This window comes from Tachyglossus aculeatus, chromosome 21 (genome assembly GCF_015852505.1).
Source record: "Tachyglossus aculeatus isolate mTacAcu1 chromosome 21, mTacAcu1.pri, whole genome shotgun sequence".
Lineage (NCBI taxonomy): Eukaryota > Metazoa > Chordata > Mammalia > Monotremata > Tachyglossidae > Tachyglossus > Tachyglossus aculeatus.
Genome location: NC_052086.1, coordinates 15,725,046 through 15,846,941, shown reverse-complemented (window position 1 = coordinate 15,846,941; position 121,896 = coordinate 15,725,046). Strand labels below are relative to the sequence as shown.

The following is a 121,896-nucleotide window of genomic DNA, read 5'->3' as shown; positions in this document are numbered from 1 at the left end:
TCTTTTCCTGCCAATTGTCCCTTTTTAAAATGGTATTTTTAATCACTTACTATGTGTCCAGCACTGTTCTAAGCACTAGTGTAGATACAAAATATTAGGTTGTACACAGCCCTGTCCCCCAAAGGGCTCACAGTCCAAGTCAGAGGGAGGATGATCTAATTCCCATTTTACAGATGAGGGACCTGAGGCCCAGAGAACTGCAGCGACTTGCCCAAACTCACCCAGCAGGCAAGAGGCATAAATGGCACTAGAATCCAGGTCCTCTGGTTTCCAGGCCCATGCCACGCTGCTTCTCACTCCCCAAGGTTGTACAAGAAATGGGCACTGTTTGTATCTTCTTTGTGGGGTGGGCAGCAGCACAGGGACTTTAGCCTTAGACTTCACTTCATGCTCACTAGGGACCCAGGGCTCTCCTAATGATTAATAATGTTTTCTCCCAGACTCCAAGAGCTGGGACAGCTTTGTTGAATTAGGAGCAAGGGCACAGGCCTAATCTCAGATCCTTGGGGACTTCTCTGACCAGGGTCATCCTGGCTACTCTTTCCTTGGGTTGGCGACAAGCTTGCTACCCGGAAGAGAAAGACCACAGTGTGGGCCTCAGCCTCTCCTTTGGGAAACCTGGGATGGGCAGAATGTCTCAAAATTCCTAGTGAAATGGTCCTAAATTTGGGACTACAGAAGGTAGCATAAATAGAATCAGAATCCACACCGGGGCTCTGGGACTCCATTGACTTCTCACCCAAGTCCTGCCTCTGGCCTGGAATGCCCTCCCTCCTCATATCCGACAGACAATTATGCTCCCCACCTTCAAAGCCTTATTGAAGGCACATTTCCTCCAAGAAGCCTTCCCCAACTAAACCTTCCTTTCCTCTTCTCCCACTCTCTTCTGTGTTGCCCTGAGTTGCTCCTTTTATTCATCCTCCACCCTTCTAGCCCCACAGCACATATGTATCTGGAATTTTATTTATTTTAATGTCTCTCTCCCCCTCTAGACTGTAAGTTCGGTGTGGGCAGGGACAATTGTCTGTTATGCTCTTCCAAGTACTTAATACAGTGCTCTGCACATAGTAAGTGCTCAATAAATGTGATTGACTGACTGACTAGGGAGGGTGGCCCATTTAAAACAGCCTCGAACTAAGAGCCCACTACAGCATGGCCTAATAGAGCAGGAGCCTGGGAGTCAGAAGAACCTGGTTTCTCGCTCCTCCACTTGTCTATGTGACCTTGTGAGGGTAATCACTTTTCTGGGCCTCAGTTCCCTCATCTGTAAAATGGGGATTAAGATTGTGAGCCCCACGTGGCAGAAGGACTGTGTCCAACCTGATTGCCTTAGATCTACCCCGGCGCTTAGAACTGGGCTTGACACATAGTAAGTGCTTAGCAAATACGATCGTCATCCTCATCACATTTTAGGGGGTTCCTGTTAGATGGGTGACTCTAGCGTGGCTCATGGCGAAGAGACGCTTGGGCAATTTCAGGGAATAAATTGAGGTGCTGGTGGAAGGAACAGGTGAAGCTAGCCAGCATGTCTTGTGGGGGTGTTTTTATTCCATCCCACCCCTTCTCAGATATTTGGCTCTTAGGTTAACAGGACTTGCCTCCTGCCTTTGCAGAGGGCCATTGGCTATAGCATCAGAATGCAGCATATCAATAAGTACGTCTGGTTTCCACAGCCTCTCTCAGTTCTTGCAGGGGAAGCCACACAAACAGACACAGAGGGGTGAGGGGGACAAATATCACGGCTGATAATGGGATCCCAAGGCAGAGCTGGAGCCCGAGGCTGGATCCAGTCAGCAGAAGAGTTATTCCCCCAAGGATGGTGGCGGCGGTGGCAGGACTGGTGGGAGATATGTACCGGGGTCCCTCAGTGCCATCTTGGGCCCCTCTCAGACTGAGGAAATCTGGCCATTTGGAAACCCAGAGGGAATCGGACAGTCCCAGCTTCCCCTGCCAGAGTCCACGTAAGCATCCAAGCTGCACTGAGTCCCAGGCCCACTCTGGAAATGGGGTGAGGGAGAAGCTGATCACAGAGTCAGACAGATCCCGGTGAGAACCCGGGATACCTCCAGAGCACACCTCCCGCCTTTCCCAGCAGGAAACCAGAAAGGTCCCGCATCTCCTGCCAGGGGCGACTTCTCAGGATTCCTGCGGGACTCCCGGCCCCGGGGAGCCGGGGTCCTGAGCCGCCGGGGCCGGTCACATGTGGACGGGATGGACGTAGTTCCGCGGGAAGAAGCCGATGCGGCTGCAGAGTTTCCCCCTCCACCAATTTGGGTCGGAGCGGTCCAGCACCTCTATGATGTCGCCCCGGTAGAAGTTCAGCTGGGAAGGATCCTGGGCGGAGAAGTCAAACTGAGCCTGGACGTACTTGGCTTTCGGCTGCTGGGAGGAAACAGAAGGAGAGGATCAGAAGGGGCTGGAAAATGCCCAAGCCATTTCCCATAAGCCTTAGGGAGCTCTAGGAAAACAGAGAGAGCTCTCCCTTCCCTCTTAAGACAGGAGTAGATCCCTGGCCAACTCCAACCTGATCTGATCAATCAATGGTGTTCATTGAGTGCTTAGTGTGTGCGGAGCACTGTAGTAAGCCCTTGGGAGAGTACAACATAAAAGAGTTGATAAACACTCTCCCTGCCCACAAGGAGCTTACAATCTAGATTCATTCAATTGTATTTATTGAGTTCTTACTGTGTGCAGGGCACTGTACTAAGCGCTTGGGTAGTACAAGTTGGCAACATATAGAGACGGTCCTTACCCAACAACGGGCTCACAGTCTAGAAGTAGCTAGATGTAGCTACCACTGTGGTTCTTCCTAGTGAAGATGCTGCAGCCTTTTTTTATGCAGCCTTCCCATTGTACCTCTGGGCTCTCCTGCCACTTTAAACACCCCAACCTGTTGTCACGCTCTGTAACTGACACATGGACTGCAAATCAGCTTGTGTTCCTGTGAGCCTTGTGTGGTGAGCTAACAGAAATGGCCACATTTCTCGCCAGCGAGAGAGAAGGGCAGAAATGTGAGAAGCAGCATGGCTTGCTGGAAAGAGCACAGGTCTGGGGCTCAGAGGACCTGGAATTTAATCCCACTCCGCCTCTAGTCTGCCATGTGACCTTGGAAGTCACTTTATTTCTCTGTTGCCTCATCTGTAAAATGGGGATTAAAATGTGGGACATAGACTATGTCCAACCTGATCAATCAATGGTATTTACTGAGCACTTGCTATGTTCAGAGTACTGTACTAAGTGCTTGGGAGAGTACAATGCAACAGAATAATAATAATAATAATAATGGCATTTATTAAGTGCTTACTATGTGCAAAGCACTGTTCTAAGAATCAGTAGACACGTTCCCGGCCCCAGCAAGTTTGCAATCAAATTAGCTTGTATCTACCCTAATGCTTAGTACAATCCCTGGTAGGATACTAAGTGTTTAACAAATACTGTTGAAAATAAATGTCAGAGAGAGTGAGGGCGGGGGAGAGAGAAACAGGTGGAGTCATTCATTCATTCAATCGTATTTATTGAGCGCTTACTGTGTGCAGAGCACTGTACTGAGTGCGTGGGAAGTACAAGTTGGAAACATATATAGACGGTCCCTACCCAACAATGGGCTCACAGTCTAGAAGGGGTAGACAGACAGCAAAACGAAACATGTAAACAGGTGTCAAGTCGTCAGAACAAATAGAATGAAAGCTAAATGCACATCATTAACAAAGTAAATAGAATAGTAAATATGTACAAGTAAAATAAATAGATCAATAAATCTATACAGACGCTGTGGGGAGGGGAAGGACGTAGGGTGGGGGGGGTGGGGAGGAGGAGAGGAAAAAGGGGGCTCAGTCTGAGAAGGCCTCTTGGAGGAGGTGAGCTCTCAGTAGGGCTTTGAAGGGAGGAAGAGAGCTAGCTTGGTGGATGTGTGGAGGGAGGGCATTCCAGGCCGGAGGAGGACGTGGGCCGGGGGTTGACAGTGGGACAGGTGAGAATGAGGTACAGAGAGGAGGTTAGCAGCAGAGGAGTGGAGGGTGCGGGCTGGGCTGGAGAAGGAGAGAAGGGAGGTGAGGTAGGAGGGGGTGAGGTGATGGACAGCCTTGAAGCTGAGAGTGAGGAGTTTTTGCTTGATGTGTAGGTTGACTGGCAGCCACTGGAGATTTTTGAGGAAGGGAGTTACATGCCCAGAGCGTTTCTGCACAAAGATGATCCAGGCAGCAGCGTGAAGTATAGACTGAACTGGGGAGAGACAGGAGGATGGGAGATCGGAGAGGAGGCTGTTGTGGTCATTCAGTCGGGATAGGATGAGAGATTGAACCAGCAAGGTAGTGGTTTGGATGGAGAGGAAAGGGCGGATCTTGGAGATATTGTGGAGGTGAGACCGGCAGGTTTTGGTGACGGATTGGATGTGAGGGGTGAACGAGAGGGCTTGGTGTTGAGGATGATACCAAGGTTGCGGGCTTGTGAGACGGGAAGGATGGTAGTGCCATCTACAGTGACGGGAAAGTCGGGGAGAGGGCAGGGCTTGGGAGGGAAGATAAGGAGTTCAGTCTTGGACATATTGAGTTTTAGATGGCGGGCAGACATCCAGATGGAGATGTCCTGAAGGCAGGAGGATACCCGAGCCTGAAGGGAGGGAGAGACAGCAGGGGCAGAGATGTAGATTTGGGTGTCATCAGCGTAGAGTTGATAGTTGAAGCTGTGGGAGTGAATGAGTTCACCAAGGGAGTGAGTGTAGGTACCTGAAGTGGAGTAGCAAGAGAAATCAAGTGAAGTAGCAGCAGCCGTCACTGCTGTAACCACCGCTTGTTGGGGCTTCGGGTGGGTGCGGGGGAAGGGATAGGACTGTGCAATGGTGCAAGCGGCCACAGCGGTTTATCTTCTCTCCTGCTGCCGCTGCCCCCCTCTGCGGATTTCCATCTGTCTGTCTGCCTCCCTGCCTCCTCTAGCTCCTATGGGATTTGTCCTGGGAATTTTGTCTGGCAGTGGCGGCAACTGAAGTCACTGTCATTCCTTTTCCCTTCTCCAGCCCCCACTGCGGGCCACTCTCGTGTGCTCTGCACCCAGTAGAGCAGCATGGTCCTGGGAGTCTAAAGGCCATGGGTTCAAATCCTGACTCCACCGCATGTCTGTTGTGTGACCTTGGTAAGTCACTTCACTTCTCTGGGCCTCAGTTACCTCATCTGTAAAATGGGGATCAAAGGTGTGAACCCCATGTGGGAGATAGACTGTGTCCAACCTGATAATCTTGTATCTACCCCAGCGCTTAGTTCAGTGCTTGGCACGGAGTAAGGACATAACAAACACCACAATTAGTATTATTGTTAAAGAGTGTCTGAGACTCTTCTGCACCTGTGTGTATGTTCAGGGTTCTGTAGATGTAGTGGCTCCCTGTCTGAGGCATGGGACAGGGGAAAATGCTCACTGATCTCTCGGACCTCAATGCTTAGTCTGTCCGGCTCTGACAGAGTGTGGGACGGAACTGCGGTCATGGTGGTGACCAATTTTTTTTTTTTTGTCTTTTATTTTTGTATGGCATTTGTTAAGTGCTTACTGTGTGGCTCTGTACTAAGTCCTGGGGTAGATGCAAGCTAATCAGGTTGGATCCAGACCCTGTCTCACATGGGGCTCACAGTCATCATCCCCATTTTCCAGATGAGGAAGCACAGAGAAGTAGAGTGACCTGCCCACAGGTTGCACAGCCAACACGTGGCAGAGCTGGGATTGGCTTCTCAATACAATAGAGAAGCAGCGTGGCTCGGTGGAAAGAGCCCAGGCTTGGAAGTCAGAGCTCACGGGTTCTAATCCCGGCTCTGCCACATGTCTGCTTTGTGACCTTGGGCAAGTCACTTAACTTCTCTGTGCCTCAGTTACCTCATCTGTAAAATGGGAATTAAGACTGAGCCCCACGTGGGACAACCTGTTCACCTTGTATTCCCCCCAGCGCTTAGAACAGTGCTTCACACATAGCGCTCAACAAATGCCATCATTATTATTATTAATATACAGATAGGGATGAGAACCCTGGAAAGAATCTCATGCGGGCCTGGGACCTGCCCAGGAAGGGCAAAGCAAACCTCCTTCTACACCCCACTGAGAGGCATTGGGTCCCATATGCCGGTCACATCCCCAAACTTTGTCCTTTCTCTTTGCCCCCACCTCTCTCGGCTTTCCAGCCCAAACCGATAGTCTTTAATTCTGACCACAGGCCTGTTGGCAGGGAAGAGTAAGATTCACCCCCCACTGCAGGTAATTTTGGTCACAGTTGCCCACCTGTTGGAGGTTGGGTGCAGTAGGAAGAAGCCTGGTTTAGTGGAAAGACCACAGGCCTGAGAGTCTAATCCTAGCTCCATCACTTGTCTGCTATGTGACTTTGGGTGAATCACTTAACTTCTCTGTGCCTTGGTTAACTCATCTGTAAAATGAGGATTAAATCCTCCTTGGGATTAAATCCTCCTCCCTCCAATTTAGACTGTGAGCCCCATGTGGGAAGGGGACTGTGTCCAACTGGATTATCCTGTATCTACCCTAGTGTTCAATACAGAGCCTGACACATACAGTTAGCCTTTAACAAACATCACAAAAACCAAGAGGAAGGGGCATGGTTGGAGACGAGGTGTGTTCCCCTGTACCCCACAACCTTCCTCTCTCTCCATCAGTGGGTGAGTGCTCAGGGGTTGAGAGTGAGAGTCTTGCTCTCCCCATGATGCTCTCCTAACCCAGGGCTTGGCTACAGTGACTGATTTCTCCATCAATCAATCAATCGTATTTATTGAGCACTTACTGTGTGCAGAGCACTGTATTAAGCGCTTGGGAAGTACAAGTTGGCAACATATAGAGACAGTCCCTACCCAACAGTGGGCTCACAGTCTAATGGGATACAGCCAGGGGATAGCTGGACTCCTGGACCCGCCGGGGCTCAGCTGACTTGCCTTTCGGGTGGATGTGCCCAGAACACAGGAGGGACTGCTGGGAAGCGTGATGGGAAGGGGGATGGGGGTAGTGTGGCTTAGTGGATAGAGCACAGGCTTCAGAGTCAAAAAAACCAGGGTTCTAATCCTGTCTCCACCACATGTCTGCTGTGCGACCTTGGGCAAGTCACATAACTTCTCTGGGCCTCAGTTAACTCATCTGTAAAATGGGCATTAACAGTAGGAGCCCCATGTGGGACGGGGACTGTGTCCAACCTGATTAACGTGTATCTACCCCAGTGCTTAGAACAGCGTTTGGCACATAGAAAACACTTAACAAGTACCATAATTATAATGATGATGATAATAATAATTATGGTTATTAAATCTCAGAAGCAGGAGTTGGAAGCCAGAGTCCCTCAGTCCTCTCTGCTCTGACCTCAGAATGGGCAGGTGTCCCTCTGGCCTTACCCAGACCTGAGACCCAGGACGATATTGTGATGGCCCAAAGAAGGGATGGTAACTAGGAAAAAAGGCTCAGGAACCGAGTCTACACCTCTCTACATGTTTTGTTTTGTTGCCTGTCTCCCCCTTCTAGACTGTGAGCCTGTCGTTGGGTAGGGACCATCTCTATATGTTGCCGACTTGTACTACCCAAGCGCTTAGTACAGTGCTCTCGTCCCCCTCTCCATCCCCCATCTTACCTCCTTCCCTTCCCCGCAGCACCTGTATATATGTATATATGTTTGTACATATTTATTACTCTATTTATTTATTTTACTTGTACATATCTGTTCTATTTATTTTATTTTGTTAGTATGTTTGGTTTTGTTCTCTGTCTCCCCCTTTTAGACTGTAAGCCCACTGTTGGGTAGGGACTGTCTCTATATGTTGCCAACTTGTACTTCCCAAGCGCTTAGTACAGTGCTCTGCACACAGTAAGCGCTCAATAAATATGATTGATTGATTGATTGATTGCTCTGCACACAGTAAGCGCTCGATAAATACAATGAATGAATGAATGAATGAGTCTGGGTACTTGAGTGGTTGCCTAGGTACAGTAGCCCCAGATGAGCAGGAAGCAGGGCATTGAGGGAGGTTGACAAAAAGCCAAGAAAATAAAACATTTGAGCAGTTGGTGCCCAGACAGCTATAGGATTTATGGCCTCCCACAAGACTAGCCATGTCATTATATCAGACAGAGGTGGCCCAGCATGATGATGTTATTGTGGCTACTTCATCCTGGAAGCTGTATTTTTTTTTTATGGTACTCGTTAAGCATGTACTGTGTGCCACACTCTGTACTAAGTACTGAGAGAACGCTTAATAAATGCCATTATTATTATTACTGGGGAGACATAAGCTAATCAGGCAGGACACAGCCCATGTCCCACATGGGGCTCACAGTCTTAATCCCCATTTTACAGATGAAGTAACTGAGACACAGAGAAATGAAGTGACTTGTCCAAGATCACGCAGCAGACAAGTAGTAGAGCTGGAATTAGAACCCAGGTCCCTCAACCTGTCTGATCCATGCTCTATCCATTAAGCCATGTTGCTGTTAGAAGGGATGAGAAAGGGGAGAGGCAAACAGAATGAAAGAAGTGGGAGGAGGAGAGAGAGGAAGTGAAAAGAGGAGGTTGGGGGAAGTAGTGGTATTATTATTATTATAATGGCATTTGTTATGCACTTACTATGTGCAAAGCACTGTTCTAAGCGCTGGGGGGTTGCAAGGTGATCAGGTTGTTCCACATGGGGCTCACAGTCTTAATCCCCATTTTACAGATGAGGGAACTGAGGCTTAGAGAAGTTAAGTGACTTGCCCAAGGTCACACAGCAGATACGAGGTGGAGTCACGATTCGAACCCATAACCTCTGGGTCCGAAGCCCGGGCTCTAGCCACAAAGCCACCCTACTTCTCTGTAGTAGCAACAACTTTTGCTGAAGGCCTATTGGTGTGTACTTGTTTTGTTTTGTTGTCTGTCTCCCCCCTTCTAGACTGTGAACCCGTTGTTGGGTAGGGATTGTCTCTATTTGTTGCTGAATTGTACTTTCCAAGTGCTTAGTACAGTACTCTGCACACATTAACACTGAATAAATATGATTGAATGAATGATTGGTGTGATGCATAGTACTAAGTGCTCAGCAAGTACAGAATAATGAAGAAACACATTCTCTGCCAGCAAGAAACTTATACTCTAATAGGGAAGGCAAGCAAAAACATTTTTATGATGAGTGTGGTCAAAAAATCAAGGATGTGAACAAATATATATGGAAGTTAAAGAGTGTACATAAATTCCGGACGTGTACATAAGTGTCATGGAACTGAGGGAGGAGTATCAGATGCTTAAAGCGAACAGATCCAAGTGCATAGGCGATGCAGAAGGGGACAGGAGTAAGGGTACCTCACTGTACCTCGCTCTCGCCTGTCCCGCCATCGACCCCCAGCCCACGTCATCCCCCGGGCCTGGAATGCCCTCCCTCTGCCCATCCGCCAAGCTAGCTCTCTTCCTCCCTTCAAGGCCCTGCTGAGAGCCCACCTCCTCCAGGAGGCCTTCCCAGACTGAGCCCCTTCCTTCCTCTCCCCCTCGTCCCCCTCTCCATCCCCCCCATCTTACCTCCTTCCGTCCCCCACAGCACCTGTATATATGTATGTACATTTTTTTACTCTATTTTATTTGTACATATCTATTCTATTTATTTTATTTTGTTCTGTCTCCCCCTTTTAGACTGTGAGCCCACTGTTGGGTAGGGACTGTCTCTATATGTTGCCAATTTGTACTTCCCAAGCGCTTAGTACAGTGCTCTGCACATAGTAAGCGCTCAATAAATACGATTGATGATGATGATGATGATGAAGGGAAATGAGGGTGTAGCCGGGGAAGGAGATGTGATTTTAATAAGGCTCTGAAGGTGGGGAGAGTGGTGGTCTGCCATATAGGAAGGGGAAGGGAGTTCCAGACTAGAGGGAGTACACAGGATTGGCCAGTGGTGAGATAAGCGAGACTGAGGAATAGTGAGTCGGTTGGCACCCGGGGAGAAAAACGAGCATGCTGAGTTGTAGAGGGCAAGTAGTGAGGTAAGGTAAAACGGGGCAAGTTGATTGAGTGCCTTAAAGTAGGTGGTCAGGAGTTCCTGTTTGATGTAGAGGTGGATATGCAACCACTGGAGGTTCTGGAGGAGGTGGAAAATGTGGACTGGACTTCTTTTCGAAAAATGATCCGGGCAGCTGCAGGAAGTAGGGACTGAAGTGGGGAGAGACAGGAGGCTGACGGACTGCTCAAGGTGGGATGTGATAAGTGCTAGGATCGGTGTTGTAGCAGTTGAGGTGGAGGCTGATAGAACCAATAGGATTTGGTGACACTGAATATTCATTCATTCATTCACTCAAGCTGGGAGAGACAGGAGGATGGGAGATCAGAAAAGGGCTGATGCAGTAATCCAGTTGGGAAAGGATGACAGATTGAACCAGCAAGGTAGCGGTTTGTATGGAGAGGAAAGGGTGGATCTTGGCGATGTTGTGGAGGTAAGACCGGCAGGTTTTGGTGGCGGATTGGATGTGTGGGGTTTGTGAGAGAGCAGAGTCGAGGATGACACCAAGGTTGTGGGCTTGTGAGATGGGAAGACGGGAAGTGATGGGAAAGTCAGGGAAAGGACAAGGTTTAGGAGGGAAGATAAGGAGCTCAGTCTTGGACATGTTGAGTTTCAGATGGCGGGCAGACATCCAGATGGAGATGTCCTGAAGGCAGGAGGAGATACAAGCCTGGAGGGAAGGAGAGAGAGCAGGGGTGGAGATGTAGATTTGGGTGTCATCAGCGTAGAGAAGATAGTTGAAGCCGTGGGAGCAAATGAGTTCACTAAGGGAGTGAGTACAGATTGAGAACAGAAGGGGACCAAGCACTGAACCTTGGGGAACCCCTACGGTAAGGGGTTGGGAGGAAGAGGAGGAGGAGCCCACAAAGGAGACTGAGAATGAACGGCCAGAGATATAAGAGGAGAACCAGGAGAGGACGGAGTCTGTGAAGCCAAGGTTGGATAGCTTGTTGAGGAGAAGGGGGTGGTCCACAGCGTCGAAGGCAGCTGAGAGGTCAAGGAGGATTAGGTTAGAGTAGGAGACATAGGATTTGGCAAGAAGGAGGACATTGGTGACCTTTGAGAGGGCAGGTTCGGGGGAGGGGAGCGGACGGAAGCCAGATTGGAGGGGGTCTAGGAGAGAGTTGGAGTTGAGGAATTCGAGGCAGCGAGGGTAGACGACTCATTCTAGGAGTTTGGAGAGGAAAGGTAGGAGGGAGATAGGGTGATAACTAGAAGGGGCAGTGGGGTCAAGAGAGGGTTTTTTTTTAGGATGGGGGAGACATGGGCATGTTTGAAGGCAGAGGTGAAAGCACCAGTGGAGAGTGAGCAGTTGAAGATGGAAGTTAAGGAGGGAAGGGGCGAGAGTTTTCATAAGATAAGAGGGAATGGGGTCCGAAGCACAGGTGGCACTTGAGGGGAGGGAGGAGATCTCTTCTGAAGATACTGTGAGTTGTAAGTTGAATGAGAATGAGAGAGATGAGTTGGGGATTATGTCAAGGATATGGGTTTGTGAGACAGGGAGGATAGTGGTGTTGTTGTCTACACCAGGGTTTGGGTGAGAAGACGAGGAGTTCTGTTTTAGACTTGTTAAGTTTGAGGTGTCATTGGGACATAAAAATAGAGATGTGCTGAAGGCAGGAGGAAATGTGAGACTGCAGACGAGGAGAGAGATCAGGCTGGAGATGTAGATTTGGAAATCATCTACATAGAGGTGATAGTGGAAGCCATGTTCACTCAATCATCTTTATTGAACGCCTACTGTGTGCAAAACACTGTACTAAGCATTTAACACTGTACTATTGTGAGTGAATAAGTTCTCCAAGGGTGTGGGTGTAGATGGAGAAGAGAAAGGGATCCAGAGCTGAGCCTTGAGGGTCTCCCACAGTCAGGGGGTGGAAGGCAGAGGAAGAGCCTCCTAAGGAGATTGGAAACGAGAGACCTGAGAGATAGCAAGAGAATCAGGAGAGGACACTGTCAGTGAAGCCAAGGTTAGACAATGTTTCAAGTTCATTCAATTGTATTTCATTCATTCAATCATTTATTGAACACTTATTGTGTGCAGAGCACTGTACTAAGCACTTGGGAGAGTACACTACAATAATAACCAGACACATTCCCTGCCCCTGGAGTATGGGAGGTGGTCCACAGGGAAATTGATTGATTAGGGCTTGTTGGAGGGAGTGGAATTTTAGGAGGGCTTTGAATATAAAGAGAGCAGGGGGTGAGGTGGGGATGGAGGGAGTCCAAGCCAAGGAAACAGCACTAACAAGGGGATGGAGGTGAGAGAGTCAAGATGCAACACAGCTAGACTTTGGAGGAACCAAGATAGAAAGTTGGGGACTAGCAGGTGAAGAGAGCAGTTAGGAGAGGTAGGGTCAGGTGGTGGAGCACTTTAAACAGTTGCTCATTGTTGCTGCTCTCCTCAGCTGCTGGACCCGGTCCCCTCCACCCCGAGTCAGGAGGAGCTGCCTCAAACTCTGGGATTCCCACCCAGAATCCATTGGACTCTCTTGCTCTCCCCTCTTTGCCTGGGGGTGCGGTAACTCTAGAAACCCCACACCAAAATAGCAAATCTGTTGTCAGAACTTCCAAAAGATGGAGCACAGTCTCGCGGCCTCATGGAGAGAGCTACGGCCTGGGAGTCAGAGGACCTGGATTTTAATTCTGGCTCAACCACATGTCTGCTGTGTGACCTTGGCAAGTCACTTCACGTCTCTGTGCCTCAGTTACCTCACCTGTTAAATGGGGAGTAAAGATGTAAGCTCCAAGTGAGACATGGACTGTGTCTAACCTGCTGATCTTTTGTCTTCCCCAGCTCTTAGTACAGTGCCTGGCATATAGTAAATACTTAACAAATACTATAAAAAATGGCTGTGGAGAGAGGGATCGCCTAATCTTCCCTTGATGTTTCATCCTAGATGCTGATCCCTCCCTGCCCCGCTCTTCATTCCTTATTGGTAGCAGGTGCTGTCGGAGGATCCTGCTGTTAGGAAACATCAAAGTCAGACACTAAGGCCTCCCCTGTTCCTCACCTTCTCAGCAGCCATCACTCCTTCACGAGCCAGGCCAAGGCTCAAGGGGCTTTCTTCTTTGTGGGTTATTCATTCATTCAATCAAACGTATTTAACAGCTTACTGTGTGCAGAGCACTACTAAGCACTGGGGAGAGTACAATGCAATGGTAAATTCCTGCCCCTGGCATCATCATCATCATCAATCGTATTTATTGAGCGCTTACTGTGTGGAGAGCACTGTACTAAGCACTTGGGAAGTACAAATTGTCAACATATAGAGACAGTCCCTACCCAACAGCGGGCTCACAGTCTAAAAGAGGTAGGCATGAGTTCCTACCTCTTCCATCTCCCTGAGGTGCCTTCAGAGCTCCCAGGGAGGCAACTACGGTGACCCAGGGAAGGTGGTCCCTTGCTCCCAAAGCTTTCTGGGAATGATGATGATGGTATTTGTTAAGCACTTACTACGTGCCAAGCGCCGTTCCTGAGCACTGGGCTAGATACAAACTAATCAGGTTGGACGCAGCCCATGGCCCACATAGGGCTGACAGTCTGAATCCCCATTTTACAGATGAGGTAAGGAGGCACAGAGAAGTGAAGTGCCTTACCCAAAGTCACACAACAGCTAAGTTGCCGAGCCAGGATTAGAACCCAGCTCCCGGATCCTGCGTCCCACCTGCTGCCGGAGTTTGTTGGCTTGGTCCAGTGCTCTGTGCACAGTAAGCGCTCAATAAATACAATTGGGTGAAATGAATGAATGCATATATGTTTGTACCTATTTATTACTCTTTATTTATTTATTTTATTTGTACATATTCTATTTCTTTAATTTTGTTAATATGTTTTGTTCTGTTGTCTGTCTCCCCCTTCTAGACTATGAGCCCACTGTTGGGTAGGGACCGTCTCTATATGTTGCCAACTTGGACTACCCAAGTGCTTAGTACAGTGCTCTGCACACAGTAAGCACTCAATAAATGATTGAATGAATGAATGAATGAATGCCAGTGTGTATGACTTCAGTGCAATCTACACGCTAGTCCAGGGACACATAGCTAATCCAAACCCTAGGCAAGTCTCTCCCACCCAGTGTTTTATATTTGCCACTCCTTCTCTCTTCTCCACCATCAGCAGATTTAACAAGAGTCCTGCACTCTGAGGAGCGTCACAGTCGAGTCAGCAGTGAGCCGACTTCCTGCTGGGTTCTGGGTTCCGGGCTCTGGATTCCAGTGTCCAGCCCAGACTCCGAACTGGGGACCGAAGGAGGCTGTGGACACAGTCTTGGACATGATCCACCAGACTGTGGCCATGTGGGGGGTTGTGGAGGGAATAAAGAAGCTTTGGATTGAGGGAAAGAACACATGGGGACATGGAGGGCATTCCCTCCCCCTCTAGAATGTAAGCTCGTTGTGGGCAGGGAATGGGTCTACTGTATTGTGCTCTCCCAAGCGCTTAGTACCGTGCTCTGCATTCATTCATTCAGTCAGTCACTTTGTTGAGCGCTTACTGTGTGCAGAGCACTGTACTAAGCACTGAGAAAGTACAATTTGGCAACAAATAGAGATAATCCCTACCCAACAACAGGTTCACAGTCTAGAAGGGGGTAGACAGGCAACAAAATGAAACAAAACATGTAGAAAGGCATCAATAGCATCCGTTTAAATAAATAGAATTATAGATGTAGAATTATTATAGTAAGCGCTCAATAAATACAATTGGCTGACTGAGTCATGGGGAGACCAGCTGTAGTTTCCCCAACTTTGGCCAGCAGGAGGAAGAGCTCGCTCATTGCTCAACGCTCCTCAGTCATTCAGTCAATAGCATTTATTGAGTGTTTGCTGTGTGCAAACACTGTGCTAAGCCCTTGAGAGAATACAACAATAATCAGACACATTCCTTACCCACAGTGAGCTTACACTCCCGGAAGCCTCCCTCCCTGCCTGACCAGGCATCCCGTCAGCAGCGTGTGATGCCGTCCTGAGGGCAGGTAGCCCCAAAGTGGGCTCTTTGGAGTTTGGGCTGGGATCTGCTGGGGAAGGGGCTTAGTTGAAATGGCTGTATCATCATCATCATCTTCTCCTTTTGGGGAAACTGTGCGGCTCTGTAGGTCTGGTGGACTGGGGCCAGTGGCTGGGACCCCGGGTGCTCACCATCTAAGACAAGTGGCACCGCTGTCCACCTTTGTTTTGAGAAATTACTCAGCCACCTGGAAAGTGACGACTGGTTGTGCTAATCTGGCGGCAGCCAGACTATTATTTCAGCGGCGAATCACCGAGCGTGAAGCCCCATCTTTCCAACGCCGGTACACGGTGTAATCGCCATAATGGAGTGAGATGGGATTGGCCATCCCAGGGCTGCCCCACCCCGAGAGGTAGAGCCAGCTGGTCTCCTTTGGAGGATGGAGGCGCTGCCCCCGGGGTGGGGAGGGGGCTGAGGACCCATCCCTTCCCGTAGGCCGGATGCGGCTCGGCCAGCCCAGCCCAGAAACGAAGAGGAGGAGGAGGAGGGGGTCTGTTCGCTGAAACAGACTGACTCGATCAAATGAAACAGGCTGGTGTGCTGCCCTGGGCTCCTCAGAGAGGAGAGCAGACCCCTTCCCTCTGTCAATCTCGGCCCGGCCAGAGGTGCAGGGCGACAGGCAGCTGAGTCAGGGCCAGTGACTCATGACAGCTTTTGTGTCGCCTCCTGGCTCTACAATCCCACAGACTCTGTCATTTACAAATCTGAGGAAATGAGGGGGTGGCGTGGATTGGGGTGACCTTCTGGGGATTCTGGCCTCTCCCTTCCGGTCCTGAAGCTTGGCTGCTCTGGGCTTCAGCCTGCCCCTTGCTGGGGGCTCTGGAGAGCTCAGGGGTTTTTCTCCACAGCCTGTGAAGTGGCAGGCCGCTCCAGGGGCAGAAGTGGAACCTAGGCCTGATTTCCAAAGAAATAGAGTAGCTGTAGGTATTGAATCCCACACTGCTGGGGCCTAAAGCAGGGATTTAGCAGAAGCACGTTAGCTCAGCCCAAGGGAACGTGGGTGTCAGTCCTAGAGGAGTACATTTGTGACATCTCCACTAATGCAAGACCACTAGGCTTGAGGCTCAGGGCCTCCAGCCTGGAGGCTTCAGTCAGCCTTCCTCCTTGGAGCTCCAGTTCACGCCATGCTCTTCAGAGCCACCACTGATTTTCCTGTACAGCTGGGAAAGTGTGCCATTTATGCCGGCTTTGGCCTGAGCTCTGGGAGTCTGCATGCTGAGCCCAGAGACCTGGGCCGCAGCCCCCAGCCCCTTTCGGTGGAACCCCTGACTTCTTGGACGTAAACTTTCGTAACAAGGGAGAGAAATGATAGCAATCTACCCCCTCTCAAAACCAGCACGCTCTGACCCCTCAGCTCTTGTCCAGTTGGAGTGGAAACCATGCAAAGTCTGGGACATTTGTCAGCAGCACTTGGTCCAGGAAGTCAAAGGGTTTCTGCTCACCCACCTCTGCCTTTCTCTCCTCCCTTTCCCCAGTCCTGCAGCCCAGAGACAGTCTATTTGAGAGGGTGTGTGTTTGTGTGTGTATGTTGATTGTGGTTCAAGCGCTTAGTACAGTGCTCTGCACACAGTAAGCGCTCAATAAATACGATTGATTGATTGATTGATTGGTGGCTTGCATTCCTCTTTACCCTCTGACCCCTTCTTCGCTTAGCTCCCCACCCAGCTTTCTCCAACCAGCACCAGTAATGGGGCCATCATTATTGCTAAAGGACTCCCGGCCCCCATCTGGGACCCCTGGAATGTAATGTTATGTTCTGTAATCTAGGCTAGTGCTAGGACAAACATGAGCTGCTTAGGTCCGCGATCTGCTGAGGTCGTTATAGGTGGCAAAGCAGAATTGGGTTTTGGTGCTTAAAAATTTGTTTTAAGTCAGCCAGGCTCATTTTGACTTTGTAAAGTCCCTTCGAGTTTCCAGTGAATGTAATCCCCCTGTTGATAGGGGTAACTGCCGGACACCTGTCTATATGTTTTGTTTTGTTGTCTTGTCTCTCCCCCTTCTAGACTGTGAGCCTGTTGTTGGGTAAGGACCGTCTCTATCTGTTGCCGACTTGTACTTCCCAAGCACTTGGTACAGTGCTCTGCACACAGTAAGTGCTCAATAAATACGATTGAATGAATGAATGAATGAATGAATGAACATGAGGAGGTTCTTGGTCTTCAAGATTGTTGAGTGTTTCTCTCAAATTGACCCCCCACCATCCCTCTTTCCCCCAGCTTTCTCTGGGCCTAGTGAGCTTCCCTTCCTAGTCCTCCTAGAATCAAGCTCTGCTTCTTAGCCATAGGAGCAGGGAGCAGGGAGACAGGATGTTTAAAAATGAAAATTGAGAAGCAGCAGGGCCTAGTGGATAGAGTCAGAAGCCTTGGAGTCAGAAGCAGCTGGGTTCTAGTCTCAGCTCTAACACTTGTCTGAGGGGTGACCTTGGGCAAGTCACTTCACTTCTCCGTACCTCAGTTACCTCATCTGTTAAGTAGGGATTAAAACTGCAAGCCCTATGTGGGACAGGGACTGTGTCCAACCTGATCAGTTTGTATTTACACCAGTGCTTAGTACACAGCCTGTCTCATAGTAAGTGTTTAATAAATACCATAAAAAATACCGGCATTAAGGGGTCTGGAGATGAATTTGAACTGGGCATAGGAAGAACCACTTGAAAGATGGAATGTCCGGCTGGTATAAATCTGTTAGGAGAGTCACCCTAACTGCCCCCGGCCACAGTGCTATGGAAGAAAGGAACTGACTGGGGTGGGGGCCTTGCCAGCGAATTTGGGGATATCATGCCTGAGCACTTTAGACCCTCCCTCAAGGGGTCCCCATGTTAAACATCATCATCACCCACTCTCAGGGGGGTTTGCTAACTCTTTGGAGCCCTGGGCCAACCTCCAGACTTCCCCAAGCCGTCATTTCCCCCCATTCAAGGGTAAGCTCCCTGGGGGCAGGGAATGTGCCGCTTTGTTATTCTGTACTTCCCAAGCACCTAGTACAGCGCACAGCACCCAGTGGGTGCTCAATAAATATGACAATCGCTACTCTGTAAAATGGGCATAGTAACAGCGTCTTCTCTAGGAGTCTGCCAGCTCTAATTAATGAAGAGGAGGGAAGAGGTCTGAGATCCTCTGATGAAAATGTGCCAGAAGTGCAGATTGGTGCCAATGGGAACAAAACAACAATGAAAGGATGGTGATCTGCAGCTCTGCTCCCACTCTACTTGTTTGGCAATCCAGCTCCCTTCCCTGGCAGGAAACAGGAATGCCCTTAGGGAGTTTAGTTTCTCCCCTTCCCACACTCCGGGAGCAGAATGAGACTGTTGACATTCTGTGCCGTGATGGGCATTGGGCTCAGCACAAGTAACGTTTGGGGCATTTCCAGCTGCTCATGTGCCCTTCTGCAATGTGGCATGTTAATGGTGTCATCACTGGCAGAGCCTTATCCAGTGGTCTACATGGTGGGGAGATTTAATTGTTTTACTCTCCTTAAAGCTGTTTTTTTTCTTGATGTTCTTTTCCCCTCTAAATCTTTTCTGCATTTTCCCACCATCCCTTCTCTTGTCACACAGGAACATCCTCCTTTTCCACCTGCCAGAGATGAGTTGAGGGAAGAGACCCTGGGGGCCTGGACCTTTCAGTCAAGCAATCAGTGATATTTACTTAGCACGCACTGTGTGCAGAACACTGTACTAAGCGCTTGGGAGAGTACAAGACTATAGAGTTGAGTGAGACAAGATCCCTGTGGTCAAGGAGCTTCCCTTTCCCTTCATAATAATAATAATAATGGCATTTATTGAACACTTACTATGTGCAAAGCATGGTTCTAAGCGCTGAGGAGGTTACAAGGCGATCAGGTTGTCCGACGGGGGGCTCACAGTCTAAATCCTCATTTTACAGATGAGGTAACTGAAGCACAGAGAAGTTAAGTGACTTGCCCAAAGTCACACAGCTGACAATTGGAGGAGGCAGGATTTGAACCCATGACCTCTGACTCCAAAGCCCATGCTCTTTCCACTGAGCCATGCTGCTTCATAATATTTGGTTATGAAGTTCCTAGTTCCTCACTTTTGCCTACAAAGAGTACTTTATTGCTGTGACAGTTCACTGCAGTGCTCCTGAGCAACCTGCAAATTCTTGCAGGAAGTCTGAATCTCCACACTCCGATCAAGAGCCTTAAAATGAGATGACAGAAGTTCTCAGGAAGACTTCAGGAGCCCTGCTCTGACTAGGATTTCCTTTCACCCTTTTCCAAGTCAGGGAAGCAGCATGGCCTAGTTGGAAGAGTATGGTCCTGGGAGTCAAGGAACCTGGGTTCTAATCCCTGCTCTGCCATGTGTCTGTTGGGTGATCTTGGACAAATCACTTAACTTCTCTGGGCCTCAGTTTCCTCATCTGTAAAAGGAGGATTAAGTTCTACTCCTACTTAGACTGTAAGTCCTATTAACTTGTATCTATGCCAGCAACTAGAATAATGTTTGGCACAAAGTAATTGATAGTAATCAATCGATTATATTACTGAGTGCTTACTGTGTGAAGAGCACATTACTAAACACTTGGGAGAGTACAATATAAGAGACTTGGTAATAATAATGATAATAATGTTTGCATTTGTTAAGCGCTTACTATGTGCAAAGCATTCTTCTAAGCGCTGGGGGGATACATGGTGATCAGGTTGTCCCACGTGGGTTTCACAGTCTTAATCCCCATTTTGCAGTTGAGGCAACTGAGGCACAGAGAAGTTAAGTGGCTTGCCCAAGGTCACACAGCAGACATGTGGTGGAGCTGGGATTCGAACCCATGACCTCTGACTCCAAAGCCCGGGCTCTTTCCACTGAGCCACGCTGACACCTTCCCTGCCCAAGGTGAATTTACAGTCTAGATAATTATTATTATTATCATGTTTATAGATCTGCAAAAGGGATGCGTCTTCTCATCCTGATTCATTTAGATTTAAATACCCGATTGCCATTTCTGGTTTTCTTCCCTACGCTTTCTTTTCCTCCTCCACCCCTTTGGAGATAGTGTGGTCTCCACCTTAGACCATACTAAAACCATGAGGGAGGAGAGGAGGGCTGGGATTCCTGCTCCTGACATCCTTCCCAGGGTCACTTTTAGTTCCGATAGAGGAGCTGAAGGAGAGGCAGGAGAGGAAGGAGGGAATGAGATTTTGTTGGGACAGTGGAGGAGTAGTAAGAAGGAGAGGTGGAGGAATGCAGAAGGAGTTTGCTGCTGCATAGTAGCGGTGACCCTTAGGGCTAGGGAGGACTCCCCTTTACTGTTGATCAACTGATCAATGATCAGTAGTGTTCTTTGAGTAGCAGAGCATTGTACTAAGTGGAGCATGGTCTAAATGGTTACAGCATGGTCCTGGGAGTCGAAAGGACCTGGGTTCTAATTCTGCCTCTGCAACTTATCTGCTGTGTGACCGTGGGCAAGTCACTTCAATTCTCTATGCCTCAGTTTGATCATCTGTAAAATGGAGGTTAAGACTGTGAGCCCCATGTGGGACAGGGACTGTGTCCAACCCGATTGCTTGTATCCACCCTGAGGCTCAGTACAGTGCCTGACACATTCATTCAATCATATTTATTGAGCGCTTACTGTGTGCAGAGCACTGTACTAAGCACTTGACACATAGTAAGTACTTAACAATTGCTATTATTATTTGCTCTCCTTAATTCTCCTTAGTGTTCCTCAGAAGCAAAAGACATAATCTCCCCATTCAGGGGACTTCCAATCTAATGGGAGAGAAGCAGACCAACATTTTTTTAGCAGGAGAGGGAAAGGGAGAAGGAAGAACAAAAATATTATAGGTAGTAGCATGAGTGTGTCAGAGTGAAATAACAGTGAACAGTTCAATGGACAACTGATTATATGTGTGTACACCAAGGTTGAGGATAGATGTAACTTAAATGTTGAGAAGCTGTTGGGTTGATTCATTCATTCATTCATTCAATCATATTTATTGAGCACTTACTGTGTGCAGAGCACTGTACTAAGCACTTGACACATAGTAAGTACTTAACAATTGCCATTATTATTTGCTCTCCTTAATTCTCCTTAGTGTTCCTCAGAAGCAAAAGACATAATCTCCCCATTCAGGGGACTTCCAATCTAGTGGGAGAGAGGCAGACCAACATTTTTTAGCAGGAGAGGGAAAGGGAGAAGGAAGAACAAAAATATTATAGGTAGTAGCATGAGTGTGTCAGAGTGAAATAACAGTGAACAGTTCAATGGACAACTGATTATAAGTGTGTACACCAAGGTTGAGGATAGATGTAACTTAAATGTTGAGAGGCTGTTGGGTTGATTCATTCATTCATTCATTCAATCGTATTTTTTGAGCACTTACTGTGTGCAGAGCACTATACTAAGTGCTTGGGAAGTACAAGTTGGCAACATATAGAGACGGTCCCTACCCAACAGTGGGCTCACAGTCTAGAAGGGGGAGATAGAGAACAAAACAAAACATAAAACTTGTTGTGGGCAGGGAACATCACTACCAACTCTGTGGTATTGTACTCTCTCTGTGGTATTGTACTTAGTTATAATAATGATGGTATTTGTTAAGTGCTATGTGCCAAGCACTGTTCTAAGTGCTGAGAGGGATACAAGGTGATCAGGTTGTCCCACGTGGGGGCCACAGTCTTAATCCCCATTTTACAGATGAGGCAACTGAGGCACAGAGAAGTGAAGTGACCTACCCAAAGTCACACAGCTGATAAGTGGCGGAGCTGGGATTCGAACCCATGACCTCTGACTCCCAAGCCCACGCTCTTGCCACTAAACCACGCTGCTTCTCTAACAGTTCTTAGTACAGTGGTCTGCATACGGTAAGTGCTCAATAAATTACATTGATTGAAACAAAATACCATTGATTGATTGGGCATCAGAGAGGGCTGCCATCCAGGGACCCCTGATCCCAGGGAGGGCTCTGGGCAGGGAAGTCCTAGCTGGCAGTAAATCACAAGGCGGGTGCCTCCTCTAGCCCCCGCGGGTGGACTACTGGCCAGGCTGGGGTGGAGTGGGGGAGCATGGTGGGGGTCTTCCTTAGGCTCAGGGTCTGTACTTCTTGTTTCTGCTGCAGGAGGAAGCCAGGGAAATTCTGACAGGCGGGTTTGGGGCCTGGAGTCAGACCAGTGGTTACGTGATCTTGTCTTGCTCATCCTTCTGACAATACCCTCATCAGCCTCTAAAGAAAATATGAAAGTGTCGAGACATGTGACCTGCCCACACCCCCAGACAGCCCTCTCTTCATGCCAAGTGCAGTAGAAACAATGAGATTTTATTCAGTGATTATATCACTCTAGCTGTTTCGCAAAAGACTCTGCAATCCTGTCGTTTGTTGTCCCTCTTCTCTCCTCCCTCAAGTAGGCCTTGGGGAGCAAGGGCTCTTGGGTAAAGTAGTGAGGCAAGACTTTGCATAGGAAGTCAGGATTTGCATGGGGAACCCCAGCGTCTCTCTCCTGAGGTGCTGGGAGCTGATTGTCTCTCGGGCACTGCTCTCAGGAGTGGATTTAAAGATAAGCTACATTCAGATCCTGAAGATGGCCTTTCGTGGGCTATGTCGACCCTCTGTGGATAGGTTTCTGCTTTGTTGTGTAGGGGAATGAAGGCAAGAAGAAAGATGTTGGGGAAATCCTCACTAATGGACTGTTTCCTCCACCTTGGTCCCCAGATCAGCCTCTACTTCAGTTCCCACCTCAGCCTCCACTTCTCTCCCACCTGAGACTCCTCTTCAGCTCCCACTGAGCTTCTTCTTCAGTTCCCACCTACGCTTCTTCTTCAGTTCCCATCTTCAGCTTTCACCTCAGCCTTCACTTCAGCCTCCACTTCAGGTTCTACCTCAGCTTCTTCTTCATCCCCCACCTCAGTCTCCACTTCAGCTTCCGCCAGAGTCTCTGTTTCGGCTTCCACCTCAGCCTTCCCTTCAGCCTTCACTTGAGCCTTCACTTCAGCCCTCCAACCCAGCCTCCACTTCATTTCCCACCTGAGCCTCTCCTTCAGCTCCCACTTGAACCTCTTCAGCTTCCCCCTCAGCCTTCACTTCAGGCTCTTCTTCAGCTTCCCCCTCAGCCTTCACTTCAACCTCTTCTTCAGCTTCCCCCTCAGCCTTCACTTCAGGCTCTTCTTCAGCTTCCCCCTCAGCCTTCACTTCAGCTTCTTCTTCAGCTTCCACCTCAGCCTCCACATTAGCTTTCACTTCAGTCCCCATCTCAACCCTCACCCCAGCCTCCACTTCAACTCCCGCCTGAGCCTCCACTTCAGTTTCTACCTCAGCCTTCACTTCAGCCTCCCACCTCATCCCCCACCTCAGCTTCCACTTCAACCCTCACCTCAGCCCCGACATTAGCCTCCACCTCAGCTCCCATGTCAGAGCTCCCCTCCTCACCTCCCCTTAGCCTCCACCTCAACCCCAACCTGCCCTTAACCAGGTGGCTGGAATCCCAACCCTGCCAAAAACGCTGCCCTGTGAGGCCTAGTCCTGGAGTGATGTGCTTTAGTGACTTGAGGAGCAAAGCAGGTCAACACCCTGCAGGCATTTATCCTTAAATGCGGCCAAAAAGCAAAGGACAGGGTGACAGGAAAGCTGGAGCGGCTGGTTTGGGCCTGCTGAGTGTAACCCAGTCATGGCTCTCAAGGGACAATAAACTATCATGACGTTTGCTATTTCCTAAGCTCCCATTTTCCCCTGGGAAAATCTCTCAGAAAGCCGCTTCATCAAATGATTCCTCCTAACCATCTTGTCTAAACTCTTGCCCATTCCTAGGAGATTTATTTGAGGGCAGCTCTTCTCCCACTTAGCTCTCCTCCAGGGCCCAGGAAAGTCGAGGGAAACTACTTTACCTCAGGCTTCTGTTCCTCGTCTCTTAGGAAGATCTGTTTCTTTTTGGCGATGGTGGTGGTCCTGTAGAAATCCACCAGCTCATTCAAAGAGTTGAACTTCTCCTCCCAAAGGTAGTATTTCCCAATCCTCTCTCGGAGCACTTTGAAATGTTGCACTTGATCTCCATAGCTGAGAAGAGAACAAAAATTTCTTACTGAGTGTCAGAGGGCCCAGCGAAAGGGGAGCTGAGGAGAGACAGGCAGAGGTTAGAAAATGATGTAATCAATCAACCAAAAAATAGTATTTATTGAGCGCTTCTTAAGGGCAGAGGGCAGAATTAGCAGACATGTTCCTGGCCCATATTGAGTGCCTCCTCCCTCCTGCCTCCCCAGTAGTAACAACTGTGGTATTTAAGTGCTTACTGGTGCCAAGCCCTGTACTAAGCCCTGGGATAGATACAGGACAACCAAGTCCCACTTGAGGCTTACAGTTTAAGTATGAGGGAAAACAGATATTGAATTCCCATTTTGCAGATGAGGCAACTGAGGCACAGAGAAGTAAAATGACTCACCTGATGTTATGCAGCAGACAAGTGGTGGAGCAGGGATTAGAACCCAGGTCCTCTGACCCTCAGGCTTGTATTCTATTCACTAGGCCATGTTTCTTCCCCAGAGAACCATCACCAAACTTCCCTCTACCCTCCACCGTCAACTTTCCACCAATTATCCCCTCCCACCCCACAGTACTTGTGTATAGATGTACATATCTATAATTCTAGATATTTACATTAATACCTGTTTAGTTGTTTTGGTGTGTATATATCTATAATTCTATTCATTTATATTGATGCTATTGATACCTGTTTGTTTTGGTGTCCCGTTGGCAGCAGGGATTGTCTCTATTGCTGAACTGTACTTTCCAAGCCCTTAGTGCAGTGCTCTGCACACAGTAAGCACTCAATAAATACAATTGAATGAATGAATGAATGAATGCTCAGGAAGATTATTATTATTACCTCTGTTCTGTTCCCTGGGGGTGCCGCTCCCTCTCACTTGCAGCAAACACCATCCTTGTTGGCCACTTTGGGAAATCCTAAAGCTTTGAATCCCAGATCCTCGGTTTCCCACTACCCTTCTGAATGGAAGATGTGTCGGCCTAATGGTGGGTGGACCACGGAAAAGAATCAATCGATCAGCGGTACTTATTGGACACTTACTGTGTGTAGAGCACTGTACTAAGCATTTGGGAGAGTACAGTATAACAGAGTTAATAGATACATTCTCTGCCCTGGCTCAATGGGAAACAGGACATCTAATTTCTCTCTCAGGGGGCTCCCTTCAGGGCTAGGAATGTTGAGTCCTCTGGATTGTAAGCTCGCCGTGGGCAGGGAACATGTCTAGGAACTCTGTATTGTACTCTGCCAAGCACTTTGTACACTGCTCTGCACACTGTAAATGCCCAATAAATACCGCTGATCAATTGATTCTTTTCCGTGGTCCACTCACCATTAGGCCAACACATCTTCCATTCAGAAGGGTAGTGGGAAACCGAGGATCTGGGATTCAAAGCTTTAGGATTTCCTAAAGTGGCCAACAAGGATGGTGTTTGCTGCAGTGAGAGGGAGCGGCACCCCCAGGGACAGAACGGAGGTAAATAATAATAATAACAATAATAACAATAATAATTGTGGTATCTGTTCAGCACTTACTATGTCCCAAGCACTAGTCTAAGTGCTGGAGGAGATACAAGCTAATTGGGTTGGACACAGTCCCTGTCCCACATAGGGCTCACAGTCTTAATCCCCATTTTTACAGATGAGGGAACTGTGGTTAAGAGAAATGAAGTGACTTTCCCAAGGTCTCACAGCAGACAAGTGGTGGGACTGGGATGAGAACTTCTAACTCCCAGGCCCAAGCTCTCTGCTCCAGGCCATGTTGCTTCTTTAATAAGTGTGAGTGCTAAGAAGCCTTCCCTAGCTCCTCCACCTAACTTCCCCTTCCTAGTTGACGGCACTTATTTCCAACTGTCCCTGAGGCCCTTGTAATCTTGGCAGTATCATTGACCCCTCCCTCACTTTCAACGCCGCATATTCAGTGTGTCACCAAAAACAGTCAGTTTTTCCTCAGTATTTCCAGGATGCGCTCCCTCCTTACCATCCAAACTGCTTCTGTGCCAGTCTAAGCATGTGTCATATCTTGACCACTGCATCAGCCTCGTTGTTGATTTCATAGTTTCCAGTCTCACCTCTCTCCGGTCCATACTACACTTTGTTCCCTAAATCACTTTTCTAAAATGTCGTTCTGCACATATCTCCCCACTCCTCAAAAATCCCCAGTGGTTGCCCGTTCGTCTCTGCATCAAGTTGAAACTCCTGACCATTGGCTTAAAGGTAATCATTTCTCTTCCCTGCTACCTTACCTTGATAATCTCCAACTACAACCCAGTCTGCACGCTTTGCCTCTCTAATCCCAACCTACTCACTGTATCTCACCATATCTCTCTCCATCGACCCCTTGCTTACATCCTTTGCCTGGCTTGGCTACTGGGATCAAATGCAACATTTCCAAGTGCTCTGAGAGAAGATTGGGAAATACTACCTTTGGGAGGAGAAGTTCAACTCCTTGAATGAGCTGGTGGATTCCCACCATCGCCAAAAAGAAACAGATCTTCCTAAGAGATGAGGAACAGAAGCCTGAAGGTAAACTATATATCCTCTTTGTGGTCTTCCCCTGAGCAGAACATTATTTTAGTGTTTAACTCCTCTGCTGTAATGTGAGCCCTATGTGGGCAGAGTATACCTTCTAACTCTATTATAAACTCCCAGGCAGGCAGTACAGTGCTCTACATGTAGTAGACACCCAATAAGTAGTATTGATTGATTGACTGAAGGGACTCAGGACAGTTCAGAAACTTTCAGAATATGCTTCTGGGTTTGTCCAGATTGATTCTTGAGACAACCGGATTATGGGCATTAGCTAACACAGGACAGGTGGTATTTTGTATTTCCCATCCTCCACTGCCATTGCTTCTGAGAGTTTTCTCCCAGAAATGAGAATATTTGGAAGCTTTTGAGCACTCCAGAAAGGAGAAGAGAGAGAGTGAGAGAGCGAGGAAGCGAGAGAGCATGCTTTGAGGAGCATTTTAATCTCCAACTAGATTCTACTCATGCCTGCTCTTTCAGGAGTGTATTTATCAGGAGTAACACTGCTCCACAGATCAGTGAATCTTGTCCTTGAATTTATACCCTTTATCCACCCCACCCTCAGCCCTACAGCACTTATATCCATATCTGGAATTTCTTTTAATATCTATCTCCCCCTCTAGACTGTAAGCTCCTTTTGGGCAGGGACCACATCTACCAAATTTGTTATATTGTACTCTCCCAAGTGCCAACTACAGCACTGTGCACACAGTAAGCACTCAGTAAATTTAATTGATTGATTATTTTAATCAATGAATAGTATTTATTGAGCATCTACTTTGGGCAGAGCACACTGTACTAAGTGCTTGGAAGAGAGCAGTAGAATTATACGTCATGATGGTTGCCCTTGAAAAGTTCACAATCTAGAGGTCTACAGTGTCCACGCTACATCTGAGCATTAGTTTTCTTGCCTTTGAGTCACTAGTTGCTTTGTGTTATTCTGGCAAAGTAGGAGGAAAATAGGTGAACGTATGCATTTATTCAATTGTATTCATTGAGGGCTTACTGTGTGCAGAGCACTGTACTAAGTCCTTGGGAGAATGCAATATAACAGTAAACATGGATAGTCCCTGAATGTACCTACCAATGACGGGGGGAGTTTTTACAACAAAGCACTAGGGGAGTGATAGGTTGCCAAGGCGCAAGGGCACTCTTCTACATGTTTTGGTTTGTTGTCTGTCTCCCCCTTCTAGACTGTGAGCCCGTTGTTGGGTAGGGACCGTCTCTATATGTTGTCAACTTGTACTTCCCAAGGGCTTAGTCCAGTGCTCTGCACACAGTAAGCACTCAATAAATACGATTGAATGAATGAATGAATGAATTGGGTTGGTTTGGGGGCTATTTCAGATGCTCGAGGCCTGGCTCAGCAGCCAACCCAGGGCCATTGCCTTCAAAGCTTTCCATCCCCTTGCCCCCTTTTATTTCACCTCCCTTCTCTCCTTCTACATCTCAGCCTGCACACTCCACTCCTCTGCTGCCAACTATGCCTCGCTCTCGCCTGTCCTGCCGTCGAACCCCGGCTCAAATCTGTCTCTGTATTCTAGACTGTGAGCCCACTGTTGGGTAGGGACTGTTTCTATATGTTGACAACTTGTACTTTCCAAGCGCTTAGTACAGTGCTCTGCACACAGTAAGTGCTCAATAAACACGATTGATTGATTGATTGATTCACCCTACTCTTGTGTGGGGCAGACTTGACCAAGCTTTCAGACTTACTCAGTCTTCTCAGCCTCCTCAAGGTTGTCCAAACATCTCCTCTAGAGGCTGGCATTTCCCTGCGTGGCTCGCCAGGCATCTTATCCCTTGGCAGGTTGTGATCTCAGAGGTCTGCTCCGTGGCCCTGACCGGCGATTGCTTTTTGGTGGTGGTGTGAGTATGCACCTGAGCTGTCTCCCTAAAGCCAGGATTTCCTCTAGGCCTTTGGCCCTCGGGTTTTGGAGGGAATGGCCTTCTGTGAAGAATCTCTGGGGAGAGGCCCAGGGGGCCCTCTGAGAAGTGTGCCGAACCACACTCTCAAACAGCATCCGAAGTGCGTGAGTGAGGAGAATGCGTTAGGATTGGCAGGCTGGACTACGTAGGTAATGCCCAACAGGAGCAGGGCCACGAAACCCAGTTTGACTCCTCCCCGCACATCAGCCGTCAACCACAGATCGTGCCCAGGTGTGAGGTCGCTAATCTCCCCTGGTTCTTGAATACACTGTAGCTCCCCTCAGCTACTGGCAGCAACACCGTTGAGCCGGAGGGATTCATCCAAAGAATTCTTTCTAAGGCCCTGTGATGTAGATCAGTGGCAATGTGGAGGAAGGAAAATCATTAGAGGAGGCAACAGATGACCTCTTCCAGTGAAGCAGCAAGGTCTAGTGGGTAGAGCACGGTCCTGAGAGTCAGAAGGGCCTGGATTCCATTTTTCTGCTGTGTGACCTTAGGCAGGTCACTTTCCTTCTCTTTGCCTCAGTTACTTCCTCTGTAAAATGGGGATTAAGATTGTGAACCCCCTTGTGAATTAGCTCAAATGGCAGAGCGCTCGCTTAGCGTGTGAGAGGTAGCGGGATCGATGCCCGCATTCTCCAAAGTTTTCTTCTAGACTGTGAGCCCACTGTTGGGTAGGGACCTTCTCTATATGTTGCCAACTTGGACTTCCCAAGCGCTTAGTACAGTGCTCTGCACACAGTAAGCACTCAATAAATACGATTGATTGAATGAATGAACAGGGGTTGGGGCCAACTTGATTAACCTGTCTCTAACCCAGCATTTAGTACAGTGCCTGGTACATTGTAAGTGATTAACAAATACCACAATTAACAGTCAATTAGCCATAATGCTTGTCTTCTTAACTAAGGTGCTCATGGGAGTCACGGATGGGACCTGGTCCAATAAGCTCCTTGTGGGCAGGGAAGGTTTCTACTGACTCTGCGGTACTGTACTCTCCCATGCACTTAGTACAGTGCTCTGCACACAGTAAGCACTCAGTAAATGCCACTGATTGATAGAGCCCAGGAAAGGCAGTTGGAAGGCTTGGCAACCATGCCTTATATGATGATGATGGTATTTGTTAATCGCTTACTATTTGCCAAGCACTGTTCAAAGTGCTGGGATAGATTCAAGGTAATCAGATTGTTCCATGTGAGGCTCACAGTCTTAATCCCCATTTTACTAATGAGGTAACTGAGGCACAGAGGAGTTAAATGACTTACCCAAAATCACACATCTGATAAGTGGCAGAGCTGGGATTGGAATCCACGACCTCTGACACCCAAGACCGGGGTCTTTCCACTAAGCCACTCTGCTTTTATCTAGCTCTATGCATCCCCAGACCATCAACTGTCAGTCAGTGGTATGTATTGAGCGCTTACTATGAGCAGAGCACTGTACTAAGGGCCTAAATAGCCTTCAGACATCATGAGACCACCAGGGGCATTCTGTGGGACAGAGCCCACACTCCCATTTCTCAATGTCCAGTTCCCTTCTCTGTCACAACCTTCTCCTCCAGTTGCTCTATGTATCAGAAAGAGACCAACCACATTCTCAACCAATTAGTCAAAAGTAATTATCAGGCATCTATTAGGTGCACACTAGAGTTAGAAGACAACAGTCAATCGATGACATTTACTGAGCACTTACTGTGTGCAGAGCACTGTACTAAGTGCTTGGGAAAGTACAATACAATGGAGTCCCTAGTGACGTTCCCTGCCCACAAAGACCTTACAGTCTATAGTGCATTCATTCATTCATGCAATCATATTTACTGAGCGCTTACTGTGTGCAGAGCACTGTACTAAGCGCTTGGGAAGTACAAGTTGGCAACATATAGAGACGGTCCCTACCCAACAGCGGGCTCACAGTCTAGAACGGGGAGACAAACAACAAAACAAGACGAGTAAACAGGTGTCAATACCATCAGAATAAATAGAATTATAGCTATATACATCTATAGCTATATAGTGCATCTGCCTTCAAGGAACTTAGACTCAATCACAAAAGAGGAGGATGGAAAGAAAAGGGATATTCCAATTTGTTTGGGCTTAAGTAATAATAATAATAAAGATGGTATTTGTTAAGCCCTTACAATGTGTCAAGCACTGTTTTAAGCGCTGGAGTAGTTACAAACTAATCAGGTTGGACACAGTCCCTGTCCCACCTAGGGCTCACAGTCTTAATCCCCATTTTACAGTTGAAGTAACTGAGGCACAGAGAAACTTAGCGATTTGCCCAAGGTCACACAGCAAACAAGTGGAGAAGCCAGAAGTAGAACCCAGATCCTTCCGACTCCCAAGCCCTTGCTCTGTTCGCCAGACCATGCTGCTTCCCAAATTACAGAGTATGTGAGATTCATACACGCAGAAGCAGAGATTCCCTTGAAAACCAAATTCTTCTAGGCACCTAGCCAAGCTTCCTCTTCATCCTGGGCACGTGGGACAGGGCTTATTGTCACAGTAAACACTCCTCTACAGTTCTAGGGGACCAGTTCATCCTCTGTGAGCCCATCAGACTGTGTGTCGTGGCAACTTGGCGTCAAGCTCCCCGACACGCTGAAGGCCTGCAAGTTTGTCCAATTTGTTTGTGCCCTGGCAGCCGCTCTGGAAGCCACATCTGGCTTTTTGAGCAGTCCCAGAGTCAGCGTCACCCCTGGACCATATTTAACATCAAATGGCAAGGCAAACTGCGATCCAAGAAGGGCCTTCGTTTACTAGCTTCAGAGCTACCCTCATCTCAACTGAGCTTCACTGGGCGGAACACGGGAGAGACAGACGGATGTCCGAGGAGTCGCCGGGTGACTCTAGGTGACCCAAAGCAAGGGGGGCAATGGGCACGCTTGAAGGACGCGGTAAAAGTGCAGCCTCAGATGAGGCGGCATCAAAGCTGACTGCCAGGAGACAACTGGGGCAGGCAGGGCAGGCTGGCATGCAGCAATCCAGAAAGGAGTGGCTCCCACAGGGCCCTTTGGGAGCAGCAGCTTTGAGAGGATCGTGAGTCCGAGGCAAAAAGGAAAATCACGTCAGGCTTTGCAAACTGCGAACACGTCAGCACCCGGGAGGCAGTTTGGGTGGCTGCCCCTTGCAGACGGGACCGTCAGTTCTCCACCAGCAGTTTCAGCCGTGTTCCCTCCCAGAGGTCAGTCACACTACTGGTCAAGTCACCTGTGGAAGCACAGAACTTACATGTGGTATAATGGGAAGGGCACAGGCTTAGGAATCAGAAGTTCATCGGTTCTAATCCCGGCTCTGCCACATGTCTGCTACGTGACCCTGGGCAAATCACTTCACTTCTCTGGGCCTCAGTTCCCTCATCTGTCAAATGGGGATTGAGACAGTGAGCCCCACGTGGGACAGAGACTGTATCCAACCTGATTCGCTTGTACCCACCCCAGTGGTTAGTACAGTGTCTGGCACATAGTAAGCGCTTAACAAACACCATAATTAGGGTAATAATTGTTATTACATGTACATATCTGTAATTTGTGTGCACACCTGTAATTTATTTATATTATTTATTTATATTAATGTCTGTCTCCCTCTCTGGATTGTAAACTCGTTGTGGGCAGGGAATGTGCCTGTTTATTGTTATATTGTATTATTATTATTAATAAGAATAATTATGGTATTTGTTAAGCGTTTATTATGTGCCAGGCATTGTACTAAGTCCTGGGGTAGATAATAATAATAATAATGGTATCTGTTAAGTGCTTAACTGTGTGCCAGGCACTGTACTAAGCACTGGGATGGATGCAAGCAAATCCGGTTACGCACAGTCCCTGTCCCACATGGGGCTCACAGTCTCAATCCCCATTTTACAGATGAAGTAACTGAGGCTCAGAGAAGTGAAGTCACTTGCCCAAGGTCACACAGCAGGCAGTAATAATAATAATAATAATGGCATTTATTAAGTGCTTACTACGTGCAAAGCACGGTTCTAAGTGCTGGGGAGGTTACAAGGTGATCAGGTTGTCCCGTGGGGGCTCACAGTCTTAATCCCCAGATAACTGAGGCACAAAGAAGTGAAGTGACTTGTCCAAAGTCACACAGCTGACAACTGGCAGAGCCGGGATTAGAACCCATGACCTCTGACTTCCAAGCCCGAGCTCTTTCCAATGAGCCAAACAGACAAGTGGTGGAGCTGGTAGTAGAACCTATGACCTTCTGATTCCCAGGCCCGGGGTCTATCCAGTACAGCCCACAGCAAATCAGGTTGGATACAGTCCCCGTCCCACGTGGGGCTCACAAGCCTCAATCCCCATTTTACAGATGAGGGAACTGAGGCACAGAGAAGTGAAGTGACTTGCCCAAGCTTGCACAGAAGACAAGTGGCAGAACTGGGATTAGAACCCATGACCTTCTGGCTCCCAGACTCATGCTGTATCCACTTCGCCACACTGTTTGTACTCTCCCAAGTGTCTAGTACAGTGCTCTGCCCACATTAAGTGCTCAATAAATATAATTGACTGAGAGGACAATTCTTTTACACCAGCCATGCTTAGGTGGAGAAGAGGCCTGGCTCTCCTCCCTGCAGGGTGGGAACAGATGAGAGCTTGGCAGGTGGGATGGCTAAGAGTGGCTGTAGGGGAAGTTTAGAACCAGATGGAATAAAATCAAAGGGAGAAGCAGGGATTATGCTACGGCCTGATTCTCTAAAGCTCATAATGGTAATTCGTCTTTCTAGAGCTCAGGCTCATCAACTAGAGAAGCAGCGTGGCTCAATGGAAAGAGCCCAGGCTTGGGAGCCAGAGGTCACGGGTTCAAATCCCTGCTCTGCCAATTGTCAGCTCTGTGACCTTGGGCAAGTCACTTCACTTCTCTGTGCCTCAGTGACCACATCTGTAAAATGGGGATGAAGACTGCGAGCCCCACGTGGGACACCCTGATCACCTCGTATCCTCCCCTGCGCTTAGAACAGTGCTTTGCACATAGTAAGCGCTTAACAAATGCCATAATCATCATCATTATTATTATTATTATCGACTAGCAAGGGGAGATGGGTCACCGGCCGTTCAGCAGGGGGGCAAGGGCCACAGCTTCACCCCTCAGAGGCTGGAGCCAGCCAAGGCGAGTCCTAGCGAGCCACGTTGAGTCGTATCGAGCCAGCAGCAACGGCAGCCCCGCCTGCTATTCACAGCAAGTTGGCACATAAAATTTGGGTGCCTAGGCCCCCCCCCTTCCTAAAATGGGGGAGCTGGAGTGAGCCAAAGTGGCAGTGCCCGTTAAGGCCCCAGGGCATCTCAGCTACCTGCAGCCCCTCCTACGTGATTCCAGGCCAGCGGCCTGGATTTGCCTTCCAAACGATCAATCAATCATTGGTATTTATTGAACACTTACTGTGCACGGTGCCCCGTACTAAGCACTTGAGAGAGTACAACAGAGTTGGTAGATGTATTCCCTGCCCAAAATGAGCATTAAGTCTAGAAGGGGAGACACACGTTAATAAAAACAAATAATTTATAGATATGTACATAGGTGTAATGGGGCTGAGGGTGGGGTGAATACCACATTCCCTTCAAAGGCAACAGTAATCCCAGGATCGCTCTGTACAGCCCCATTCTAGGTTTACCCTCCTGGGGGATCTCTGGCCCAGAATCAGTCAGTCATCATCATCATCATCAATCGTATTTATTGAGCGCTTACTGTGTGCAGAGCACGGTACTAAGCGCTTGGGAAGTACAAGTTGGCAACATATAGAGACGGTCCCTACCCAACAGTGGGCTCACAGTCTAAAAGGGGGGGATTGTATAAATACATCAATTGCATTTATTGAGCGCTTACAGTGTGCAGAGCACTGTACTAAGCACTTGGGAGAGTACAATATAACAGACACATTTCCTGCCCACAACGAGCTTACGGCCTGGGGGGGGGGACAGAAATTAATAGAAATGAATAAATTATTTATTTATTATCTCTTAGACTGTGAGCCCACTGTTGGGTAGGGACTGTCTCTATATGTTGCCAATTTGTACTTCCCAAGCGCTTAGTACAGTGCTCTGCACATAGTAAGCACTCAATAAATACGATTGATGATGATGATGATGATGATAAATTAAATCCACCCTCTGCCCCCATCCCAGACTTGATCCCTCTGTAAAATGAGGGGTTGAGACTGTGAGTCCCATGTGAGACAGGGACTGTGTCCAACCTGATTATCTTAATCTACCCCAGTGCTTAGAACAGTGCTTGGGACATAGTAAGCATTTAACAGATACCATAATTATTATTATCATTATTATTACTAGCTGCCTCCTTGGCTTCCAGCAAGGGGGAAAAGATACAGCTGGTCATAACTTCTGCCCCTGGCAGTGGATAGAGCATGGGCCTTGGAATCAGAAGGTTGTAGGTTCAAATTCTGACTGCCACTTGTCTGCTGTGTGACCTTGGGCAAGTCACTACACTTCTCCGTGTGTTACCTTGTCTGTAAAATGGAGATTGAATCTGTGAGCCGCACGTGGGACAGGGACCGTGTCCAACATGATTTGCTTGTATCCACCCCAGTGCTTAGTACAGTGGCTGGCACACGGTAAGCGCTTAACAAATACCACAGTTATTATTATTCTCCCTTCCTGTACCACCTTCAGCAGAGGGGCTGGGTGGCCCAGGCACTGCCACAGTGCTTCACTGCCACACTGCCATGCTCACTGCATTGCTGGGTGAACCGACTAGGCTTGAACTCTCACTGGGCTCACCGATTTGGGGGTGGACCCCAGCTTCCTTCATTCATTCAATCGTATTTATTGAGCGCTTACTGTGTGCAGAGCACTGTACCAAGCGCTTGGGAAGTCCAAGTTGGCAACATATAGAGACGGTCCCTACCCAACAGTGGGCTCACAGTCTAGAACGGGGTGACAGAGAACAAAGAAAACCATATTAACAAAATAAAATGATTAGAATAAATACGTACAAATAAAATAAATAGAGTAATAAATTCATTCATTCATTCAATCGTATTTATTGAGCGCTTACTGCATGCAGGGCACTGTACTAAGCGCTTCCTTGGTACCTGTTGGGAAGCAAGTGGGACCCTCAAATGCAGACCAGGACAGTGACCACCCCAAGTGCACCCCAAGCTCCATTGCATCACCAAGCCCAAGCTAAAAACATCCCGCCTGCCTGTCAGGTGGAGCAATTGTCCTTCCAGCCGAAGACAATGAGACTTATTAAACCCTGGAACATGTCATAGAGCCCAGAAAACATTATTATTAAGTGAGTAACACATTTTTTCCACTGAGACCAGCCCCGGAGCGCAAGATGTGGGTTACTTGGGTATTGTTCCCAAGTTGAAGAAAAGGGCGTGGACTTGAAAACTCATGTCGTGTCTGGCCCGGCTTCTTCCCCTCTCCGAACAGCTTTCGACGTCTTTCGCCCCAGAAGGACCGTGTGGAGCCGGGAGATTTTTCCGAGGGATCCCAAAGCAGGACATAGACCGATGGGAGGATCTGAGGAGACCGGGGAAGATGATCCTAAGGAGGCGGCGGAAAATTCCTAAGGACATTGCGTTGGCATCCTGCTGTTCTCCAGCTGGAAGCAGTTGTTGGAAAGAACTAGGGAGGGCCAGAAGAGGACTGTGGGAAGATGGTCAGCTGAGAATATCCCACCCAATTTTCACCCTCTCTCCTGGTGCGGGGTGGGGGCTCCAGGCTGTCTAAGGAAGCTGTGCTTCTGGAGGGGCAGGGGCGAAGGATCCTGGTGGCTGTGGAACAGCTGATCTCGCAAGGGGAAGGCAGAGGGTGTGTCCCTGGAGGAAGGTGACTACTGAAAGAAGAGGGGAAATGCTGAATGCAGCAAAAAGAATGGCTGAACTTTCTGCTTTGGGGTGTTGACAGGTGTGGCCTCAGTGGTTTTCCACATCCAGTCTGCTTTTCTGGCTGGCTGCAGACCATCTGAAAGGAAGACGAGGAACCAGGGACAGAAGAGCAGCCTGTGGTTCAGACCAATTAATGGTCTCTGGGAGTCTTGGGGAAGATGTTCAGTGAGTAGGATTATCCCCAAGAATCCAAGGGTTTGGAGGGATCTGTGGGAAGGGACCGTATCTACCATTCTTTCATTCAATCGTATTTATTGAGCGCTTACTGTGTGCAGAGCACTGTACTAAGTGCTTGGGAGAGTACAATATAACTTGTACTTCCCAAACACTCAGTACAGTGCTCTGAACACAGTAAGCCTTCAACAAAAACGATTAATCGATCGATTGATGTGACTTTGGGGCATTTGTTATTTGCCCCACCCTCAGTCCCACAGCACTTATGTACATGTCTATAAATTATTAAACATACATTATTTACATTAATGTCTGTCTCCCCCTCTAGACTATAAGGTAGTTTGGAGAAGGTAGCTAGAGAAGCAGCATGGCTCAGTGGAAAGAGCACAGGCTTTGGAGTCAGAGGTCATGGGTTCAATTCCGGCTCCACCAATTGTCAGCTGTTTGACTTTGGGCAAGTCACTTCACTTCTCTGGGCCTCAGTTCCCTCATCTGTAAAATGGGGATTAAGACTGTGAGCCCCTTGTGGGGCAATCTGATCACCTCGTAACCTCCCCAGTGCTTAAAATAGTGCTTTGCACATAGTAAGTGCTTAATAAATGCCGTCATTATTATTATTATTTGGGGGTGGTATCAGCTTTCCTGGACACGTGACTGGACCATCTACTGTACTAAGCACTTGGGAGAGTGCCATACAATAATATACAGACACATTCCCTGCCCACAATGAGCTTACAGTCTAGAGGGATGGATGGGATAAAATGTATTAGCCCAGTCAGGCAGACAGCCCCTCTTTTCTTTTGGGGGCCAGGAGTATACAATCCATGAAATCAGTGCTCTTTATCACTCACCTGGTTTACACCATTACTCATCATAGGTCGGTTGGCAAGTTGCTCTTTGCAAACTAAGCCCTCTGCTTGTTGAGAAACAACAGTGTTTGGGTATTTGTACGAGTTCGCTCATTCACTGATGTTTCCATCTTACTCATGACCTGCTGTAGGTGGAAGAGGTTTTTTGGTGTAGTTTTTTTTTTTTTAATTTGGTATTTGTTAAGGCGTTACTATGTGTCAAGCACTGTTCTAAGCACGGGGTAGATACAAGTTAATCAGGTCTGTCACAGTCCCTGTCCCACATAGGGTTCACAGTCAAAGAAGGAGGGAGAATAGCATGGCCCAGTGGAAAGAGGCTGGGCCTGGAAATCAGAAAACCTGATTTCTAATCCTGGCTCCATCACTTGTCTGCTGTGTGATCTTGGGCAAGTCTCTTAACTTCTCGGTGCCTTGGTTACCTCATCTATAAAATGGGAATTAAGACAGTAAGCCCCTTGTGGGACAGAGACCATGTCCACCTGATTATCTTATATCTACCCAGGGCTTACTATAGTGCCTGGCAGGTAATAAGCACTTAATAAATACCATTGAAAAACAAAACAAAAGAAAAACCAGTTATTGACTCCCCACTTAGCTGAGGAAACTGAGGCATTGAGAAGTGAAGCGGCTTGTCCAAGGTCACTCAGAAGACAAGTGGCAGAGCTGGGATTAGTACCCAGGTCCTCTGACACTCAGGCCCGTGTTCGACTATCTCTTGAATGAAGGAAGAGAGGGCAAAATCCATCAGGGGAATTTATTGAGCGCTTGCTATGTGTAGAACATTGTACTAAATGCTTGGGAGGGTACAATACAACAGAATTAGCAGACCCATTCCTTGCCTAGTCTAGAGGGTAGAGGCCAGTAACTTCCCCTGTTGTGGAGACTGGAGCTAAAATTTCAGTCAATCAATCAATTAATCAGTGGTATCTGCTGAGCACTTACTATGTGCAGAGCACTGTACTAAACTCGTGGGGGAGTACGATGCAGCAGAATTGGCATACTCATTCCCTGTCCATAATAATAATCATAATAATAATAATAATAATGGCATTTATTAAGCACTTACTACGTGCAAAGCACTGTTCTAAGCACTGGGGAGGTTACAAGGTGATCAGGTTGTCCCACGGGAGGCTCACAGCTTTTTAATCCCCATTTTACAGATGCAGTAACTGAGGCCCAGAGAAGTTAAGTGACTTGCCCAAAGTCACACAGCTGACAGTTGGCAGAGCTGGGATTTGAACCCATGACCTCTGACTCCAAAGCCCGGGCTCTTTCCACTGAGCCACGCTTCTTCTCCATAACGAGCGTCCAGTCTAGGGGAGACTGGAAACCTTTTCCTGATTTTCATTCATTCATTCATTCAATTGTATTTATTGAGTGCTTACTGTGTGCAGAGCACTGGACTAAGCACTTGGGAAGTACAAGTTGGCAGTATATAGAAACGGTCCCTACCCAACAACAGGCTCACAGTCTAGAAGGGGGAGACAGACAACAAAACAAAACATGTAGACAGGTGTGCTGCTACCGGCCTTTTTACAGGATAGTTGCTCCTCCAGCCCTCTGACCACCCCCCCACAACCTGTTTCATAACTGTTTACACTCGCTCTGTGAACATGTGAGCTATTGCTTGGGGGTGGGGCCTGAACAGGAGAGAAATCATGGGATCGTCACCCTCAGCATGGCATTTTGGGATTGGTGGGAGGAGGCAAAAGCTGAGGAATGCTCTACTGGGTGAAGAGCTGGCCTGCTTCCATTGTGACCTCACCCCTCAACCGATTCCGGGGGATTAAACCTCAGTCCTCAGAGCCGTGGCCCTGAAGGCTAATGGGAAGAGGCCTGTTGAACCCAGATGGGAACAAAGCCATAAACAAAGGCTTGGTAAGAAGCTTGAGTTCCCCAAGTTTCAGTGACACTGGCATTTTTAAAGCCGCCATAATTAGCCAGCCAGCCTCAACCACCCAGCTGCAAGAGACCATCAATCAGTGGTACTTATTGAGCACTTACCGCTTGCAGAGTTCTGTACTAAGCACTTGGAAGAGTAGATAGACCTGTTCCCCCTCCTGTCATGAAAATAATCCCGAGGAAGATCTTTGACTTCCTTCCATTTATTATCCCTGAAAAGCTAAGGGGGTGTATGTACACGATATTAGAGAGACCCAATAAACTCTTCTTATCCCTTCTATTTCTGCCTCCAGCTCTCTTTTCCTGACTAAATCATTTCCCATCTCTTTTCCCCTCACATTGTTTCTCATTTCTAGCCATTTCTCTCTCACCGTCCCCCCTCATTGGATGTATTCTCTTATTTATGCACTGCCTTCCTTCCAGGATAGGAGCTCACTGAGGGCGAGCCAGGTGTCCTCACTGAGAATCCTCAGCCTCTGTGGGCAAATAATGAAGCTGTCCATACCGTACTTATGGGACTGCCTGTAGAGTAATATATACACACACGCATTGAGACCCTGGGGATTTATTTGACTGGAAAACATCCCAGGGATTAAGGGTTAGTGTTTTACGTGCCACTGCTTGTCTGTTGTCTTGAAAATGCACACAGTTTGCCAAGTGAAATAAACCCTGCCTGATGCCGTTAATGATGTCAAAATGATGGCACACTAAATTCATGAAAGGAGCGACCCAACCCACAGGCTTTCATACTTCTCGTTTGGTCAGGAATTGAAGGAAGGAAGGCAGCCCGTGGGCCAGATGGGAATGCCTTAGAACTCCCCTCTGGACGATTGAATGGATGATTGGTAAGCGCTTTGTGGGCAGGGAACATGCCTACCAGCTCTGTAGTATTGTACTCTCTCAAGAGCTTAGTACAGTGCTCTGAACACAGTAAGTGCTCAATACACACTATTGATGATAATGATGATGAAGTACTCTAAGCTCGAGGCAGAGAAGGCCCAACACCCTTCCCTTCTGCCATAGCAAAATAAGGAGTGTTTCCTGGCCCCTTCCCCCTGTGTCCCCAACAAACACAGATCTAAACCTAATAAAAATTGCCAACAAGTGATAGAGACTCCCACTTCTCCTAATAAAGGAGAGGGAAGCAGCAAGGCCAGGTGGATAGAACACAGGCCTGGGAGTCGGAAGGACCTGGGTTCTAATACCGGTTCCATCACTAGTCTGCCGTGTGATCCTGGGCAAGTCACTTCACTTCTCTGGGTCTCAGTTACCTCAGCTGTAAAGTGGGGATTACGACTATGAGCTCCATGTAGTACAGGGATTGTGTCCAGTCTGATTAGCTTGTATCTACCCCGGTGCTTAAAACACTGCCTGACACATAGTAAGTGATTAACAAATACCAGTGAGGTATTACCATGAGGTAATATCATCACCTCGCCCCCTCCTACCTCACCTCCCTTCTCTCCTTCTCCAGCTCAGCCTGCACCCTCCGCTCCTCTGCTGCTGATCTTCTCACCGTGCCTCATTCTCACCTGTCCCGCTGTCGACCCCCGGCCCACGTCATCCCCCTGGCCTGAAAAAATGCCCTCCCTCCGCACATCCGCCAAGCTAGCTCTCTTCCTCCCTTCAAAGCCCTACTGAGAGCTCACCTCCTCCAGGAGGCCTTCCCAGACTGAGCCCCCTCCTTCCACACCCCCTCTTCCCCCTCCCCATCCCCCCTGCCTTACCTCCTTCCCCTCCCCACAGCACCTATATATATGTATATATGTTTGTACGTATTTATTGCTCTATTTATTTTATTTGTACATATTTATTCTATTTATTTTATTGTGTTAATATGTCTTTTTCGTTGTCTGTCTCCCCCTTCTAGACTGTGAGCCCGCTGTTGGGTAGGGACCGTCTCTATATGTTGCCAACTTGTACTTCCCAAGCGCTTGGTACAGTGCTCTGCACACAGTAAGCACTGAATAAATACAACTGAAAGAAATACCATTTAAAAAACCAGTTTTTGTCCAGCGGACACATGCCATTCCTGGGAGGGAATCTGACCCTGGGTTGCACGTGAGACACTGCAAGCCTTGGGAGGCAGGAACCAGGGAACGGTTAGAGCATGAGTGACTTTTTTTGAAAGACTCAGACTTTCCAAACATCTAGGACCACGTGTGATTGAACATGCCCCCAGGGTTACAACTCCCCTTCTGATATTCATTCATTCCATCGTATTTATTGAGTGCTTACTGTGTGCAGAGCACTGTATTAAGCACACACCCTGTCCTCCCAGTGGTAATTGGGAAAACGGGTTGGGGTGGGGGTATAAAAAGAAGCAGGGACCTGTATCCTTTCTCAGTGATTCTCACCCTGCCTTGACCTCAGGGGGAGTTGTGTGAGATGGGTAAGATCTAAGTTGTAAGCTCATCTCTAGACTGTGAACTCTGACGCTAAACTACTCGCTGTGTCTCAATCTCATCTATCCCGTCACCGACCCCTCACCCACGTCCTACCTCTGACATGGAACACGCTCCCTCCTCAAATTAAACAGACAATTCCTCTCCCCCTCTTCAAAGCCTTATTGAAGGCACACCTCCTCCAGGAGGCCTTCCCTGACTAAGCTCCCCTTTTCCCCTTCTCCCACTCCCTTCTGCGTTGCCCTGACTCGCTCCCTTTGTTCTTCCCCCCTCCCAGTCTCAAAGCAAGAAGCAGCGTGGCTCAGTGGAAAGAGCACGGGTTTGGGAGTCAGAGCTCATGGGTTCTAGTCCTGGCTCTGCCACTTGTCAGCTGTGTGACCTTGAGCAAGTCACTTAACTTCTCCATGCCTCAGTTACCTCATCTGTAAAATGGGGATGAAAACTGTGAGCCCCACATGGGACAACCCAGTGACCTTGTATCTACCTAGTGCTTAGAACGGTGCTTGGCACCTAGTAAGCGCTTAACAAATACCAACATTATTATTATGTCTGTCATTTATTTAGTTATATTAAAGTCTGTCTCCCCCCTTCTAGTCTCTAAGCTCGTGTGGGTAAGGAATGTGTCTGTATTTTGTTATATTGTACTCTCTCAAGGGCGTGGTACAGCACTCAACACGTAGTAAGTACTCAATAAATACAATTGAATGAATGAATAATTGTAAACTCCTCTCTAGACTGTGAGCTTGTTATGGGCAGGGAACATGTTTGCAAATTCTATTGTATTGTACTTTCTCAAGTACATGGTAAGTGCTTAATAAATACCATAGATTGATTGGGGGGTCGGGGAGCGGGGAAATCATAGTTTGGCCAAGTCTGTCAGGCCTTCATCAAAGCTGAATGCCCATGTCAATGGCAGTGGGAAGCCAATCTCAATCAATCAATCAATCGCATTTATTGAGCGCTTACTGTGTGCAGAGCACTGTACTAAGTGCTTGGGAAGTACAAGTTGGCAACATATAGAGACAGTCCCTACCCAACAGTGGGCTAAATTGCCCTCTGAGAGTACTGTCCTGGGAATCAGAAAGTCCTGGGTTCTAATTCCTGCTTCACCACTTGTCTGCTGTGTAACTTTGGACAAGTCACCTCATTTCTCTGTGCCTCAGTTACCTCACCTTTAAAATGGGGATTAAGACTGTGAGCCCTTGTGGGACAGGGACTGTGTCCAACCCGATTTGCTTGTAACCACTCCAGCACTTAGTACAGTGGCTGGCACGTAGTAAGCACTTAACAAATACCACACTTATTATTAATAACTCCTCCTCTGAATACCCTCCCAGAGCAGGGAGCTGAAACCCCACCTCCCAGATGGTGGATCTGTCCAGCTGCAGTCTGAGACTGCACTACAATTGGACCTGAAGACAGGGAAAGTTCAGCTGGGCCAAACTGCAAAGTAAAGAAAGGGAAAGAAGACCTCACTCCAAACAAAGTAGACCAGCCTGGGAGATGGGGAAGTCACATTTCCAGGCCCCGTTTTACTGTTCACCAAACCATAAAATCTGCACTGGCCCCACCCACAAGGCTCCCCTCACCCCACCTCATCCTTCATCCCCAGTCCACCCAACTCAGAGAGCACCAATATCCTCTTGCAGCAAACAGACTCCAGAGTTCTCACCCAGGCAAGGCACTGTGAAATCCTAATAAAAAAGTAATGGGAATGAGAGGCAAAGTTCATTCCTCAGCTTTTAGGCCCCTACTACCTGATTTCCTCTAGGCCCGATGAGTGATAATTTGCCTGGCATCCCTACAATCAGTAGCACTTCCGACTCGGGCTGTTAATTGCATTATCTTTCCTTCTGAGGTTTTCCAAACACTGTAATTTTGAATCTATTACACTCTCCCCATTCCCTTCGTATAAAAGGAGCTTACTGAACTGTCTTCACACCCCTTTTATGATCTCTATAACCTGCTACCTTCGATTGGATTCGGAATTTAGCCGCCATCCCGGTTGAAAAACACACCGAACTTTTAATTCCTGGAAATGAACGGTGACCTATGATTAAACCATTTCCACTTGTTTTCTTCCTGAAAATGCTTGTGCTGGGTGAAAAAAAAATGATTATATTGTACTTTCTAAACAGGATTTTCTGAGTTGGAAGTATTTCTCGAGCATTAACTAGGAGATGTAGGGCCCAGGATAGAAGCTTTTCCAGGCTTTTCCTTTACCCTCTAAGTTACTATTATTATCATTATTATTATTGCTGTATTTGTTAAGCGCTTACTATGTGTCAAACAATGTTCTAAGCACTGGGGTAGCTACAACTTGATCAGATTAGAAACAGTCCTTGTCCCACTTGGGGCTCACAATCTAAGAGGAAAGAAGAACAGGCATTGAATCCCTATTTTACAGATGAGGAAACTGAGGTCCAGGGAAGTTAAGTGACTTGTCCAGTGTCACACAGCAGGCAACTGGCATAGCTGGAATTAGAAATGAGCTTCTGTAACTTCCAACCCCAGGCCCTTTCCACTAGGCCACACTGTTCCTCAGGCCTTGGAAAACCCGATCAGAGGATGTGAGCTCAGAGGAAGCTGGGAGCCTTGGGTTCTTGAGGACCATCAGGTATTTGCTGGAGCCTGGGGTGAGGGACTTAGTGAATGCAGGGTGGGTGGATATGGTGGAGGGTGGGCTAGCAAATTATAATAATAATAATTATGGTATTTCTGAAGTGCTTACTCTGTGCCAGGCACCGTGCTAAGCTCTGGGGTAGATGCAAACAAATCGGGTTGGACACAGTCCATGTCCCACAAGGGGCTCACCGTCTTAATCCCCATTTTATGGATGAGGGAACTGAGGCCCAGAGAAGTGAAGTGTCTACAATCACACAACAGACAACAGGATTAGAACCTTTGACCTCATATATATATATATATATATAATATATATATTATATAAGTATATATAATGATATTTGTTAGGCGCTTACTATGTGCCAAGCACTGTTCTAAAACACTTGGGTAGATACAAGGTAATCATGTTGTCCCACCCGGGGCTCACAGTCTTAATCCCTATTTTACAGATGAGGGAACTGAGGCACAGAGAAGTGAAGTGGCTTGCCCAAGGTCACACAGCTGACAAGCGGCGAAACCGAGATCTGACTCCCAAGCTCGTGCTCTTTCCACTAAGCCACGCTGCTTCTCGGCCCGTGTTCTATCCAGGAGGCCAAGCTGCTTCTCAAGCATCAGAAAGAAAGAAAGATGGCCCTACCTCCTTGCTCAGCGTGTACACAACTGGGGTCAGTTTCTCAATGTGGAAGTCAGTCTGTTGTAGTTACTGAATGCTTATTGTATATGCAGAACTATACTAAGCCCTTGGGAGAGTACAATATAACAGTATAGAACAGACACATTCCCTGCCCACAGTGAGCTAGACCGAGATCCACCTTGGCCTTGGGTTGAGTTCCTGGTTTAAGTGGGAAGAAGCTCGGATTAAGAGAGCAGACTTCTTCCTTACCTCGAAGGGCAACAGCAATTTCTGCCTGGTCTGGGAGGTGAGCCCTACAATTTAACTAACAGGAGAGTGGTGGCATTAGTTTGCCTGGGTGAGAATAGGTTTTGTTGGTGGAGGGGCTGTGGTTGTTGACTTGTATTTTTCTCTGAGTACCTTTGCCCCAGGACTGGACATTTCCATCTCCGATGGTGCCCTTAACCCCCAGATAATGACTGTGTTAGGATGATTCCTCCCTTCTGCTCTGCCCCACCTCCTTTACCTTTCTCTCCAGATGGTTGTTTTTGTCGCTCATAACTGAAGTTTGGCTTTCAGCGCCTCAGCAGAGCCCTGCTCAGCCAGAGAGGCGGCATAGTTTGCATAGTTCCCACCGAACGGAACCGAAATCTGCTGGAAATGGGAGAACTGGGCAGGTAGAACTGGCTCAGCCAGCTGGGTGGGGTGTTCTGTCCCCAAGTGGCTCAGGGGCAAAGAAGGAGGTGGGGGAGAGAGGAGCTTGGGAGAGGACACGGGGAAGGGGCTTACACAGACTGTGTCCAAGATGTCACTTCGCACGTGGAGAGGACATTTCACGGAGGGAACTCTCGGTGGGTTGCTGCCTAAAGATTCGAGTCGTCATTGTCGGGTCGGGTCCTGGAGTTTCAAGCCCATCTCTTCCCCCGACCCGCCGCGTGACCGGAGGGAGATCTTCGTTCCACCCAGTAGCATTTAACCACTTTCCTGGCAGGTCTCGTAATAACAGGGTATCAGTGGCTCCGTTACGACCCGCGAGATGCCTAGAGATCTCTGGCCCCGAAATGCCGCTGCAGGCAAAATGCAGTCTCCAGGGGCCCTCCCCCTCATGCCTCGGCCTACAACCGATGGAGAGGCTGCCCACCTTCGGGGGTCTCGGGGAGCTGGGCCGAGTGTGGGCAGTCACTTAAATGAGCAGAACGCCTTGCCGATGAAGTTCCCTGGTAGCTGAACAAGAGCCCAACGCGTCTTGGGGGTGACCTGCATCTCGCTTGAACTGAAGTCAATTTGCAGTTGAGCTTCGATAATAGAGAGGCAGGAGCAGGATTCCTGGACATCCCGGTCTCTGGTTTGCTCCAATTCGTGGGAGGGGGACAGGTGGGATGGAAAGGAGAGGTAACTGCTTCGAAAAAGCCCCCTCCCGCAACCATCGAGCCTCCGATGGAGGCCGGGCCTCTGCCTCCCCAAAACCCCAGCAAGTGGAGATTTGTTAGCTCCCTGCATTGGCCCGGTGTCTGGTGCACAGAACCAGAGGGCAGGCTTGGAGCTGTAATTGGGCTGCTGTTGTGCTGGTGACACATAGCGTGAAAGCAATTCTTTTCATTAGCAACCAGAGTCGCCTTAAACACTTAATTAGAGATTAGTGGCATGAGAAACTGCCTGCCTGGGCTGACTCCAAAACACTGTGCCTGGCCTGCCTCATTTAGGGATTAATTTTTGAAAGCCGTAGCGCCTCCGCTGGCTCCAGGGGGCTCAGATCGGAGGGAGGGAGGGCGAAGAAGGCCGTCACGGTCGTGCCTCTGGGCCCACCGGGCCAACGGGAGAACGCCATTCAAGGGTCCGGCATTTGGGGAGGGGACTTGCACTCAGAGCTGGGCATCAGACCGTGTTGAGCCTGTGCCGGTGGCTTGGCTGCGGAATCTGGTTAACCCTTCCAGGGATGGGAGGAGTTGCCCTGCTTTGGGTGCAGGGCAGCGGTTGGCCGGTAAGGGATTGGCTCTGCAAAGAAAGGGAATTGAGGAAGCCGCCTAGTTCATCTTTCTAATCTCTCTCCACCCCTCAAATCCTCCAGTGGCTCCCCATTTCCCTCTATCTCAAAAAAAGCTCTTCATCATTGGATTAAGGGTTTCCATCACCTCTCTCCCTCTTAGGTAGTGCTCTCTTCACTTGTTTCTCCCCAGCTCACGTTCTTTGCTTTTCTCACGTTCTCCTTCTTACCATGCCTCACATCTGGATTCTCCCACCTCCAACCCCTTGCTCTCACCCTCTTCCTTACCTGTAATTTATTTTATTGTCTGTCTCCCCTTGAAGACTGTAAGGTCCTTGTGGACAGGGATCTCACCTACCAACTCTTTTTTTTTTCAAATGATATTTGTTAAACCCTTACTATGTGCCAGGCACTGTACCAAGCACTGGGGTAGATTAGTTCTGGCGACTTTGACTCCTGTCTACGTGTTTTGTTTTGTTGTCTGTCTCCCCTTTCTAGACTGTGAGCCCACTGTTGGGTAGGGACCGTCTTTATATGATGCCAATTTGTACTTCCCAAGCGCTTAGTACAGTGCTCTGCACACAGTAAGTGCTCAGTAAATATGATTGATTGATTGAATGAATGAATGAAGTTAGTCGGGTTGGACACAGTCCCTGTCCCACATGGGGCTCACAGTCTTAATCACCATTTTACAGATGAGGGAACAGAGGCACAGAGAAATTAAGTGACTTGCCTGTCACACAGCAGGCAAGTTGCAAAGCCACTTGCATTGTATTTTCCCAAGTGCTTAGTATAATGCTCTGCGCACAGTAAGAACTCAATAAATATGATTGAATGAATGAATTAATGAATGAATGAATTAATTAGTTTGATTGCTCCCATCCTCTCCCCCTGTCTGGAACTCCCTCCCCCCTTCAAACCCACCAGATCACTTTCTTCTCTCCGCCTTCAAAGTCCTTCTGAAATCCCACCTTTTCCTGGAAACTTATCTGATTAATTTCCACTATCTCAGGAAGCATGAATTCCGCACTTAACACTTCAGTAGATACACCGGCTATCCTTAGCATTTACTTATATAATGATTCAGGCCTATTTTATTCAGTCGGTTATCCATCTTTCCACACTCCGGCTAGTCTCAGCTGTACCCACGATTTGTAAATAATTTGGGTTTTCCCGTCTCCCACCAATTAGACTGTAGGCTCCTTGAGAGCAGGAACCGTGTCTTGTAACTTCTGCAGTATTTTCCCAGTAACTTAGTCTGAGTGCTCGTTGTGAGCAGGGAATGTGTCTATTTTCTGTTATAGCGTACTCTCTCTCTTAGTACAGTGCTTTAGATGCAGTAAGCGATCAATAAATACCATTTAATGAATGAATGATAAATGTTCAGCACACATTTAGTCAGTAAATACTCCTGATGGTAAAAGAAGGGTCCTTCTTGGCCTCAAGAGAAAGTCTAATTGGCCTGTTTCTGGCACCTCCTTGTTCTACCCAGGTTTTGCCTTCTCCTTTTCCGTCCATTGTAAATGGGCTGGAAGTCGGCAGGGCCGGGTTGACTGAGGTCATTTTCAAAAAACCCAGTCAGTTCCACAAGGCAGGCCCAGACGGGTGCTTCTGAAATGGCTGTTTGTGAGCCGCTGTTGGTGGGACAACTTGCTCCTGAGGCATTGCATGCAGAACTGGGTGTGCCCCCACGGGCCTTGGCTCTAGGGACACCTGAGAGAATGCAGAGAGGCCCAAGGCTTGCCCTTGACCCTAAGGCTTGGCTATGGAACTCTGCCACCTGAAGTGACTAGGCACTGTTTCGTTTTGTGTTTTTTTCAATGGTATTTGTTAAGCACTTACTGTGTGCCAGGCACTGTACTAAGTACTGAGGTAGATACAAGTTAATCGGCGCAGCGTGGAGCTCACAGACTGAATCCCCCTTTTATAGATGAGGTAACTGAGATACAGAGAAGTGAATCGACTCGTCCACGGTCACTCAGCAGCAGACAAGTGGCAGAGCCGGAATTAGAACCCAGATCCTCTGACTCCTAAACCCGTGCTCTAGCCACTAAACCGTGCTACGTCTCATTGCTTGCCTCAGGAGCCCCCACCAGGCTCTTGGTCCCCCACGAGTTACCTGACAGTGACTCGAGGAGCAGGGATTTGGGGCAAGATAAGGGATTTGGACTGTGAGCCCACCTTCTAGACTGTGAGCCCACTGTTGGGTAGGGACCGTCTCTATATGTTGCCAACTTGTACTTCCCAATCGCTTAGTACAGTGCTGTGCATACAGTAAGCGCTCAATAAATATGATTGAATGAATGAATGCCCCTCTGCCCATCCGCCAAGCTAGCTCTCTTCCTCCCTTCAAAGCCCTACTGAGAGCTCACCTCCTCCAGGAGGCCTTCCCAGACTGAGCCCCTTCCTTCCTCTCCCCCTCGCCCCCCTCTCCATACCCCCCATCTTACCTCCTTCCCCTCCCCACAGCACCTGTATATATGTATATATGTTTGTACATATTTATTACTCTATTTATTTATTTTACTTGTACATATCTATTCTATTTATTTTGTTAATATGTTTGGTTTTATTCTCTGTCTCCCCCTTCTAGACTGCGAGCCCACTGTTGGGTAGGGACTGTCTCTATATGTTGCCAACTTGTACTTCCCAAGCGCTTAGTACAGTGCTTTGCACACAGTAAGCGCTCAATAAATATGATTGATTGATTGAATGAATGAATTTGGACACCCTAGGACTGTTTGAGACTCTTGGCTGGGAAAGCAGGGTCTCAGCTCCCCAGATCGAACCACTCACGGCTCCCAGCTGTCCCCACTAGCCTCACGACCTCAAGTCCAGACAGAGGAGCCGACCTCTTTTCTGACCATTGCAGAGCAGGCCCAAGAGAGGAAAGACAAGCTGCAGCTCAAAGCCAATTGACTGAGAAAGCACAGGTTGTGGCACCGTGAGTCAGAAAATTTGGCCTTGGGAAGGAGTCCCTGCCCTTGAGAGGCTGCAGGGCTGGATGTTTGGGACAAAGTAGCCATGTTCTCACGTCAAGGTCACGGATACTTTTAGGGCCTTTCTCATTCCAGGTCTTGTGGCAAAACTCCCAGCTCTTTGCGCAGGGCTCTGGCTCGGCAGGAAAGCGCCTTCCTTTCCAAACCCTATTGTCCTGGGGGCCAGGGATTCTGAAATGTTCAGCGAGTCTCAGTCCTGTGATGGTGGAAGAGAGCGTATTGTAGTGGCCCCTGTCAAGGGCACGGGTTCTAGTCCTGGCTCTGCCACTTGTCTGCTGTGTGATCTTGAGCAAGTCACATCACCTCTCTGGGCTTCAGTTACCTTACCTGTAAGTTGGGGATTGAGACTGGTGAGCCCCAGGTGGGACAGGGAATGTGTCCAACCCGATTTGCTTGTCTCCACCCCAGCGTTTAGTACAGTGCCTAGCACATAGTATGCGCTTAACAAACACCACGACTATCATTATTATTTTGATGATGGCAGTCCAGGAACCCAATGTTGCACTGGGATCTCCCGCAACACAAAAAATCAGCCACAAAAATCAGCCGTGATTAAAAGCTCAGCCAGTTGGAACCCAGGAGACTGGATTTCTGTCAGTGCAGTTACAGTGGCTGAGGGCCACGGGCAGGACAGTTGGCCATCCCAGTGGCAGAATCGCCTCTACCACTGCCACCACCTCGGCTGCCCCCGAGGTTCTCCACCTTGACCATCCTTCCTGCAGCCCCCACCTCAGGGAGCCCCTTCTGTGAGCCACATTTCCAACCTGATTAACTTGTGTCTTCCCCAGCACTTAATGCATAATAAATGTTTAACAAGTTGCAGTGTGGCCTAGTAGATAAAGCATGGGAGTCAGGAGTCAGAGGACCTAGGTTCTAATCTGGGCTCCACCACTTGTCTGAGGCCTTCCCTGACTAGGCCCTCCCTTCCTCTTCTCCCTCTCCCTTCTGGGCCACTCTGACTTCTTCCTTTTATTCTTCCCCACTTCCAACCCCACAGCACTTAGGCACATAACTGTTATTTATTTATATTAATGTCTGTCTCCTCCTCTAGACTGTAAGCTCGTTGTGGGCAGGGGCAGGGAATGTGTGTATTGTATTGTTATATTGTAATAATAATAATAATAATAATGGCATTCGTTAAGCGCTTACAATGTGCCAAGCACCGTTTTAAGTGCTGGGGGAGATACAAAGTAATCAGGTTGTCCCACATGGGGCTCTCAGTCTTAATCCCCTTTTTACAGATGAGGGAACTGAGGAATAGAAAAGTTAAGCGACTTGCCCAAAGTCACACAGCTAATAAGTGGTGGAGCCAGGATTAGAACCCACGACCTCTGACTCTCAAGCTGTTTCCATTAACTCTAGCTCTAGACTGTGATCCCGTTGTTGGGTAGGGACTGTCTCTATATGTTGCTGACTTGTACTTCCCAAGTGCTTAGTACAGTGCTCTGCACACAGTAAGCGCTCAATAAATACGATTGAACGAATGAACTAAGCCACGCTGCTTCTCAGGTACTCTCATTGTACTCTCCCAAGCTCTTAGTACAGTAATACGCACACAGTAAATGCTCAATAATATGATTGAATAACTTGTCTGCTGACCTTGAGCAAGTCATTAACTTCTCTGTGACTCAGTTACCTCATCTGTAAAATGGGGATTAAGACTGTGAGCCTCATGTGCGACAGGGACTGTGTCCAATCCGACTTGCTCGTATCTACCCCAGATCTTAGAATGGTGCCTGGCACATAGTAAATTCTTAACAAATACCACAGTTATTAACAAGTACAATAATAACGATTTACTGAGTGCTTACAGCATGGGAGATGGAGCTATAACTGGATGGTGCAGTGGAGTCCAAAGAAGATTTTTTTTAGGAGAGTGGAGACGGAGGCAGATTTAAAGGTAGAGGGGAGACAGCAATGAGGGTGGAAGAGATGTCCTTTCTGGTTTCATTCTCTCCCCAGACCCTTGCTGCAGCTCAGTCCGAGGACTTTGGCTGTGTGAGTGTTTTGTTTGTGTGTTCCTGAGGCCTCTGCCTGGTCTCAGTCTCCGTTCCTTCGCCTTTGTCTTGGTACTACCTCCTTTTCCTGCCTTTTTCTTGAAACAGCAGCTCTGCTCCCCATCTCACTCTGCATTCAAGGCACAAAGTCACTTTCCCCCACATCCCCAGACAACAGCTGGGAAGTCTGAAGCTCCACGCTCACACGGGTCAACTGCCATCTTCAAAACACCCGCCTGCATTTTGTCCTTGGGACTCTGCAAGCTCAGTTGGCTGAGAGAAGCTTTGTCCTTTGGATCAAAGACGATGTTGCCGCTTCCGGGAAGGCAATGTGATGGGAGCCTGAGCGTCGTCGAGAGAGAATCTCTTGCCTTCTTTGGCTGTGAAAATACAGGAAGGAACTTCTTCTGGCCCCTCACCATCTTCAACTGTTCTCTCGCTCTGATTGAGAAGTGGCATGGATCAATGGAAAGAGCCCGGGCTTTGGAGTCAGAGGTCATGGGTTCAAATCCTGGCTCCGCCAATTGTCAGCTGTGTGACGTTGGGCAAGTCACTTAACTTCTCTCTGCCTCAGTTACCTCATTTGTAAAATGGGGATGAAGACTGTGAGCCCTATGTGGGACAACCTGATCACCTTGTATCCTCCCCAGAGATTAGAACAGTGCTTTGCACATAGTAAGCACTTAACAAATGCCATCATTATTATTATTATCGGGGGCTTCTTTCTCTCTGCCTTTAAACCCGCCCCTCTCACCCCTCCCCTAAAAAATCCCTTCTTTGGACCCGATAGCTCATGCATCTCCCATCCCCCACTTCCCATATACATACAGTAAGTGCTCAGTAAATTATTATTATTACCAACTCGTTGTGGGCAGGGAATGTGTCTATTGTTGCATTGTACCCTCCAAAGCACCTAGTACAATTCTTTGCACACAGAAAGCTATCAATAAATACAATTGAACGATTGAATGAATCATTATACTTGTTCAGTACTTACTATGTGCCAACACTGTTCTAAGCACTGGGGTAGATACAAGTTATTCAGGTAGGACAAAGTCCCTGTCCTACATGGAGCTCATGGTCCATGAACAGGATTTAACCCTCATTTTACAGATGAGGTAACTGAGGCACAGAGAAGTTCAGTGACTTATCCAAGGTCACTCAGCTGATCTATGGCAGAGCCAGAATTATAATGCAGTTCCTCTGGTGATCTTTCCACTAGGCCATACTGCCTCTTGATAACATTACTATTGATTGATTTCAGTCCACACTTCTCAAATGAATTGTATACACTTACTGCCTCCATTCCTACTCCTCTCCTCTCCTCTCTTCTCTTCTCTTCTCCTCTTTTCTCCAACTCTCTCTTTGACCCTGTGCGATCTGGCTTCCGCCCCCTGTCCTGTTCATCAATCAATCAGTGGTATTTGCTGAGCACATACTGTGTGCAGAGCACTGTACCATGCACTTGGGAGAGTTCAATAACAGAGTTGGAAGACGCATTCCCTGTTCACAAGGAGCTTTCAGTGTAGAGGGGGAAACAGACATTATAATAAATTGTTGTGGGGGCTGAGGGAGGGGTGAGTAAAAGGTACAAATCCAAGTACAACATGATGCATAACGGAGAGGGAGTAGAGGAAATGAGGGCTTAGTCGGGAAGGCCTCTTGGAGGAAATGAGATTTCATTAATCAATCAATCATATTTACTGAGGGCTTACTGTGTGAAGAGCACTATGCTAAGCATTCAGGAGAGTACAATATAATGGAGTTGGTAGGCACATATCCTGTCCACAAGGAACTAAAGTGTAGGTGGAGAGACAGGTATTAACATAAATCCCGGATATGGACACTAATGCTGTGGGTCTGAGGGTGGGGTGAATAAAGGGAACAAATTCAAGTGCAAGGGGGAGGCAGAAGGGAGAGGGAGTAAAGGAAATGAGACTGAGATTGTTCTCTCCAAGTATTTTGCACACAGTAAGCTTTCAGTAATTGCCCCTGATTGATCGATCGATTGCCACTTCGGTATTTCCACACACCTTAGTACTTAGGATGCTCACAACCTCCCGTAACACTCGTGAACACATCTTTACACTCTATTTCTTGCTATCTATAATTATTTTAGGGTCTCTCTTCTCTGCTAGATTGTATACCCCTTGAGGACAGGGATTATATCTACTGATTCTATGGTACTCTTCCAGCAGCTCGGTACAGTGCTCTGCACAGAACCAACCCAACCAAACTACGATTGATTGATGACGGGGTGAGCATGGCTTGGAATCAAAACTCCAGGGGTTAAGAGGAGAAAGGTCGGCCCTCGACTTGTCTACGAAGTAGGGGGGGTGGCCGTCCACGTTCTCCTGATCCCCTTTTATCCAGCAGCTCAGCACACGTCGTCAGATGGCCAGGAGGGAGTTAGCCTACAGTCTGGGTGTGGAGCCGAATGTCTAAGTCCTCGCCGGAAACAGACGTCACTGTCTCCTCAGTTGCAAAAGCCATCATTACATTCGGAGTGACTTAGCGTGGGTCAGGGAGCTTTTCCCTTTTCCTTGCAAAGTACCTGCTGACACTTCACTTTCTTGTCACCATCTGTTGCCCAATAAAGGGCAGGAAACAGATGAAAGCTGTTCAGAAGCAGCTAGAGCCCGGGCTTGGGAGTCAAAAGGATCTGGGTTCTTATGCCAGCTCCGCCACTTGCCTGTCGTGTGACCTTGGGCAAGTCACTTCACTTCTCTGTGCCTCAGTTACCTCACCTCTAAAATGGCGATTACAACTGTGAGCCCCATGTGGGACATAGATCTTGCTACCCTGATTTATCTTGTATCTACCCTAGCGCTTAGCTCAGTGCCTGGCATATAGTAAGTGCTCAATAAATAACACAGAAGAAAAAGAAAGTCTGAGTGCTTTTCACTTGCTTTAGGCCTCCCCTGACCCCACTCATGTTGGCAGCCCTGGAGGTTCACATGACTCTCCTTCCCCTTGTTAGGGGCCGCAGTTTCACCATCAATCAGTGGCCTTTATTAAGGGCTTCCTTTTTTTAATGGCATTTGTTAAGCGCTTACTATGTGCCAGGCACTGTTCTAAGTGCCGGGGTAAATGCAAGACAAGCACATTGAACACAGTCCCTGTCCCACATGGGGCTCACCATCTTCATCCCCATTTTACAGATGACGTAACTGAGGTCCAGAGAAGTGAAGCGACTCGCCCCAGGTCACGCAGCAGACACGTGGCAGAGCCGGGATTAGAACTCAGGTCCTTCTGGCTCCCAATCCTGTGCTCTAACGACTGTTCTCTGTCTCCCCCTTCTAGATTGTGAGCCCACTGTTGGATAGGGACTGTCTCTATATGTTGCCAACTTGTACTTCTCAAGCGCTTAATACAGTGCTCTGCACACAGTAAGCGCTCAATAAATACAATTGATTGATTGATTGATTGACTGGGCCACGCTAGTGGGTGCAGAACACTGTAAAAAGCCCTTTGGAGATGACAACAGAGAGTACATCGTTCCCTGCCAACAAGGAACTCGGAGACTCGAGGAGGAGACTGACATTAATGTAATAAAATAATTATGGATATTTGCATCAGTGCCTTGGGGCTGAGGGAGGGGTGAATACCAAGGGTGCAAAGTCACAGATCCCAAGTGTACAGAGGACGCAGACGTCCCCCTCGCCATTCCCCCCATCTTACCTCCTTCCCTTCCCCACATCACCTGTATATATGTATATATCCTTGTACATATTTATTACTCTATTTATTTATTTATTTTACTTGTACATATCTATTCTATTTATTTTATTTTGTTAGTATGTTTGGTTTTGTTCTCTGTCTCCCCCTTTTAGACTGTGAGCCCAATGTTGGGTAGGGACTGTCTCTATATGTTGCCAATTTGTACTTCCCAAGCGCTTAGTACAGTGCTGTGCACATAGTAAGCGCTCAATAAATACGATTGATGATGGTTGATGATGATGGGGAAAGAGGGCTTAACGGGGGAAGACCTCTTGGAGGAGATGTAATTTCATAAGGCTGGGAAGTGGGGGGCCGGTGGTGTTCTGGGGGATGTGGAGCGGGAGGGCATTCCCAGCCAGAAGGTGGATGTGGGCAAAATGTGGCGGGACACTGTGTTTGTGTGTTTGTGTGTTTGTGTAGCTCATTATGGCCAGGGAACGTGTCTGCTAATTCCGTTGTATTGTACTCTCCCAAGAACTTAGTACAGGACTCTGCACATAATAATAATAATAATAATGTTGGCATTTGTTAAGCGCTTACTATGTGCAAAGCACTGTTCTTAGTGCTGGGGGGGCTACAAAGTGATCAGGTTGTCCCCCGTGGGGCTCACAGTCTTCATCCCCATTTTACAGATGAGGGAACTGAGGCTCAGAGAAGTGACTTGACCAAGGTCACGCAGCAGACATGTGGGGGAGCCGGGAATTGAACCCATGACCTCTGACTCCAAAACCCGGGCTCTTTCCACTGAGCCACGCTGCTTCTCTAGTATTTGTTCAATAAATACCAGGGATTGATTGATTGGCTGTGTCCACTGTTCTATCCTACTCTCCCAAGTGCTCAGTACAGTGCTCTGTACACAGTAAGTGCTCAATCAATACCAGGGATTGATTGATTGGCTGTGTCCACTGTTCTATCCTACTCTCCCAAGTGCTCAGTACAGTGCTCTCCACACAGTAAGCGCTCAATAAATACCAGGGATTGATTGATTGGATGTGTCCACTGTTCTATCCTACTCTCCCAAGTGCTTAGTACAGTGCTCTGCACACAGTAAGTGCTCAATAAATACCAGGGATTGATTGATTGCATGTATCCACTGTTCTACCCTACTCTCCCAAGTGCTTAGTACGGTGCTCTCCACATAGTGAGTGCTCAATAAATATCAGTGATTGATGGATTGCATGTGTCCACTGTTCTATCCTACTCTCCCAAGTGCTCAGTACAGTGCTCTCCACACAGTAAGCGCTCAATAAATACCAGGGATTGATTGATTGGATGTGTCCACTGTTCTATCCTACTCTCCCAAGTGCTTAGTACAGTGCTCAGCACACAGTAAGCGCTCAATAAATACCAGGGATTGATTGATTGCATGTATCTACTGTTTTACCCTACTCTCCCAAGTGCCTAGTACAGTGCTCTGCACAAAGTAAGTGCTCAATAAATATCAGTGATTGATTGATTGCATGTGTCCACTGTTCCATCCTACTCTCCCAAGAGCTCAGTACAGTGCTCTGCACACAGTAAGCGCTCAATAAATACCAGTGATTGATTGATTGGATGTGTCCACTGTTCTACCCTACTCTCCTGAGTGCTTAGTACAGTGCTGTGCACACAGTAAGCGCTCAATAAATACCATCATCAATCATCAGTCGTATTTGTTGAGCGCTTACTGTGTGCAGAGCACTGTACTAAGCCCTTGGGAAGTACAAATTGGCAACATATAGAGACAGTCCCTACCCAACAGTGGTCTCACAGTCTAAAAGGGGGAGGCAGAGAACAAAACCAAACATACTAACAAAATAAAATAAATAGAATAGATATGTACAAGTAAAATAAATAGAGTAATAAATACGTACAAACATATATACATATATACAGGTGATTGATTGATTGATTGGATATGCCCACTGTTCTATCCTACTCTCCCAAGTGCTCAGTACAGTGGGCTCCTTTTAGACTGTGAGCCCACTGTTGGGTAGGGACTGTCTCTATATGTTGCCAACTTGGACTTCCCAAGCGCTTAGTACAGTGCTCTGCACCCAGTAAGCGCTCAATAAATACGATTGATGATGACGATGCTCCGCACCCAGTAGGCGCTCAATAAATACGAACGAATGAATGCATGACGGGGGCGGGCACGGTTCACGCTGGCTCATCTGGGCTAATGAATGGAGAAGGAAGATGACTCCTCAAAGGTGGGGTCTTCTGGGAGAGGGCCCAGGTGGGGCCGGGCTGAGGAGCGAAGAGCAGCTGTCCGTCCGGCTTCCCGTCTGGCTAAGATTGGGATGGGCACCGCCCCCACCCCTCTTCGGACACTTGGTGGTTTTCCCTGGATCGGAAACAGGCTCCAGATTGGATAAAGAGACCATCAGGCTGAGCCAGGGAAACAGGAGGGAGTGTGGGGCCGCTCTCGGAGGGTTTATTGCTCCCTATTTGGGCCTGACCTACATACCTCGCTGGCGGCCCTGCCATCTGGATCATCATCAATCGTATTTATTGAGCGCTTACTGTGTGCAGAGCACTGTACTAAGCGCTGGATCTGCACAGCCTCTTCCCGTGCACGCCCACCTGTCTCCTCCGAGGAACCCCCAGCCCTTCCCCAAAACGCTTCCGTTCTCCTGGGGCCTGGTTTGATTTGCCTAGTCTCAGCTCCACAGCCGTCCCAACCCCGGTCTCTCTCACCGAAAGGCGGAGAAGGGAGGCTTTAGATAATGTTGCGAACCCAGTCTGGAAATGCTTTTCTTTTAATAATAATAATAATGTTGGCATTTGTTAAGCGCTTACTATGTGCAGAGCACTGTTCTAAGCGCTGGGGGTGGATACAAGGTGATCAAGTTGTCCCACATGGGGCTCGCAGTCTTAATCCCCATTTTACAGATGAGGGAACTGAGGCTCAGAGAAGTTAAGAGATTTGCCCAAGGTCACACAGCAGACATGTGGCAGAGCCGGGATTCGAACCCATGACCTCTGACTCCAAAGCCCGGGCTCTTTCCACTGAGCCGACTGTGAGCCCACTGTTGGGTAGGGACTGTCTCTATATGTTGCCAACTTGGACTTCCCAAGCGCTTAGTACAGTGCTCTGCACACAGGAAGTGCTCAATAAATACGATTGAGCGCTTAGTACAGTGCTCTGCACACAGTAAGTGCTCAATAAATACGACTGATTGATTTTCTGGATGGGTCAGGGATGAGAATCGGGAGCTCCGTCTGTTTAACATAGCAGCTGTTGGGAACTTGGCTTCTACCCCAGTGGTTCTGTCTTCCCTTTCCCTTACAATATCATTTTTCTCTCGTATATGCTCTACACATACAGAGAAGCAGCATGGCTCAGTGGAAAGAACACGGGCTTTGGAGTCAGAGGTCATGGGTTCGAATCCTAGCTCCGCCACATAATAATAATAATAATAATAATGGCATTTATTAAGCGCTTACTATGTGCAGAGCACTGTTCTAAGCACTGGGGAATTTACAAGGTGATCAGGTTGTCCCCCGTGGGGCTCACAGCGTTAATCCCCATTTTACAGACGAGGTAACTGAGGCCCAGAGAAGTTAAGTGACTTGCCCAAAGTCGCGCAGCTGACGAGTGGTGGAGCCGGGATTTGAACAGCAGCACACGTCTGCTGTGTGACCTTGGGCAAATCACTTCACTTCTCAGAGCCTCAGTTACCTCATCTGGAAAATGGGGATGATGACTGTGAGCCCCACGTGGGACAACCTGATCACCTTGTATCCCCCCAGTGCTTAGAACAGTGCTTTGCACATAGTAAGCGCTTAATAAATGCCATCATTATTATTATTACATAGGACATATGTTCTCTAGACGCATGAGGACATGGTCAAATCCATCAGTTGTATTTATTGAACGCTTACTATGTGCGGAACACTATACTGGGTGCTTGGGAATGTACAATACAGCGGAATTAGCAGCTACGTTCCCTGCCCATAATGGCTAAATGACACGGATGATAAGGACAGGGGAGGGGGGTGGGATCTCTTCCTAGTGGTGGCCTTCCCAGACTGAGCCCCCTTTTATCCTCTCCTTCTCCCCATCTTCCCCGCCCTACCTGCTTCCCCTCCCCACAGCACCTGTATATATGTTTGTAAAGAGAGTATGTCTCAGTTTGTTAAGAGAAGCAGCGTGTCTCAGTGGAAAGAGCCCGGGCTTGGGAGTCAGAGGTCATGGGTTCAAATCCCGGCTCTGCCACTTGTCAGTTGTGTGACTTTGGGCAAGTCACTTCACTTCTCTGGGCCTCATTTACCTCATCTGGAAAATGGGGATTGATTGTGAGCCCCACATGGGACAACCTGATCACCTTGTATCCTCCCCAGCACTTAGAACAGTGCTTTGCACATAGTAAGCACTTAACAGATACCAAAATTATTATTATTAAAGATTTATTACTCTATTTTACTTGTACATATTTACTATTCTATTCATTTTATTTTGTTAATATGTTTTGTTTTATCGTCTGTCTCCCCCTTCTAGACTGTGAGCCCGTTGTTGGGTAGGGACCGTCTCTATATGTTGCCGACTTGGACTTCCCAAGCGCTTAGTACAGTGCTCTGCACACAGTAAGTGCTCAATAAATACAATTGAATGAATGAATGAAGGGCACGGGTCTAGGAGTCAAAGAACCTGGGTTTTTGTCCCGGCTCTGCCTTTGCCTGCCGGGTGACCTTGGTCAAGTCATTTAGCTTCTCTGGACTTTGGTCTCCACATTTGTAAAATGGAGATTCAATGCTTCCCCTTTCGACTGTGAACTCCATGTGGGACAAGGATTGCGTCTGATTAGGACTGTCTCTATATGTTGCCAATTTGTACTTCCCAAGCGCTTACTACAGTGCTCTGCACATAGTAAGCGCTCAATAAATACGATTGATGATGATGATTATCCTGTGTCTACCCCCACAACACTTAGTATGGTACTTGGCCACAGTAAGCATTTAACAACTTAACAAATTATTCCTGTCACCTGAGAGGAATCCCTGCCTGGTTTCCAGAGACTCTCTCAGCTGAAGCCAGAGTGTCTTTTGTCAGATTTCCTTTCCTACCCTCAGCGTGGCTCAGTGGAAAGAGCACGGGCTTTGGAGTCAGAGGTCAAGGGTTCAAATCCTGGCTCCGTCAATTGTCAGCTGTGTGTCTTTGGGCAAGTCACTTAACTCCTCTGTGCCTCAGTGACCTCATCTGTAAAATGGGGATTAAGACTGTGAGCCCCCTGTGGGACAACCTGATCACCTTGTAACCTCCCCAGTGCTTAGAACCGTGCTTTGCACATAGTAAGCGCTTAATAAATGCCATCATCATCATCATCACCTTGTGACCTCCCCAGTGCTTAGAACAGTGCTTTGCACATAGTAAGCGCTTAGTAAATGCCATCATTATTATTATTATTCTAGACTGGGAGCCCACTGTTGGGTAGGGACCATCTCTATATGTTGCCAATTTGTACTTCCCAAGCGCTTAGTACGGTGCTCTGCACACAGTAAGTGCTCAATAAATGCGATTGAATGAATGAATTATTATTATTATTATTACTCTCACTTTGACCAACCATTAGTACTGGCTAATGATTGACTAATTAATATCAGTATAGAAAGAGCATAGCTTAGTAGAAAGAGACTTAGTAGAAAACGCCTGGAATTAAGAGGACCTGGGATCTAATTCTGGCTCCACTACTTGTCTGCTGTATGACCTTGAGCCGGTCACTTAACTTCTTTGTGCCTCAGTTTCCTCATCTATAAAAAGGGGATTAAGACTCAGAGCCCCATGCGGGACATGGATTGTGTCCAATCTGACTGGCTTATATCCACCCCAGTGCTAAATCCCTTCTAGACTGAGCCCATTGTTGGGTAGGGACCGTCTCTATATGTTGCCGACTTGGACTTCCCAAGTGCTTAGTACGGTGCTCTGCACACAGTAAGCGCTCAATAAATACAATTGAATGAATGAACGAATAGTACAGTGCCTGGCACATAGTAAGCGTTTAACAAATACCATTAAAAAAAATTGAGCACTTAGAGTAAGCAGAGCAGGGAGTATTCATTGGAGTTCGTTCATTCATTCATTCATTCAATCGTGTTTATTGAGCACTTACTGCGTGCAGAGCACTGTACTAAGCGCTTGGGAAGTCCAAGTTGGCAACATATAGAGACGGTCCCTACCCAACAACGGGCTCACAGTTGAGAAGGGGGAGACAGACAGCAAAACAAAACATGTGGTCAGGCATGATCCCTGCCCTAAAGGGGCTTATATTCTAGAGGAGGAGGCAGACACCAAAATGCTGCCACGCTGATCAAAGCACTATCCTATCCTGCCTTGACTGCTGCATTCTGCCTCCTCGCTGATCTCCCGCTTTTCAGTCTCCGCCCACTCCAGTGCATACTTCATCCTGCTGCATGGATCATTTTTTTTTAACAAAAACGTTCAGTTCGTGTCTCCCAACTACTCAAGAACCTCCAGTGGCTGCCCATCCACCTCATTAAAGAGAAACTTCTTACCACCGGCTTTAAATCCCGGTTCAAATCCCGGCTCTGCCACTTGTCATCATCATCATCATCATCAATCGTATTTATTGAGCGCTTACTGTGTGCAGAGCACTGTAGTAAGCGCTTGGGAAGTACAAATTGGCAACATATAGAGCCAGTCCCTACCCAACAGTGGGCTCACAGTCTAAAAGGGGGAGACAGAGAACAAAACCATACTAACAAAATAAAATAAATAGGATAGATATGTACAAGTAAAATAAATAAATAAATAAATAGAGTAATAAATATGTACAAACATATATACATATATACAGGTGCTGTGGGGAAGGGAAGGAGGTACGATGGGGGGATGGAGAGGGGGACGAGGGGGAGAGGAAGGAAGGGGCGCAGTCTGGGAAGGCCTCCTGGATGAGGTGAGCTCTCAGCAGGGCCTTGTCAGCTTGTGTGACTTTGGGCAAGTCCCTTAACTTCTCTGTGCCTCAGTTCCCTCGTCTGTAAAATGGGGGTTAAGACTGTGAGCCCCCCGTGGGACAACCTGATCACCTTGTAATCTCCCCAGCGCTTAGAACAGTGCTTTGCACATAGTAAGCGCTTAATAAATGCCATTATTATTATTATTTAAAGCACTCAATCAGCTCATCCCATCCTATTTCACCTCACTGATCTCCTACTACAGCCCAGCCTAAACACTCTGCTCCTCTATCACCAGCTTAGTCACTGAGCCCCAATCTCATCTATCTAATAATAATAATAATCGCATTTATTAAGTGCTTACTATGTGCAAACCACTGTTCTAAGCGCTGGGGAGGTTACAAGGTGATCAGGTTGTCCCCCGGGGGGCTCACAGTTTTAATCCCCATTTTACAGATGAGGTAACTGAGGCACAAAGAATAATAATAATAATAATAATGGCATTTATTAAGCACTTACTATGTGCAAAGCACTGTTCTGAGCACTGGAGAGATTACAAGGTGATCAGGTTGTCCCACGGGGGGCTCATAGTCTTAATCCCCATTTTACAGATGAGGTAACCGAGGCACAGAGAAGTGAAGTGACTTGCCCAAAGTAACACAGCTGACAATTGGCAGAGCCGGGATTTGAACTCATGACCTCTGACTCCAAAGCCCGTGCTCTTTCCACTGAGCCACGCTGCAATCTCCCTGCTGACCCCTTTCCCACATCACTAGCCTGAAACTCCCTCTCGTTCCTTATTCTCTCATTCAATCATATTTACTGAGCGCTTACTGTGCGCAGAGCTCTGTACTAAGCACCTGGAAAGTACAAATCAGCCATAAAGAGAGACAATCCTTGCTCACGACGGGCTCACAGTCTAGAAGGGGGAAGACAGACATCAAAACAAGTAAACAGGCATCAAGAGCATCAATATAAATAAATAGAATTATAGATACATACACATCCAAGCCACCACTCTCTCCACTTTCAAAACACTATTAAGGTCACATCTCCTCCAAGAGGGCTTCCCCAATTAAGCCATCTTTTCTGCAACTCACTCTCCCTTCTGCATCATTCATTCATTCATTCAATCGTATTTATTGAGCGCTTACTGTGTGCAGAGCACTGTACTAAGCGCTTGGGAAGTCCAAGTTGGCAACATATAGAGACGGTCCCTACCCAACAGTGGGCTCACAGTCTAGAATGGGGAGACAGAGAACAAAACAAAACATATTAACAAAATAAAATAAATAGAATATGTACAAGTAAAATAGAGTAATATCATCATCATCATCAATCGTATTTATTGAGCGCTTACTGTGTGCAGAGCACTGTACTAAGCGCTTGGGAAGTACAGATTGGCAACATATAGAGACACAAGTAAAATAAATAAATAAATAAATGGAGTAACAAATATGTACAAACATATATACATATATACAGGTGCCGTGGGGAAGGGAAGGAGGTAAGATGGGGGGGATGGAGAGGGGGACGAGGGGGAGAGGCATTAGTTATTCGCCCCATCCCCAACCCCACAGAATTTATGTTGCTGTTCTCTTATGCTGCCGTTGTGTCCGATCCATAGCGACACCGTGGTACACGCCTTCAAATTGTATATTACAAATTATTTATTCGTATTAATGTCTGTCTCCCCATCTAAACTGTAATCATTCACTCATTCGGTCGTATTTATTGAGCGCTTACTGTGTGCAGAGCACTGTACAAAACGCTTCTCATTATGGGCAGGAGACGTACCTGCTAATTCTGTTGTATTGTACTCTCCCAAGTGTCTGGTACAGTGCTCTGCACATAGCAAACGTTCAATAAATACCACGGATTGATTGATTCATTCATTCAATCGTATTTATTGAGCGCTTACTGTGTGCAGACCACTGGGAAGTACACGTTGGCAACATATAGAGACGGTCCCTACCCAACAACGGGCTCACAGTCTAGAAGATTGATTGATTGATGATGATTGATGATTGATTATGAGGGAAAGTGGATAGATCGGCTGGTAAATTCTTAGGTAACATGGTGTATACTGAGGTATTCCGGGGGTTCATGACCCTTCCCTCCCCAATCCCAAGCCCCCACCAGGAGGAGGAAGCAAAGGAAGAAAACATTAGGACAAGTTGATCTGAAACTTGGAAAGCTTTTTCCGTCTGACCAACTGCTCTTTTTGGTTTATTCATTCATTCATTCGATCGTATTTATTGAGCACTTACTATGTGCAGAGCACTGGACTAAGCACTTGGGAAGTACAAATCGACAACATATAGAGATGGTCCCTATCCAACAACGGGCTCACAGCTTAGAAGTGGAGTTGGGGACCCCCAAGACAATGGAGTTCGGGAAGGAGACAGTGAACTGCCTCAGGGGTCTGCTCTGTTTATCATTTTTGAAATTTTATGGTATTTCTTAAGGGCTTACTATGTGCCAGGCATTTTACTAAGCGCTGGGGTAGATACAAGCAAATGAAGTTGGACACTGTCCATGCCCTACATGGGGTTCACAGTCATGATAATAATAATAATAATAATGGTATTTATTAAGTGCTTACTATGTGCAAAGCACTGTTTGAAGCACTGGGGAGGTTACAAGGTGATCAGGTGGTTCCTCGTGGGGCGCACAGTCTTAATCCCCATTTTACAGATGAGGTAACTGAGGCACAGAGAAGTTAAGTGACTTGCCCAAAGTCACACAGCTGACAATTGGCTGAGCCGGTGTTTAAACCCATGACCTCTGACTCCAAAGCCAGTGCTCTTTCCATTGAGCCATGCTGCTTCTCTGATCACCACTGATCACCATTTTATTCATTCAATCGTATTTATTGAGCACTTACTGTGTGCAGAACATTCATTCATTCATTCAATCATGTTTTTTGAGCGCTTACTGTGTGCAGAGCACTGGACTAAGCGCTTGGGAAGTACAAGTTGGCAACATATAGAGACGGTCCCTACCCAACAGTGGGCTCACAGCACCGTACTAAGTGCTTGGAAAGCTCTATTTATTTATTTATTTATTTTACTTGTACCTATCTATTCTATTTATTTTATTTTGTTAGGTATGTTTGGTTTTGTTCTCTGTCTCCCCCTTTTAGACTGTGAGCCTACTGTTGGGTAGGGACTGTCTCTAAATGTTGCCAACTTGCACTTCCCAAGCGCTTAGTCCAGTGCTCTGCACACAGTAAGTGCTCAATAAATACGAGTGATTGATTGGTTGATTGGAAAGTACAATAAGCAAATAAAGCCAGACAATTACTGCCCACAGTGGGCTCCCAATCTAGAGGACGAGGTAACTGAGGCACACAGAAGCAGCGTGGCTCAGTGGAAAGAGCCCGGGCTTTGGAGTCAGAGACCGTGGGTTCAAATCCCAGCTCTGCCCCTTGTCAGCTGTGTGACTTTGGGCAAGTCACTTCACTTCTCTGGGCCTCAGTTCCCTCATCTGTAAAATGGGGATGAAGACTGTGAGCCCCTCGTGGGACAACCTGATTACTTTGTATCTACCCCAGCGCTTAGAACAGTGCTTTGCACATAGTAACCGCTTAGCAAGTACCAACATTATTATTATTATTATTATCACGTGACTCGTCCAAGGTGACATAGCAGACAAGTGGTGGAGCTGGGATTAAATATATGTATATGTATATATATGTATATATGTTTGTACATATTTGTTACTCTATTTATTTATTTATTTTACTTGTACATATCTATTCTATTTATTTTATTTTGTTAGTATGTTTGGTTTTGTTCTCCGTCTCCCCCTTTTAGACTGTGAGCCCACTGTTGGGTAGGGACTGTCTCTATATGTTGCCAATTTGTACTTCCCAAGCGCTTAGTACAGTGCTCTGCACACAGTAAGCGCTCAATAAATACGATTGATTGATTGATTGACTGTCTCTATATGTTGCCAACTTGTACTTCCCAAGCGCTTAGTCAAGTGCTCTGCACACAGTAAGTGCTCAATAAATACGATTGATTGATTGATTGATTGATTGGAAAGTACAATAAGTAAATAAAGCGAAACAATTACTGCCCACAGTGGGCTCACAATCTAGAGGACGAGGGAACTGAGGCACAGAGAAGTACGTGACTCGTCCAAGGTGACATAGCAGACAAGTAGCGGAGCTGGGATTAGCACCAAGGTCCTTCTGATTCCCAGGCTCGCGCTCTATCCACTAGGCCACACTGCATCTCTGTCATCCAGGGCTTAGTAAATCAATCAATCAATCAAGCAATCAATCGTATTTATCGAGCGTTTACTGTGTGCAAAGCATGGGAAGTACAAGTTGGCAACATATAGAGACAGTCCCTACCTAATGGTGGGCTCAAGCGCTCGGCACACAGTTACACTCAATAAATTCGACCGCGCGACTGAACGAATCTGGAAAAGAATGCAATCTGGTGACTGGGTTTTGAAATTATGACACTGCTGATGCAACAGAGAAGATGATGTGCCGATTGTCAAAGTCCACATGGAAGCTAACAACCTCGTGACAAGGTGCAGGCAGGAACCCCTGAGGTCTGTGACGCTATCGTGGGCCAGGACAACAGGGATGGGCTCACAGGTCAAACTGCTGACGACCAGAGTCAGCCTCAGTCATTCATTCACGTAAATCCGTGGTATTTGTTGAGCACTTGCTTTGTGCAGAACACTATACTTAGTGCTGGGGAAAGAACAACAGAGGAAATAAGACACGGTCCCTGCCCTCAGAGAAGCAGCATGGTGTAGCGGAGAAGAGCCTGGGCCTGGGAGTGAGAAGGTTGCGCGTTCTGATCCTGGCTCTGCCAGCTGTCTACTGTGTGACCTTGGGGAAGTCACTTCACTTCTCTGTGCCTCAACTGTAAAACAGGGATTGAGACTGGGAGCCCCATATTCATTCATTCAATCGTATTTATTGAGCCTCTACTGTGTGCAGAGCACTGTACTAAGCGCTTGGGAAGTCCAAGTTGGCCACATTTAGAGACGGTCCCTACCTAACAGTGGGCTCACAGTCTAGAAGTGAAATCAATCAATCAATCGTATTTATTGAGCGCTTTCTGTGTGCAGAGCACTGTACTAAGCGCTTGGGAAGTCCAAGTTGGCCACATATAGAGACAGTCCCTACCCAACAGTGGGCTCACAGTCTAGAAGTGAAATCAATCAATCAATCAATCGTATTTATTGAGCGCTTACTGTGTGCAGAGCACTGACTAAGCGCTTGGGAAGTCCACGTTGGCCACATATAGAGACGGTCCCTACCCAACAGTGGGCTCACAGTCTAGAAGTGAAAGGGGCTGTTGTCAGCTCACCGTGGACAGGAACCGTCACCCTCGATTGTTTTACTGTACTTTCTCAAGTGCTAAGTACAGTGCTCTGCACACAGTAAGCGCTTAATTTATACGATTGGATGAATGGCTGAATTTGTTTATATCCACCCCAGTGATTAGTACACTAATTGGTGATTAGTAGTGATTAGTGATTAGAGACGCAGCATGACTCAGTGGAAAGAGCCCGGGCTTTGGAGTCAGAGATCATGGGCTCAAATCCCGGCTCCGCCACTTGTCAGCTGGGTGACTTTGGGCAAGTCACTTCACTTCTCTGGGCCTCAGTTACCTCATCAGTAAAATGGGGATTAAGACTGTGAGCCCCCCTATGGGACAACCTGATCACTTTGTAACTTCCCAGTGCTTAGAACAGTGCTTTGCACATAGTAAGCGCTTAATAAATGCTATTATTATTATTACAATACCTGTCACCCAGGAAGTGCTTAACAAATACCGCAATTATTATTATTATGACACTCTAGTAGGAAACACAGGTGCTAAAATAAATAACAGGTAACAGGTAGCCTTATGATGCCTCATTCTGGAGGGACAAGGTTGGGGATCTTTCTGGGCCTGAACAAGTTGTGGTTGCTTAGGTCATGATGTCATCTATTGATTAATTAATTAATTATGGTATTTGTTCATTCATTCATTCATTCAATCGTATTTATTGAGCGCTTACTGTGTGAAGAGCACTGGACTAAGCGCTTGGGAAGTACAAGTTGGCAACATCTAGAGATGGTCCCTACCCAACAGCGGGCTCACAGTGCTTACTATGTGCCAAGCATTCATTCATTCAGTTGTATTTATTGAGAGCTTACTGTGTGTAGAGCACTGTACTAAGCGCTTGGGAAGTACAGGTTGGCAACATCTAGCGACGGTCCCTACCCAACAGCGGGCTCACAGTGCTTACTATGTGACAAGCATTCAGTCATTCATTCAATCGTATTTATTGAGCGCTTACTGTGTGCAGAGCACTGTACTAAGTGCTTGGGAAGTCCAAGTTGGCAACATATAGAGATGGTCCCTACCCAACAGCGGGCTCACAGTCTAGAAGGGGGAGACAGAGAACAAAACAAAACATATTAACAAAATAAAATAAATAGAATAAATATGTATAAATAAAATAAATAGAGTAATAAATACGTACAAACATATATACATATATACAGGTGGTGTGGGGAGGGGAAGGAGGTAAGGCGGGGGGGTGGAGAGGGGGCTCAGTCTGGGAAGGCTTCCTGGAGGAGGTGAGCTCTCAGTAGGGTTTTGGAGGGAAGCACTATTCTAAGCGCTGGGGTAGATACAAGGTAAGAAGGTTGTACCACTTGGGGCTCACAGTCTTCATCCCCATTTGACAGATAATAATTTCTAGACTGTGAGCCCACTGTTGGGTCGGGACTGTCTCTCTATGTTGCCAACTTGTACTTCCCAAGCGCTTAGTACAGTGCTCTGCACACAGTAAGCGCTCAATAAATACGATTGATTGATTGATAATAATAATAATGATGGCATTTGTTAAGCACCTACCATGTGCAAAGCACTGTTCTAAGCGCTGGGGAGGCTACAAGGTGATCAGGTTGTCCCACGGGGAGCTCTCAGTCTTCATCCCCATTCTACAGATGAGGGAACTGAGGCTCAGAGAAGTGAAGTGACTTGCCCAAGGTCACACAGCAGACATGTGGCGGAGCCGGGATTCGAACCCATGACCGGTGCCTCCAAAGCCCAGGCCCTTCTAGACTGTGAGCCCACTATGGGGTAGGGACCGTCTCTATATGTTGCCAACTTGGACTTCCCAAGCGCTTAGTACAGTGCTCTGCACACAGTAAGCGCTCAATAAATATGATTGATTGATTGATTTCCACTGAGCCACACAGACAGGTGAGGTAACTGAGGCCTGGAGAAGTGGAAGGCCCTGCTGAGAGCTCACCTCCTCCAGGAGGCCTTCCCAGACTGAGCCCCTTCCTTCCTCTCCCCTTTGTCCCCCTCTCCATCCCCCCATCTTACCTCCTTCCCTTCCCCACAGCACCTGTATATATGTATATATGTTTGTACATATTTATTACTCTATTTATTTATTTATTTATTTATTTTACTTGTACATAGCTATTCTATTTATTTTATTTTGTTAGTATGTTTGGTTTTGTTCTCTGTCTCCCCCTTTTAGACTGTGAGCCCACTGTTGGGTAGGGACTGTCTCTATATGTTGCCAATTTGTACTTCCCAAGCGCTTAGTACAGTGCTCTGCACATAGTAAGCGCTCAATAAATACGATTGATGATGATGGAATGGTTGGCCCAAGGTCACACTGCAGCTAAGTGGTGGAGGTGGAATTGGAACCCACGACCTCTAACTCCCAAATGCTCTTTCCACTGCTTCTCTAATTAATCTTATTAGCGCTCAATAAATACGATTGAATGAATGAATGAATGAATGAATGAATAATCACTGCCACAGGGGAGGCAAAGGATGCTGGGTAATGGGAGCCTTTCGGGGCCTACTTCCGCCCGTCACGCGCCTCAGTCACGTGCCCGGCCGCCGGCGGCGAGGGGAAGGAGCGCCACCTGGTGGCACTTCCCCGCCAATGCCCGGTTGCGGGGCAACCAGCCAATCTTCCTTCGTTCAATCAATCAATCGTATTTATAGAGCGCTTACTGTGTGCAGAGCACTGTACTAAGCGCTTGGGAAGCACAAGTTGGCAACAGATAGAGACGGTCCCTACCCAACAGTGGGCTCACAGTCTAGAAGGGGGAGACAGAGAACGAAACAAAACATATTAGCAAAATAAAATAAATAGAATAGATATGTGCAAGTAAAATAAATAGAGTAATAAATGTGTACAAACATATATACAGGTGATACATATATACAGTTCCGCTGATTGACGGGCTTCCTGAAGGTTTCCGGGGAGATGCAGAGCCGGGGACCATCATCATCATCATCAATCGTATTTATTGAACGCTTACTATGTGCAGAGCACTGTACTAAGCGCTTGGGAAGTACAAATTGGCAACATATAGAGACAGTCCCTACCCAACAGTGGGCTCACAGTCTAAAAGGGGGAGACAGAGAACAAGACCAAACATACTAACAAAATAAAATAAATAGGATAGATATGTACAAGTAAAATAAATAAATAAATAAATAGAGTAATAAATATGTACAAACATATATACATATATACAGGTGCTGTGGGGAAGGGAAGGAGGTAAGATGGGGGATGGAGAGGGGGACGAGGGGGAGAGGAAGGAAGGGGCTCAGTCTGGGAAGGCCTCCTGGAGGAGGTGAGCTCTCAGCAGGGCCTTGAAGGGAGGAAGAGAGCTAGCTTGGCGGATGGGCAGAGGGAGGGCATTCCAGGCCCGGGGAACTGTTGCATTTCTAGACTGTGAGCCCACTGTTGGGTAGGGACTGTCTCTATATGTTGCCAACTTGTACTTCCCAAGCGCTTAGTACAGTGCTGTGCACACAGTAAGCGCTCAATAAATGCGATTGATTGATTGATTGATTGATTGATCCTCAAGGGAGGAAGGACTCAGGTCGTCACTGAAGCTCTTCCGTTCCTCCTGTCCTGCCTGTCCTGGAGGGAGCAGGCCATTTCTGTGAGGTGAGAAGAGATGCTGGGCTTGTGTTCCATATTTATTTATTCTATTTATTTTATTTTGTTAATATGTTTTGTTTTGTTTTCTGTCTCCCCCTTCTAGACTGTGAGCCCACTGTTGGGTAGGGACCGTCTCTAGATGTTGCCAACTTGTACTTCCCAAGAGCTTAGTATGGTGCTCTGCACACAGTAAGCGCTCAATAAATATGATCGAATGAATGAATGAATGAATGAGTGTTCCAGGAACAAACTGTTTAGCCAGAGGGAGGGAAGAGGGTGAGGAAGAAATGCCACCCTCTGAGCAAGGCCCGGGAGTCAGAAAGTCGCGGGTTCTAATTCCAGCTCCGCCACTTGTCTGCTGTGTGACCTTGGGTAAGTCACTTCACTTCTCTGGGCCTCAGTTACCTCTTCTGTAAAATGGGGATTGAGACTGTGAGCCCCACACGGGACAGGGACTGTGTCCAACCTCCCCTCCCTTCTGTCCTTCTCCAGCCCAGCCCGCACCCTCGTCTCCTCTGCCACTAACCTCCTCACCGTGCCTCATTCTCGCCTGTCCCGCAATCAACCCCCGGCCCACGTCATCCCCCTGGCCTGGAATGCCCTCCCTCCCAACATCTGCCAAGCTAGCTCTCTTTCTCCCTTCAAGGCCCTACTGAGAGCTCACCTCCTCCAGGAGGCCTTCACAGACTGAGCTCCCTCCTTTCTCTCCCCCTCCTCCCCCTCTCCATCCCCCTGCCTTACCTCCTTCCCCTCCCCACAGCACCTGTATATATGTATATATGTTTGTATGTATTTATTACTCTATTTTATTTGTACATATTTATTCTATTTATTTTATTTTGTTAATATGTTTTGTTTTATTCTCTGTCTCCCCTTTCTAGACTGTGAGCCCGCTGTTGGGTAGGGACCGTCTCTATATGTTGCCAACTTGTACTTCCCAAGCGCTTAGTACAGTGCTCTGAACACAGTAAGCATTCAATAAATACGATTGAATGAACCCAATTTGCTTGGATCCACCTCTGCACTTAGTACGGTGCCTGGTACATAATAAGCGCTTAACAAATGTCATAATTATTATTATTATTACTATTATTGCAGAGCAGGACTAGCAAGATGGGTGAGGGGCCTTAGCCTAGAATGGCAGAAACCTCAACACAGGCCCAGGGAAAGGACACGGGACTAGAACATCTGGCCCTGTTTTCCCCAGTGCTGGAACCAGAAAACAGGTAATTTGCCCATCTTGCTGCGGACAGAGGGATCATGGGACATGTGAGTAGACAGCAGGAGGGATGGAAGAGTTTCATTGTCCAACTCGATTAGCTTGCATCTGCCCCAGGGCTTAGTACAATCCCCCAGGCCTGGAATGCCCTCCCTCTGCCCATCCACCAAGCTAGCTCTCTTCCTCCCTTCAAGGCCCTACTGAGAGCTCACCTCCTCCAGGAGGCCTTCCCACACTGAGCCCCTTCCTTCCTCTCCCCCTCGTCCCCCCACCATCCCATTTACCTCCTTCCCTTCCCCACGGCACCTGTATATATGTATATATATTTGTACATATTTATTACTCTATTTATTTTACTTGTACATATATCTATTCTATTTATTTTATTTTATTAGTATGTTTGGTTTTGTTCTCTGTCTCCCCCTTTTAGACTGTGAGCCCACTGTTGGGTAGGGACTGTCTCTATATGTTGCCAACTTGTACTTCCCAAGCGCTTAGTACAGTGCTCTGCACACAGTAAGCGCTCAATAAATACGATTGATGATGATGGTAACCTGAGTCCTTCCTCCCTTGAGGATGCCAATTCCCTGGTCCCCAGCCCTGCCATCTCTTCGGAAACCGTGGTGACTTGGTGAAGCCTGCTTTAGTAACTCCAACTCAGACCGGGGTCCTCCTGAGGTTGTTTTTCAGGGCCAGGGTAGAGCTCTGGAAAGGCCAAATGCTTGGCTTCCCAATGGAATAGATACTTGCAACAATTGGCTCTGAACACTGGGTAGATCCACGAGTTTTGGACAGTGGAGGCCTCCAGAAAGAAGGAGCAGGGACCAGTGGGCATTCCCCAAAAGGAATCCTGAGGGATGTAAATCCAGCTTGCCTTCCCCAGGGACCAGCCTGGCAGATTCAGAGGTCTTTTACCTTTCCTTCAACCACCTCCCCTATCCCCCCCACACCCCCTCTCCCCCATACTTAAACTGCTGTATTAAGTATGCCCAAAAAAGCTGAGGAATTTTTTTCCACTCATTTTTGGGTCTTAGTGATGGAGCCTTATGCATTCTGGGTCAGAACTGCCCTTGTACAGGGAAGGATTTTGCGACCACGTGCACCGGCTTTGGGCAACCGGAAAATTCCCGCAGCTGTGGCAGATGGAGGGGCCTTAGTCATACAGACCCTATTGAGGACCTGCCAGACACACAGATTAGCTGAAGAAAGGGCATCCATCCTCTCCCCTACCCCTCACCCCTTCATTTCGAAGGCAGGAAGTGGCTTCCCCAGTTCCCCTGGGCTGCCTCCTGAGAGCTGAGGGGAGAGAACGGAGGGATCTGTGTGAGGGAGGCAGCTGCAGTTTTTGGCACTTTCCTCAGACATTTTCAGCTCATCCTTCTTGTCCCTTCCTGTGTGTCTTCTAGAGGAGTATTTCAGGGGCCGGGCAGCCTGAGAGACAGGCCTGGGAGGAATGGTGATTGAGGAGCGGAATAAACCACTAGTTTTATCTTGTTGTTTCTTCAGTATTCAATAGCACCTGGTGCTCAGTGACCCCAGTGGGAAGATTTGACCTTCTTAGGGACCTGGGTTTTTTCTCTTGGTTGCTCCTCTGAGGAGGAGGAAGAGCCAAATTGAACTGCTCTTCTGGATTATTTGTTGTCATTGCCCTCTCCTACAAGATTCCCAGCAAGGAACTGGGGTTGGTAAAAAGAAACTGAGGAACATAACCAGAGTGAAAGGAGAGAAGTCGGAAATGATTAACACCTGTCTTCCCCTCTAGACTATAAACTTAGAGTGGACAGGGAATGTGTCTACAAATCTGTTGGATTGAACTCTCCCAAGAACTTAGTTCAATTCCCTGCACAAAGAAAGCGCTCAATAAATAGCATTGATTTGATGATGACGAGGGATGCTTCTTGTGGCTGGATGGGGCAGCTCAGGCTCCCAAGCCCCTGGAAGCTCTCCCAGTTTCCCTGTGGGATCCTCCCACCTCTATCCCGGAGTAACTGGTGGGATTTGAGGCTCCCAACCCCTGATCCAGGTGGAAACGCCCAAGCCTGGAGCAGAGAACAGTGGGAATACCGATCCTTGCCCACGCTTGGGGGCCGGGTGGTGCTTGGTTCCACGCCGGGGGCGGGCGAAGGGTGACCATGCGTTTCTGAGAATACCTCCCACGACCAGGTTTCAATCTGGCTCAAACATGGAACCCCTCAAAAATTCCACTTCACAAGCCACTGCTCTTTTCACTTCTGCTTTCCCCTCTTTATCCTCCCTTGGGGAGCACCCAGACCTGTGTCCTCAGGGGACAGAGAGGCCTTCAGTTGCTAAGCTTTTGCCCTCATCAGCAAAAAGGCCAGTGGCAATCAGAGCCAGGAAAGAATATCAATCAAGGTGGAAGACTGGGCTGTTTGGGAAGCAGCCTGGCCTAGTGATCTGGGTATCAGAGGTCCTGGCTTCTAATCCCAGCTCTGACACTTGTCTGCTGTGAGATCTTGGGTGAGTCACTTAACTTTTCTGTGCTACAGTGGCCGTATCTGTAAAATGGGGATTAAGACTGTGAGCCCCACATGGGACATGGACTACATCCCACCTGTTTAGCTTGTATCTATCCCAGTGTTTAGTACAGTGGCTGGCACTTAGTAAACACTTAACAAACACCTGTGAAAAAAACAATAAAAAACCCAAAAAACAAATAGCCTTTAAAAAAAAAAGAAAGAATGAGCAGAGAGGCCTGGGTGTCTGGAGCATTTGGTCCCGGGAACAATCCAAGTGCTGACGCTCGGAAGTCTGACAGGGGAAACGACAGTATCAGCAACATCCTCTTCGAATGATAGATGGCAAAACCCCTGAGATCCGGCCCTGCCGCGGGAAGGGCGACGGAGGGAAGGAAGGTGGAGTAAAAGGGATTTTTCCCTGGCCAAGCTCTTCGGTGAGGCTTTGAGAAAGGTTTCTGCTGTTGCTATTTCTGCAAATTGCAAAGTGTCAGATATTGGCGGAATTTTGGGTGTAAAAGGGGCAACTCCTTCCTATGAGAGCCCTCACGGGGCTAGCCCAGGTGGGAGAGGCAACCACACAGTATGTGTGCTCACAAGCAGACCCGGCCTGGCTCTTTACATGCTCAGTTGGGCTTCCGGATACAGGGGCATGCCTGCTCTTCTCTCTCACTCTGCTCTCTCTGTCCCTAAAGAAAACCAGTTCCCAGCCAAGAAAAGTGCTGCTGTTATAATACAGCATCCTAATGGAAAAAGGCTAATGACACTGTTTAGCCTCATGGCTGGGTGAACCACAACTAGGTGAGGGACTCATTTCAGGATTGGCCCACCTACTTGTCTGCTGTGTGGCCTTGGGCAAGTCGCTTCACTTCTCTGTGCCTCAGTTCACTCATCCATAAAATAATAATAATAATAATGGCATTTGTTAAGCACTTACTATGTGCAAAGCTCTGTTCTAAGCGCTGGGGGGATACAAGGGGATCAGGTTGTCCCACGTGGGGCTCACAGTCTTAATCCCCATTTTCCAGATGCGGTAACTGAGGCACAGAGAAGTTAAGTGACTTGCCCAAAGTCACACAGCTGATAAGTGGCGGAGTCGGGATTAGAACCCACGACCTCTGACTCCCAAGCCCGGGCTCTTTCCACTTGAGACTGTGAACCCCACGGGGGACAGGGATTGGGTCCAACCTAATCGGCTTTTATCCACAAATTATTATTATCAATTATTAGTATTCATGCTCAGAATCTGATTCCAAATTTCTTTAGGTTTTAGATGTGGGAAAATGAGGCCAGGCATCAGGGGTTTGGGTGGAAAAAGAGTGGAGGGGTTCAACTTCCACCTTTCAGTCTTGTATCATCGGGCCTGGGAAGTCTGTGAAAACTAATTAAAACTAAACTAAAACTAACAGGCAGCCATCTCTGGGTGCTGAGGTTGGGGGGGAACAAAGCTACAGCTTATCTGTCTCAAACACCACAACACACAGAGCTTCAGGGCAGGAAGTTACTGTTGTTTTGAGCAACTGAATCTTTAGGTGAAGCTCTCTGAATCTGAACAGGAAGATGACTCTACAATATTGCCCAGAAATTACATAAATAGCCCAGGTTTTGCATTGAAATAACCGCTGGAGTAACTAGTATGTGAGGCTGCCCCCCTTTCTCCTCTGGCACCTTCACTTCCCTTCATCCAACCCCACCTCCGTGGGAAGCTGGGACTTACAACCTATTGAGGAAACCAGGTTTTTTTCCCCTTAGGTCACCTGACTAGATCCATCCAGAAGGAAAACAAGGTCAAAGCCAGGGCTGTAATACTATCCCAAAACAAAAGGGGAAATGTGGTAACAAAACCCTCGCTTTGAGTCCCTTCTCTGTGGAGGCTCTGAGAGGGGGCCAGGAACAAGGATCCAGGACTTTAGCTAAGGCTTAAAAGAGCCTCAGGAAAGATGGCCATTTTTGAGTTGTTTTTGCAGTGGTAGTGACCCTTCAAGCCGAGCCGCTCTCTAGGTTGTTCCTCCTGTGCCTCGTGGCCCGATTGGTGAGATGGCCAGTTAGGAGAGTGGGTGCCGTCTGTGGCCAGGGAACAGAAGCGCCCTAAGATCTCATCAGCAGCAGAAACTGCCATGCCCTCATCCCTTTCATAGGCCAGTGCAACCCACTATGGACAGCTCATCCATGTAGTTTATCCAAAACCCCCTTGAACCTGCTGATATTCTCCATCTATAAAACTTCCTGTATCCGCTGGAGTAAGGAAGCATTTCATTCATTTAATCGTATTTATTGAGTGCTTACTGTGTGCAGAGCACTGTACTAAGCGCTTGGGAAGTACAAGTCGGCAACCTATAGAGACGGTCCCTACCCAACAACGGGCTCACAGTCTAGAAGGGGGACAGAGACAACAAAACAAAACATGTAGACAGGTGTCAAAATCGTCAGAACAAGAACCTGCCCCCTTCAAATATCAATTGAGTGTCCCCATTTCCCCCAGAGTTGTGGATTTGGTGACCTTTAGGTCCAAGCTCTCTCCCTGTCCACCCTCTTTGATGATTTCGTAAGCTTCAGTCTTGTCCTCTCTCTGTCTTTGTCTTTCTAGACCAAGGAGTTATTTCAGACTGCTTCCCAAAGCAGCTGCATCCAGCTGATCCCCCCTGGTTTCTTGTTTGGTTCCTACTAGACCTACATGCAACACTCTTTTTGTTGTTGTTGTTTGTTGCTTTTTTATGGTATTTGTTAAGTGCTTACTGTATGCCAGGCACTGCTCTAGGTGCTGAGGTAGATATAAACTAATCAGCTGGACACAGTCCCTGTCCCACATAGGGCTCTAAAGTCTTGTACCCACTTTACAGAGAAGCAAAGCGACTTGCCCGAGGTCACGCAGCAGACAAGTGGCAGGGCCAGGATTCGAATCCAGGCCCATGCTCTATCACTTCTGGAGTGCCCGTTCTATGGTTTTCAATACTAACAGACTGATTCCCTTCTTGATGCTGCCCAGCCTTTATGATTGTTGCCACACATTGGATTGATGACTTGTACTTCCCAAGTGCTTAGTACAGTGCTCTGCACACAGTAAGCGCTCAATAAATATGATTGATTGATTGATTGATTCAAAGAATAAACTTTCTTGAGTCTCTTCCCTGGGTCGCAGCTGACAGCCTACAGTCCCTACATGGTACTTGATAAATTATGGTACTCGTTAAACACTCTGTATGTGCGAAACACTGTTTTAGCGCTGGTCTAGTCAGTCAGGTTGGACGCAATCCCTGTCTCATATGAGGCTTGCACTTGTAATCCCCATTCTACAGATGAGGTAACTGAGGCCCAGAAAAGTCACTTATCGAAGGTCATACAGCAGACATGTGGTGGAGCCGGAATTAGGACCCAGATCCTTCTGACTCCCAGCCCGTGCTCTATCCACTAGGCCACACTGCTCTTACATCATGCGGTTATCATTTAATCAATCAATCAATTAATCGTATTTATTGATCACTTACTGTGTGCAGAGCACTGTACTAAGCACTTGGGAAGTACAAGTTGGCAACATATGATGTCTCCATAGTGAGAGGAGCATGTGTGGACAAAACACTGCCCATGGTGCCATGATGCCGCCGGCGGGGGCTCTGTTAGTGTTGTCAGATTTTTGGAGCTGCCCTAGAGAAAGGTGCTCAAACTCTCTTGAATTCTCAGCCTGGGCCCCTTCAGGGCAGGTTGGGGACCCCTGAAGATGGAGGTTCTAGATGGGCCTTGCAGGGAAATAATAATAATGATAATAATAATGGCATTTATTAAGCACTTACTATATGCAAAGCACTGTTCTAAGTGCTGGGGAGGTTACAAGATGATCAGGTTGTCCCATGGGGTGCTCACAGTCTTAATCTCCATTTTCCAGATGAGGTAACTGAGGCACAGAGAATAATAAAATAAATAAAATAATGATGGCATTTATTAAGCGCTTACTATGTGCAAAGTACTGTTCTAAGTGCTGGGGAGGTTACAAGGTGATCAGGTTGTCCCACGGGGGTCTCACAGTCTTAATCCCCATTTTACAGATGAGGTAACTGAGGCACAGAGAAGTTAAGTGACTTGGCCCAAGTCACACAGCTGACAATTGGTGGAGCCGAGATTTGAACCCCTGACCTCTGACCCCAAAGCCCGTGCCCTTTCCACCGAGCCACGCTGCTTCTCATAAAGAGCCAGGATTTGATCCCATGACTTTTGACTCCAAAGCCCATGCTCTTTCCACTGAGTCAGGGGTTTCACTGGCATTCCCTGGAGATGTCAGAACTGACCGGTTATTCCCAACCTGGCCCCCGGTCAGCTCTTGGGGAAGGCGACTAGGTGGACTGTGAGCCCACTGTTGGGTAGGGACTGTCTCTATATGTTGCCAACTTGTACTTCCCAAGCGCTTAGTACAGTGCTCTGCACACAGTAAGCGCTCAATAAATACGATTGATTGATTGAATAGAGGAGGAGGCAGCACCATGGCCCACAGTCAGCAGACAGTCAGTCAGTTGTATTTATTGAGTGCTTACTGTGTGCACAGAACTGTACTAAGCGCTTGGGAGAGTAGAGTAGAACAATATAACAGACACATTCCCTGCCCACAGTGAATTTAGTCTAGAGGAACCAGGCCTGGCTTTAACCTATGTATTCAGCTAAGCTTTTTCTTCACGAAACAAGTCCCCACAGCACCTGTATATATGTATATATGTTTGTACATATTTTTTTACTCCATTTATTTATTTATTTATTTTATTTGTACATTATTCTATTTATTTTATTTTGTTAGTATGTTTGGTTTTGTTCTCTGTCTCCCCCTTTTAGACTGTGAGCCCACTGTTGGGTAGGGACTGTCTCTATATGTTGCCAATTTGTACTTCCCAAGCTCTTAGTGCAGTGCTCTGCACATAGTAAGCGCTCAATAAATATGATTGATGATGATGATGATGAAGTCTTCTTCTCACTTCCTCTACCCTTTTTTAGGTACAGCCTGTCACTCTCCCAGGTTTTCCTGGACTCGCCCCTCCTCTGTCAAGTTAAAGCCCTTCAGGTTGCAGTGTGGCTTATTGGATGGAGCACAGGCTTGAGAGTCAGGAGACCCGGTTCCAATTCTGCCTCACCACTTGTCAGCTGTGTGACCTTGGGGAAGTCACTTCACTTGTTGGTAACTCCGTTATCTCATCTGTAAAATAGGGGTGAAGACTGTGAGCCCCCATGCACTCTCTTTATTCATCCCTCTTCCCAGCCACATTGCATTACGCTCCGATCTGTACTTTATTTATTTATGTGAAGGTCTGTCTCCCCCTTCTAGATGTATGCTAACTGTGGGCAGAATGTCTCTGTTTATTGTTACATTGTACTCTCTCAAGTGCTTGGTACAGTGCTCTGCACACAGTAAGCGCTCAATAAATCATCATCATCAATCGTATTTATTGAGCGCTTACTATGTGCAGAGCACTGTACCAAGCGCTTGGGAAGTACAAATTGGCAACATATAGAGACAGTCCCTACCCAACAGTGGGCTTACAGTCTAAAAGGAGGAGACAGAGAACAAAACCAAACATACCAACAAAATAAAATAAATAGAATAGATATGTACAAATAAAATAAATAAATAGAGTAATAAATATGTACAAACATATATGCATATATACAGGATGTATATGTACAGGATATATACAGGATAAATACGATTGACCGACTGATTGACATGGACTGTGTCCAACCTAATTAACCTGTATCTACTGCAGGGTTTAGGACAGTGCCTGGCACATAGGATGCTCTTAAGAAATACCAATAAAAAAAAATGAAAAAGTAAACAAGCCCCCAAACACAGTCAGGGCTTCTGGAAACATGAAGGTGGCCAGAGGGAAGAGTGCTGCCGTTTCCTCTGTACTGGACGTCTCTGCCCTGCCTCTCACAAAGGTTCAGGGACTGAAACCAGAGACAGGAGGAGCTCAGAGGACTGGAATCAGAGGGGCCTGCCAATTCTCTGCCCAACTCGATCCTTCGCTGAGGGACTTGGAGTCGTCTGTCCTCTCCGGACTCAGTGCCCATTCTGACGAACTCCGGGAACGACGCTGACCTATCTGCCGCAGTTGTGGGGAAGAGCTATTCAGAACGCTGGCCTTTTGTAGCCACAGAGTGCTGTATTGTTGTCCGTCTAAATAATAGAATAAAAAAGACCTAGATCGTCCGGGGCACAAGTAAGGTTTGTTTTTAAGCTCTGCTCACATCACAGAAAGAGGCTCTGTGCCCTCTTCCTCTGGCGGTTATCATTAGCCGTACAATAAGAAACAGGAAGCCGCTTCTCAAATGCCTGAACATCTTTCTGTTTCTTGTATCATTTGTGTGTATGGCCCCCTTGGCTTTCAGCCTAGGGCTGGGCTCAACTCAGGTCCCATCTCCAATGAGATTTTGCTACATCCCCAGTTGGGGCTGTATTTATTGAGCGCTACGGTATGCAGAGCACTGTACTAAGTGCTTGGAAGAATACAATAATAACAATAATAATAATGGTATTTGTTAAGCGCTTACTATGTGCAAAGCACTGTTCTAAGCGCTGGGGGAATACAAGGTGATCAGGTTGTCCCACGGGGGGGCTCACAGTCTTAATCCCCATTTTACAGATGAGGGAACTGAAGCACAGAGAAGTGAAGTGACTTACCCAAAGTCACACAGCTGACAATTGGCAGAGCCGGGATTTGAACCCTTGACCTCTGACTCCAAAGCCCAGGCTCTTTCCACTGAGCCACGCTGCTTCTGTAATGATGGTAGATGGTGCAATGATGATGATGGTATTTGTTAAGCACATACTATGTGCCAAGCACTCTTCTAAGCACTGGGCACTGTTCATTCATTGAGAAACAGTGTGGCTCAGTGGAAAGAGCACGGGCTTTGGAGCAGAGGTCATGGGTTCAAATCCCAGCTCCGCCACTTGTCAGCTGTGTTTTTGGGTGAGTCACTTAACTTCTCTGTGCCTCAGTTACCTCATCTGTAAAATGGGAATTATGAGTGTGAGCCCCCCTGGGACAACCTGATCACCTTGTATCCCCCAGCGCTTAGAATGGTGCTTTGCACATAGTAAGCACTTAATAAATGCCATTATTATTATTATTATTATTATTACAGTGCCTGGCACCTACTAAGCACTTAACAGATACCACAATTATTATTATTATTAACCATGAAATGTTATTGAGGGTCACCCACTGGTCCAGAAAATACTGCCCAGGGCACCATACCCACCCAAAATGATGCCAGCAGTGACACAGGAAAACCCAAATGGAGACCAATCTGGAACCCCTGGGCCTCACTGTCCTCTGGTCCAGGTAAAGCAATCGGCACCTCTGGGGAAAAAAAGAGTTTCATGCCCTCTGTGTTGACTCTGTTTTGGAAATTTCTAGGCCTTTCCAAGGAGCAGCCACCTCAATTCTTTGGATTTGACTTGAGCCTCAGGATTCCTCTCCGTGTTTTCGCCCGTCTGGGTTTCAGCATGAGATGATACTGGTGTTCATCCTGTGGTCCAATGGGAAGTAGTCAAACAAATTATTATGGGTGGAGTTAGGTGGGCCTTCCTGCCAGGCCAGAACCTACTTGGAGGTTGGATAATGTTGGAGGTTACTTTTTTTATGGTATTTGTTAAGTGCTAATAATAATAATAATGATAATAATGATGATGACATTTGTTAAGTGCTTACTATGTGCAAAGCACTGTTCTAAGCACTGGGGGGATAAAAGGTAATCACGTTGTCCCATGTGGAGCTCACAGTCTTAATCCCCATTTTTACAAATGAGGAAACGGAGTCACAGAGAAGCGAAGTGACTTGTCCAAGATCACACAGCAGACAAGTGGAGGAGCCAGTATTAGAACCCAGATCCTTCTGACTCCCCTGTGTGTGCTCTATCCACTGGGCAACACTGCTTCTTGAGGCCTATTGGGTGTTTACTCCTCTTGGGAGAGTACAATATAACAGAGTTAGTAGTTCTGTTCCCTGCCCACAACAAGCTTGCAGTCTAGTCGCTACTGTAGGGACTTGTCTTTTTGGCCAGAGGCCCAGGCAAACAGCATTCCTCTCTGGGCCTTATTTCCTGTGGTGATCCAGGCTGCCTCCTGAGCAAACTCGTGGCAGGCTGGTTTTACCAGGAGGCCTCCACACTGAATAAACACCAGCTGTTCTCTAAGGTCCTCACATCCCCTGCCCCAGCCTGACAGCAATTGGATGGCGGTGGGCCGAAGCCAAACATAATAATAATAATAATAATGGCATTTATTAAGCACTTCTTTTAGTTGTTCTTTTAGGTGACCAGATGTGGCTTCCTCTAAAACCACCAGGAAATCCTCCCCTGGCCTTGGAGAAGCCGCATGGCTTAGTGGATAGGGCATGGGCCTCAGAGTCAGAAGCACTTGTTCTAATAATAATAATAATGGCATTTGTTAAGCGCTTACTATGTGCCAAGCACTGTTCTAAGCGCTGGGGGGGGGAATACAAGGTAATCAGGTTGTCCCACGTGGGGCTCACAGTTGTAATCTCCATTTTCCAGATGAGGTAACTGAGGCGCAGAGAAGTGAAGTGACATCAGTCAATCAATCAATCGTATTTATTGAGCGCTTACTGTGTGCAGAGCACTGTACTAAGCGCTTGGGAAGTACAAGTTGGCAACATATAGAGACAGTCCCTACCCAACAGTGGGCTCACAGTCTAAAAGACAAGCCCAAAGTCACACAGCTGACAAGCGGCGGAGCCGGGATTAGAACCCATGACCTCTGACTCCCAAGCCAGGGCTCTTTCCACCGAGCCATGCTGCTTCTAATCCCCACTCCGCCACTTGTCTGCTGTGCGGATGTGGACAAGTCACTTTACTTCTCTGTACCTCTGTTACCTCATCTCTAAAATGGGAATAATACTGTGAGCCACTTGTCTGCTGTGCGGACTTGGACAAGTCACTTTACTTCTCTGTACCTCTGTTAAATCATCTCTAAAATAGGAATAACACTGTGAGCCCCAAGTGGGACATGGACTGTGTCCTACCAGATTAGGTTGTATCTACCCCAGCGCTTAGTACAGTGCCTGCCACATAGTAAGTGCTGAACAAATACCATAAAAAAAGAGAATCCAGCAGGGTCCCTTAAAGTCTCTGCTTTCATTCATGCATTCAGTTCATTCAATCGTATTTATTGAGCGCTTGCTGTGTGCGGCGCCCTGTACTAAGTGCTTGGAAGGTACAATTCGGCAACAAATAGAAACAATCCCTACTCAACAACGGGCTCACAGTCTAGAATGGGGGAGACAGACAGTAAAACAAAACAAGTAGACAGGCATCAATAGCATCAATATAAATAAATAGAATTATAGATATATACACTCATTAATAAAATAAATATAATAATAAATATGTACATATACATAAGTGCTGTGGGGTGGGGAGGAGGGTAGAGCAGTGGGAGGGAACTGGGGTGATGGGGAGGGAGGAGGAGCAGCAGAGGAAAAGGGGGCTCAGTCTGGGAAGGCCTCCTGGAGGAGGTGAGCTTTCAGTAGAGCTTTAAAGGGGGGGAAGTGTGCTTGTTTCGTGGAAACTAGCTTCTATTTTCCTCTTAGAGGGCAGCACCAGATGGGCCATGACCTGAGAGCTGACTGTGTTTCTGCTGGTAGTTCTCTGGACAAGTTGGCTTGGAGACAGTAAATGTTCTGAGAGTGTTTTTCTTGTGGAATTACCCATCTTTGCCCCCTAGGTGTAAAAGGCAAATCCAGGCCAGCCCATAATAATAATAACGATGGCATTTATTAAGCACTTAATATGTGCAAAGCACTGTTCTAAAGACTGGGGAGGTTACAAGGTGATCAGGTTGTCCCATGGGGGGCTCACAGTCTTAATCCCCATTTTACAGATGAGGTAACTGAGGCACAGAGAAGTTAAGTGACTTGCCCAAAGTCACACGGCTGACAATTGGCGGAGCCGGGAGTTGAACCCATGACCTCTGACTCCAGAGCCCGTGCTCTTTTCCGCTGAGCCACGCTGCTTCTCCATGTGCAGAAAGCACCATGGAGATGCGGTTAACTTTTCTGGAGATGCTAAGCACTGTTCACTCCCCGGAGCCCACCCCAGGAAGCAGAACTGCAGCACGTCCGCCTCCCTGCCCGTCGGGCTGTGCCCTCAGCTTTCCCAGGCCCCGGCTCCCCGGAGCCACATGCCAGTCCCAAGGGGCAGGCTGGGCTGACCGACAGTGGACTGAGGGAGCTGCCCCAAAGCCCCTGCCACCTCCAGGCACCAGCTGTCAACCGAGCGGGCTCCTGGACCCATTAGGAGACAGGTCTCAGCTCCCACCCTCACGGCCAAAAGCCCCGATTCGCGAGGGTGGAAACAAACAGATTTCGGACAATCTGGAAAGCTTTACAACCAAAGACCGATTACAAATCCCCCTTTCACCAGCTGGTAAACGAGGTGGCTTCTGTCTGCACCAAGAAACAGGTGGATGGGAGACTCTTTTCCAAAGCAGCATTGATTTTGCCCCACACAGATCAACCCCAGGAACCGCACTGGACACCTGCCTGGTAGTTTTGTAGAGGCCCTTTAGAGGTCCTGTGTACCCTACCTCTTAGCACCTACTGATCTCATAATCCAGTATCTTCCCCAATGCCAAGCACAGAGTAAGCACTTAATGAATGGCATTATTCTAATTCTGATCATAACCAAAGCTAAACACCCTGGCCTTCAAAGGGGCCAGAATAGCATCCGTGGGAGCCGGCAGAGTGGCTGCCTTGGCGAAGCCCGCTACCTGTTCTGAGGGCCCTCCTTCCCCTCCCCACTGCCAGCCACAGTTGATGCCAGCCCAGGAAAGGGTTTTGAACCCTTTAGAGCCCCGATGGCCATGTGGGCATGGGAGCAGCCGCTGAGGCAGAGTGGCCCATGCCTAAGTAGTCCGCGGCGACATCCAGGACCACCCCTACCCCCCATCAGAGCCCGGGCCCAAGTAGTAGTAGTGGTCTCTGGGGCTTGGTGTTGACAGAGGCCTCTTTGCCATCTCCAGTCTTCCAGGCAGCCCCAGTTTGGGGGGCCATACTGGGGGCTCCATTCCAGGAATGGGGCAGGGAGCGGAGATCTTGAGCCTCTCCTCCTAGACCGGAATTTCTGTCCTGCTTCCCTGAGGCAATGCTCTCTCTCCCAGCAGGAGTCCCAGACCCAGAGGAGGATCCTGGAATGGAGATGACTGTGACATCCACTCCGCTTCCCAGTCAGTCAATTGTATTTACTGAGCTTTTACTGTGTGCAGAACACTAGACTAAGTGCTTGAGTACAATATAACAATATAACAGACACATTCCCTGCCCACAATGCATGCCCCAACAGGTTCTGACGCCAGGTATGTTGTCCCAGCCTGTAGAGACCTAAGGAATTCCACCATCCTTCATCCCTTCAAGTTGAATTGATCTCCTTCCAGCTACCCAGATTAATTTGCCACTCAGTGATGTTACCTTAGCATTTCTCTAGAAGGCAATGGAAAGATCCAACTTGGCAACACAGACAAATATGATGCTGTAGCCATTTTCCCACTCTCTAATGAACGATGACTCCGGCTGAACAGGCCTAGAGTCAGACAAATGACATCCGGGACACAGGAATGAATTACGGGCATCATGGCTTACTTCACGGAGACGGAGAATTCCCCTGGAGAGCTCTCGCTTTCTCGGATCAAGAAGGCTCCCAGGTGATTTCGCTTCAGCAGGATTTCTTCGGCCAGCTGCCTGGAAATTCTCCCTGCATACCACCTACCCAGGGAGGAGCAAACAGAGTCCAAGTGAGTAGTAATAATAATAATAATTGTGGTATTTGTTAAGCATTTACTCTTTGGCAGGCAATGTACTAAGCACTGAGGTGGATACAAGCAAATCAAGTTGGACACGGTCCTCGTCCCACATGGGGCTCCAGTCTTAATCCCCATTATACAGGTGAGGTAACTGAGGCACAGAGAAGTTAAGTGACTTGCTCAAAGTCACAAAGCAGATGAGTAGCAGAGTCGGGATTAGAACCCAGGTTCTTCTGACTTCCAGGGCTATCTATCCACTACGCCACTTGATGATGATGATGTTGGTATTTATTAAGCGCTTACTATGTGCAAAGCACTGTTCTAAGCGCTGGGGAGGTTACAAGGTGATCAGGTTGTCCCACGGGGGGATCACAGTCTTAATCCCCTTTTTACAGATGAGGTAACTGAGGCGCAGAAAAGTGACGTGACTTGCCCAGAGTCACCCAGCTGACTTCATAAGACATTTTTCATTCCCACAGGGGACAGCTGGTAACTGGAATGTGGTTCTGGCCATTTATTTTTGGGCCTCTCATAGAACCACTCCCTCCCCCATTCAAATGCTCAGGAGGCTCCTCAAGGCACCCTGGCCCTGTCTGCTGTCCACCAGCCAAGTGGCCTCTGGATTAGCCCAACTCTGGGGAGCCTAGAATGACAACACTGAAGTGTGGAGGGCAGCTTGGTGGAGTTCAGTTGATCAATTGTATTTATTGAGCGCTTACTGAGTGCAGAGCTCTGTACTAAGAGATTGGGAGAGTACAGTATGAAGGAGTTGCTAGACATGTTCCCTGCCCCAGCGAGCTTACAGTCTAGGTAGTTATTGGGGTTCAGATGGTTGCCCTGGGTTTAAAGGCGAATGGAGAGCGATGGGGATTGGCCAGACAAGATTGGCGCAATCAGAAACTCCTTACCCTCGGCTTCAAGGCTGTCCATCACCTTGCCCCCTCCTACTTCACCTCCCTTCTCTCCTTCTCCAGCCCAGCCTGCACCCTCCGCTCCTTTGCCGCTAATCTCCTCAACGTGCCTTGTTCTCGCCTGTCCCACCATCGACCTCCGGCCCACGCCTTCCCCCTGCACTGGAATGCCCTCCCTCCACACATCCGCCAAGCTAGCTCTCTTCCTCCCTTCAAGGCTCTACTGAGAGATCACCTCCTCCAGGAGGCCTTCCCAGACTGAGCCCCCTCCTTCCTCTCCCCCTCCTCCCCCTCCCCATCCCCCCGCCTTACCTCCTTCCCTTCCCCACAGCACCTGTATATATGTATATATGTTTGTACATATTTATTACTCTATTTTACTTGCACATATCTATTCTTTTTATTTTATTTTGTTAATATGTTTGGTTTTGTTCTCTGTATTTTATTTTGTTAATATGTTTGGTTTTGTTCTCTGTCTCCCTCTTCTAGCCTGTGAGCCTACTGTTTGGTAGGGACCGTCTCTATATGTTGCCAACTTGTACTTCCCAAGCGCTTAGTACAGTGCTCTGCATACAGTAAGTGCTCAATAAATATGATTGATTGATTGATTGATTCAAAGCCCTCCACTGGTCAGCCAAGCTCCTTCAAAGCCCTGTGTGTTGCAGTAAGGACCGGTAAAACCAGCCTCTTCTGGTCAGTGGGGAACACCTATGTAGTATCCTCCACCTAAGAGAGCAGTTCCCAAAGCCCTAATGACCCCAAAACCCAGTGAAATGGGGAGGCCGAGGCTGGCCACCCTCACAGCAGGGACACACACCAACCTGCAGTCGCTCACTCAGAGGAGTGTGGCCTAGTGGCTACAGCATGGGCCTGGAAATCAAAAGGACCTGGGTTCTAATCCCAGCTCTTCCTCTTATCTGCTATGGGACCCTGGGAAAGTCACTCAACCTCTCTGTGCCTCAGTTACCTCACCTTTACAATGGGGATTAAGACTGGAGCCCCATGTCAGGCAGGGACTCTGTCCAACCTGATTTGCTTATATTCACCCCAGTGATGATGATGATGATGATGATGGCATTTATTAAGCGCTTACTATGTGCAAAGCACTGTTCTAAGCGCTGGGGAATTTACGAGGTGACCAGGTTGTCCCACGAGGGGCTCACAGTCTTAATCCCCATTTTACAGAGGAGGTAAGTGAGGCCCAGAGAAGTGAAGTGACTTGCCCAAAGCCACACAGGTGACAAGTGGCAGAGCTGGGATTTGAACCCGTGACCTCTGACTCCAAAGCCCGGGCTCTTTCCGCTGAGCCACGCTGCTTCCCTATGCTTAGTACAGTGCCTGGTACATAGTAAGTGCTTAGCAAATACAAGAATTATTATTATTATTAAGAGCATGCAGCTAGGACCTAACAATTTACTACACGGGAACAAATGTAGAGGGATTGACGTTTTTAACCCTCCGATCGTAAGTGCTAGCTAGAATTTCCCTGGAAACCATTGCAACCATGCCCCATTTGTCCATCCACTTCATGTCCTCTCATTTCACCAGTGGGTGCCGGATGTGGTATTTTGCTTGTTACAATTTAATCCACTGTAATGCGTAACTCTCCTCTAAGAGAAGATCAGACGATGTGATTTCTACAGTGCGATCCTCTTGGGAATCAATCGTTAATAATGAGATTTATAAAGACATAACATGCAGCAGCAGCATGACCTAGTGGAAAAAGCATGGGCCTGGGGGCCAGAAGGATCTGGGTTCTAGTCCTGGTTCCACCACTTTTCTGCTATGAGACCTTGGGCAAGTCACTTCACTTCTCTGGGCCTCAGTTACCTCATCTGTAAAATGGAGAGTCAGTCTATGAGCCCCATGTGGGATATTGGCTGTGTCCAATTTGATTCAATTGCATCTATTTTGCTGCCAAGTACAGTGCCTGGCCCCTAGTGAGTGCTTAAGAAAGGCCATTTGAAAAAGAAAAGAAAACCCCCTGCAAGGCAGAGGGCAAGAAAATGATGATGATGATGGTATTTGTTAAGCACTTACTATGTGTCAAGCACTGTTCTAAGCTTTGGGGAGATACAAGTTATCAGGATGTCCCACATGGGACTCACAGCCTTAATCCCCATTTTACAGATGAGGTAACTGAGGCCCAGAGAAATTAAGTGACTTGCCCAAAGTCACAAAGCTGACAAGTGACAGAGCTGGGATTCAAACCCACGACCTCTGGCTCCCAAGCCCATTTTCTTTCCATTAAGCCACACTGCTCCAGCACTAACACAGAACATCCTCACCCATGGCACTGGACCTCTTGAAGTGCAGCAATAGGACTGGCCACAACAGCATTTATTGAAATGCTGAAGACAACTAGTGATGATGGTGATGGAAGGGTGGACAAGTAGGAGGAAAAATAGTTTATGGAGTAAGAAATGAACTTTAAGTTTTGCTGTGTTGCAGGTTTCAGCAGGTTTTCCTCAAGCTGCTGTCCCAGAGAAGTGAAGTGGCTTGCCCATGGTCACACAGCAGACAGGAGGCAGAGCTGGGATTAGAACCCGGGTACTTCTTAATCCCAGGCCCATGCACTATCCATTAGGCCACGCTGCTTCTTTTGAAGGTGGCATCAGTCCCAGGGGTAAGTAGTAGACCTTAAAGTAAAATATACAGTAAGAGCGGCATTGCATGCCATACCCCTCAAAAGAAACAAATAGAGCTTATACCAAAGGTTTTCTCTAGCTTCTCTATTGCACCCCCAATTGAAGGAAATGAAAATAAGGATACCAGATGCCATAGCAACTATTTTTGTTGTTGCCTTATATTTGCTCCCTATTAATCTTCCCTGTTGCCCCAGGGTATCCCACCCCACTCTTCAACATCATCCTCCTCATCATTAATGGTATTCATTGAGCACTTACTACGTGCAGAGCACCGTACTAAAAGGGTGGGAGAGTACAATTTAACAGAGCTGTCAGACCTATTCCCTGCCCACAGCGAGTTTACAGTCTAGACAGGGAGACAGAGCAGGATCTCAAATTTCCCCTGCTCCCTGCCCTGTATTTCTTGTTCCCTGCTCCATTTCTGTATGGATACTACTACTACTAATAATAATGACGGCATTTATTAAGCGCTTACTACGTGCAAAGCACTGTTCTAAGCGCTGGAGAGGTTACAAGGTGATCAGGTTGTCCCGCGGTGGGCTCACAGTCTTAATCCCCATTTTACAGATGAGGTAACTGAGGCCCAGAGAAGTGAAGTGACTTGCCCAAAGTCACCCAGCTGACAATTGGCGGAGCTGGGATTTGAACCCATGACCTCTGACTCCAAAGCCCGCACTCTTTCCACTGAGCCACACTAAGCTATTTGAACACAACATGACTTGGACTATATTTGAGAAACAGCTTGGACCAAAGGGAAAGAGCTTGGGCCTGGAAGTTAGAGGACCTGGGTTCTCATCCCAACTCTGATATTCGCCTGTTGTGCAAAAGTCCCTTGATTTATCTGTGCCTCAGTTTCCTCATCTGTGAAATGGGCATCAAGCACCTATTCTTCCTCCCACTTAAACTGTGAGCCCCATATGGAACAAATATTGTGTCCAACAGGATTACCTTGTCTCTACCCTAAAGCTTCAGTACATGTAGCAAGCACTTAATGAATACTATTATTATTATACTAACACTTATTATTGCTATTATTATTATTTCTACGACACAGGTATGGTGTCATATAAGAAAACGAGAGTGTTGGAAGCACCAGAAAGGCACAGTGAGTTTGCATAGCATGACATGGGATTAAAAAGTAAATTTAAGCCACCTTGGCCAAAATAAAATAAGCATAATCAATGCAAATTGGAGTAAAATGAAATGGACACACTTTTAGATTTGAGGTTGGTCATGCACTGCATGATTTGCGTGCTCTGTCTGCCATTTTCTAGAAGTCCCCTCCCCGAAAACTCTGCCCAGAGGTCTCTTGTCAGGGCAATTTGTCTGGTCCACTGGCCAGGGCTAGTCTCACCCTCCTTCTCAATCTGCTCCCTCCAAAGTCATCGAGTTTCGGAGTCTATTTTTGAGTCATGAGCTCGGCTGAATTTCCCCTGAAGCTATTTTTAGAGCCCGGGGAAGGGTGCTAATTGTTCAGGTCATGCCCCAGAAACCGGGTGTGATTTCAGGCTGGCTGCTGCGTTGTTCCCCCTCCTGAATGCGCACCATTCCAGCTGGGCGCGAAGGCCGAGGGAAGGAGAGCTGCAAGACTGACTAAGAATTTGTACAAGTGAAGAGGAAGGAGAGGTTGGGAAGGCCAGTGTCCAGCGGGTAGAGACCTGAATTTGAATAATAATAATACTTGTGGTAATTGTTGAGTGATGATGATGATGATGGCATTTATTAAGCGCTTACTATGTGCAAAGCACTGTTCTAAGCGCTGGGGAGGTTACAAGGCGATCAGGTTGTCCCACAGGGAGCTCACAGTCTTAATCGCCATTTTACAGATGAGGTAACTGAGGCACAGAGAAGTTAAGTGACTTGCCCAAAGTCACACAGCTGACAATTGGCGCAGCTAGGATTTGAACCCATGACCTCTGACTCCAAAGCCCAGGCTCTTTCCACTGAGCCATGCTGCTTCAAAAAAGTGATCAAGTTGTCCCACGGGGGGCTCACAGTTTTAATCCCCATTTGACAGATGAGGTTAACTGAGGCTCAGAGAAGTGAAGTGACTTGCCCAAAGTCACACAGCTGACAGTTGGCAGAGCCGGGATTTGAACCCATGACCGATGACTCCAAAGCCCGGGCTCTTTCCACTGAGCCACGCTGGAGTGCTTACTATGTGCAATGCTCTAACCACTGAGTTGGGTTGGACACAGTCCCTGTCCTACATGGGGCTCACAGTCAATTCCCATTTTACAGATGAGGGAATTGAGGCACAGAAAAGTTAACTGACTTGCCCAAGGTCACATAGCAAGCAAGTGGCGGAGCCAGATTTAGAACCCAGGTCCTTCTGATTTCCAGGCCCCTGCTCTATCTGCTAGGCCATGCTTCTTCTCTCTAGTTAACAGGACTAAGGAAAAGGCAGTTATGACAGATGGATGGGATAGAGAGAGAGGACTCTATAGATCATGAGTTCGTTACGGGCAGGGAACGTGTCTGTTAATTCTATTATACTGTACTCTCCTAAGTGCTTAATACAGTGCTCTGTGCATAGTAAGTGCTCAATAAATACAATTTATTGACTGTTTGAAATCTTACTCAGTGAAATGAATAACCTAATGTTCTGGGGGAAGACAAGAAGGAAAACCACAGATAGGACACGGCAATTTACTTTGGCCCAGGCCCAGGACTGAGCTCCTGGCAGTTTGTGAACACTGGCTTTTTTAGGTCACCTATTCTTGCCACTCTGTGGGGATTAAGGGTCTTGTCTACTGGAAACCTAAGCATTGTACCTCAAGCTCATCTATCTCACCACCAAACTCTCGCCCACCACCTCCCTCTCTCTTCATAACTGACAATTTCTCTCTTCTTCTTCAAAGTCTTATTGAAGGCACATCTCCTTCAGGAGGCCTACCCTGATTAAGACGTCATTTCCTTTTCTGCATCATCCTGATATGATCCCTTTATTCACCAAGCCCACAGGCCCACAGCACTTATGTCTATATCCATAATTTATTTATCTTAATGTCCGTCTCTTAATGTCCATCTCCTCTTTTTCTGTAATCTGGTTGTGGGCTGGGAATGCGCCTACCAACTCCTGTTATATTGTACTCTCCCAAGCGCTTAGTACAGTGCTCTGCACACAGTAAGTGCTCAGTAAATGCCACTGATGGATTGATTGTCTTGGCTCTCTCCAAGGGATGTTGTGGACAGGCCTGGGCCAACCTGTGGTTCAGCCCTGTGGCCCATCACCTGTAACCTAATCCTGGCTCTGCCACATGTTTGCTGTGTGACCTTGGGCAAGTCACTTCACTTCTCTGGTCCTCAGTTCCTGCATCTGTAAAATGGGGATTAAGAATGTGAGCCCCACATGGGACAGGGAACTGTGTCCAACCTGATTAACTTGTGTCTACCCCAGTGCTTAGAACAGTGCACATAATAAGCGCTTAACAAGTACCATAATTAGTATTCACCTCTCCTCGCAACCACTGCCACAAACTTCCCTCCCCTCCACCTGCCCTGAGTCAGCCTTTGCCCTCCTCAGTTCTACAAGAAATAGTGCCCTGCCCAGTCCCAGAAACAGGGACAAGGACCAGGAAAGTGCTTAAGATTTCTAGACCAAGCTCCCATGGGAAGGAAACATGTCAACTAACGCTGTTACAGTGTACTCTTCCAAACGTTTAGTACAGTGCACTGCACACAGTAAGCATTCAGTAAATACTAGTAATTGACTGAGGTTCCACCCAGCTGGATGATTCTGTCATTCAGGCAGTCAGTCATATTTACTGAGTGCTTACTTTGTGCAGAGCACTCTAATAATAATAATAATGATGATGATGGCATTTATTAAGCGATTACTATGTGCAAAACACTGTTCTAAGTGCTGGGGAGGTTACAAGGTGATCAGGTTGTCCCATGGGTGGCTCACAGTCTTAATCCCCATTTTACAGATGAGGTAACTGAGGCACAGAGAAGTTAACTGACTTGCCCAAAGTCACACAGCAGACAATTGGCAGAGCTGGGATTTGAACCCATGACCTCTGACTCCAAAGCCCGTGCTCTTTCCACCGAGCCACGCTGCTTCTTTAGCTCTTGGGAGAGTACAATATAACAATAGAACAGACACATTCCCTGCCCACAAGGAGTTTACAGTCTAGGTGGAAAGACCAACAATTAATATAAATGAATAAGCTGTAGATATGAATAAATGAATAACAGATATTCTGGACCCTGGGTGTTTAGGGTCCTTTGCAGAGTAAGGAGGTCTTAAATAGGAGACTGACTGTCTTCCTGTTGACGAGACCACAGTCCCCTCAGTTTGTAGCTTTGGGCTGGGTTCATCAAAAGAACAGATGTTCCCTGTGGGAGGGGGGGCTGAGCTCTTTGAACAGAAATGGGACAGCTTTCTGTCTTTTTAAGAGTTTCCGAAGCATTTCCTCTCAGGGTATTGTGGTAAGGGGGCTGCCGTCTGTCTCAGGCAGCTGGAAACAGAGGCATTTGCCTGAAGGTTGAAGCCCCAAAGTGACTTTTGTGCCAGGCTAGGATGGTGAGGGAGCCAGCTTTTCCAAGGTGTCTTAGGAGGGAGCACGGGAGATATGGATGAAACATTAGAGTGGCCACTCTATATAATTAGGAAGAGCTATGAGATGACACAAGCGAAGGAGGAAGGGAGGGAGGAAGTGGGGAGGCTGGGAAGGTGGGTTGCCTCACGGACCGGGCCGTAAGCCAAGAAGCCACTGTCTGGTGTTTCTCTCCCTGTGATTTGGAGGGGCTTTGTCTGACAGCTGGGTCCGAGATCCTCAGGGAGACCTTGTTTGGGGGGTGACTGTGTCTGCCTTGGTTTCCTTCTGGAGCACTCCCAGGTCCCAGTGTAGATGTAGATCAATCGACCAATCAATTGTATTTATTGAGAGCTTACTCCATGCAAAGCACTGCATTAAGTGCTTGGGAGAGTCCAACAGAGTTAGCAGACACGTTCTCTGCCCATAAAGAGCTTAGATGTCTGGAATGATATCTCTATGGGGATTCCCCCAGCAAAGGACACTTCAGTCTTCCCCTCCTTCTCCTTTTCATCTCTCTACCTGAGGATGGAAATAACCAGATGTCAGCTAGTTGGCTATTTCTGGATCCTGGTCAAACAGTGGGAAGTTTGGAGCCTCTTTTTCTAGAACTGATCTGAATAGGCGCTTAGTACAGTGCTCTGCACACAGTAAGTGCTCAATAAATATGATTGAATGAATGAATGCAGAGAACTGGTTTGGGTGGCCACTGAGTCCCCTTTGGACTATAGGTAACTTGTTCTCTATTCACTCCTTGAACAACCAAGGTTCCTGATGGTTAATTAATCAATCAATCAACAGAATTTATTCATTCACTCATATTTACTGAGCACTTAATGTGTGCAAAGCACTGTCCTAAGTACTTGGGAGAGTGCAGAGTAACAATAAACAGACACATTCCTTTATGAAGCACTTACTTTGTGCAGGGCACTGAAGTAAATACTTGCGAGAGTACAATACAGTAAAGTTGGTGGACATGATCTCTGCTCTCAAGGAACTAGTGGTCAGCAGGGAAAGCCCGCTATTTCAGAACCTGGGGTGTTGCCTGACCATTACTGGGGGGCAGTGGAGAGGAGGAGACATAAGTATTTTAATTAAAGGGCCGAAAGACTCTTGGTTTTTCAGCAAAGAGTGGCCCTGGATGTGTGAAATCAACCTTCCCTCTGTTTTCCCTGGCACCTTCCTTCCTTCCAAAGTCAAATATATCCCGGTGGGGCTGGGGGAGGAGAGGACCTCTCCCTGGAATTATCCATGGGGAAACTGAGGCATGGAGGGGAGAAGAGGCATATGGTTAGTTGGTGCCTGAGATGGGTTGAGGGGCCTTAGAGTTCCGGGCCATATAAGCAGGGCTCCTGGGAAAGGTAGATAAGCCGAATGTTGAACAAGACAAGACTATGTCAAAGGAGTGGGACCAAATGTCCCACTCATTGGAAAAGTGACGTACCTTCTCGGCACCCTAATGTCTGTTTCGGAAGGTTCCCTGGGAGCCTGGCCTAATACTTACGGGTGAGGCTTGACCCGGATGTAATTCTTTGGGATGAACCCTTCAGCGCCATGCAGCTCGGCTTTGTACCAGTTCTGGTCATCTTCCATGTTCAGGATCTGAGAGGAGAGGGACAGAGAAAATGCTCATCAGACGCTAGCCCAGCCAGGCAAGTTCCCACTGGCCTGCTGGTGGAGGAGGCCTCGTGTGTGGCTTAAAGTGAGAGTTTTTGGTATAAACTAAAAACACGACCCCGATGACGTGTTCCCTGGTGAGCCCGATAAGACCTGTCCACAGTCCCTTTTGGGTGCAGATACCAATGTTACCTGTCAATCCATCAATTGGATATATTTGTTGAGGGCTTTTATGCTGAGCCCTTTTACTAAGCCCTGTAACAGAGTTGGCAGACACGTTCCCTGCCCACAGTACATCTGGAGGGAGAGACAGACATAAATATAAATAAACAAATTATGGATATATAATAACAATATTTGTGGTATTTGTTAAGCGCTTCCTATGTTCCAGGCACTGTACTGAGTACTGGGCTGGATACAAGCAAATATGTTGGACACAGTCCCTGCACCAAGTGGGGCTCACAGTCTCAATCCTCATTTTACAGATGAGGAAACTGAGGCCCAGAGAATAATAATAATAATGGCATTTATTAAGCGCTTACTATGTGCAAAACACTGTTCTAAGTGCTGAGGAGGTTACAAGGTGATCAGGTTGTCCCACAGTGTGCTCACAGTCTTCATTCCCATTTTACAGATAAGGGAACTGAGGCCCAGAGAAGTGAAGTGACTTGCCCAAAGTCACACAGCTGACAATTGGTGGAGCCAGGATTTGAACCCATGACCTCTGACTCCAAAGCCCGGGCTCTTTCCACTGAGCCATACAGCACACAAGAGGCAGAGCTAGGGTTAGAACCTATGACCTTCTGACTCTTAGGCCTATGCTCTATCCACTATGCTGTGCCGCTCCGCTTAAGTGCTTAGAACAGTGCTTTGCACATAGTAAGCGCTTAATAAATGCCATCATTATTATTATTAAGTGCTGTGAGGCTGTGGGAGGCGTGAATAAAGAGTGCTAATTCAAGTGCAAGGCAACACAGAAGGGAGAAGAGGAAATGAGAGCCTAGTTGGAGAAGGCCTCTCGGAGGAGATGTGTCTTCAATAAGGTTTTGAAGGTGAGGGGAGTGTTTGGGGGTTCCAGGCCAGAGGCAGGACGTGAGTGAGAGGTCAATGGTGAGATAGATGATTTTGAGGTAAAACGAGTAGATTAGCATTAGGGGAGCAAAGTGTGTTGGCTGGGTTGTAGTTGAAAAGCAGCAAGGAAAGATAAGAGGCAGCAAGGTGACTGAGTGCTTTAAAGCACTCAGAAGTTTCTGTTTGATGTGGAGGTGGATGGGCAACAACCGGAGGTTCTGGAGGAGTGGGGAAACATCGCCTGAATGTTATTGTAGAAAAATGATCTGGGTGGCAGAGCCAAGTATGGACTGGAATGGGGAGAGACAGGAGGGAGAAAAGTCAGCAAGGAGATTCATTCATTCATTCAATCATATTTATTGAGCGCTTACTGTGTGCAGAGGACTGTACTAAATGCTTGGGAAGTACAAGTTGGCAGCATATAGAGATGGTCCCTACCCAACAGCGGGCTCACAGTCTAGAAGGGGGAGACAGACACAAAACAAAACATTAACAAAACAAAATAAATAGAATAGTAAATATGTACAAGTAAAATAAACAGAGCGATAAATCTGTACACACATATATACAGGTGCTGTGGCAAGGGGAAGGAGGTAGGGCGGGGGGCTGCGGGGGGAGAGGAAGGAGGGAGCTCAGTCTGGGAAGGCCTCCTGGAGGAGGTGAGCTCTCAGTAGGGCTTTGAAGGGAGGAAGAGAGCTAGCCAAGAGAAGCAGTGTGGCTCAGTGGAAAGAGCACGGGCTTTGGAGTCAGAGGTCATGGGTTCAAACCCCGGCTCCGCCAATTGTCAGCTGTGTGACTTTGGACAAGTCACTTCACTTCTCTGGGCCTCAGTTACCTCATCCATAGAATGGGGATTAAAACTGTGAGCCCCCCGAGGGACAACCTGATCACCTTGTAACCTCCCCGGCGCTTAGAACAGTGCTTTGCACATAGTAAGCGCTTAATAAATGCTATCATTATGTGTGGCAAGAAGGCATTCCAGGCCAGGGGGAGGACGTGAGCTGGCGGTCGATGGTGGGACAGGCGAGAACGAGGCTCAGTGAGGAGGTTAGCGGCAGAGGAGCAGAGGGTGCGGGCTGGGCTGGAGAAGGAAAGAAGGGAGGTGAGGTAGGAGGGGGCGAGGTGATGGAGAGCCGTGAAGCCGAGATTGATACGCTAATCAAGATGGGATAGAATAAGAGCTTGGATTAATGTGGTAGTGCTTATGTGTTTGAAGGGTACCCTTGTGCAATTTCTGCCTGTTTGCAGCCACCTCCGTACTGGTCCATCTTCATCCCGTCTGCAGGACAAACAGCATAAGGGTCGGGGGTGGGGAATCTCTCAATAAAAGTGACCTCCATCGGTCAAGGCGAAGAGCAGGTGGCTGTGACTCTTCCAGATCTAGTTGCTGCCCAGTGAGCCGACACACAGACAGACGGGGCAATATGAAAATGCCAGGGACCAGTTTCCAGGAAGTAATAGCTTGGGCTGCAGATGGAGTCTAAAACAATCATCTCTGCAAGGGTTGTTTGACTCCCCTGAGCTGCTTTAGTGCTGAAGGGAGGTGGGTGTGAAGGAGATCCCCAGGTGGGCATGAGCGATTGATTGTCAATAAACCTAGAAAAGTTGTGGGGGGTTTGGGTGTGTGTGTGTGCACATGTGTCCGTGTGCATGTTCGTATGCATGCGTGTGCGTGCACACATAGATGTTTAATGGATTCCCAGGTCCAGCTGCCCAGGCCAGAGTACCAAGCCAATAGCACTGAGGAAGCCTTTGGCCCTCATCTCTGATAAGGACATAGGGATTTTTGTTTAATGGTATTTTTAAAATGCTTAAGTCAATCAATCAATCATATTTCTTGAGTGCTTACTGTGTGCAGAGCACTGTACTAAGCACTTGGGAAGTACAAGTTGGCAATATATACAGTCCCTACCCAACAGTGGGCTCACAGTCTAGAAGGGGGAGACAGAGAACAAAACCAAACATATTAACAAAATAAAATAAATAGAATAGATATGTACAAGTAAAATAAATAAATGAATAAATAGAGTAATAAATATGAACAAACATATATACAGGTGCTGTGGGGAAGGGATGGTGGGGAAGGAGAGGGGGACGAGGGGGAGAGGAAGGAGAGGGCTCCGTCTGGGAAGGCCTCCAAGTGTACTAAGTGTTGGAGTAGATACAAGCTAATCAATTTAGATGCAGTCCATATCCCACATGGAGCTCACAATCTTAATCCCCAATTTACAGATGAGGGAAGCGAGGCATAGAGAAGTGAACTTACTTGCCCAAGGACATATAGCAGACAAGTGGTATTGACTTCTTCGGTGCCAGACAGGGAATTACCTGAGGGCCAGAGAAACTGTCCCCATCTCCGGTTCCCCTGCCTCAGATAAAGCCTGACCTCAAGTGTGGACTAGTGGATAGAACCCGGGCCTAGGAATCAGAAGGCCTGGGTTCTAATCCTGACTCTTCCGCTTGCCTGCTCTGTGCCCTTGGGCAAATCATTTTACTTCTCTGGGCCTCAGTTACCTCAACTGTTAAATGGGGATTAAGACTGGAGCGCCATGTCGAAAAGGATCTGTGTCCAACCCGATTTGCTTGTATCCACCCCAGCGTTTAGTAAAATGCCTGCACATAGTAATAATAATAATAATAATAATGATGATGGCATTTATTAAGTGCTTACTATGTGCAAAGCACCGAGGATGTGTGCGAGCAGGCGAGACCGCTAGAGGAATAACCCCGTGAGCCGGAGGAGTGATGCCCCGTTTACTCAGAGACATGATTTTCCACTGCTCCTACGCTCGGGCACATGTGGTTGGCACAGCTGTGCAAATAGGAACTGAAACCGTTCAGTTTGTGTTGGGGAAGAGGCTGCCGCTGCTGTGAGAAGCACTGGAGCAGAGCAGCTAAAATTAGCATTCGAACACTCGGTGAAAATAACCTCACTGTGTCAGTGTGTTTATGCACAAGGAATGTGCGGGTGAGAAGGCCCCGCCGCCTGCTCATCTGTAGGGAAGAGTTTGAACATTCATTCATTCATTCAATCATATTTGTTGACACTTACTGTGTACAGAACACTGTACTAAGTGCTTGGGAAGTACGAATTGGCAACATATAGAGACGGTCCCTACCCAACAACCGGCTCACAGTCTAGAAGGGGGAGACGGACAACAAAACATGTGGACAGGTGTCAAGTCATCAGAACAAATAGAATTAAAGCTAAATGCACATCATTAACAAAATAAATAGTATAGTAAATATGTACAAGTAAAATAAATAGAGTAATAAATCTGTACAAATATATATACAAGTGCTGTGGGGAGGGGAAGGAGGTAGGGTGGGGGGATGGAGAGGAGGAGAGGAAAAAGGGGGCTCAGTCTGGGAAGGCCTCTTGGAGGAGGTGAGCTCTCAGTAGGGCTTTGAAGCGGGGAAGAGAGCTAGCTTGGAGGATGTGCAGAGGGAGGGCATTTCAGGCCAGGGGGAGGACGTGGGCCAGGGGTCGACGGCGGGACAGGTGAGAAATGTGGGCATGGATGCATTTTGTGGGGGGATCTTTGTGTTTGTCCTGTTCAGGAAACTCTCCATGTCTCCGCATTCCTTAGGAACTTCCAATGGCTGCCCATTGTTCATTCATTCATTCAGTCGTATCTGTTGAACACTTACACTAGAGTACACTATAACAATAAACAATAAACTATAACAATAAACTGAGAAACAGCGTGGCTCAGTGGAAAGAGCCCGGGCTTTGGAGTCAGAGGTCAAGGGTTTAAATCTTGGCTCCGCCAATTGTCGGCTGTGTGACTTTGGGCAAGTCACTTAACTTCTCTGTGCCTCAGTTCCCTCATCTGTAAAATGGGGATTAAGACTGTGAGCCCCCTGTGGGACAACCTGATCACTTTGTAACCTCCCCAGCGCTTGGAACAGTGCTTTGCACATAGTAAGCACTCAATAAATGCCATCATTATTTATTATTATTATTATTAATAAACAGACACATTCCTTGCCCATAATGAGCTTACATTCTAGAGGGGGTGACAGATATTAAAGCATAAGTAAAGAAATTACAGCTATGTGGGGCTGGCCACCTCCACATCAAACAGAAACTCCATGCCATCACTTATAAGGCACTCAGTCAGCTCTCCCCAACCTACCTCACAGATTTCCTACTACAGCCCAGCCCTCACATGTTGCTCCTCTAGACCCAGTTTACTCACTGTGCCCAATCTTGTCTATCTCCCTGCTCACCCCTTTTCCACATCCTCCCCACTAGCCTGGAACTCCCTCCAACTCCACATATGCCAGACCACCACTCTGTCCACTTTCAAAGCCTTATTAAGGTTGCATTTTCTCCAAAAGGCCTTCCAATCAATCGATTTTATTTATTGAGAGCCTACTGGGTGCAGAGCACTGTACTAAGTACTTGGGAGAGTACAATATAACAATGTAACAGACACATTCCCTGCCCATAACAAGCTTACTGTCTAGAAGGGGAGACAGACATTAAAATAAATGAATAAATTATGCCTATAAACCTAAGTGCTGTGGGGCTGGGGGTGGTGATGAATAAAGGGGGCAAATCAGGGCGATGGAGAAGAGGAAAGTTGGGGGCTTAGGGAAGGCATCTTGGAGGAGATGTGCCTTCAATAAGGCTTTGACAGTGGGGAGTGTAATTGTCGGATGTGAAGAGGGAGGTTGTTTCATCATCATCATCATCAATCGTATTTATTGAGCGCTTACTATGTGCAGAGCACTGTACTAAGCGCTTGGGAAGTACAAATTGGCAACATATAGAGACAGTCCCTACCCAACAGTGGGCTCACAGTCTAAAAGGGGGAGACAGAGAACAAAACCAAACATACTAACAAAATAAAATAAATAGAATAGATATGTACAAATAAATTAAATAAATAATTTCAGGTCAGAGGCAGGATTTGGGAGGGAGGTCGGCAGTCAGATAGATGAGATCAACGTACAATAATTAGGTTGGTATTAGAGGAGTGAAGTGTGTGGGCTGGGTTGTATTAGGAGAATAGCCAGGTGAGGTAGAAGGGGCAAGGTGATTGAGTGCCTTAAAGCCAATGGTGAGGTATATGGGCAACCACTGGAGGTTCTTGAAGAGTGGGGAAATATGGACCAAAGGTTTTTGTAGAAAAATGTTCTGGGCAGCAGAGAGAAGTATGGACTGGAGTAGGGAGAGACAGGAGGCAGGGAGGTCAGCCAGGAGGCTGATACAGTAATCAAGGCAGGATAGGATAAATGCTTGGATTAACGTGGAAGCTGTTTGGATGGAGAGGAAAGGGCAGATTTAAGCTATGTTGTGGCGGTTGAACCAGCAGGATTTAGTGTTGGATTGAATATGTGTGTTGAAGGAGAGAGAGGAGACAAGGATAATACCAAAATTACAGACTTGTGAGACAGGAAGGATGGTAATGGTTCCTTGATAAAGTCCTCATTTCCCCAGCTCCCTCTCCCTTCTGCATCATCTATGCCCTTGGATAATAATAATAATAATAATGGTATTTGTTAAGTGCTTACTATGTGCCAAGCACTGTTCAAGCCATTTGTCAGCTCTGCAACCTTGGGCAAGCCACTTAACATCTCTGTGCCTCAATTACCTCATCTGTAAAATGGGGACTAAGATTGTGAGCCCCACTTGGGACAACCTGATAAACTTGTATCTCCCCCAGCAGAAATGGCAGAAGTGGGATTAGAACCCATGACCTCTGACTCCCAAGCCCGGGCTGTTTCCAGTAAGCCACGCTGCTTCTTTGGAATTTGTTAAGCACTTACTATGTGCAAAGCACCATTCTAAGCGCTGGGGAGGATACAAGGTGATCAGGTTTTCCCACAGGGGGCTCACAGTCTTAGTCCCCATTTTACAGATGAGGTAACTGAGGCCCAGAGAAGTGAAGTGACTTGCCCAAAGTCACACAGCTGGCAATTGGCGGAGCCGGGACTAGAACCCATGACCTCTGACTCCCAAGCCCGGGCTCTTTCCACTGAGCCACGCTGCTTCTCCATCTTCTGCTTCTGGATCTGTGACTTTGGACATTTGCTTTTCGCCCCAACCCCAACCCCACAGCACTTACGTACATATCTTTAAATTACACATCATAAATTATTCATTCATATTAATGTCTGTCTCCCTCTAGACTGTAAGCTCACTATGGGCAGGGAACATATCTGCTAAATCAGTTGCATTGTCCTCTCCCAAGTGCTTAGCACAGTGCTCTACATATAGTAAGTGCTCATTAAATACTATTTGTTAATTCATTCGTTCGTTGTTCAGGGTCTGATCGCCAAGTTTGTGGATCATCCAGGGCCTTTTCTTCTTCTGGTCGGTGTGGACCTTTGGTCATTGGAATGCTCATTAGTGCCTCCCCCAGAAGAATCAATCAGTCAGGCGATCAATTGATCATATTTACTGAGCCCTTACTAAGCTCCTGGGAGAGGATACAATATAACAGAGTTGGTAGACATGTTTCCTGTCCACAAGGAGCTTGCAGTCTAGAGGGGGGAGACATTAAAATAAAATCTGGATATGGACGTAAATGCAGTGGTGTTGAGGGTGAGGTGCATAAAGGGCATAGTAGATAGAACCTGGGAGTTAGAAGGTCATGAATTCTAATCCCTACTCCCCCACTTGTCTGCTGTGTGACCTTGGACAAATCACTTCACTTCTCTATGCCTCAGTTACCTCATCTGTAAAATGGGGATTGAGACTGTGAGCCCCATGTGGGACAGCAATTGTGTCCAACCTGATTTGCTTGTATCTACCCAGCGCTTAGTACTATGCATGGCACATAGTAAGCGCTTAACAAATACCACAATTACTATTAAATCAAAGGGCAAGGGTGACGGAGAAGGGAGGGGGAGTAGGGGAAATGAAATTGTGAAACTCCAGTTGGGGCTGAGTTGCTCACTAATTATTGGTCCTAGTGAAAGATTTGGTGAAGTGAGGAAGGATGAACTAACCTGACAGCCATAATATTTGGAGGGGAATGTTGGTGGATTTCACTATCCATGCTATCCCTGTCTCCCAAGAGAAGTCATACTGAGGAATCTGTGGAGTTTCAAAGAAGACTCAACTCAGGAGGTCACATATAAATATCTTCGAGTTTTCTTACTGCTCCATCCCACAGTTCAGCATGAAGTCTAGGAAGTCCTGCAGAGGAGCAAAACTCTCCCCCAGCAATGAAGTCTTGAGCCAGTGTCTTGTTGGGTGTAATGGTAGGGAATAGGACCTCCTGGAGTATGGGATAGGGTCAACAGGACTATCTCTGAATCCAGTTTGTGAACGATTCCAGCCTAACTGGAAATGTCAAACTGTGGACTCTAGTCTGGGGTTTGTGTGAGTGTGTGTGTGCATGTGTCTGTGTGTTGCTTTGTGAACACAACTTCTAGACTGTGAGCCCATTGTTAGGTAGGGACTGTCTCTATATGTTGCCGACTTGTACTTCCCAAGCGCTTAGTACAGTGCTCTGCACACAGTAAGCGCTCAATAAATACGATTGAATGAATGAATGAATGAAAGATGGCTGTGTGTCTCTGGATGGGGCGGGATAGGGCTCGTAGTAATGACCTTCAGGGATTGCAAGTGGGAAACAGGTTGGAGGTATTCTCTTTAGGAGCAATGACCCAAGTCACTGGCAAATGCTCTTTCTTCCCAAACCTCTGAACATTTTTGCGCTTTTTCAACTTAATGAGTAGGGTGAAATGGAAAATGACTGATTCCTTTAGAGGTCATCAAGATTAAACCTCTGAATCTCCAGATGACTTTTTTCCCAAGGCTCCAACAACCCCAAGGTCATCAACGATGTTAGCCTGTTGTGGGCAGGGACTGTGTCTGTTTATTGTTGCATTGTACTCTCCCAAGCGCTTAGTACAGTGCTCTGCACACAGTAAGCGCTCAACAAATACGATTGAATGAATGAATCATTGAACACAGAAGCTCAATCATTTACTATCAACCAATCGGTGTTACTTATTGAGCACTTACTGCAGTGTTATCTTCTCCCAAGAACTTAGTACCGTGCTCTGCACAGAGTAAGTGCTCAATTAATACCACTGATGATGATGCAGAGCACTGTACTAAGCACCTGGGAGATTACAAGAGTTGGTAGGTACGATTCCTGTCTTCAAGGACTTTTAGTAGTTTTCACTAAGTGCTTACGCTAAGCAGTTGGGAGAGTACAGTACCATGAGTAGACACACTCCCTGCCCTCAAGGAGCTTGCAATCAAGCTCACCATTGTGATCCAAGCTCCACTACTTCTTTCACCCCTTCTTCTACCCTTTCAACACTTCCCAAGTTCCCTGGGTAAGCGCTGCCTTCTTCACTCCCCACCCTCCGTTTTACAGATGAAAGAAATTGAGGCTAAAAAGGCCCCTGACTTTCTCGAGGCCACACAGGTCTCCAAGTGCCGCCCCAGGATTAGATCTGCAGCTTACTGGGTCTAGTCCAACTCCCTGTCCCCAGCTGCTCTGTGCCGCTTCCCAGAGAGGAGCGAAGAAGAAAAGTGGCAAAAGATGAAACACCTGGAAAGGTGATGTGAAGTCCTCAGCTGGGAGGCGGGGACCAAGGCCTGGAAGCAGGAGGAAGGGTGGGGGATGAGAAGGAGCACCTCTAGCCCTTTCTGTTTGTCCAGCTCACCCTCCCTGGCCCGGACTCAGTAAGTGGGCCCAGAAGGAATCCCCAGGAATTGTCTTTGAAGTTGGGTGGGTAATAAAAATAACAACAAAAATAATAATGATATAAGGATCCGGATTCCAATCCCTCCTCTGCCACTTGTCTGCTGTGTGACCTTGGGCAAGTCACTCAACTTCTCTGTGCCTCAATTCCCTCATGTGTAAAATGGGGATTAAAACTGTGAGCCTCATGTGGGACGGGGATTGTGATTAGCTTGCATCTACCCTAACCCTTAGAACAGTGCCTGGCACGTAAGTAAGCACTTAACAAATACCAGAATTATTATTATATTACTATTAGCAATAATAGTAGTAATAATAATAATAATAAAGCAAGCCTTTCAGTGCCCTCAGAGAGACATGGCCAGGCCCAGTCTGTCTGGCCACCACGCACAGAAATCCTGTTTCATGTGGTGCTGCACTGGGCAGGGATGGAAGGATGTTTTAACCTAATTAGAGATGAACAGGCTCCAAATTGGCTTTTAACCTAGTTTAAGCCCAATAAATATCCTCTTTGTTTCCTTCCTGATTCCAGGTGGGTTTGCAATCCTGTTTCTCGGCTCTACTTTCCACCCTGGCATGCCCAAATCTGAGACGCTTGGATTCTGACAGAGAATCTTATTGTTTTCCGTGAAAGCGGTTAACCCACCACTGGGCTGAGGCCGCCAGGAAAATCTGTCAGGGAGCAAAGCTGACCGGGCTGCACCCGGTCAAGCCGGGCAAGCCCGGACAAGGCCCAATTCCCAGCCTGCTGAGTGGTCTGGGTCCCAGGCCCCAAAAAGTGAGTGAGGGGATGGGTAGGGGATCGGGGTATCAACCTGGTGGCTCTCAGGGTCACCGTCAGACTCCCGTCCCAGCTAAGGCCAAGGGAACATTTTCTCTCTGAGGGGCTGCCTATGCTGGGAGGATGGCCCCATTAGAAGCTGGAGGGATGGAAATGGTGCAGAAGTGGCTAAGACCTCTGATAGCTGGGGAGGGCAAGGATGAAAGATGAGGCTACCTCGACCCTCATTTGTCCATTCTCCTCAGAGCTTCAGACTCTTAGCCCTGGGTTGGGACAGTTTACCTTTGCGTCCCCCACCATTCCTGTCTTGCAGCAAACCCCAGCTGATCACATCTCTATAAGGCCACATCTCCTCCAAAAGGCCTTCCCCGAATAAGCCCCATTTTTCCCAGTTCCCTTTCCCTCTCCCTTCTGCATCATCTATAAACTTGGATCTGTGACCACTGGCATTTGAGATTCACCCCACCCTCAGCCCCACAGTACTTATGTAAATTATATATTATAAATTATTTATTTATATTGATGTCTGTCTCCCCCCTCTAGACTATAAGCTCATTGTGGGAGGGGAACAAATCTACAACTCTGTTACATCGTACCTCCCAAGCGCTTAGTACAGTGATCTGAACACGGTGAGTGCTCAATGAATACTATTGATGATGATGATGAAGAAGCCAAAGAGCACTGGTGCAAAATCCTGTGCTTTCGAGGGGTTTCTTTTAGGAAGCAAGAGCCTGAGAGCTGACCCTGTGACAGGAGTGGGGTGCGGACCAAGAGGCTGGGGAGAAAACCAGGCTATATTCTTCACCCCAAACCAGCAGGGAGGGGCACAGGGGCCTGGTAGGGGGCTCTATCTTGGCGGGGGGCCCGGTCTCCCACCAGGTCGGACTGGAACAGGCCCAAGAATGGAGAGGCAGGGTGCAGGAGCTGGGGAAGAAGCCGTGGAAGCTGTGAGAATCAGGGCCGACTTCCGACGCCCAGCCAGAGGGGCGTCTGCCTCAGAACACACCATTCAGAAATGGGGGTGAAAATTTAAATCAATCAATCAATCGTATTTATTGAGCACTACTGTGTGCAGAGCACTGTACTAAGCGCTTGGGAAGTACAAGTTGGCAACATATAGAGACAGTCCCTACCTAACAGTGGGCTCACAGTCTAAAAGGGGGAGACAGAGAACAAAACCAAACATACTAACAAAATAAAATAAATAGAATAGATATATACAGGTAAAATAAATAACTAAATAAATAGAGTAATAAATATGTACAAACATATATACATATATACAGGTGCTGTGGGGAAGGGAAGGAGGTAAAATGGGGGGATGGAGAGGGGGACGAGGGGGAGAGGAAGGAAGGGGCTCAGTCTGGGAAGGCCTCCTGGAGGAGGTGAGCTCTCAGGAGGCCCTTGAAGGGAGGAAGAGAGCTAGCTTGGTGGATGGGCAGAGGGAGGGCATTCCAGGCCCGGGGGATGACGTGGGCCGGGGGTCGATGGTGGGACAGGCGAGAACGAGGTACGGTGAGGAGATTAGCGGCGGAGGAGCGGAGGGTGCGGGGTGGGCTGGAGAAGGAGAGAAGGGAGGTGAGGTAGGAGGGGGCGAGGTGATGGAAAGCTGACCTCCCTCTGCCTGAGTTGGAAGCTGCACCAGAGAAAGTAGGGGAAAGTCAGTGGTCCCTTCAGGGAAGCACTTATGGTTTATAGCATCCCAGCCCCACAGCCCTTATGTACCTACCTGTATATTATTTATGTATGTTTATATCTGTCTCCGCCTCTACATTGTAAGCTCATTGTGGGCAAGGAATGTGTCTATTGTTGTAGTGTAATAATAATAATAATAATGATGGTATTTAAGTGCTTACTATGTGTCAAGCACTGTTCTAAGCACTGGGGTAGAAACAGGGTAGTATTCAGGTTGTCCCGTGTGGGAGTCACAGTCTTAATCCTCATTTTACAGATGAGGTAACTGAGGCCCAGAGGAGTTAAGTGACTTGCCCAAAGTCACACAGCTGATAAGTGGCAGAGCCGGGATTACTCTCCCAAGAGCTTAGTACAGTGTTCCGCACACAGGAAGCACTCAATAAATACGATTTACTGACTGACTGACAGTCATGGACACAGCCTAAGGTAATGATGGCAGGTGAAAGGAGAGGGGCTTCTAAAATTTTCTCAGCCTCAGGGCGACTGCATCTCTGAAGCGGAGACCCTGATGAGAATGGTGGGCCCAGCCTGGACCCTCCCAGTGACACCCCCAGGGAGATGCCCAAGGGAGCTGTGCCCAGTAGCCTGGCTCCTTCATCCTCAACTCTTCCGCTTTCCCACCCCCAACTCTGCTTTGGACCCAAGGGTGCAAAGAGGCTGGAGGCCGATGTGATGAAATGTGAGTGCAGACCTGGACCCTGCCAGACAGATGATGGACAGGCGGGGTTCTGGTAGCAGCCCTTGCCAGGCCCAAAGCGGGTCGCTGGGGCACTCTGGTTGGATGGAGTGATGCCATCCAGGCGGGAAGTCCGCAGAGTACTCAGCTGCCTGGGGCAGATTCCAGGGAGGAAAAAAGCGTTAAGCAGCTGCTCAACCAGGAGAGCCCTACCACATGAGAAGGGAACTCAGTTTTTTTCTGGCTTTTGTTAGAGGGGGAATTTCCTGCCCGGGAATGGACACTCTGGCGATTTTGGAGGGAAAATGAGGTTCTAGAGGCCTTCACCCCATCCATTAACAAGGGAACCCAAGGAGAAGAGGAGACACAGGGAAAGATGGGAAGCTTCAAAGACAGAGGGACTCCCAACATCAGGGTAACCTAGAAGGCTGAACTGCTCCACCCAGCCCCCAAGGACCTCCACATAACTCCCTCCTCTCCCCTTGATCCGCTGCTGAGAGTTCCCAGGCCCCATTACTTGAAGCTTACCTGATTACCTCCCAACTCCCCAAGTCACAGAATTCATTCATTCAGTTGTATTTATTGAGCTTTTGCTGTGTGAAAGCACTGTACTACACACATGGGAGAGTACAATCCCACATCCTTGCCTACCACTCTGGCGTCTAGTTTAATCAGTGGTATTTATTGAGTCCTTACCTTGTTCTGAGAATTGTACTAATCACCTGGAAGAATGCAGTACAATAGAGTTGGTAGACAAGCTCCCTGCCCACAAGGAGCTTACATCTTATTGCCATGTTCGGCATCTAAGTACAAGTGAATAGTCAGTTGTACATTCCGTGACTGATTCTGATCAACTCTGATAGTTCATTCTGGTGTGTTTGTTCAATCCCTTCCTGTTCCTTGGTCTTTCTCCCGCTCCCACAATCCATAAGATTCATTAGATTCACGATTCATTAGAGAAGCAGCGTGGCTCAGTGGAAAGAGCCCAGGCTTGGGAGTCAGAGGCCATGGGTTCTAATCCCGGCTCCACCACTTGTCAGCTGTGTGACTTTGGGCAAGTCACTTAACTTCTCTGAGCCTCAGTTACCTCATCTGTAAAATGGGGATTAAGATTGTGAGCTCCATGTGGAACAACCTGATCACCTTGTATCCCCCAGCGCTTAGAACAGTGCTTTGCACATAGTAAGTGCTGAACAAATACCATCATTATAAACATTTTGCCTGTCTGTCTCCCCTTTTAGAGTGCAAGCTGCTTGGGAGCAGGGAAAGTTTCCTGTGCTTCAGTTCAACCTATCATTGTGCCCAGTGAGTGCTCAATAAGTACTATTTCACCATTGTCACTCAAGAGCTTAGTACAATGGTCTGGACTCAGTAAGTGTTCAATAAATACCATTTCCAGCATTACCATCCAAAAGCTTAATGCAATGTTCTGTTCTCAGTAGGTTAATGCCATCATCACTGCTGTCACCAGGGAGCTTAGTATAGTGCTCTGCACTCAGTAGCTACTCAGTAAATGCCATTTCCATCATTACATCCTAAAGCTCAATACACTGCTCTCAGTAGGTGCTCAATAAATACTCATTACCACTTGAAACCTCAGAACAGTGTTCTGCGTTCAGTAGTGGCTCAGTAAATATCACTATTTCTACTATTATTACTACTACCAGGAACTAGTAACAATAACAACAACAATGATGGCATTTATTAAGTACTTACTATGTGCAAAGCACTGTTCTAAGCGCTGGGGAGGTTACAAGGTGATCAGGTTTTCCCATGGGGGTCTCACAGTCTTAATCCCCATTTTACAGATGAGGTAACTGAGGCCGAGAGAAGTTAAGTGACTTGCCCAAAGTCACACAGCTGGCAATTGGCAGAGACGGGATTTGAACCCATGGCCCCTGATTCCAAAGCCCGTGCTCTTTCCACTGAGCAGCATGGCCTAGTGGCAAGAGTGAGGCTTGGGAGTCAGAGGACGTGGGTTCTAATCCCAGATCTGCCACTCGTCTGCTGTGTGACCTTGGGGCAAGTCACTGAACTTCTCTGTGCCTCAGATCCCTCATCTGTAAAAATGGGATTCCATAACTATTCTCCCTCCTATTTAGACTGTGAGCCTCTAATGGGACCTGATAATAATAATAATAATAATTGTGGCATTTGTTAAGCACCTATTATGTGCCAGACACTGTTCTAAGCGCTAGGATGGATATAAACCCCACATGGGGCTCACAATCCTAACCCCCATTTTACAGCTGAGTTACCTGAGCCACAGAGTGGTTAGTGACTTACTCGAGGCCACACAGCAGACAAGTAGCGGAGTCAGGATTAGAGTCCTCCTGACTCCCAAGCTGATGATCTTATATCTACCCCAGTATTTAAAACAATGCTTAGCACATAGTAAGGCCTTAACAAAAAACACAATTATTATCATTATCATCATGGTCTAGATTGTGAGCCCATCGTTCTAGACTGTGAGCCCATCGTTGGGTAGGGACCATCTCCATATGTTGCTAACTTGTACTTCCCAAGCTCTTAGTACAGTGCTCTGCACACAGTAAGTGCTCAATAAATATGATTGAATGAATGGATGAATCATTAGATTTTATGGGACAGGAAGGCCTTTTCAGTCAATCAGTCTATCAGCAGTATTGATTGAAACCTTACTCTGGGCAGAGCACTGTGCCAAGCACTTGGGAAAGTACAGAAAATATAATAGGCATGATTCCTATCCTCAAGGAACTTACAAATCTAGTCAGGGAGAGAGACGCTGAAATAAATTAACAGCAGATATGGGGAAACAATAGAGTATAAAGATATGTATGTAAGTGCCAAAGGGGCGGAGGTGCATATCCAAGTTCTTAAGTGACTCGGAAATATGGGAGTGGCAGTAGTAGGGGAAAATAGGGTGGGGAAATGAGCAATTTATCAAGGAAGGTGTCCTGGAAGAGGAGATGTGATTTTAGCAGCGCTTTGAAGTTGGGTAGACTAGCGGTCTGCCGGATGTGAAGGGGGAGGGAGTGTCAGGTAGAGGGGCAAAGCGTGAAGAAGAGGTAGGCGGCGAGAGATGAGGAGGAGGCACAGTGAGTGGGCTAGCTTGAGTGGAACAAAGCATGCTAGGTGGGCTGGAGTGGGAGAGGAGTGAGGATAGTAGACAGAAGAGAACTGAAGGAGAGCCAAGTGGGGGAGAGGGGGAAGCAGGCTGGGGTCTAGGCTTTGGCTTCCATCGTCGGCTCTGCCTCTTCTTCTCACAGGCCCCTCCCAAGCCACTGTGGGCTCATGGCTGCCTAATCCCCTCTTTCCCCTTCTTCCATTGGAGATGGCTGCTGTCCAGTGGCCAGCCTGCTCCAGCCTCCTCATTGATCACTGACTGATGGCGTCCTTGTCAGCCTGTCCAGTCAGCTTAAGGAACAAAACAGAGAAGCAGCATGGCCTAGTGGATAGAGCCCGGGCCTGAGAATCAGAAGGACCTGGGTTCTAATCCTGGCTCCACAACTTGTCTGCTGTGTGACCTTGAGCAAGTCACTTCTCTTCTCTGGGCCTCAGGGATCTCATCTGTAAAATGGGGACTAAAACTGTGAGCCCCGTGTGGGACATGGATTGTGTCCATCTGGATTGATACCTAGCGACCACTTAACAAATACCATTAAAAAAAAAAAGGAACACAGCCATTTTCCCCAAACAGGGCAGGCCCTGTACCCTTGCCAGGGGAAGGTGTGAAATTCCGTTCTCTAGAAAGCTTTACAAGTAGTAGACATTTTCATCTGGAATGAAATGTCTGGGGTGGTTTCGGGTCAACCCTGCCTGAAAATGGGGGGGAAAGCCTTCTCCAAATCCTTTCTGGAGAGATGGGAGTCATGAGGAGAATTAAAATCCACCAACTATCTAAATTCTAACCCTGGCCTAGAAACATGTTACCAGCAAGAATTTAAATGCTTTCTTAGGCATTCCTCTCCTCATTTCCCCATTGGAACTCTACCAGTTACTACAGAAACATGGCGAATGGAGAAGCAGAGCTCTCTCAAGGTTAACTAGAATATTGATCTTGCAGGCCTTGTCCTTCCCTGGATCCCCCTCTGACACTGGACCCTCTCTCTGTCTTCATTCAGTCAGTCAATCCTATTTATTGTGCAGGCCTTGTCCTTCCCTGGATCCCCCTCTGACACTTGACCCTCTCTCTGTCTTCAGTCAGTCAGTCCTATTTATTGTGCACTTACACGATAAATACAGTAATAAATGCATAGCCCTGTACTAAGCGCTTGGAAGACTACAATATAACAGACACATTCTGTGCCCACAATGAGCTTATGGAGCTCAAGCACTGGAACTTCCACAAAGATCTGGAGGGTTACGATATTAATAATAATAATAATGGCATTTGTTAATTGCTTACTATGTGCCAAACACTGTTCTGAGCGCTGGGGGGAATGCAAGGTAATCAGGTTGTCCTACATGGGGCTCAAAATCTTAATCCCCATTTTCCAGATGAGGTAACTGAGGCACAGAGAAGTTAAGTGACTTGCCCAAAGTCACACAGCCGACAAATGGTGGAGCCAGGATTAGAGCCTAAGACCTCTGACTCCCAAGCCCATGCTCTTTCCGCTGAGCCATGCTGCTTCTCAAAAAAAAAATAATGATGGCATTTGTTAAGTGCATACTGTGTGCGAAGCACTGTTCTAAGCACTGGGGGGGACACAATGTGATCAGGTTGTCCCATGTGGGGCTCACAGTCTTAAGCCCCATGTTACAGATGAGGTAACTGAGGCACAGAGAAGTCGTGACTTGCTCAAAGTCACACAGCTGACACGTGGCGGAGCCGGGATTAGAACCCATGACCTCTGACTCCCAAGCCCACGCTCTTTCCATTGAGCCGCACTGCTTCTCACCCTGGTCCCTCTCCTAGACCTCTGGAGGAGTGTCAACTGGCTCTCCGGGAAGGGGGATCGTCAGGTGATGCTGAACAAGAAAGAACTCCAGAGGTTCAGAGGGAGGGGACGTGGGTGTTTGCTCTCAGAAAGAAACTCCCGGCAGGAAGCAGCAGGGCGCTTTCGGGGGTTTACACTTTCGTAACTATCGACTGACACGATTCCCTGTTTGAGCACTTTCTTCCGCCCGTATGTAATCTGGTTTGCATCTGTGCCCACATCTCCCACTCCTCTGTGAGATTGAAGCTTCTTGTGGTCAGGGATTGCGTCTCCTCCACGTATTGTTCTCTGCCAAGTGCTTAGAATATCACTCTGCCCACAGTAAGCTCACATGCCATTGTGCGTTGGCGACCCCAAAAGCCAACGACTCTTCAGGCACCAAAGGTTCCAGAGGTCAGAGGTGACATCTCTCCAGCTGCCTCTGTAAAACCCCATGAAGTCCTGAATTCAGGTCCCCTGAAGGCAATCAGGGTCCTTTCCAGGATCCAGGGCTTGAAAGACACCAAGGGAGAGCTGCTAAAATATTTCCAGAAGGGAAGCCTGGTCAGACATAGGGAATACAGTCCTGTTGGCTAGGCCAACTGATGGTCTCAAGGCCTAGAGAGCTTTGATTCTCTGAAGAGGGCATTGGTCCAACCACTAAATACTTAACCAGGCCAATGCAAAATGGTGGAAGGGCTGTTTGGAAGGACCCTTGAGAGAGAGGAGATGGAATTAGGTGAATGAAAATGTGGCGGAGCTCTCTGGGCAATTTTCCATTATTGCTTTCTCCAGGAAAATGAGGGAACACCTTGAGTTGGAACATTGGCGAAGTAGGCCAAAGGGAGGCCTCCTGAATGGCAGGAGGAGTGACAGGACAAGAAAATCTGATCTGTTTGTTGTTTGTGTCAGTGCAGATGTGTGGATGGAAGTGGGAACTCCAAGCTCTAACCCCCGGAGGGTCCTGGCGCATTAACTGGTGTTCCCTTCAGTCTTTTAGACTGTGAGCCCACTGTTGGGTAGGGACTGTCTCTAAATGTTGCCAATTTGTACTTCCCAAGCGCTTAGTACAGTGCTCTGCACATAGTAAGCGCTCAATAAATACGATTGATGATGATGATGATGATGATTAACCCTCGGACCTCTCTTTCCCCATCTGCAAAATGGATCTTATACTAGTTGTGGTATTCGTAAAACACCTTACTATGCACCAAATACTGTACTAAGTGCTGGGGCAGACACAAGATCTTCACCTCCCGCATGGGGCTCACAGTCTAAGTAGGAAGGAGAACAGATTTTGAATCCCCATTTTGCTGATGAGGGAACCGAGGCACAGAGATGTTAAGTGACTTGCCCAAGATCACACAGCAGAGTAGCGGGGCCAGAATTAGAATCCAGCTCCTCTGACTCACAGGCCTGTGCTCTTTCCAAGTTTTTTTTAATCTCTTCTCCCTCCCAGGGACTGTGGCCATCTGTAACCTAGGTACCATTCCTATGGTTCAGTTCAAAGATGGGAACTTTCTCTCAGAAAACGCATTAGGCAGCTTTTAGATGGGAGAACAAGAATGAGCGATTGCAACAATCCCCTCTCCCCTGACCACCGCACACTTGCCCCAGACTTTCTCCAGCTCAGGGGCTCCGTAGCTTCTCCGTCAAGCTCGTCTTCGGACCCCCATTCTTTGGACCCCCTCCCAACCGGGTCCATCACTTTCCGGAAACCTTCAGATATGCGAAATAAAAACCCAGTCTTCCATGTCCGACTCCAGGCCTCCATACACCACCCTTGGAGGGTCCCGCCGGCGACCAGTCCCACCAGTCAGCCCCCCAGCCCGACAGGCCGTTTTGTATCCCAGTTACCTTCAGAGTGTCACCCTTGGTGAAGCCCAGCTCGTCGTTCTCCGTGGCCTGGAAGCTGTACAGGGCGACGGACTCCATCCTGTGCAGGCAACCGCTCTTTTCTCTGACTCGAGTCCCCCCGGGACTCCTCCGCCACCCTCAACCTGAGGCGGTCAGTCCCTGGCAGTCACACTCACACCCTGCCCCTCCACTACCGAGGCCCTGCGTCCCTCCCGCGGTGACCCCCTCCCGGCTCCCCTCGCCCCACGACTGTGGCTGGGGCGGCCCAGAGAGTCTGCCTTCAGTGCAGTGAGACACGGGCTTCCTGTTTCCTCAGTTGAAGGTGAATGTCAGGATTTTTTTTTTTTAATTGAGAGCAAAACTGCTGCTTATGAGAGCATGTAGCAGGAAGCCACTATCATGTCACCGGGCTGGATATTTATTCTGTGGTGATTGAGGGCCAGAGCCCCACCCAATCCTGGCCTCTGAGGCTGTGGAGATTACAGGAGGCCGGCCTCTTGACCAGGAAGGAGATTTTTCCACAGAGTTGAAAAGGGGGAGTAAAGTGGGAAGTCACATGCATCTCCCCCATCAGGTCTCCTCACATCGGCGTGGCCTAGCGGATAAAGCACAGGCCTGGGAGCCAGAGGGCCAGGGTTCTAATCGCAGGTCTGCCACTTGCCTGTGTGTGACCTTGGGCAAGTCACTGAACTTCTCTGTGCCTCAGTTTCCTAAACTGCAAAATGGGGATTCAATACCTGTTCTCCCTCCTACTTGGACTGTGAATCCCGTTTGGGGAAGGGTCTTTGTCCGGCCTGATTAACTCAGTATCTACTCCAATAAGTCAATCAGTGGTATTTACTGAGCACTTACTATGTGCAGCGCCCTGTTTTAAGTGCTTGGGAGAGTACAGTGCAAGAGAATAAGCAGATACGTTCCCTGCCCATAATGAGCTTACAGTCTAGAGGAGGAGACAGACATTAATATGAATAAGAAATTTACAGCACTTAGAATAGTGCTTGTTACATAGTAAGTGCTTAATAAGTACCATAAAAAAGCATGGTGGGGCCCCTCCTGACACTTTTTCACTCGTCATCCATCATACCTGGATCTCACCTATCTCACCACCGACCCCTGGCCTGGAACGCCCTTCCGCTTCATGTCCGACCGACAATTATTCTCCCCGACTTCAAAGCCTTATTGAAAGCACGTCTCCTCCAAGAGGCTTTCTCTGACTAAACCCTCATTTCCTCTTCTCTCATTCCCTTCTGCGTCACTCTGATTTTCTCCCTTTATTCACCCTGCCCTCGGTGCCCCCAGTGCTTATGTAAATAGCCATAGCTTATTTATTTATATTAATACCTGTTTCCCCCTCTAAGACTATAAACTCATTGTGGGCGAGGAACGTGTCTACCATCTCTGTTATACTCTCCCAAGTGCTTAATACAGTGCTCTGCACACAGTAAGGGCTCAATCAAATCAATTTGATTGATTGACTGATTGATGGATTTGCGTCTCAGACAGACCACAAGGAAGGACAAGGGGCAGACATCAAGACTAAGGCAGCCTGGTTTCCTGAGGATTACGACTTCGCGTGCCTGTCGACAGATCTCCCACTCTCTTGATACCTCCCACCTCCTCCTGTGTTCGCCGATACTGCAGCCAGGGAAGTGACTGGGGAGAAAATGGCAGCCAGCACCCCCCTCCTTGCCGTGGCTTCACTGAGCCAGAGCTTCTTGAGTGACACAGAGACCATGTCCCCTCCAAAGGTACATCGCTTCAGGATGCCCATTAGGCCAGCCTAGGGGTGGCATTTCTTCCATGGACAGATGTGATCTACTCCAGCCAGAGGAATGCAGAGGATCAAAGTGAGGTGACTCTGAGGAATGAGGAAAACTCCTCACTATTGGCTTCAAAGCTCTCCATCACCTTGCCCCCTCCTACAGCCCAGCCTGCACACTCCGCTCCTCTGCTGCTAACCTCCTCATTGTGCCTCTTTCTTGCCTGTCCCGCCGTTGACCCCTGGCCCACGTCCTGCCTCTGGCCTGGAATGCCCTCCCTCCTCACATCCACCAAATTAGCTTACTTCCCCCTTCAAAGCCCTACTCAAAGCTCACCTCCTCCAGGAGGCCTTCCCAGACTGAGGCCCCCTTTTCCTTTACTCCTCCGCACTTCCCCAATCACCCCTACTCCCTCTCTTTGCTCTACCTCCCTCCCTGCCCCACAGCACTTATGTATATATGTACCTATTTATTATTCTATTAATTTTATTAATGACGTGTACATAGCTAAAATTCTATTTATTTATACTGATGCTATTGATACCTGTCAGCTTGTTTTGCTTTGTTTTGTTGTCTGTCTCCCCCCTTCTAGACTGTGAGCCCATTGTTGGGTAGGGGTTGTCTCTATTTGTTCCCGAATTATACTTTCCAAGCACCCCGTACAGTGCTCTGCACACAGTAAGTGCTCAATAAATATGATTGAATGAATAAATGAAAGGAAGAGCCATAATGTGAGGAAAATATTCCTTCTCCCAATGTTTGACCTGCTTTCTCTCCAGTCCTTTCCAAGCTAGGGAAATAAGGTTCCAGAAAAGGAGGTTAGGCACAGCCAGGCTGAGGGATTGAGGGCATCAGAGTCCCAGGTTAAGGAACCAGATGTGCCGGGTGTTGTCAAGTGCTGGGGCTACAGAGGAAACTAAGAGGGGAGGGGATCACTGTCCTTACCCAAGGTTGCGGTGGCCATGGTGGGCAGGAAGTCCTCCCCTCACTATTGGCTCTGACCAACTGGACTTCCTCAATCCTCCCCCAGGTTTAAGCATCAGTAATAATAAAAATAATAATAGCATTTATTAAGCGCTTACTATGTGCAAAGCACTGTTCTAGCACTGAGGAGGTTACAAGGTGATCAGGTTGTCCCACGGGGGGCTCACAGTCTTAATCCCCATTTTACAGATGAGGTAACTGAGGCCCAGAGAAGTTAAGTGACTTCCCCAAAGTCACACAGCTGGCAATTGGCAGAGTCGGGATTTGAACCCATGACCTCTGACTCCAAACCACGCTGCCTCTCATCAAACAATGGTATTTATTGTGCACTTACTATGTGCAGAGAGTTTGGGAGAGTAAAATTCGTTAGAGTCGGTAGACACATTCCCTGCGCTCAATGAACTCACAATTCTAGAGGGAGTGAAAACCGCAATGACAGAGGAAATGATTCATCTCTCCAAGGGTCTTTTTGAGCCTATGAAGGGTGGTATGCCTGCATCCATATCCTATATCCTATTGGACAGAGATCTCTGCTTCTCCCAGGCAACAGCTCTGACGCTCACAAAGAGAAGGAGTGAGGGAGTGGAGGGGAGGGGGGGAAAAGGAGTCAGTGAAGGAAAGGGGAATGGAGATGGATGGTGAGTTCTGGAATTTGAGATTTCCTTCCGCCACCCCCTGCCCTCCACAATTTGGGGTCCTTTGGCTGCAGGAAGAAGGCAAGTACCAGGCCCTGAAAGAGGATTAAGAAGAGTCACCTCTCATTCTGCATTCTGGATGTTGCAGGCTGTTCAGCACCTCCAAATGTGGTGCTTCAGTGAATGTTTCCCCCACGTTGACCCCTGTTCCCTCTACGGGGGTCTCTCCTGTCTCCAACTCATCTTCCCCACAGGTGCTTTTTGGTAGTTCCTGTCCAAGACCCCACTTATAGTAGAGGATCCCAATGTTCCTCTTTAAAGGATTTCCCTCTGAACAAATTTTTCCCAATTTGAGGAGACATTGTGCTAAACCCAAAACACTTTTGGGGGATGAGAAAATGCCTAGTATTACCCACTGAAACTTTCTCAAATCAATCAAATACTGGATTTTTGTTGTCACATCCTAATGTGATATAAAGAGATAGTGTTTGGTGTTATCAAAACTGAAATCTGACCATCCTATCTTAGAAACACTGTAAAACCCCCAGAGAGCAAGCCTTTAGAGGACAGGAAGTAATTAAGGCAGAATGTCTTGACACCCTCAATTCTGCTAAAACACATGTTTTCGCTCACCGTGTTGGTCGAGACTCCGTGGAAGAATTAGGAAACATTCTACCCCTCCAGACTATATGCTTGTTATGGGAAGGGAATGTGGCTGTTAATTCTGTTGTACATTACCCTCCCAAGCACTTAGTGCAGTGCTCTGCACATAGTAAGCACTCAATATCATTGACTGACTGACTGATTCTCCTGGCAGAATGAGCGTTCCAGCTCCACTACTTTTCTGCTGTGTGACCTTGGGCCAGTCGCTTCACTTCTCTGTGCCTCAGTTACCTCACCTGTAAAATGGGGATCAAGGTTGTGAGTCCCAAGTGGGACATGGACTGTGTCTAACCCAATTAGCTTGTTTCTACCCCAACGCTTAGGATAGTGCCTGGCATCTAGTAAAAACTAAAAAAAAAAGGCATAAAAGAAAAATAATCAAGTCTGTATGGATGCAGCAAGACATAAGGTTGGAAGAACCAGTTGGGCTTGGGAGTGAGTTTAATATTCCATGTAATAGGAGAACTGTGAATCAAGCAATCAAATCATCAGTGATATTTATGGAGCTATCTTTGTGCAGAGCACTGTACTAAGCGCTTGGGAGAGTACAACACAACACAGTTGGCAGACCCATTCCCTGCCCACAACAGGCTTACAATTTAGAGGGGGAGAATCAGGGATATTTTCAGCAATATCTCCTCTTTTCCTTTGTCTTCAGATGAAGAAAATTGAGCAAAATGGGGAAATTTCATTTTCCCCAAAACAGTTTTTGCCAAATCACTTGTCTCTTTGGGTAACAGTGTATTTGTTCTTTGTCTTTGAGATGGTAAGGTCCTTTAAAGCAAAGATGTCTACAGTTCCTTTGCGCAGATATTTTTTAGTTTGTTGAGTGATCATCGTTGAATAAGTTACCTCTGGTTTGGGGTGACCATGGGATTATCCTGTTTCTTGGGGATTGTTCTGGCATTAATTTTTAATTCTTGTCTCTTGGGTCCTGAAACAGCTTGCTGGGGTTACAAATACAATTATTATTATTATTATTATTATTATTATTATTATTATTATTAAGGCTTCCTGTAGCAAGGCAGACATCTGGGGAATAGAGCTTGGGATTGTACTGTGTACTGTAAGCTTGTCCTGCAGACAAGCTCTTTATGGACAGGGAACGTATCCACTGATTCTGTTATATTGTACTCACCCAAGCCCTTAGTTCAGTACTCAGCTCATAGTAAGTGCTCAATAAATACCACTGATTGATTAATGGAGAGTGGCTGAATCTGAGGCAATCTGGAGGGCAGGTGTTCAAAGAAGAGTGAAACATCGTTGTGATTTCTCTCCCTCACCAGAAGCCTGATGTATGTTTATAATAATAATAATTATTATTATTATGGTATTTGTTTAGCACTTACTATGTGCCAGGCATTGTACTAAGTGCTGGGGTGGATACAAGCAAATGGGGTTGGACACAGTCCCTGTCCTATGTGGGGCTCACAGTCTCGATTCCCATTTTACAGATGAGGTGATTGAGGCACAGAGAAGTGAAGCGACTTGCCCAAAGTCACACAGCAGAGAAGTGGCAAAGTGGGGATTAGAACCCATGACCTTCTGACTTCCGGGCCCAGGCTCTA

The 121,896-nt window shown here is 47.6% G+C and overlaps 1 protein-coding gene across 3 annotated transcripts; it reads right to left on the bottom strand.

The window, feature by feature from the left end:
• Positions 1-1,346: 1,346 nt before the first annotated feature.
• Positions 1,347-116,408, bottom strand: LOC119942617 (GRB2 related adaptor protein). 3 transcript variants are annotated; one of them, XM_038763489.1, is made up of 6 exons: positions 116,287-116,408; positions 96,518-96,615; positions 86,753-86,875; positions 23,824-23,997; positions 19,970-19,974; positions 1,347-2,372 (listed from the first exon to the last, which is right to left on the bottom strand). In XM_038763489.1, exons 1-6 carry the CDS (start codon positions 116,362-116,364, stop codon positions 2,197-2,199), a joined length of 654 nt encoding a protein of 217 aa, XP_038619417.1. In that variant the 5' UTR covers positions 116,365-116,408; the 3' UTR covers positions 1,347-2,196. The 3 variants fall into 3 exon arrangements, with proteins under 3 accessions (XP_038619417.1, XP_038619414.1, XP_038619415.1); XM_038763486.1 differs by lacking the exon at positions 19,970-19,974 and having other exon boundaries at positions 1,347-2,382; positions 23,829-23,997; XM_038763487.1 differs by lacking the exon at positions 19,970-19,974 and having other exon boundaries at positions 1,347-2,379; positions 23,829-23,997.
• Positions 116,409-121,896: the final 5,488 nt, after the last annotated feature.

Bases quoted from the DNA above. Each gene is read 5' to 3' on its own strand.
- LOC119942617 (XM_038763489.1), bottom strand. From the start codon at position 116,364: ATGGAGTCCGTCGCCCTGTACAGCTTCCAGGCCACGGAGAACGACGAG. The intron at 96,616-116,286 runs GTAACTGGGATA...CTCTCCTCTCAG, and splicing joins CCAAGGGTGACACTCTGAAG to ATCCTGAACATGGAAGATGA. The intron at 23,998-86,752 runs GTAAGCCATGAT...TTCTCTTCTCAG, and splicing joins GAATTCTCCGTCTCCGTGAA to CTATGGAGATCAAGTGCAAC.